At 47.9% G+C, this 139503-nt stretch overlaps 1 protein-coding gene and 1 pseudogene across 1 annotated transcript; both read right to left on the minus strand.

Annotated features, from left to right (window-relative positions):
• Positions 1 to 19344: 19344 nt before the first annotated feature.
• Positions 19345 to 117684, minus strand: LOC8025667 (RNA cytidine acetyltransferase). The gene is made up of 19 exons (XM_029989704.4): positions 117474 to 117684; positions 116566 to 116657; positions 113359 to 113481; positions 109339 to 109510; positions 106739 to 106915; positions 104091 to 104414; positions 101838 to 102076; positions 100216 to 100307; positions 95514 to 95661; positions 86304 to 86517; positions 80333 to 80434; positions 71623 to 71697; positions 57927 to 58177; positions 46089 to 46137; positions 32735 to 32927; positions 32419 to 32591; positions 32006 to 32230; positions 30897 to 31048; positions 19345 to 19466 (listed from the first exon to the last, which is right to left on the minus strand). Exons 1-19 carry the CDS (start codon positions 117579 to 117581, stop codon positions 19397 to 19399), a joined length of 2979 nt encoding a protein of 992 aa, XP_029845564.2. The 5' UTR covers positions 117582 to 117684; the 3' UTR covers positions 19345 to 19396.
• LOC121833093 lies at positions 24109 to 26301 on the minus strand (annotated as a pseudogene).
• Positions 117685 to 139503: the final 21819 nt, after the last annotated feature.

Raw genomic sequence — 139503 nt, forward strand, 5'->3', positions numbered from 1 at the left:
GCGGTCGTGGTTTTCGCTAAGCGTGCTACTGACGCCTGGTGCACCCGCGGCGACGGCACCCGGCGCGACATCGTGAGTGTGCCCGGGATTTCTCTACGGCGGCGGATGTTCGTTCCGCGCGGTTGTGGTTTTCGCTAAGCGTGCTACTGACGCCTGGTGCACCCGCGGCGACGGCATCCGGCGCGACATCGTGAGTGTGCCCGGGATTTCTCTACGGCGGCGGATGTTCGTTCCGCGCGGTCGTGGTGTTCGCTAAGCTAGCTACTGACGCCTGGTGCACCCGCGGCGACGGCATCCGGCGCGACATCGTGAGTGTGCCCGGGATTTCTCTACGGCGGCGGATGTTCGTTCCGCGCGGTCGAGGTTTTCGCTAAGCGTGCTACTGACGCCTGGTGCACCCGCGGCGACGGCATCCGGCGCGACATCGTGAGTCTGCAAGGGATTTCTCTACGGCGGCGGATGTTCGTTCCGCGCGGTTGTGGTTTTCGCTAAGCGTGCTACTGACGCCTGGTGCACCCGCGGCGACGGCACCCGGCGCGACATCGTGAGTCTGCAAGGGATTTCTCTACGGCGGCAAATGTTCGTTCCGCGCGGTCGTGGTTTTCGCTAAGCGTGCTACTGACGCCTGGTGCACCCGCGGCGACGGCACCCGGCGCGACATCGTGAGTCTGCAAGGGATTTCTCTACGGCGGCGGATGTTCGTTCCGCGCGGTTGTGGTTTTCGCTAAGCGTGCTACTGACGCCTGGTGCACCCGCGGCGACGGCATCCGGCGCGACATCGTGAGTGTGCCCGGGATTTCTCTACGGCGGCGGATGTTCGTTCCCCGCGGTTGTGGTTTTCGCTAAGCGTGCTACTGACGCCTGGTGCACCCGCGGCGACGGCATCCGGCGCGACATCGTGAGTGTGCCCGGGATTTCTCTACGGCGGCGGATGTTCGTTCCGCGCGGTTGTGGTTTTCGCTAAGCGTGCTACTGACGCCTGGTGCACCCGCGGCGACGGCACCCGGCGCGACATCGTGAGTCTGCAAGGGATTTCTCTACGGCGGCAAATGTTCGTTCCGCGCGGTCGTGGTTTTCGCTAAGCGTGCTACTGACGCCTGGTGCACCCGCGGCGACGGCACCCGGCGCGACATCGTGAGTGTGCCCGGGATTTCTCTACGGCGGCGGATGTTCGTTCCGCGCGGTTGTGGTTTTCGCTAAGCGTGCTACTGACGCCTGGTGCACCCGCGGCGACGGCACCCGGCGCGACATCGTGAGTGTGCCCGGGATTTCTCTACGGCGGCGGATGTTCGTTCCGCGCGGTTGTGGTTTTCGCTAAGCGTGCTACTGACGCCTGGTGCACCCGCGGCGACGGCATCCGGCGCGACATCGTGAGTGTGCCCGGGATTTCTCTACGGCGGCGGATGTTCGTTCCGCGCGGTCGTGGTTTTCGCTAAGCTAGCTACTGACGCCTGGTGCACACGCGGCGACGGCACCCGGCGCGACATCGTGAGTCTGCAAGGGATTTCTCTACGGCGGCAAATGTTCGTTCCGCGCGGTCGTGGTTTTCGCTAAGCGTGCTACTGACGCCTGGTGCACCCGCGGCGACGGCACCCGGCGCGACATCGTGAGTGTGCCCGGGATTTCTCTACGGCGGCGGATGTTCGTTCCGCGCGGTCGTGGTTTTCGCTAAGCGTGCTACTGACGCCTGGTGCACCCGCGGCGACGGCATCCGGCGCGACATCGTGAGTGTGCCCGGGATTTCTCTACGGCGGCGGATGTTCGTTCCGCGCGGTCGTGGTTTTCGCTAAGCGTGCTACTGACGCCTGGTGCACCCGCGGCGACGGCATCCGGCGCGACATCGTGAGTGTGCCCGGGATTTCTCTACGGCGGCGGATGTTCGTTCCGCGCGGTCGTGGTTTTCGCTAAGCGTGCTACTGACGCCTGGTGCACCCGCGGCGACGGCATCCGGCGCGACATCGTGAGTGTGCCCGGGATTTCTCTACGGCGGCGGATGTTCGTTCCGCGCGGTCGTGGTTTTCGCTAAGCGTGCTACTGACGCCTGGTGCACCCGCGGCGACGGCATCCGGCGCGACATCGTGAGTGTGCCCGGGATTTCTCTACGGCGGCGGATGTTCGTTCCGCACGGTCGTGGTTTTCGCTAAGCTAGCTACTGACGCCTGGTGCACCCGCGGCGACGGCACCCGGCGCGACATCGTGAGTGTGCCCGGGATTTCTCTACGGCGGCGGATGTTCGTTCCGCGCGGTCGTGGTTTTCGCTAAGCGTGCTACTGACGCCTGGTGCACCCGCGGCGACGGCATCCGGCGCGACATCGTGAGTGTGCCCGGGATTTCTCTACGGCGGCGGATGTTCGTTCCGCGCGGTCGTGGTTTTCGCTAAGCGTGCTACTGACGCCTGGTGCACCCGCGGCGACGGCATCCGGCGCGACATCGTGAGTGTGCCCGGGATTTCTCTACGGCGGCGGATGTTCGTTCCGCGCGGTCGTGGTTTTCGCTAAGCGTGCTACTGACGCCTGGTGCACCCGCGGCGACGGCATCCGGCGCGACATCGTGAGTGTGCCCGGGATTTCTCTACGGCGGCGGATGTTCGTTCCGCGCGGTCGTGGTTTTCGCTAAGCGTGCTACTGACGCCTGGTGCACCCGCGGCGACGGCACCCGGCGCGACATCGTGAGTGTGCCCGGGATTTCTCTACGGCGGCGGATGTTCGTTCCGCGCGGTCGTGGTTTTCGCTAAGCGTGCTACTGACGCCTGGTGCACCCGCGGCGACGGCATCCGGCGCGACATCGTGAGTGTGCCCGGGATTTCTCTACGGCGGCGGATGTTCGTTCCGCGCGGTCGTGGTTTTCGCTAAGCGTGCTACTGACGCCTGGTGCACCCGCGGCGACGGCACCCGGCGCGACATCGTGAGTGTGCCCGGGATTTCTCTACGGCGGCGGATGTTCGTTCCGCGCGGTCGTGGTTTTCGCTAAGCGTGCTACTGACGCCTGGTGCACCCGCGGCGACGGCATCCGGCGCGACATCGTGAGTGTGCCCGGGATTTCTCTACGGCGGCGGATGTTCGTTCCGCGCGGTCGTGGTTTTCGCTAAGCGTGCTACTGACGCCTGGTGCACCCGCGGCGACGGCATCCGGCGCGACATCGTGAGTGTGCCCGGGATTTCTCTACGGCGGCGGATGTTCGTTCCGCGCGGTCGTGGTTTTCGCTAAGCGTGCTACTGACGCCTGGTGCACCCGCGGCGACGGCACCCGGCGCGACATCGTGAGTGTGCCCGGGATTTCTCTACGGCGGCGGATGTTCGTTCCGCGCGGTCGGGGTTTTCGCTAAGCGTGCTACTGACGCCTGGTGCACCCGCGGCGACGGCATCCGGCGCGACATCGTGAGTGTGCCCGGAATTTCTCTACGGCGGCGGATGTTCGTTCCGCGCGGTCGTGGTTTTCGCTAAGCTAGCTACTGACGCCTGGTGCACCCGCGGCGACGGCACCCGGCGCGACATCGTGAGTGTGCCCGGGATTTCTCTACGGCGGCGGATGTTCGTTCCGCGCGGTCGTGGTTTTCGCTAAGCGTGCTACTGACGCCTGGTGCACCCGCGGCGACGGCATCCGGCGCGACATCGTGAGTGTGCCCGGGATTTCTCTACGGCGGCGGATGTTCGTTCCGCGCGGTCGTGGTTTTCGCTAAGCTAGCTACTGACGCCTGGTGCACCCGCGGCGACGGCACCCGGCGCGACATCGTGAGTGTGCCCGGGATTTCTCTACGGCGGCGGATGTTCGTTCCGCGCGGTCGTGGTTTTCGCTAAGCGTGCTACTGACGCCTGGTGCACCCGCGGCGACGGCATCCGGCGCGACATCGTGAGTGTGCCCGGGATTTCTCTACGGCGGCGGATGTTCGTTCCGCGCGGTCGTGGTTTTCGCTAAGCGTGCTACTGACGCCTGGTGCACCCGCGGCGACGGCATCCGGCGCGACATCGTGAGTGTGCCCGGGATTTCTCTACGGCGGCGGATGTTCGTTCCGCGCGGTCGTGGTTTTCGCTAAGCGTGCTACTGACGCCTGGTGCACCCGCGGCGACGGCATCCGGCGCGACATCGTGAGTGTGCCCGGGATTTCTCTACGGCGGCGGATGTTCGTTCCTCGCGGTCGTGGTTTTCGCTAAGCGTGCTACTGACGCCTGGTGCACCCGCGGCGACGGCACCCGGCGCGACATCGTGAGTGTGCCCGGGATTTCTCTACGGCGGCGGATGTTCGTTCCGCGCGGTCGTGGTTTTCGCTAAGCGTGCTACTGACGCCTGGTGCACCCGCGGCGACGGCATCCGGCGCGACATCGTGAGTGTGCCCGGGATTTCTCTACGGCGGCGGATGTTCGTTCCGCGCGGTCGTGGTTTTCGCTAAGCGTGCTACTGACGCCTGGTGCACCCGCGGCGACGGCACCCGGCGCGACATCGTGAGTGTGCCCGGGATTTCTCTACGGCGGCGGATGTTCGTTCCGCGCGGTCGTGGTTTTCGCTAAGCGTGCTACTGACGCCTGGTGCACCCGCGGCGACGGCATCCGGCGCGACATCGTGAGTGTGCCCGGGATTTCTCTACGGCGGCGGATGTTCGTTCCGCGCGGTCGTGGTTTTCGCTAAGCGTGCTACTGACGCCTGGTGCACCCGCGGCGACGGCATCCGGCGCGACATCGTGAGTGTGCCCGGGATTTCTCTACGGCGGCGGATGTTCGTTCCGCGCGGTCGTGGTTTTCGCTAAGCGTGCTACTGACGCCTGGTGCACCCGCGGCGACGGCACCCGGCGCGACATCGTGAGTGTGCCCGGGATTTCTCTACGGCGGCGGATGTTCGTTCCGCGCGGTCGGGGTTTTCGCTAAGCGTGCTACTGACGCCTGGTGCACCCGCGGCGACGGCATCCGGCGCGACATCGTGAGTGTGCCCGGGATTTCTCTACGGCGGCGGATGTTCGTTCCGCGCGGTCGTGGTTTTCGCTAAGCTAGCTACTGACGCCTGGTGCACCCGCGGCGACGGCACCCGGCGCGACATCGTGAGTGTGCCCGGGATTTCTCTACGGCGGCGGATGTTCGTTCCGCGCGGTCGTGGTTTTCGCTAAGCGTGCTACTGACGCCTGGTGCACCCGCGGCGACGGCATCCGGCGCGACATCGTGAGTGTGCCCGGGATTTCTCTACGGCGGCGGATGTTCGTTCCGCGCGGTCGTGGTTTTCGCTAAGCATGCTACTGACGCCTGGTGCACCCGCGGCGACGGCACCCGGCGCGACATCGTGAGTGTGCCCGGTATTTCTCTACGGCGGCGGATGTTCGTTCCGCGCGGTCGTGGTTTTCGCTAAGCTAGCTACTGACGCCTGGTGCACCCGCGGCGACGGCACCCGGCGCGACATCGTGAGTGTGCCCGGGATTTCTCTACGGCGGCGGATGTTCGTTCCGCGCGGTCGTGGTTTTCGCTAAGCGTGCTACTGACGCCTGGTGCACCCGCGGCGACGGTATCAGGGACGACATCATGACTGTGCCCGGAATTTCTCAACGGCGGCGGATGCTCGCTCAGCGCGTTCGAGGTTTTCGCTAAATGTGCTGCTGACAGTATACGTGTGTGTGTCCGTGTGGTGCACCTGCGCGGTTTTATTAGTTGAACTACCGTGCGTCTAGGAATTTACCCAGCGGCATTGTGAGTACCTTGAAAGATATCCTTTGCGGCAAAGGGCTTGGTATGATTGCTTTTGCCTACAGCTCTGCAAATTGTTTCACTGGTATCGACCCTGTTAAATAAATACATAGAACCTTCAGGCCTGTATGGACTACCCACTTTTGTTGTTAGCGAATCGTCCAGCATCTGGTAAACATACACCAACCACGGCTCACCGGCTTCCTCCTAAGTGCCTTCCGTTGACGTCCGAAAAAAGAAAGAAAAACTCGGTAAATTCCGGCCAGTCTGGTGATCTTCTACTAAATTCTGGATTTACTGGAAGTGAAAACAGTCCCATAATCCAGTAAAATAGACTTTTACTGGAAATGACATTCCGGTAAAAAATATTTTTCAATAGGGTAGCGCGAAGAACACGAGCGGACATTCCATCACTCGGGATAAGTGTGTTTCGGCGTTTCGCCGCAGCGGGGCGCCCCTCACGTGGCTCTCCTAGAGTTCCTGTATAGCTACCTACGGTAGCAGAGTTGCGCATTCAGCCTCGGCGCGTGGCCGTAGCGCCGGCTTTCCCGCACGAGCTGGATGCTTTGCTCCTCACGTGACTAAATTTGGCGAATAGCGGCGCCGCGCGCGCCGCCGCGCATGGCAAACAGGAGAGGAGGAAAAGGAGGCGGAAGGCAGGGAAACATACGCCGGGGCAAGAGAAACGTCGGCGGAGCGACCGTAAAGGTGGCTTTCTTGCACGCCAACGGATGCTTTGCTCCTCACGTGATGGATCTCGGCGAATAGCGGCGTGGCGGCGCGGGGAAAACAAATGCGCAACTCTGGCTCCCGTAGGGAGCCTATACAGGAACTCTAGGCTCTCCTCTCACCCGTTGTCTGGCACTTTACCTTTTCAATTTCCGCGGCCGCTTGTCTAGGCGATCTGCCAGGCTTTGTCAGTATAGTGGACGCTATGATTTTAGGCGTTTGCTTTAGATTCTAGAACATTTAATGCTGCAGGCGCAGGCGCCGCACGCGTGCGCTTCCCCACGCGCGGCGTCTCTCCCCCCTGACATTGTGCAACGCCGCGCGCTCTTCGGCGGCCACCTGCCGAAGATCGCGCCACTGCGCTTATCAGTTGGACTTACGCGGGTCGCACCCGTGTTGTACGTACCGAAGAGGAGCAGCGGCAGTACGAGGAGCGTCGGCGCGCCCAGAAGCGAGAATGGGCACGCCGCCAACGTGAAACCGCCGTTGCTACTGCTCCCAGCCCGACATAGCAAATACCACCAGAGCACCAGCTTCGCTGACATGGGCGTCGACAGGGAGGTGCAAAAGGGGCATTTGCCCCCCCCCCCCACTTCCCCAGATCTCTCGGGTACGGGGGATCGGATGACGTCGAGCTATAACTTTCCTAGCAAGCGGAGAAACCGAAAGCAATCCTAAAAAATAAAATCCACGCACTTTCGTTTCCCTTTGCATCCTTCAGCAATAAATACAAAAAAGAATAAGTTCTCCCCTCGATTTATTGCCTGGCTTGCAACCAGCCGCGCCCAGCTGAAAAAAAAAAGCATAGGGAGGGGCATCCACGGACCACTTCCGAGAACATCCCAGTCCTGAGTTGTCAAGAATCACAGACATTCGGGTGAAAGTCGGTAATAGGCCCCTAAAAGAGAGCGTCTTCTACACAGAGCGGGATTCTTCCAAAAAGCCCAACAGAACAAATCGGCGCAGGCTATGTGCTGCAGATAGTCCGCGCTCCCCCTTCGCTTAGTGCCCCTCGTAAAACCGTGAGCAGTGGAGCGAGCCGGGGGGGGGGGGGGGGGGAGGAGGGGAGGGTTTCGACGTCTTATACAGAGCACTGCTCACGCCAGTGCTCTGTTTTGTATATGTGCCTTTGGGTTTTTCTCCTTTTTCCGTAGTATGTTGTGGTCATGGGAAAGGAGAAGAGGGGGTCAAAATTAAGGCCAGGCGTCCTCTTTCGGACAATGCAGTTCTGCGAAACTCTGTCCGCACCATGTCAACAACGATGCTCCCCAGGGCCATTATTCAGGCGGGAGCGGCGTGTCGGACAGTCCTCGTTGACACCATCGTGTTCACACACGTGACACTGTCAAATATCTGTGACAGAGTTACACACTTTGCTTCTGCTGGCTCTCTCTTCCTGGCCCAGTGGCTAGAAAGAGCCACAATCCGCACCCAATCCCACTTTTTTTTTATATAACCGCGGGCTGATATGGGGTCAGAAGTGAAGATGGACATCAGGGCCCCTAAACTCGTCAAACGCAAAGTTGGGGCCGAAGTTGACGGAGCGCACCGATTGGTCTATCACCACGATGACTTCGCGCTTTTTTCGCAAACGTTCAATCAGCGCGCTCTGCGAACTTTCGGCTCCAACTTTGTGTTTGAGGAGTTTAGGGCCCCAGAAGCTTTTTTAAACGGAAAGCTGCAACGAAGAAGCACGTGACCTCAGAGCCGTGTCATGACCCGGAATCTATCGATGCACCTGCTGTTTCCGTCACTCTTGATCATGCTCCGGCTTTAAAGAACCAGCAGGACATTGGCTTTGCCCTCAACTCGACTCTCACAGGCATGACAATCTCGTCTTTAACTGAGTATTCATGCAAAGCTGAGCTTGATCAGATTGCCGCTGCTGCCAGATTTCTGGCAGCAGCGGCAACAAGCAACGAACACCGGGCTAACCGCTCCTCTGCCATTGCAGTGAGCATCGACGTACCTAACGCTGCGGTTCCAACTGCGACGCAAGTCAGGCTGCTGGCCCATCTGCATCACAGTCTGCACTGCTGGAGGCCACGAGCACAGTCCCGCCCCCGCAAATCAACCTCCAGCGTCATCCGGGTGCAGTGCCTTGTCTAGGCGATAAAAGGGCAGCCCGAGCGCCGAACACGTCATTTCTGGCAGCAGCGGCAACAAGCAACGAACACCGGGCTAACCGCTCCTCTGCCATTGCAGTGAGCATCGACGTACCTAACGCTGCGGTTCCAACTGCGACGCAAGTCAGGCTGCTGGCCCATCTGCATCACAGTCTGCACTGCTGGAGGCCACGAGCACAGTCCCGCCCCCGCAAATCAACCTCCAGCGTCATCCGGGTGCAGTGCCTTGTCTAGGCGATAAAAGGGCAGCCCGAGCGCCGAACACGTCATTTCTGGCAGCAGCGGCAACAAGCAACGAACACCGGGCTAACCGCTCCTCTGCCATTGCAGGTTGGTTGGCATATTAGTGTATTACTTTTTTTTTTTTTTTTTTTTTTTTTTTTTTTTTTTTTTTTTTTTCACGTTGCTGCTGCTGCCAGCGGTGTTTCTATTGCTTTGTCGGCGAGTGTTTCGTATATATGGCGGAAGCATTGTGTTCAAAATGTAAAGAGGAGATACCCCATAGGGAGCAGTCTATTTCGTGCTGTGAATGTGAATACCCGTACCACATCGGAAACTGTGCGGGAATTTCCGAAACAACGCTAAAAACGAAAGGAGAAGCATACCGTAAAGCATGGAAGTGTCCCACTTGCCGAGCAGCTAAACTAAAAGGTGGCGCGACAAGTAAACAGAGGCAAGATGGTGACATGTGGGTCTTGTTAGCGGCCATGAACGAAAAATTAGATAATCTGTTAGCCCTAAAGGAAACAGTTGGTAACATTGAAGCGTCAGTGCAAGTTATGTCAGACAAATATGATGAAATACTGAGCCATATTACTGAGCAGAAGCAAGATATAAAGGATTTAAAGAGGCGGGTTGAAAAAATCGAAAACGCTAACAAAAAAGACGAGCTTAGCAAAATGAAAACTGAACTTCACGAGCTTGAATGGAGAAGTCGCAGGCTGAATCTGGAATTCCATGGTGTTCCGAAGACTGACGGTGAAGACTTGTTGAACAAGGTCAATGAAGTAGCGCGCAGCCTAGACGTTTCTGCACTGAATATTTCCGACGTAGCGGCAATTCACCGACTGCCATCAAAGTCTGACAGGACACCAGGTATTATTGTCAGGTTCGTATCTCAACTGACAAGAGACCTGTGGCTGAGCAGGAAGGCTAGACTTCGTACCATCGGGAACAAACTTTACATCAATGAGAACATGACCAAACAAAACAGAGAATTACTGGCCAAGGCAAAAGATTGGGCAAAAAGTGCAGATTTTACTTACGTTTGGCACAAGGACGGAAAGATCTTCGTTCGTCGCCAAAGTGGTGAACGAGCGTTTGTGATAAGGTGCGAGGATGATCTGCAAGCGATAGTTTCCTGATCAAATTCTTGCTCGCCTTCAACTCTTGTTTAATAAAAAAAAAAAAAAAAAAAAGTTATGGCAGAGTGTTCATACTTGCTTCCTGTTGATATCGTGCAACATATTGGTCGTAGTTTTGATTCATCATTCAAAGCATTTCACTTGAACGTACGGTCAGCTAAGCATAAGGCGGCAGATCTTGAATGTCTTTTTAGCCAGTTTTCAGTTCGATTTAATGTGATCATGTTAACTGAAACGTGGTATTCTGACGAAGCGGATGCATTTCATTTGCCATCGTACAAATGCTTATGTTTAAATCGTACCTTTAGTCGTGGCGGAGGTGTTTCAGTATTGATAGATGAAAGCATGTCACATAATTTATTGCCAAATTTCTGTATGATTACCCATGATTACGAGGTGTTATCACTCATATCAGGCGATATGCTTATCTCTGTCGTCTATCGTCCACCAGACGGTAACGTTTCAAATTTTTTAGCATTTTTTGAGAGCCTTCTGGGATTCGTTAGTGACAACAACCTGAACGTGATAATTGGCGGGGACTTTAATATCAATATGCTGCTGTGTGCTATGCCTAGTATTGAGTTAGAAATGTTGCTTACAACATATGGATGTGTCAACGTAATCACGAAGCCAACAAGGATTACACAGCAGTCGGAGACCTGTATCGACCTTTTTATAACAAACGCTGAGGTTACCCGCCTAAAAGGAGGGATTTTTATGTCTCATATTAGCGACCATCTCCCAATATTCCTATGCATAAAAGATGCACGTTGTCTCAAAAATAGTGTGCACTCACCTATATATTTTCAAGTTATTACACCTGATAATCTTGAAAGGTTTTGTAATGATATTGCAAATGAAAACTGGAATGACGTTCTTAACGCAACAGATCCCGATGTAGCTTACAATGTATTTCTGGACCAGTTCAAAATTCTTTATGCAAAAAACTTTCCTTATAAGAAAATTAAAAAATCAGGTAAAATTCGAAAGCCTTGGATTACCCAAGATCATCTAGCTAAAATCAATATAAAAGATCGCCTCTTTCAGAAATTTAACAGATCGAAAAATCCAGACGACCTTAAGAAATTCAAATTTTATCGGAACCAGCTGACAAAGGAGCTTCGAAATGCCAGGACCCGTTATTACTACAATAGTTTTAAGTCACCCAATGGACGTGTGGACGAAATTTGGAAAAAGGTTAATTCAGTCCTACAAGACAATAGGGCGCATGACTACGTTGAAACCCTACGCGTAAATGGCAAAAGACTCAAGGGTACTGATCTGGCTAATGCATTTAATGATCACTTTGTTAACCTGGCTACTTTGACACATGATTCAGATGCCTGCAAATATATTAAAAATAGGAACATGAATTCAATCTTCTTGGATCCTGTCACCGAGTTCGAGGTATCAAATGTGTTTATAAACCTAAAAAATACGAAAAGCAGAGACATAGATGATATCCAGATCAAACCTGTGAAATATGTTGTACCTTTAGTGGCACGATACTTAACGCATATATTTAACTTGTGCATATCGGCTGGCGTTTTTCCCAAACGTATGCAGATTGCTAAAGTCTGTGTACTGCACAAGAAAGGTGATAAGAACGATATTAACAATTATAGGCCAGTGTCGATTCTCCCTGTTTTCTCGAAAGGACTTGAAAAAGTTATTTATGCACGTCTGGTAAATTTTTTTGATAAGCACAGCTTAATTACCAAATCGCAGTTCGGGTTTCGTAAACATCGTTCAACTGAACTAGCCCTCCTTGAAGAAAAAGAATTTATTTTAAGAAGTCTTGAGGATCGAAAACTAGTGCTTGCGGTTTATGTTGATTTCACGAAAGCATTCGATTATTTGAATCATAAATTGCTGTTACTAAAACTCGAATCTTATGGTGTCAGGGGTCAGGCTTTACTTCTGCTCCAGTCTTACCTAGAAAGCCGAAAGCAATATGTGTGCTACAATAACTTTTCTTCTGTAATAAAACCGATAGTTGTTGGAGTACCACAAGGAAGTATATTAGGTCCTTTTCTTTTTAATGTGTATGTAAACGACATCCTAAATATTGACCCATCAATAAAATTTGTAATGTACGCAGATGACACGACATTACTTTACAAGGCTAAGGATGCAGATGAGCTTGTACATAAAATAAACTCAGTACTGGGGGAAATGTTTCTATGGACTAATAAGAACGCTTTGAAAATAAACATAAATAAAACAAAGGCTGTTATGTTCCGTCCTAAGAATAAAGTTCTCGAATCTATAGAGCCAATTATTCTTGACTCTACCGAAATCGAATTGGTCGACAATTTTAAAACGTTGGGAGTTGTTTTCTCTCAGAATATGTCATGGGACTTACATATTCAGGATTTATGTAGGAAATTGTCAAAAACTATTGGATTAGTTTGCCGCCATCGATATACATTTCCACCATCTGTCAAAATGTTGTTATATAAATCACTGTTTTATTCATACCTAAATTACTGCTCTTTGGTCTGGGGCACAACTACGGCAACGAACCTAGAAAAAATATACTTATTTCAAAAAAGAATGCTACGGATTATTGCAAATACAAGTTATTTATCACACACAGAAAGCTTGTTTAAAAGATATAATGTACTTAGTGTTCATGAGCTTTACAATTATAGACTTTCCTTAAGGCTTAAGGCAGAAGCACAAAATAATACTTCATTCTTGATTGATCTATCTTGTTTGCAGCAACATGTGGCACCATATACGCTTCGAAACTCTGATCCTTGGCAAGTACCTACTTGCCGATTGAATTCCGGGATGGAAATGTTGGCCTACCGTATCCCAAGGCTTCTCAACTTTTTGCATTCATGTGATGTTTGCCTGCATGAAACACCTCTGAAAGGGCTACGTATCACTTTGCTTAATTTATCAACGTAGATATTATCACGCTTTATTGTCAAACCCTAAAAAGTATGCGTTTTTTTCTTGTTTTGTTATTATCTTTTGTATAAACTAAAGTTTCCACTGCTGCTGCAGAATGTACTGGGGCCGAGAGCTCGTCAAGCCGCCTAGTGCGGCTTTTTTTCTCGGCTCCGCCATTACCTGTAATGGAAATAAAGCTATTATTATTATTATTATTATATATAAAAACCAAGGTAAAGATAAGAAGCAGAGGGCTAAAATTTTACTCCAGTTCTGAAACGAGACACAGCGATCACGGAAAGGCCAAATTAGGGGATGGGGGGGGGGGGGGGGGGGGGTGTCCTCATTAAATGCCTAGTACATACAAGGTATACTCGCAAATACGGGCCAACTCGCTTCTGCGAAAAGTACGCATCGCAAAAAAAAAAAAAAAAATTAATGCCCCTACGATAATGTGTACCAACGGCACACACGACCACACACACACACACACACATATATATATATATATATATATATATATATGTTAACGTTTTAGAAAATTAGTTTTTCATTATTTGTTTAGGAATTAACTTTATATTAGGAACTAGCTCAGACGCCCGTCTCCTTCTCGCCTGCCTCCCCCTAGGAAAGAGGGGGGAGGCAGGCGAGAGAAAGAGGAGGAGGGGAAGCGTAGCGGCACCCAGAAGTCAAAGCTCAACCTTATTGACGTGTTCATTCGCATAGCGAGGCGTTTCTTCTCGCCACGGCACGCGCGCGCGCGTCTTTTCCCATTTTTTTTACGAGAGGGGAGGCAGCCGAGGGCTAAACGGGCGAAACGTCTGTGCCGTGGTCTCATGGCCTCCAGGATCGGCTCGCGTCACAAGTGAGCGCGCCGATCTCGGAGGCCGCGGTGGCCTGTACCTAGTTCCGCGTGTCGGCCGCGGGAGGTCAGAACAGCTGCCGCCAAAATAACCAAAACACGCAAAAAAAAAAAAAAAAAAAAAGAATTCGAGAGTGCGTTTAAAATTGAAGGGTTCTTCAAAACGGGGTAAAATGCCCAGGGAGTGTTCTATACCTGCCTAAAAACGGTTGATGGAAAGGTTTTCGTGATGCCTAGCAAGTTTCGAATTGAAACGATAAAGTGAACAAATAAGAAGTTTCTTTCGAAAGAATTAATAAAAACTTAATTTTCCTAACCATTAGTAGTTTTCCTAAATAGGCCATTGGGCACGCACCAACACAGCATCAACCTTTTTCCGTGCGATGCGTAGTCTTCGAAGGACCGATTTGGCCCGTGTTTCCAAAAACAGCCTTTATATAGCTTTATTGTTAATTCTGGAATTAATTAATGTTGTCCAGCTGTAGATGATTTCGGCCGTATTGTACCCCGGATTTATTGCAGGGGTTCCACGTTTGCCAGCTTTGTATTTCGCGATAGTAACTGTCTTTTCAGCTACACTTTTAACTTATTTTTCAAGTTTTGGAAGCGCATGAATAATGTATTAGCAAGAGTGAAATCCGGAATATTTTTCCAGTTTTACTCCACATAGAATTAAGATTTGTGGATGTGTATAGAACTATGAAATATTATTGAAATTAAAACATCTTTCTCTCCGTTCGTTTTAAATATATATAAAGAATACATAAAACCCTCCTCGTCGGGAGATGTTTAGATCAAGAACTATATCCCTAAGGGAGAGAGCGTTAAAACATTTAAAGGGAAAACACGGGAACGGGAGACGGACATGACACAATTTTCACGTTGCGCCCTTCATCGTCCGTGTGCTTAATTTATATTTGCTATTATTCTTGCGTACTATCGCTTTTCATGTGTTTAGAAAACAATCAAGGCATGACTCAACCTCTTCATCCGTCGGAGAAAGGACCAACCAAAATCGGCGTTTGCCACTAAGGCGCTCTATAATTTCCACGAATAAATATTTTTACCCTCTGGTTTCCGTACTTGGATTCCCTGCTGTCAGCCCTCGAAGAAAAGTTCGGGGAAAATAAAACACCCGCGTTCGCTTTGCTGTTGCTGCACCCAAGGTCCCTGAAGCAGCTTTCTGAAGATGATGTCAGGGTCAAACTTTGCCAGCCGGTTGCGGAGCATTTTGATTTTGACAACTTCGAATGCGAAGTTGAACTGTGCCGTAGATCGTGGAGGAATAGCGACTTCGATGAGGACCTCATGAGCCTCCTCACGTTTGCTGAGGGGATTTATCCCGACGAACCGTGCCCTGCAAACGGCAATAACGTTCCCCGCAACGACGTGCTGTCCCGAGCGTTCGTTCAGCACAATGCGACGTGTAAAAACGTGGCTCCGCTCTATGATGTCGGATGACCGACTGTCCGGTCTTTGCATGATATTCCTTCATCGGGAAAAAATCGAAAAGACAGGACAGAGAAAGTTCGCGGAGAGAGTGGTTGAAGAGTTTGCGATGCGTGCGCCTAGACGGACGCTCCTTGTCTTTCGTGATTGAAGTCCTTCAAACAGCCGCGTCCGACTGTGCCGAGGCAAGCTAAGGGAACCCGCGTCGAGGAAATACGGAAAGTTACCATGGCAACTAACCCTCCGATGGTAGCCCGCCCTGCTAGCTTTTCAACAGAGCCAACGCAGCTTTCAGATATCTTCCACAGACCACAACCCGGGAAACGCTTCGAATTAATATAACGAGCGAAGACAATTTTCTGCAGAAAATTAGAGTTGTAAATTTGAACATAGGCCAACTTGGGGTAGCTTTTAAAAACTTGTATAAACGACAAATACTGTTAAATATGGAAATAAAAGGGTATTGTTCATTGCAGTACATATGATGCCAATACTTCCATATAAAATCTTCGTACTTTTTTATCTTTGAGATAATTATAAACTAAGTGAACTATTTTGCTGTTTTGCCGCCATCATGGACTATATTCTTTACTTTTTTCACTGTGTGTATATATCTATAGAGGTGCTTTTTTCTTACGTTGAAATTACTGATGCATTGTACTTTTTAAAGTGATTGTTTAATAAAAAATATCTGCATCTTGCAAGCTGTATTTAGCTTTTTCGTATTTTACTCTTGAACGACCCCCCCCCCCCCCCCCCCGCCTTGGGCGCATATGCCGAAGGGCCGTCAATTTGTTCCCCCTCCTCCCCCCCCCCCCCCCCCCCCCCAAGACAAAACCCTGCCGACGCCCATGTTCGCTGAACGTCTCTCTTCACGGGGTGGATGGGCTCTCAATTGTTTTTAAGGTGTGTTGATTGAGTGGTTTTTGTAGCGTGAGCTACACTGGCCGAGGTTGAGCAGTTTCGCGTGGCTTAAAGGAGCCGTGCTGCGCAAGCGCGAGGAGCAGTGACGTCACACGGCGCACAGCTGGCGCGCCAGAGCCGCCGCGCGCGCCTCGCCGGTCTGCACATGCGCGAGGAGCAGTGACGTCACACGGCGCACAGCTGGAACGCCGGAGCTGCCGCGCGCTCCGACGCCACCGCGCGCGCCTCCCGGTCTGCCCATTCCAGAGTGACGTCATAGCCGCGCCGTCGCGTGCCCAGCTGTGCGCCTCCGTTGCGCAGTAGCTAAGTTTAACGCTGCACCGGAGCCGCTTGATAGCCTCTCATTTTGTGCGCATAAGCTCACGCTACGTATACACCTTCCTAAAAAACGCTCCTAGGCCGCCATGTTGCTGATGTTGATGCGGCTGGTGCGACTCTCGCGCCCTCTATCAGCTAGAAATTTTCTGCTACTCTCTTGGACTGTGTAGACCCGCTCAGCGCGGTTCTCTACCTACGTTTTGGCGGTTTTGCATTCAACGTTTTCTTGCCCCTCTTGAAAGTTTCCACTTAATTTTTTATGCGTGCTGCGTACCCTTTCTGTGTTATCTTCCATTGTGAGAAAAAAGGCTGTTAAGTGCCTGCCATTCAAGTTTTAGAGCGCAGCTCTTAGGCACCCGTTTCCGGCTTGAGCGGCGTCGGCGTCGCCGTAACCCAGGTCACGTGACCCCCCCTAAGGTGACCCCACATCACCCTCAAGGCCACCCAAGGTCACGTGTCCCCCTCCCCCCGAAGTCACGTGACACCCCCAAAGTCACGTGACCCCCTCCCCCCGAGGTCACGTGACCCCCCGGAACATTAAAGAATGAGGAGAGGAGGAGGAGGGGTCTACCCTCCCCTCAGTACCCTTCCCTCAATTTTTTTTTATGCGTGCTGCGTACCCTTTCTGTGTTATCTTCCATTGTGAGAAAAAAAGGCTGGTAAGTGCCTGCCATTCAAGTTTTTCTGCTTTATTGGGCAGGAGATCGAACTATAGGGGGCGCTCTGACCCGTTTGTTTTCCCCACGCTTGGTGTTTACTCAACACAAGGCCTGTGCACATGCCGACAGGCCTTATGGGCATGGCCATGTCATCTTCTACAATAGAGCGCGGGGCGCAGTTTAATAAAAGAAATACTAACAATCGACGAAGCGACGTTAAGTGCCGGATCTATCCTCAGAGAATGCGAGCTTAACCCACTTCGGCTTTTGTGATGAGCTGGGATCGTGCATGCTGCATTGTTCATGCAGGCCGAGTGGAAACAAAAGAGCCCCTCCTCCCCTTCGCCGGAGAACACGAACTCCAGCCGAACGCTGAGGCCGCGTTCGGTTATGTCGGCCGAACGCTGCGTCATTGTATTTGTTGTCCCCATCCGTGTAGTTGTTAGGTTAACCGCTTGGGGCGTCGCGGTCTGTCCTCCTCCCCAATATTGACGGGAAACGAAGGAGGTGAAGAACGTTGAATGACCCTCGACGCGATTTTGCGAAACTCCCCCCTCTTACAGATAATCCGCGTAGAATCCACAGTCGTCTCCAAAAATAGTTGTCCGGGTTGGGGTGGGAAACGGGTCAGTCGCGTTCGTTCCTTTGCCTTGGTGCGGTTGTGAAAAAGGAGGCTCTCTCCAAAACGTGCCCCAAAACAAAGTCATCTCGGATTCCGTCCGATAGTCAAAATGTGACTGTCGTCTACTGTGACTGTGTTATTTGAGATCTTTCTCAAATAAATTCTTTTCGGATAACGCTGCATCGTGTGGTACGTACGATATATTGTTCGAATGTTAACACTTCCTTCAATTGTATGTCCGTCTCTTGTCCATCGGTAAACACGTTATTTGTGGACGTTAAAATGCACGCCTTTCGGCCCTCTTCTGTTGCAATTTATTTTTGACAGCAAAGCGCTTTGTCGTTTCACATGCGGCGAATCCTGCAACGCCGTCAAACCTTACCGTAAGAAAAGAACACAAATAACTAGAACTATACATTCCAGTCGCATTCGTTCTGTCGCGCGCGTACCCAACAAAAATAGATTACAGCTTGTTTTGTTTTTCGCTTTTTTTTTTTTTTTTTTTCAAATGTGATACAATGCTTTCTCAATGTCCCCGGGAAAATACATGTACCATGAAACACAAAATATATTGGGAAAATATGAGAATTTAGCCACCAGCATTTGAAACTGCGCCTACGCAGTTTCAAACGTAGGCCGCGCCAACGCAGGCCGCGCCTATTGAAATCACAGTCCACTCGTTTAGGGTTAGGAGGGATGCCGGTGAGAGTCTAGCCTCAAACTCAGTGACTGGGCTCGAAAACGGTTTGTTGCCTCTGGGGTCGAGTGTTTTTTAGAAAGGTGTATATCCTGGCATAGCCGAGCTAAGCCACCGCAATTTTTAATGATGGCCGGAGTTTTTAGTCAACCCCCCCCCCCCCCCCCCCAAAACCATTAAATACTGCTACCAACTGTATCTTTAAAAACAGCTACCAACCTCTAAGTGGCCAGTATTTCCAGCAAAGTGCAAATCTTTATGGTACACTCCTGCAGTGTCACACAATCTACAATCTCAACTACAGTTCTTAAAATGTTGCCGATTATAGAAATATTTAATTACGAGGTAAGTACTATTGAATACTTTGGAATATACGTTAAAATTAAAGGCGCATTTTCTTATGAACATGAACGTGCATACTTATTAAAGGGGCACTGAAGTCGATTCTGAGTTCATTCTTTTGTGGCGACAACTCGGTCTAGAAGCTCTGCGCATCCCAACAGACCAGAAATCACAATCGTGCGTAGCTTCTTTCCTCGTTAAAAGCGTGTTCAAAAATCGCGACACACCCGTTTTGGGAAGGATTTTCTTCCGAGTGAAGTGGTCGATGAAGCGCGCTTGTCGGCGAGTTGCAAGCGATGGCTTTGCCCGCGGTGAAAAAAAAGGAGTCTTATCCGAATGTGTACTTATCACTCTCTTCGAAACGAGTTATAATAAAATCATTCGGAATCTGCACGTATGTGAGGCTTTCACTGGTCCACACAATGTAGTCCGCAAAAAAAAAAAAAAAAATCACATATTTTTTTGTTGCCCCGAGATGAATAGGCAGTTTTGTAATATAGGATTTTGTATATGTGGGAACTAACACCTTTTAAACAATATAAGATCAAAAACGACCATTTCCAAAAATGACTTCAGTGCCCCTTTAAAAAAAACCTCAAAGCTAATAAAGCAGAATACAAGAGCATTTAGGAACAATCGCTTCTTTTGTGACCATCGCAAATTCATTTGGCATACCAAATAACAAAACATTGGCATTTTTAGCATTTATTTTACAGAGCACAAATGTTGCAAACACTGTCCTCATTTCTGCTTCTTTTTCTTCTTCTGTGGCTTCTCCGGCGTGTCTGTTTCTTGGGGTCGCTTGTTGATGCTGAAAAAATACAAGCCTGTCTTGATTACAGAATACCACCTCAACTCAATTAAGGACAGCAACGAGTTAGGAAAAATATTAGTCGCCCAATTTTGTAGTACTGTACTACATAGAACATACAAGGCAACCTCGTACGAGCTATAGCTTCCGGTTCCTACACTATAGAAACCAATCCTATGAACAGATGTATCACAAACAAGATTAAACATACACACATTAAGTAAAAGAGACCTCTGTTTGCACTTTCTTTATGTAAAATAGTGCATTAACTTTATTCACCTTTTTGTAGTTTTTTCTTCGTGCTGTCGTTTTTTTGAGACATATATTTTCTCACATTTTTATCATGTTTCTGTCGCCAATATAATAGGGAATCCAGGCCTCGTCAAGCTATTTTCCTAACAACTTTCTGTCTGCAGAATTCTACGTAAGTTTCTAGAAAATAAAACTTGATTGATCGATTGATTGATTGGCTTACTGCTAATTTTATATTAATAAATTTGGCAGTTAGTCTGAGAAAAATAATTGGCTTAAAATGTAACGCATATCCTGCCTATTGCTGATCAGAAAATATGGCCCTGCATACTGTTCACCGATCATGCAATGCAGAGTGCTTTTTCCCATCTTGAGTATGGGGATTTCTCCCGTGTTGCACATTCTTCCTGTACTAAACATGAGCCGAGTTTCCTGTGCATGGTTGAGTTGATCTCTTCCAGGGTCACGACATATGGTAGCTTGAGATGCAAATAGACCTAGTTGAAAGTCAGAAGTGCCAATAGTGATCTCCATTTTAGGCCTGGTGGTTACCATGGTAACCGAGCAGCTAGCGGCCCCTGGCCACCTTTATTAGTATGGCTCCTCTTACATCTCCGTCTGCTCACTGAAAGGAGGTAAGAGTTGCTAAAAGTGAGCAAAAGCATCAGGAAAGCTTGGTTGGCACTCTGGTACGGGCATATCTCAAGTTATGGACGAGGCGTCCATAACTTGAGACGAGGCGTCCATAACTTGAGACTTGAGATAACTTGAGACTCACTGTACAACCAACGAACATAGAGACGGACACCAACAATTTGGACTAGGCGCTACTTGAGAAGCGAAAGCAGCAAACTACAGGTACGCAAGCAGCGCCCCAAGATATATAAACGCTACTAGAGCAATCATTGGCCTCGCTCAGCTCTGTCGGTTGCTATGGGAACTAAGCCAGTTTGGCCGGTTGCTACAATACCGCACTATAATTAAAATAAGAACACCGACTTGACATAACAGAAAAAACAATTTCATTAGACATTTCGCCTCCCATGCGGGAGGCATCATCAGCAGTTATACAGCAAATGCAACGTTCAACCTGAAGTCAACGCTATTTATCACGAATGTCCGTGTAGGCTTCATGGAGAAGGCCGCGGTTTTTGTTGCACACGGATGTGTCCCTGCGAACAAACCACGATTCTAGGAGCTTTCTAGGCCCCCATCTGTCCTCCCTCGCCAAGGTCGTCGTGGCCGGAAAGTCGAAGGAATGCCCCATTGTCCACGCATGGTCCACCAGTTCAGTCTTCAGTCGCGTCGCGTGGGATGCGTACGTGACGTCACGCTTGTGTTCTTTGAGTCTGGTATATCTCCTCCATCCGGTTTCACCAATGTAGGACGCTGGGCAGTCACTGCAGGGGATCTTGTAGATAACGCCTCTTTGGACGTTCGCCGGGGTTGGGTCCTTTGGTTTGGAAACGGAATTTCCAATAGTTCTGTATGGCCTGAAAACAGTTTGAATGCCAAGGGGCCTCAAAGCGCGACTAAGAGGTTCGGAGACTCCTTCGACATAGGGGATGCACACTACATTCTTATCTCTTTCCCTTTCGCACGGTTGCACATTTTGTTTCATTTTGTTTTTGACTTCGTCAACAAAACGCTTTGAGTAGTGACGTTTCACCAAAGCTTCCTGTAAATGAGTCATCTCATTTGCGCCATGGAGCTCATTAGATAACACGGTATTTGATCTCTGTACAAACGATCGCACTACTGATTTCTTGTGTTGCACTGGGTGATGGGACAAAAAATCCAAAAAATTATCTGTTTCACATGGTTTGCGGTATACACCCGTTTCAATCCTGTGGTTCGGTTCACCTGTACTCATTACAAAGAGGCGTTGTAAGGTTCCGGAACCTTTTTATTTGTTGTCTTACTTCGTCTGGAGGCCCTGCACGAACGATTTTGGGGGAGACGTGTGGGATTCACTAGGGGATGTTTACGACCTTTGGAAGGGAGTAGTTGTGCGTGGGACGAGGAGCCCCCTTTGTGGCGCCGGTGTCCCGTTACTAGGGAACAGGCCCCGGCATGTTCGCCCCGCTCGGCTGCCTGCAGTTGGGGAGGCTCCGCAGTTAAGTGTTTTTCTCTGGTGGTCGACCAGTGCCACCGCTTGGGGTTGCTTGGAAAGTCGTTCGTCGCTTCCCATTGACAAGTGCCAGTCGCTTTCCTGGAAATGTCTCGGGCGCTGTGCTTCGTCTGTCGGCACCTGTCTCTCCAGCCGGTGTTCGGAGTGCCAGGGGTGATTTGTCGTGTCTGGGGGCCAGACTCGTCTGCGCCTCCTACGTCTGACCCTGGGCTCGGAGCGCCGGATGAGAATGTTGACCTCCATGGGAAAATGGGAAAGAGGGACAGGCTCCTCTCGATAAGAGCACAGGCGAGACAAAGCAGGGCGTCTTCGGTTCGGTACCTTTGGAGAGAAAGGAGCCGCTCTCTAACGGTGGCCAAGTCCGGGGCTCGGGTTGTCGATATTTGTATTTCTGAATCCCGTATGTTAAATTGTCTTATATTAAACTGTTGCAAAGAAGCATTTGCGTAAACAGTTGTCTGGCCCAAACTGCTACACCACCGCCACCGTCCAACGCAAGCCATCCTCCTCCACACCATCGAGGAGGAACCACCTACCAAGAACCTTACTGGCGTTATCTACAAGATCCCCTGCAGTGACTGCCCAGCGTCCTACATTGGTGAAACCGGACGGAGGAGATATACCAGACTCAAAGAACACAAGCGTGACGTCACGTGCACATCCCACGCGACGCGACTGAAGACTGAACTGGTGGACCATGCGTGGACAATGGGGCATTCCTTCGACTTTCCGGCCACGACGACCTTGGCGAGGGAGGACAGATGGGGGCCTAGAAAGCTCCTAGAATCGTGGTTTGTTCGCAGGGGCACATCCGTGTGCAACAAAAACCGCGGCCCTCTCCACGAAGCCTACACGGATATTCGTGATTAATAGCGTTAACTTCAGGTTGAACCCTGCGTTTGCTGTGCAACTACTGATGATGCCTCCCGCATGGGAGGCGAAACGTCTAATGAAATTGTTTTTTCTGTTATGTCAAGTCGGTGTTCTTATTTTAATTATGACGTCTCCCGGCTTTTGGAGTATTTTTGCAAATACCGCACTAGACCAATGGCGGCGAGAGGCAGCGCGGGGAAAAGCATAGCGCTGCTCTGGCAGCTAAAGCTTACATATACAGAGGCTCTCGTTCCTCCCAGGCACATGATCTAGTCAGTGTTGCTCATGTTTCGTCTTACAGAACGCAATGCTAATCTAGTTGAGTGGTACGAATGAAACGGCAGAACGTGCCGTTTCATTCATGCGCCACCTGGAGGCTCCTGGCAAGGGATAAAACTGAAGTAGAAAGTAGGCTCTGCGAGTGCGTGTCCGACGTGTCTGACCCTCGCTCGGGCGCAGCCCAAGCTTCGACGCTGCGCCGGCCATGCACGGGTGCTTTCATAGCAGCCATTGTCCTACAAAGGCAGAACACAAAACGGGGAGGACTGAAGCTCCTTTCTGCATTCTGCCTTCCTCGTGCGGCACATGGTATCGGCGACGGCCGCGACAAAAGTATACACTGCTTCATTGGGAGTGAGCGAAGCAGAAGCTAAAAGATAGAGCATTACATTATCAGGGCGTCCACCAAATTTTTTTTTCTTCAAATACCCTGATTTTTTATGTTTTCTCTGACTCGTTTATTTAAATTCCCTAACCCACACCCAGAAACGACTACTGACACCAAAACGCAACACAATATAGATAGAGACTATTCACAATGTAAAATATTTTATTTAAGTTAGATAAAGCAACTACCTCACTCTTGAAGATGTTTAGAATACAGCATTGACCAGGGCTAACTGTTTCAGGGAGTCAATTTCTTTGTCAAAACGAGAAGTATGCAACTGTGCTTCGTTTATGACCCTCTGCTTCCACCTTCTTCTTTTCAGCTTCTGATGCATCCAATCTCTCCTGCCTCTTTCTCTGTAGCCCCTCCTTCCATTGGGCATTGGCACCACAAACCATCTGCTCCATCCTGTTCGTAAGATCAACTCTGGCCACCCCTTCCATTGCTGAGACTTTATCATACACCACTCTTTGTGCTATCAGTAACACTTCCTTGAGGTTTTCGATAAGGCACTCTTTGTTCACGGAGAACCTTCGTTCCACAGCTGCGCTGCCATGAGACAAGCAGAGAATTAGCTTGAGAAACAAAAATAGCTCTTTGTGAACACAACTCAAACCAGCGTGCGTCCAGCCTCTGCTCTTTCCTGTCAAAGTCCTTCAACGCTGCCTGTACAGAGCTGAGTGAGCATATACCTAGATACATAGGAACGGTGCGTCCGCTCTGCTTCAAAGCCAGCCATCCACTGATGCTCCGTTTGCACCTCCAGTGCAATGCACAGTTGTTTCTCACCAACCTCCGGAGACAACGCACTAGCCGGATCCAAGCAGCTTGCACCTCTAGTCAACTTGTAATTCATAGGTGACCTTTCCATCACTTTTTGTGAACACCTCTCCACAAAGGAAATCCAGTCTTTTTTGAAGCTGAGCACAGTCAATTGCAATGGTTTCTGGATCTCGCGAAGCTCATTCTTAGCAGCAAACCCAATGTCGTTGCAGCAGCTGCACAGCATTGTCAGGCCTCTCCAAGTAAATTCTAAGCAGCTTGGAAGATGCGTTGGCAGCTTGTAAAATATCTTTCCTGATGATTCTAGCCAGCAGTGACCGTAAGAGGTGATCCAATGCAGGGGCAAGGAAGGGAAGCATGGGCTTGTCTGTCTGGAATTCAGCCAGAAATTGAGAGCGTAAAGGCTAATTTCACTGGCAGCATCTGCTCACCTCCTGTCTTTTCAACAGTGCTGCAGCTTCCTTTGAGCATTCCACAAACTTAACCAAGTTTGGAATAACATCAAGCGTTCTCGAGATCACCTTGCTATTCTCAAACCACGTTGCTCAGTTGAACTTCAACGGAAACAAAGCACTTCCCGTGAAGTGGACGTAGTGTGCACGACATGCTGGCCCACAATTGAACAGGTTATAGCTCCCACGAAGAAACACTACCAGATCCCAGTGCGTCGCAGCGTGACCTGCCTTGAATGCACCACTGATGACGTGGAGTCCACAGCTTCCAATGTCCAGGATCTAGTTATTGGCGTTGGAGGTGCTGAGTTCTTCTTTGAGAGACCTTAAAAACTTCAAATTTACGTCGGGTCCATCCACTGACACTCGTAGTACCTTTGTCTGATTAATGACTTCTGTGCCTCCCCTGAAAGCAGATGTGAGGTCTGCTGCGCAGGTGTGCCCCAGGAAACACAAGGTTAGCTAGCACATTTTTACAGTGGCGTCAGTTCGGTCCCAGTAACTTATCAATACATTCATTTGTTCTCTCAAGCTACTTTGTTTAGTGACTCATCAAAAGCAACCACCAGGTAGGGCACGCTAGAGAGGCTGGCTAGCAACTTCTCTTGAAAGTATGAACCGATACCATGACCTATGGTCAGGGATGGGCAGTATTTCAAATACAAGTATTTGAAATACGTATTTAAAATACTTTGTGTATTTTGCATTTGTATTCAATTACAAATTGGGTAATGTATTTGACGTGTGTATTTAAATACTAAAACGTGGGTATTTCAAATACAATTGTAATTGAATACAATTTTGTGGGCGAAAATACATTCTCAAATTTATTGTCACTGTCCAGAGCAGGAAGAAAACTTTGTTCTGCACCGAATGTAGTGTATCTCAATCAGACACAAGCGTTTAGTGACTTTGTGATTACGGTGCTAGTTTAGGGCAAGAATAGTGACGAAATCGACGTTCACAGGCAGACTGGCTAAATAAGTGCCTGTGACAACTTGTGATGTTTTCCAGCCTGATTTCCATCCATATTTTTGCCTGGAACTTCTAAGTGCGCGGGTCGTCCAGATTTTTGTAACTGGTGCGAGTTCCAACAATAAAAAAATCTCTAGCTAGTGCTGCGCGTCTTGGTCGTCTCGGTTCTTTGTTGGTCTATACCAAAATGTAATCGACAAAAAAAGCTGCTTGAAGCTCTGTACTTTTTTTCACCTATTATGTCCAAGCTGATTACATTTGTTTTTTGTGATTATATTTCTATTGCGGTACTAGAGCCTCGCACACTAACTCCCGAGTGTGCGATGCAAAATTGAAATGAGATACCCAGAAACCCGTTGCAGGTGCCCTGAAGCCGCTGACGCAAATTTTGAGGAATGTATTTGGAAAAGTATTTGGAGGAGACCAAATACATTTGGTTGTATTTGTATCTCGTATTTAAATGCTTTTTTGGAAATGTAATTAGATTTATAATTAAATACTTTTTTGACGAAGTATTTTGTATTTGTATTTCGATACATATTTGCATGTATTTTGCCCATCCCTGCATATGGTGTATTCAACTTTGGCTTTTCCAAGCTGCATTTTTCTGGCGGTCTCGCACGTGGGGAACATCAACGGAAACAGCAACGCAGACGCTGAACGGAAAGATCCATGAGTCATTATAGTGTTCAAGTACCACATGATCTCGGCCTTTGTGACTTCCTTCTTAAATAAAAAAGCCACCCACTGACTAATTCACGGGGGGGCTAAAAGCTCCTGTGGCGGTGCTTGGCTGCATTGCTGGAGCGCTACAAGCACTAGCGTTACCTCTGTAAAAAAAGGCCCGTTGCTGTCGGGGAAGGCAAGTCCACATTTGTCGCAGTCTCGAAAAATGATACGATTGGGGCCTGGGAAGCGTTCTGCAGAGATTTCATAGCAGCTTGATGTTTCTTACCCTCGACATGACTAGTAATCACCCTTTTTCCAATGTTGCTCAGGGAGAACTTCTGGCAGCACATTGTGCAATGCAGTGAGCACTATTTGGGTCATTTGGAATGGGCCGAATCCAACTTGCATTCGTGGATATGTGCACATTTGTCCAGTCGAGGTTGAAGGAGCACTACTTCGACAGCGACGGAGTAACTTTCGTATATCTCCACTTCAGGAAAATAATGCAATAGAAAATCCAACCTGAAGCCACAAATGCACGTGGCAGAGCTCGCAAAGTGCAGGCGTCCAGTTGCGTTTATGGAGAAGCGCGAAAACACCATATCTGACGAAGTAATAGATCACTAGGCGTGCGCCTCTCAGAGGGTAGATGAATAACGGCTGTTTTCTTTTAAATAAGTGGTGACTCGCGCAGCCTAGTATCGGTTAGAGTAACTGTTTCTCCTGCATCACGATAAAGCTAGAGCGTAGTAGAGCAACAGCACCTAACTAGAGTCACGAACTAAGCAAAGTGCCCGCTGCTAATCCGCTTTACTAGTAACTCTTTAGTCGCCATACTTTTGTGCTACTACTCTAAAGTAGTTTATTCAGTAGCTCGAGAGTGTACTAGAAGAACGACGAGCCGCCAGCTTCGCACATGCTCTTGTGTGAAGCGCAGCGCGTGGAAAGTTGGCGTGACGGCGCTGCGGCCGTAACCGCCCGTCAGCTTGGGCAGGTCGCGTTGTCCCTAGGGTGCCTTCATGAGTTGCACCTGGTTAACAGCATTAGCAGCATCCTCCAGCGTTCGCACCGCGGCTGGCTCACGGCACGTGCAGCTGCGTGTAGCGGCGTTCGTAAGCATTTGCAACAGCCGCGCTCCGCGTCGCTGTATCGCATCCTAAGCTAGCTCGATTGCAGCGCTGCCACACCAACCTTAGACACTCGGCATTCGGCACTTCAGCCGGACCCAGCAGCTTGTTTCACTCAGACGTTTTTAGTCCAATCTAACAACGCACAAACAATGCGCAGACGTCGCGCCACTGCACCCGACTGCGCTAGTCGCTAGAACTGCCCATGCCTGCCGCTTCTAGCACAAGCAGGCGAGCATAGAATAAATTCCCTGACTCGGTAATCTTTTTTGGAAATCTCCCTGACAGTTCCCTGACTTTTCCAAGTGACTGGGAGTGTAGTACACATTCTTCTTCCCATGAGAAGTTCTGCCATGAGAAGTTCTGTAACAACTCTTTTAAGCTGAAACGAAGTATAACTAGGGATGTTGCATACCTGCCCAGGTTAAAGTTTGACGAAGCTGAACTTTCTCAAACATTGATGTTCGACAAGGGTTTGACGACCTTCGCGCACATGTGCGAAAATTAGAACACCAATTGACTCCACCTGGCGGAGGTGGGGTGCAATATTTGTTGGGTGTATTGGCATCACTGGTTCACATTACCAACTAATGAAAGCATTAAAAGTGTATATTTACGCTTTTTTATGGTGAAAACATTGGTAACCATTCTATAAAATATAAGATAAATTACTTTCTAAACTATTTGTTTGCCAAAATTTGAAATATTTGTGTAGAAACCAGGCAACACTTTCCTCAAGTTGAACTTCTTTTGCTTACATTTAAGTACCTTCACACCAGTGATGGGGCTGAGCAGACTACTTCAGTAAAGAAGGGAGTGAAAGAGGAAGGAAAATGTGGGAGGGAAGAATGCAGGGAAAATCAGCTCCAAGAATATACAGGTCACAAAAACAGGACGTGAGAAAGGAAAATATGTCTGAGAATTCACCGGGGAGTTCTTTGCTGTTTGAGGCGAGAACGGGAGTTTTGAGGAGGGGGACGTGCAAGGCTAAATTCCAGGAGTCGGACATATGATGTGCCGCCTGTCATAATGAGAGCGAGACACTAGAGCACCGGTTTTGAAGTGCAAGGAGCTTCGCCCTGCCCTCCCTGAAGGGGTAAGGGATTGGGCCGGGGCTCTGGGTTTTGCTGGCGACGATGGAAGGACGGAAGAGAAAAGGATTCAGTCACAAAGCGGCGATTAGAAGATTGGCGGAAATTATTGAGGGAAAATTTATTCATGCACAACTAACTAGCACAGCTGGGGACAGGCAAAACGGAGGAAAGTTGGGACTCCCTTCCGCGTGGCTCCAGCCCCAAGATTTAATCCTGTCTCTCAGTGGGTCTTGTGCTCGGGGTAAGGCTGACAAGGTTTGACCAGAGGAAAATCGGCGACTCCCTCGCTTTAGGAAAGAGTTGGTCCACGTGAGTTGGTCCACGTGAGTTGGTCCACGTGAGTTGGTCCCGCGTGTATAATGCATCCTGAAGTATGATTCTGCTGCATTCGCGATCTGCAGGACTTCTGATGTTTTTAGTTTTTTTGCCGATCCCCCGAAGGTCGTCTAGGTGATATCCCACACTGCCTGGTGCTAGTTAGGGGGAGAAAATTGGTCTTAGAAGGGTGGGAGGAACCCTATGCTGGTCCTTTTAGACTTAGGCTAGGTGGTGCAAGCTACCACCCGCTACAAAGGGTTTAGCCATTAACATCCATCCATACATCCAGCTTCTAACTTCAGTGAAAGGTCGAAGGGGGTTCGACGTCAAAATCGAAGTTCGACGAAAGTTTGCAACAGCCCCAAGTATAAGCATGGCAGCGACCTTCGACTTCGGATTCAGACTCACCGGCGTTCCCTTTGGGCCGGAAGTTCCGATGTCAATGTTGCCAACAAAAACTGCGAGACAGCTAATTATGACGATGCTCGTTTCTAATTTCAGTTTGGGTGCACCTTGGCGCAATATCGTTTTTACTTATACCGTAAAGTTCCGAGAGAACGCCCGCCCCCGAGAGAGCCCCCCTCCCGTATTTCTGGCTAAATAACTGCAACATAAAAATTCCGAAACCTCGCCCACCCCTCGACGTCACACAATGTGCGACGGAAACCACATCAACTGCACAATATGCTGCACCGGCACGTCTGACAAGCGTGTTCATAGCGGGTTCCCACATTTTTGTCCACGATCTACGCGCGCGATATCGGCTCCTGTAACACGAGTTGCTCCTGTGTGTATGTTGCACCGTGAAAGGCAAATCTGCTGCGTCTGCAATATGTGATATCCGTTCCCGTGACATAAAGTTTATAGCTGATTCACGCGTTTTTGTCCGTGATCTGCGCGCGCGATGTCGGTTCCCGTGCCAGAAAAGTTTGTAGCGAGTTCCCGAGTGTTTATAGCACCATACAACTTGAACCTGCTGGATCCGTGATTTGCGGTATTCATTCCCGTGAGATGCGAGTTCTCGGCGGGTTTATGCGGGTCCTTTGCACCGTGAAACACGAATGTGCTGCGTTTGCAACCTGTGGTATCCTTTCCCATGATACGGAAGTTCATAGCGAATTCCCGCGTGTTTATTGCATCGTAAAACGCAAATTTGCAGTGTCCACAATCTGCAGTATCAGTTCCCGTGCCACGTGGTATGGCCGGTGCCAGGGTGTTTATCATTTATTTTTGATAATGTTTTGCTGTCGCATCCCCAAAGATAGCCCACCCCATGTTTTTCACTGTTTACCTCTTCATTTTGGGTGGGTGTTCTTTTGGAACTTTACGGTACTTTTGTATCAGTGTGGCGTATGAAAAGTCATTAGGCGCACAATGGCACAACTGGCGCAGCAGTTCTATCCCCGATATCAAGATGTCATTCATTTGACAAAGTTCTTTGACTAAAAGAATCTGCACTCGTGACAAGTAGGGCAGATCGCACCTCTCATAAGTATCGTCAGCGCACTGATGCCGCGCATCACTAAAGTCGCAGAGCCATAGCCACGTGTTCCGTATTTGTTTTCAAGGGATGCCATCTTCTTTTCCACAGCGCTGACAAACGTGAGCTGCGCATCGATTGCATCAGAACCACTGCCGTTACTGCGGTTAGGCTTAGGATTAAACGTTCCCCCGCCGATGTTCTCCGCTCGCGTTCGGGCCTCTTTTCTTCAAACTTGCGCTTGCTTCGGTAGTTCCAAAAGCAAAAATCACTCTTTTTAGTGCTCTCTATCGCAAGTCGAAATGGAGAAACATAGAAAGTGAGAGAAACAGAAGTGGTGCTGTCCCAAGCGACAGCCTCTGGAAGACAGTCAGCATTTGCGTAGACTCGACTTTTCGAGCCGCCGCGAGCCAGTCAGATATCCTTTTCCTTAACTTCTCGTTCGAATATTGTTTCGATTTTCTTACTCGTAAGAGTAGGATGTCCGAGGATAATGAAGCGAGCAATAACAAAACATCGACCAGTCCAAAAATGAACTCGGTTTTTTAACCCGGATCTCCCTTTAGGAAAGACTAGCGTTGTGGGGGACGGAAGAGCTTTTCAACGCACCTCTTGATGCTGACAAGCTGCTTGCCGGGCTGCTGAAGCGCGTCCTTCCACTCGGAGTCCGAGCCTTTGATGGAGTACTGGCTCAGGTCCATCTGCTGAAGTTTCTTCAGCTCCTTCTTCTGACGGGCCTCGATCTCCCGCGCTGCACCACTCTGCACGCACCCAGACTCCCATTACCACCTCCCGGAAAATGCGGGCAGTCGAGAGCGCATGCATCATGCGGGTTTCGCAAGCAGGCGACTCTTGCCGGTGCAGTTTTGGGGGTGCGAGGATTACGCGAGGAAATTGAAAATCCAATTTTTGGTGGCTCACATTAGGGGTGCGAGGATTACGTGAGTGTGAGGATTATGCGAGTAAATACGGTATTCTTCCTTCCACACAACGGCCGATCTCCAAATGCAGGGGGAACATGACGAGAGCAGAAAGAAAAAAGGGGGGATGTGAAAGGCATAGATAAAGAATATAACACTTGCATCACAATTTCCACCATAAAAAGCACAATCTTAAAAAACCCCCAATATGGTGGTTCTGTCAAATAGTATCTCACAGTTGCACTAATTTTCGTGACATCAGGAATGCACAAAACAAGCGTTAGTGCGCCGTAAACTTGTTACCAAAAGAAAATGAGATGTTTACAATTCCCTGTAATGCCGAATTAGAGCACAGCTCTTGAGGAAGAGGAGAGGAGGGAGTGGACAGGAGGGTATGACCCTCATCCCCCTTCCTACTCTCTCCTCCTTCTCCTCTTCCTCCTCTCATTTCTCCTCTTTCCTTCCTCCTCCCCCCTCGTGACGTCACTCGTGAAAGTCACGTGAAGGTCGTGACCTTCACAAGTGACCTTCGTGACGTCACAAGCGCATTGCATTATGGGAAATGTCCCATAAGGCAATGTGCACTTACGCCAACAGCAACGGTGACGGCAACACCGCTCAAGCTAGAAGTGGGCACCTAAGAGCTGCGCTCTAAAAGAAAATAGTTACTTAAAAAGACATTGTATCACAGGTCACATGCGCAAACTCCTTTGGTGCTTCAAATGTGGAAATGGTAAAACAATAGTTCATTCTTTGTCTAGTACGTCTTTCACCTTCACCCCCTGGGCGGTCCCTCACCAGTTCGTCGCCAAGGGACTGCACGACGGGCTGGAGGGGCAGCAAAGCGGGCGAGGGACGGGGCAGTGCCGCGTCCAGGGACTTCTCCAGCAGGGCCCCGAGGAAAGTGGCACACTTGCGCACCGTGCGGTTGAACAGGCCCAGCAGTTGGCTGGTCGGGAGGTCCAGCTCCCGGGACAGCTCGTCCACCGTGCGGTGCTGCAGCCCCAGGCCCAGCAGTATCGCCTGCGGGGAGCTCCGCCTCATCAGGGGGAGAGTGCATGCGGCCTAGAGCACCAGACCCGCTCCCCCCAAACGTTGCCGCCGGTTCCGCGTACCAAACTCACAATATCCGCAAACTCACCAACTTGGCGAGTCATCATTTCACAACTCACTGAACTCACAAACTCTTTTGGGGAACTCTAAAAACTCACGGACTGCACGGCAGACAGGTGGACATCCCCAAGGGCCTTGAGGAAGTGCATGCGTGCCAGGGCCGGCAGCAGATCCGTCACCAGGTGGTGGTCCACCAGGTTGCGAGCATACAGCTCCAGGCGCCGCAGGTCGTACGCCGTGAACTCCCGCTCCACTTCCGCCAAGGAGGGCACTGCCGAGTTCATTTCAAAAAGGATGAGTGCGCATTCCAAACTTTTCTGCGTACAAACCAGCATTTACCCATTGTGTACCAATGCGTTGTGGGCACTTAAACCGTTCAACAAAGAGTGCGAAGAGAGAAAATGACGAGGCTACCTCTGGGGTGGACGGAGTCCTCGAGGGGGTTGCGTAGCACGCTCAGGGCAGTGGCCGGCTTCAGGACCCGGAACTGGTAGCCCAGCAGGGACAGGAAGCGGCGCCGGAAGTCTGCCCACAGCTGGGGCAGCCACTGCGCCCCCTCCTGCAGGCACCGCAGCATGATGGTCGAGTGCTCTCCGGTCAGCTCGCTCTGCAAAGGGACACCGGGCACGCTTTTTAAACCCCACCCGTTTTTCACCAAAGTAGAGAATAGTTCCTCATTATAACAAAATCTCCTTAATATAATTACCGCTCTATTCGAAGTTCAACTCGATCCCGACCGAAATGCAAGCATTTTGAACCAGGATTATTCTAAGTAAATCGGCGGCCAACCAGGTTCATACAGAGACTGAGGTGCTGATAGCACGTGAGCCTACAGCACATGGAAACCCTCCTGTCCCCTCCACCTCCCCTACCGAAGCAAACAGAAAACAGGGCAAACAGGTGACAGGGGGCACAGCACCACCAGGGAGTGGTGCTGGAGATTAGCGTGCCTACATTTCAGAGTGTTTCCAACTGCTCCATCACAGTCACGGGATTAATGGGCCGCGTTTGCAACACGAGCTGAAGGGAGATGCGGTGCTCGTTCGCAAGCGTCTTCGCCCGCTTCTGTCCTCGCCACGCGACTACTCGACGCATACACGCTTGCAACCGATCTAGCAAAGAGGTGTCCGCCTAAATTGCAAACGCTCCATGGTTTAAGTTGCTACCACTCTTAAATCTAGGCTCCCTACCAGGGAGCAGTTTCATTCCAGCTCTACATTCTGAGGCTACACACGGTGCCCGCGGCGGAACTCTCGTTGGAATTGGCTCCAGAAATTGAAGGAGCCCGGAGATCATACCTTCGGGAGCCCGCGATACGCATGCCTACAGATGCAGCATAGACATGTAGTATTGCCGCGTGTATGATCTAGAAGATACGTGTAGTTTCGGCCAAAGGAAGGCGGACGAGCAAACGACCCGAGCCAGCCGGTAGCAAAAACGCAGTAGACGTATTCCGTGGTTTTCTGCCTGTTCGACTCAAGCAGTACAATCTTTTATTGGCATCAGACGTCAGCGTTCCAGCAAACAAACAAAACATACAAGAGTTGGCAAGGTTGCCGACGCGTTACAACATCTCTCCCCCCTTGCAAGAAGTTAACTTATGCAATGTCTAACTTCTACGAAATATCTAACTTCTACGCACTTCCACTTTAATCAAAAGAATGTCTATTTCTTGTAGTACTTTTGAAGCCATGCTGGTGGTCGCCGCTCTTGAGTCAACCTCCTCGGTAGCGGCCGGCTTTGATCTTTCCCCGGCACTCGCTCCTCTGCAGGCTCTCCTCCGCTATCCAGGGGTGTCTCAAGCTGCTCCACGTCCTCGCCTTCATCTGAAACTTCGGAAGCACTAAAATCTCTCAATACTCTTGTCGAGGGAGATGACATGGGCTTGGCTGGACTCGGCGTATCACCTGCAGGCATCTGCGGTACACTTGACAACTTTGAAGCGTTCCACGTGTGGTGATCTTCAAGAATAAAAGAACTTGGACCCTTCTGTCCCACAATTTTCAGTGGCTTACTGTAGGACAGGTCACCTTTCTTGGTGATAGTCGGTTTCTTCACCCTCACAAAGTCGCCTGGACGAAACTTTGGAGTCTTCACACCTCTTTCAATCCATAGACTCCTTGCTGTATTTCTGCTTAGTCTTCACTCGCTCCCGTAGTTTGGCCATCTCTGAACTGGGGTCACCAAAGAATCTTGGGCTAGGCCACCCAACGATGTCCAGCATGGTCCGAGGGGCACGACCGTGCAGCAATACAGCCGGTGGCATACCTGTCGTTGCCTGGGGGGTACTCCGATAAACAGCAAGGTACTCCAGTACTGCAGTTTCTAGAGGACGTTGCTCCAATGATGCCAGCTGAACGAAGTCCTTCAGCACCCTATTGAAGTGCTCTATTTGCCCGACGTCAGTTGTGGTCCATGGTTGTTCACAAGTTCGTCGGGATATCCTTCACGGTCGAAGACCGCTGTCAGGAACTTCATTGCCGTTTCCGATGTCACGTTCGACGCGAAAAAGACCTCTGGCCACTTTGAGTAAAAGTCTATTAATGTTATTGCAAACTTACAACTCTTCTTGGCCCTTCCAAAGGGCCCGACGATATCCACTGCCAGCTTTTGCCAAGGCCATGGAATTGGCTGCAGGGGTGCCACTGCAAATTTGGCAGATTTGTCGGCTGACTGACAAATACTGCAACAGTTGATTACTTGCTCCACTTGCTTATCAAGTCCCGGCCACCAATACAGGCTACGAAGTCTGTGTTTGGTACGAACAATGCCAGGATGGCCTTCATGCGCAGCTTCCAGTAGCATAAAGGTCAGTGAGACCGGAATTGCCAAGCGCTCGTCCCGCAGCAGGAGATCATCCATGACCGCGAGTTCCTCCCGGACATGGTAGAAGGGCAGAAGCTCAGAGCTGAGGTTGCGTTTCGAAGGCCACTGTGTTTTGACGAAGGACATTACCAGTTGAAGCATGAAGTCTGACTTGACCACTTCCTGTAGTTGCTGTTTCGTCGCGCAAGAGGATACCAGAGACACAATCTCTTCTTCCTGTTCTTGAGGTCCCGGTAAAGGTAGCCGCGAAAGTGCGTCCGCTACCTCGTTGTCACTGCTGCGATGGTACAGCACGTCGAAGTTGTAATAAAGCAGGCGAGCTGACCATCTTGCAATGCGTGTCGACCGGCGACCCGTTCCTCTTGACGACAGTAGGGTGACCAGGGCCTGGTGATCCGTACGAAGCTCAAATTTCCGTCCCTACAGGAAAACGTGCCAATACTCGCATGCCCAGACGCACGCCAGCGCTTCCTTCTCCCCAACCGAATAATTACGTTCGGCTTGAGTTAGCGTTCGGGATTCAAAGGCAACGGTGCGGAACTTGCCTTGAAATTTCTGTTGCAACACGGCTCCCAGTCCGTGCTCGGAGGCATCCGTGGTCACTACCACGGGAAGTGAGGAGCCGAACATATGTATGTGTTATGATGTGACTCAGTGTGCGAAGAAGTGCAAGTCGACCATGGATCGGCTCAGAGGGACAAGGAAGATGACGAAGAAGAGATGAGATTGGTAGTGCGTGCACGGAGAGCGTGCAGAGGACTGGCCGGGAGAACATGCTGGGGTCGGAACGACACCATCGGCCAGGGCAATCGGCAGCCTCTTACTGTCTGACCGGCAGCCTGTTTCAGCGAAAGCAGCGCATAGAAACCTATGCTGCCCGGCTTCCTACGGCGTGAGCACTTGGTGCAGTGACTCTTGGGTCATCGACGGAAGCCAACCGTTCCCGCTCCTGACTGCCTGCCACAACCGTGGGCCGACAACGACAGCTCCAGACACAAGACCCGCTGCTGCGCATGGTGATTCAAAGACATGGTTACTGTTGCGTTTTCCTTCCTTCCATTTTTTTAACTAAGTTTTCTTTTTAGAGCGCAGCTCTTAGGGGCCCGTTCCCAGCTTGAGCGGCGTCGCCGTCGGCGTAACCAAGGTCATTCCAAGGTCACTTGACCCCCAAGGTCATCCCAAGGTCACGTGACCCCAAGGTCATGTGACCCCTCCCCAAGGGTCATCGGGGGTCACATACTCCCCAAGGTCACCCCAAGGTCACGTGACCCCTTCCCCAGGGTCACGTGACACCCCAAGTCACGTGACCCCCGGGGTCACGTGACCCCCGATGACGTCATCAGTGACGTCACTGATAACGTCACCGGCATCCGCATCGTCATCGTCACTGATGACGTCACCGGCATCCGCATCGTCATTGTCATCATCACTGATGACGTCATCAGTGACGTCACTGATGACGTCACCGGCATCCGCATCGCCATCGTCATCATCACTGATGACGTCACCGGCATCCGCATCGTCATCATCGCTAATGACGTCACTGATGACGTCACCAGCATCCGCATCGTCATCGTCATCATTACTGATGACGTCACCGGCATCGTCATTGTCATCATTACTGATGACGTCATCAGTGACGCCACTGATGACGTCACCGGCATCCGCATCGTCATCATCACTGAAGACGTCACCGGCATCCGCATCGTCATCGTCATCATCGCTGATGACGTCATCAGTGACGTCACTGATGACGTCACCGGCATCCGCATCGTCATCATCACTGATGACGTTATCAGTGACGTCACTGATGACGTCACCGGCATCCGCATCGTCATCATCGCTGATGACGTCATCAGTGACGTCACTGATGACGTCACCGGCATCCGCATCGTCATCGTCATCATCACTGATGACGTCACCGGCATCCGCATCGTCATTGTCATCATCACTGATGACGTCATCGGTATCCGCATCGTCATCGTCATGTGACCCCCCTAGGTCACGTGACCCCCACCCAAGGTCACTTGACCCCCCCCCCCCAGTACCCTTCCCTCCTCCTCCTCAAGAGCTGCGCTCTAATTCGGCGTTACAGGGAGTTGTAAACGGCTTTCACTTTTTTTTCTTTTAGTATAAGCATATGAACTCTGATTTCTTTTGTAGATACATGTTTTAAGAAAAACGAAGGACATTGTATCTTGTCAATTACATACCCCAAAGAACCTCGCAACAGTATGGCTCTGCAGGTGGAAAGAAGTAGCTTCACCTGACGAAAGCTCTGCGCCGCCTCTTCATCCCAAGAAAAATCGACACCCTGCCGCAGCAGCTTGCACAGAGGCTCCACAATGTCCGCAGAGTGGGGCAGGAATTCGGCATAATAGCCAACGAGTCCGAGGAATGAACGTAACTCGGTGACATCGTTAGGCCGCGGTGCATTGACGATGGCGTTGACCTTCGACTGGAGAGGTGCCAATCCCCTGTGACTGACGACATGTCCCAGGAACGTAAGCTCCCAGACATTGAAGACGCACTTGTTGTTAAGGCGCAGTCCTGCAGCAGCGATGTGGCTTAGGACCTCTTGAAGATTCGAGGTGTGCTCTACCTCTGACTTCCCGTAGACGATGACATCATCGATGTAGCAGAGTACTCCCTTGCATCCATTTAGTAGCGCTGTCATCATCTTCTGGAACGTAGCAGGAGCAGATGTGAGGCCAAAACACACCCGCCGAAAACGAAAGAGACCTTCATGAGTAACAAAGGTCGTCAGGTCCCAGCTCTCCGGTGTCAACTCCAGCTGGTGATAGGCTGACGCTAAGTCGATTTTTGAAAAGTGGGTTGCACCAGCCAGCTGGTGCAGGAGTTCCTCCGTGTGAGGTAGAGGGAAGCAATCGACAATGATGGCTTTGTTGGCTTCACGTAAGTCCACACACAGGCGGATGCGGCCGTCTTGCTTGCGAACAACAATTGGTGAAATCCATTCGAAAGCGTCCACGCTTTCAATGATGCCGCATTGCTTGAGACGCCGTAGTTCTGCCGACACTTGCTCTCCAAGAGCTAACGGAAGTCGGCACAATTTCGCTGTGACGGGAGGCACGCCAGGCTTGCGCTTGACATGGTGTGCAAACCCCTTTACGAGTACAACTTCGTATGCGAACGGATGGCCGAATTCTGCACGGGATTCCATTGGCAGACGCGCGAAACTGGTACTTGTCTGTACAGACGTCTGCAGGCATTGTAGGGTAGACCCGTGAATGCACAAGTCCAGGTTTCGAATTGCGTCCAGTCCGAGCACTGCGGTTCCTTGTCGGACAACGTAGAAAAGCACGCATGTGGACGTCTGCTGATACAGGACGTTCGCGAGGAAACAACCCTTCAGTGAAATCTCGCCGCTAGAGTAGTCGAGTAGGGTTACAGACGGCACGGTCAACGGCATAGTTGCTTTGTAGTGCATCATGTAGATATCTTCCATGGTAATAGATACCGATGATCCTGTATCTACTAAAACTGAACTTCCATGCCTTCGACTTGAACTTTGACGTAAATGCCACAGCGCGCGGCGCTCGTCGCTACGTGTAGGAGTGTCGTGCGCGCCTGTCCCCGATCTTGAACTTGCTTGACACTCTTCGTCTTTCGTACTCCGGCACACTGCTTGAAAATGGCTTACTTTTTTTGCACTTCGAACAGCGTTTATCTCTGGCCTTGCAACTCGTAGAATTGGCCATATGCTGAGCAGACCTGCAGTGATAGCATCGACGCTCCTTCGCGTCCCGCGCCGGAGCAGAGCGTGACGCAACAGGGTCCCGTGTTCGCGCCGCAATCATACTCGATTTCTGTATCTGCTTCACTCCCCCTGAAGCTGAAAATTCTAGCAAACTTTTCAGCGTTTCTTCGTACTGGCTCGCTATCACAATTGCCCTTTCCAAGGTCCGTTCTGGGCCTTCGAACAACAAACGTTCACGTAGCTTGTCCGACGCTACTCCTGAAACGAGCTGGTCTCGAACTGCAACTTCAGGGGAACCGTCCCATTCGCACGTTCTTGCAAGTTCTCGTAAGCAGGAAATGTAGGCTTCAGTAGACTCACCCAAGTTCTGCAGTCGTTTCTTGAACCGGTGACGCTCGACGAGGACGTTCGTCGCTGTTGAGAATAGGCGGTCACATGTAGCCAGCGCAACTTGAAACGTATCGTCCGCGGGCGGCAATTTCCCGCCGGTGGGTGTCTCCTTGCTGCTGTCTCCAGATGTGGCGACCGCAGCCTGTACGGGCAGTACAGATGTAGTTGAAGGAGCAGGGGCGTTGCTGAACTGGCGTTGCCCTTCCACGCCCAGCGAATGCAGAAGAATGGCTTTACGTTTCTGCGGAGTGAGGTCACTTGCATCCGACGCTTCCAAGTAGGTGAAAAAGAGGCTCTTCTACTGATTCCGTAGAATAGGCGGCTGCCCGGGTGTTTGCAGGAACGTCAGAGGCGGCGTAAGGCCCGCGAAACTCCTTGCTTTTCCTCGTCGCCACTTTGTAGTATCGGCCAAAGGAAGGCGGCCGAGCAAGCGACCCCAGCCAGCCGGTAGCAAAAACGCAGTAAGCGTATTCCGTGGTATTCTGCCTGCTCGACTCAAGCAATGCAATCTTTTATTGGCATCATGACGTCAGCATTTCAGTAACAAACCAAAACATACAAGAGTTGGCAAGGTTGCCGACGCGATACAACAATACGCTTCTCCGTTCATCGAGAAGATTCGCATACACTCTTACCCCGAGCGTAAACGATAAGGAGGCCAGAATGACCTTGCCTAGTCAGTCTCATTCTCTTTCTCAAACATTCTATGCCGAATACTGTAGATGATGAGCACAGTAGATAGAGCCGTGCCATAGCTGCAACCGTATCTACAGAACTGTGTGCGAACACATTGGTGAAGCCACCGAGAATAACTGTTTCATTTGTGCTTGTCGATGCAGCCATTACCGTTGTTGCTCCCGCCTAGATGCTGCGATCGTAGACCTCGTGTGCGGTCAATGTAAACACGAAAAGACATATCAAAGAGGCACCTTAAGAAATGCCGACGACTGCAGAAACGCGAAACATCCTACGGCTGCTTCGGAACAAAGTAGGGTGCAGCGGCGGTGACAGTGCTCTTGCAATGCTTGGAGCAGTTGGAGGACTGATGCCCGGAAAAAACTGTAGGCCAAACTCTACTTCACCATTATTTTCTTACTCCTCAGTGAAGGTGCTGTGAGTTGTTCATCCCCGAGGCTTGTTTGATTAAATATATGTTTTGAATGCTTTGCGGTATTCCAATGTGCCCTCTAGGTTTCCATCGCTGTTGTTTAGCCGCCCTCGCTTGTATTCAATTTTTTTACAGTGCTGTGGATTTCATAAAAACGATGGACTACTGCAGGAATCGGCAACCCACGACCCGTGGGCAGTATGCGGCCCACGAGCCAGCTTCATGCAGCCCCCGGCACAACACAGAGCATAAACTCAAGAACCACGTGACAGTTTTGACATCAAATGACAGGAACAAAAAGTACCGTATTTGCACGAATATCACGCGAGTTTTTTTTTTCAAAATTACGTGCTCCAAAACGCACCTCGCATTATATTCGGAATAGAGTTCAGCCACGAGGCGCGCGAGTCTGGAGAAAGCCAGAGGAGAAAGCCATCGCTCCGGCCCAATGCAAAAGATCCGGTAGGAAAAGAAGTGGGGGTGTGGAAGGGAATTTATTAGCTATTGGGCCACGTGAAAGGGAGAATATAGGCATGTGCGAATAGTGGTTTTTAAGTTCGAAGCGAATACGAAGCAAATATTAATTTTCCTCGAATAATTTCGAAGCGAATAATTCAAATAGTTGCGGGAAAAAGTGATTGGAAATCGAACACCATAATAAAATGCTGACCATTTATTCTCAACACAAACGCACGAAAGTCAATAAACCTCTGCTGAGGAGGAAGAGTCAGGCGTTCTCATGCAGAAACACAAGCTGATGAACATGATCAGGTAGCAGAAGCTGCCTGATCATGTTCCTGCAGTTCACAATAGCTCCCGCACTTGAAAATAACCTTTCACACGTCGTCTGTGTTGCTGGGATTGACGGATACCTACGGGCAACACTGACCAGAGATGGATATAGGTGGTTTCCCTTTGACTTCCACCAGACCAGAGGGTCTTCAGTGCGTCCTAGGAGAGGGCTCTTCAAGTACTCGGCTGGCTCGTCTGCGCCTTGTTGGCCCGTCTTGCGACATGCGGCAGAACTAAGGTTCGAAAAGACACCCCACACGGAGTCTTCCGGCAAGTACCCCAGGCCTGTGCTAGTTCCAGCCGTTTCATCATGGAGGTCATTTTTTGACATGCTGTCTTCCACAGCTTTTGACACGAGACTGCGTGCCCATTTTTTTTTTCACTTTCTTCGATGTAGCAAATGTCCTTGAACCTAGAGTCCACCAACATGGCCAGCACTGGAAGGTGCGACATCTTCAAATCCGGGAATCTTGCCCCAATGCTTCGTAGCAGGCTCGAGGAAAGTGATGCTGCCTCATCAGTAGAGTGTTGAGTCAGGACAAGCCTGGTGCAGTGCAGCAGTGGAATGACTTGTGACAGCGTTGGATAGCTGTCCCCAGACAAATCAGTTGTTGCTTGCTCAAGGGGCTGCAGGACCTTCACTGCTCCACTCATGAGCTTCCACTCATTTGAATTCAGGTTTTCAACAGTCTCACATTCAGAGAGCTCAACCGTGATAGGCACACAAAGTTTCACGAGCCTGGCTATCATGGCATGCTCACTACTCCAGCGTGTTGGCACATCCTGCACAACTTCTAGTGAATCTAGTTGCATGTTTTTTTGGATCTCTATAAGGCGTCCACGGGCCTTCGCACTTCTCTCGTATCGGCCCACAATGGCTCTGGCTTTAGCACAGAGCTCCGAGAACCCCGCTACTTCTTTCTTTGCATCGCTGACGCACAACAGGAGAGTGTGTCCGAAACACTGCACGCCACACCAGGGCGACCTCGCCACCGCAGATGTTCCTCCCGTTATCGGTTACGACGTAGATTGGCAAGTTACCTGATGCTGGGAGCTCCCACTCTTCGATGACGATAAACCGTACCAGGTTATCGGCCGTGCGGGAATTGCTCATCTCTGTGCATGCCAAAGCGTGCACATGCTGCCCAAAGTCTTTGTCCATCACGTGGACAGTCAAACAGACGTAGCTGTCGTTCGCGCGCGATGTCCAGCCATCCGTGGTGAGAGAGTAGCACTCCGCACCTCTGCTGAAAATCTCCTGCAACTTTCTCTTCCTTTTTCTTCGACTCGTAGAGGTTCGGGATAACTGCTCGTGAAAACGTCGTCCGCGACGGCACGCTGTAGTCTGGCATGGCAAATGCCACCATGTCAACGAAGCCTCCTTCTTCAACGACGCTGTATGGGTGCATTCCGCGAGCGATGAAGTTAGCAATCATCTTCGTCATGTGCTTTGCTCTTGGTCCCGTTGGTTTCATCTTCTGCTTGAAGCTATCGGCTACCGATGGCAGACTCCGCGTACTCACGCTCTTGAGCTTGGCAGTATTTTTGCGTGCTTGAGGTTCTTCCATGTAGGCCTGATACGCATCCGGGTGCCTCTTTAGATGGGACACTAAGGTGGTCGTTGTACCCATGGGAGTCTTGAGGATTGCCTTGCACTTGATGCATCGAGCACTAGTCCCCGGTGGGATTTTTAAGAAATAGTTCCAGATCGGGTTGCGATGCACAACGCCATCACTTTCGTCGTCCACGGTGGCCACAGCGGACACGCCAGCCATTCAATCCAGCTTCTACAGTGAGCAAATGGAAACCTAGCAATACAACAAAAGTATGCCGAGCACGTGCTGTCCGCCGCAAGAAACACAAGCAGAACGGACTTCCCGGTTCAGTGGTTCACTTTCCTTTCGTTCTCGGTCACGGATATGGCTTTGTTCCCTTTTTTTTTCTTCCTAATGTTGATGCCCATGCGGCTTTCGCCAAAAAAGAAAAAAAAAAGCTCGACGCGACATTTTGACGGCGTTGCAATACCGAAACCGAAACTATCGGAACCAGCCTTGCGTCCGCTATTCGTTAGTGCCGAATACTTCGAAATTTGCGAATATAAGAAATCGGATCAAAGCGAATATCAAATAACGTACAATTCGTTCAAATATTTGAAAAAAACCGAATATTCGCACATGCCTAGGCAAATAGAAAACATAAAAGGCATTTTTATCGCTTTTGTGTTTGCACAAGGCGCGCACGCCGCAAAAACTCAGCGCGCGTGCGCGCGCGTCATGCGGGCACTGGCCAGTTTGAGCCAAGCCAAGCCAAGCCAAGTCAGCACAAGCCAAGCCAAGACCACCAACCGCGTTTACGCAATCATGCAACACGAGGCATTTGTTTATGCAGAGGGGCCAGAACAAGTGTGATCGTGTATCGTCCGGTAGCCTTTTTTTTCTGCCTGCGCATTGTTTAGTTTCTGCTCCAGAGTGATCTGGTGTTTGTGTGTTGGTGCTTCTGCTTGGTGCCTTGTTTGGATTGTGGGCTGCCGAGGAGCTCACACGGAAGAAAAGGGAACTACCAGACAAGCGGGTGCGGTGCTGCTGCTTATCTGCGTAGTCGCCAAGTGGATTGTAAACGGAAGTACCTGAGCAGTGAGGATGACTGCAGTCAAAACATAAACTGATATTTCTTCTATTTCCATTCACTTTTCACTTCTCCTATGCCCCCCAGTGCGAGAAATTGACATAGCCTCGGTTCGCGTTATAATAGTAATAATATTTTTTTCTGTTTGAGGGCATCAAAACCTGCCCTCACGTTATATTCGTGGTCGCGTTATATGCGTGCAAATACGGTACCTCCAATTGGCATTGTCTGGCATCCCCATACTTGGACAGAAAATGTCATCACTTCCTTTCTGCTTTTTCTTCGCCTACCCCCCCCCCTCGCAACTTGCCATCCAGCCTCCTCCGTGTCAGCTTCGTGACAACTCGACCTGCCACTGCAAAACAAGGTTGCCGACCCCTGGACTACTGTATTTACAGGGTGTTAAAAAAAAAGTTTACGGGCATTTCTTTATTGCGAAAAGGGACTACGCATTGCCGAACGCTCATTTTCCGCCCAAATTTAGCGCTAGTGGTCTAAACCAGACAACAAAGTTTCAGAACTGACCGCCGTCTTATTTAAAAGTAAAAACATGATTTTCCGAAAATTTCAATGGAAAAATGGCAGCCAACATAGCTCCCAAATACAGGATAACCCAGGAATAACAAATTCAGTTACAGCAGAGATGTGATTATAACATCTACCCGCTCTTTCTGGAATCGTTGAAAGTTAGCACCACTCCTCTCTCTTGTCCTTGTTCTTTCACTCTATTTCATACCTAAATACTAGGTTAGAGAAGTCACACATTTTATTGTGTGGATGGAATGTCAAAACCATTCTATAAGCACTTAAAATTTTGTACATTTTCGCACCTTAACAAACCCAATTTCTTGGTTTTCAGTAGAAAGGCCCCTTCAGCTCTTAAAGGACACATGCAAAGGAAAAAAACATTTTTTTTAGACAGCTTAGATGGAAAAAGGATGTCATAAAACGATTTTAGAACGAAGAAACAAAATTTTTAGAGGTATATTTACGGCGCTATACGAATTTGTAGTTGGCGCTCGCGGGAGCCGCCGCTGGTCACGTGGTAGGCCCGCGCGCCGCCGCGCTGCGTCGCCGCCGCACGCTGAGCGTTGTGCGAACGCCGCTTCAACGCGTTTCTCCACGCCGCCGTCGCCGCCGCCGCACAAGTTCGTCTGCTTCGGGGCGCCGCCGCCGCCGTCGTCTGACCGGCGCACAGGTCTATCACGTCTGCTTGCGCTTTTTCAGGAGTTTCCTTTGGGCTCTAAAAGTTACTTATTCGTCTTGGTTTTTTGTTATACTTCAAACAAAGATGAATAAGTTACTTTTAGAGGCCATAGGAAGCTTTCGAAAGAGCGCAAGCACCACGTGATAAATAAAGACCAGTCACGTGATAAATACAGACCACTTTTACGCGGTGCCCGCGGGCGCCAACTACAAATTCGTTTTGCGCCGTAAATATAGCTGTAAAAATTTTTTTTCTTCGTTGTAAAATCGTTTTATGGTGTCCTTTTTCCATCTAAGCCGTTTAAAAAAAAATTTTTTTTCCTTTGCATGTGTCCTTTAAGGGGGGACACTACCCAGAAAAAACAATTTCTGCAAAAAACATTGATTTTGAAAAATGTTATATTTACATCCACCAACATCTAGAGATTCCCAGACAGTTTTATTAGTTTACAATGCAGAGTTAACTTTCTATAAACTATTTTCTCTTCACTGATGCTAAAGAAAAGGTAGAGGCTGGGGCACTTTGAATGTATTTTACTCCATTCAACTTTTTAGCATAAATTTCACTTTAGGAAAACTGTCATTTTGTTATTACGTAACTTGGATTTATATTTATGAGTTCTTCTGAGTTGAAATTTTAAGGGGAAGATAACTATGAGCTTGTATTCTTTATTTTTGTCCTCTTTCACGCTCAAAAATAAATATTTTGGACAAAAGATGGAAATCTAAAAAAGTATTTGTGTTTATGTGGCTTTTTTGTCATGAAAGATAATATAATATAGAAGTATAGCTCCATAGCTATCTGCTCTGAACTGTCCTAATGCAATATAACATATGAAAATGACAAATTTATAAGCAATTTCGAAACGATAGTTTTCCTAAGCAGACACGCCCACTTTCATCTTTGAACATTTGCAATTTTTTTGTACTTCACCCAGGTGAACGAAATTTGTCGGAAATGTTCTCAACATGAACAGAAACAAGCCGTGTAAATGTCATCTAAATCAGACAAGTGGTTCAAACATGCACGTTTTTGGGTAGTGTCCCCCCCTAAGAAAATGTGAGCTCCCGAAAGCGGAGGAGGAAGCTGTTTTACTCACGGGAGTTTGCCTGAGGTACACCGGAACATACCCGGCTTTCTTCCAGAACCTAGGGAAAGGAGAATGCACCAGAGAATGAAGAAACTTTCTCCCAGGTCTGAGGGACCCCTGATAACAAGAGTGGTTTGTGCACTCATCAGTGAGGCACTAGAGACAACTTTGGTTTTCTGAACATTACACTCTTTTCGTTCTGGAGTGTGCCGTGCCCCGGCACGAGACGTGCAACAGCCCCACAAATGCTGCCAAGAGTCCAAGGAGTAGACAGCTAACTTAACCGTGATGCTGTCATCCAACTCTGCAGCCATACAGAAAACCGGTGCAACAGGAATAATAATTCTCAGCTCATTTTTTTTGTAACTTCCCTTACTAAAAAGTGTTTTTAAGCTGAAAAAAGTCAAAGCCCTTCATACAGTAGAACCTCGTTGATACGTTTTTCAGGGGACCGCGGAAAAAAAGTTTATCAACCGGGAAAGCGCAGCAACCGATAACGTACTTAAAGGCACTCTATATAAGATAGAAAGCAGCTCTTATGCAATGGTTTATTTTATGCACTTACCGAACTCTTTTGGACTCGGACACGTTCACAAAAACGCGTAATATCCACCTGCCGCTTCGAATTAATGGTATGCAGTAAAAGTCGTTTCTCCAGAAGCCGCAGTCCCCTCTCACTCTCCGCGCAGTCATGAACGTTTACGTAGCGGCGCAAGGTGTCCAACGCAGCGATCACGTCCGCAAACGTGGGTGCAACGTCATCGTTCGTTTTTTGCTCGTCTTCTTCATCACTTTCTTCGTTGTCGGCAGTAGTGAGGTCGGCCATGATGTCCGCTATGCTCTGCGGGGTGATTCCACGTCAGTTCATGCAATGATGGTCCGGGTCATAATTTAGATATTTTTGTTAAAAATATATATGAAAGCCATGTTCTTGGGAGGAACATTCAGCTAGATATGAACGCCGTAACAATTTTTTTCGCAGAGATATAAAATAGAGAAGCTTGAGGCGTGGAAATTGAGAAGATTTCACAATGCTATTTTGCACGGTCGTCATTTCCTTATCGAACCTTTCACGGCACCATAACTTTTTTAATAGGTTTTACAAAGGTTATACAACACATACATAAAAGATTAAAAATATCCATAAAATATTTCAATGCAAACAAAAATATCAAACATGGCACAAAAACGCGTTTTAGAGACATATTCACAATTTTTTTGCAAATAAACCATCTTTCATAATACTTCACAAAACATATCAAAATGCGCGTATTTAAAAATTCTTTACGAATATATAAAGATAATATCCCCACCCTTAAGCATATTTTTGTTATCAACTCGGAAATTCGGCTGATTTCTCAAAATGTGGCAAGATTGGACGTCGATATTTAAAAAACTCCATCTTTTATTTTTTTTAAACTCCCCTTGGCACTTTACAGTGACTTGAACTAACCTGTGATGGCAAAAGATCGAGTAACATATGACCTCCAAGCGGGAAAAGCTACGACAAACCTTCACTCGGAGCGAGCCGACGTCTTCGTTATAGCGGCTTTTCCGCACAGCACCAAACGTTTGGGCGTTAGTTATGGCATGTATTTTATATTATTAAAATTCTTTTTTTATACGCGGTGAGTATTAGTGACGTGAAAAGGAACTTTGAGCTGGAATACCATTAATTAGCTTACAATTCACAGGAATAAAACGGCCCCACTCTGCAAATTCGCTACCTATGCATCATACATAAGCTTAAAACTCTCAGTTGCGCGAATGGCCATGTATACATCTGGCCTCTCGGCATATGATGACTTTCACAGATGAGTTTCCTGGATTGCTTTGACAGGTTTTACGGTGGTCCACTTTGCTTGCTTCACCGCACGAAACTCTCGAACTCGAAGACAGTTGTGAGCACTGCGCAGAGTGGTTTGACGCGTTTTGCGAAGTGCTGAAGGCATGTAGTTCCCACCAGGAACGCAAGCGATTGTACGTGCTTCTGCCACCAATCATCCTGAAGAAAACAATATTGCGTCTGGTGTCCGGTGCGACTGCCTACATGATTGATCAAACATGAAAACTGAAGCGCAAATGTGGTGTTTGGGCAACCCCTGATCCCTACATGGGGAAAAAGGCGAAGGCCGAAGTCGTGGGGGTTGCAATTGAGTACTACACACGCGACGACCTCGCATGCTCTGTTCAAAGCCCCGACAAAAAGGACGTCGTCAAAGCCATGATCAACGACATGTTCAAAGTCGTAAAAAGGTTTATGACCCCCTCTATTAAGGAAGCTTACCAGCTGTTTAGGAAGGACCATCCCCAACCCGAACTAGGCATCTCCAAATTTTATTCCCTACGACCAAATTGGGTAAAAAAAAAGTCCCGAGCACGAGTTGTGCGCATGCATATATTGCGTCAATTTTCAGTTGCTTTTAACGGCAATAACAAATTCCCCAAAGAAGACATTTACTGAAGACGACCTCAAGCGCATCTACCTCTTCTGCCCTCCACAGAACGATTGCTTTCTGCGCCGTTGCGAAAAGTGCCCAAAAACGCAGAGCATCTCGCTGCAGTCGCTTCATCTCGACGAAGACGAAGAGATCTGTTTCGCGTTATGGGACGCTGGCGAACTCGTCAAAAAGGTTATGGACACTTCTGCCTTCCTGCGGCAATAGGAGAGCGAAAAGTGTATGAGGCATTCTTACATCCTTGACCTTGAACGAAGCCTGATACATGACACAAGAACCGCCTTACCACCCAATGCAGTGATGTTCCACTTCGATTTTGCGGAAAAATGGACAGTACCCTTTCCAAGCGAAGTGCAGAGTTTTCATTGAAAAAAAACTCAAGTGTCTCTCTCCACAAGTGTGGTTACGTCCACGCTAGGCACGCAAAGCTTTGCCGTTGTCACCGATGGTACACGACACCTGACACAGCTCACGCTCTTCTAGCCACATAGGCCATAAAAGAGTATGTTAATGTTCATTTCCCAGTCTTTTTTGAAATAAATTTTGTATCAGATGGAGCGGCGGCGCATTTCAAGAATCGCTTCCAATTCCACAAATTGTCTCGGAAGCCGCACTCTTCGGCAAGATGGATCTTTTCAGCCACTGGACACGGAGAAAGCGCTTGTGATAAAGTAGGTGGAAGAACCAACGCTCACCAAGTTAAGATCTTCGCTCAACTCAACGATTGCCACCGCTAAAGACTTTGTGGAAGTGCTACGTAAAAAAGTAACAAATGTCTGCATGTTCCACCTGTCTGTGGAACGGGTTCGAGAGTTTCGTGCGGTAAAGCAAGCAAAGTGGACCACCATAAAACTTGTGAGAGGAATCCAGGCTTCTCATCTGTGGAAGTCATCATATGCCGAGAATCCGGATGTATACATGGCCACTCGCATAACTGAGAGTTTTAGGCTTATCTATGCATAGTTAGCGAATTCGCACAGTGGGGCCGTTTTGTTCCTGCGAATTCTAAGCTAATTAATGGTATTCCACCTCAAAGTCCATTTTCGCATCACTAATACTCAGCCCTTATGAAAAAAAGAATTTTAATAATATAAAATACATGCCATAACTACCGCTCAAAACGTTTGGTGCTGTGCGGCAAAGCCGCTGTGACGAAGACGTCGGCTCGCTCCGAGTGAAGGTTTGTCGTAGCTTTTCCCGCTTGGAGGTCATATGTTACTCAATCTTTTGCCATCACAGGTTAGTTCAAGTCACTGTAAAGTGCCAAGGGGAGTTTAAAGAAAATAAAAGATGGAGTTTTTTAAATATCGACACCCAATCTTGCCACATTTTGAGAAATCAGCCGAATTTCCGCGTTGATAACAAAAATATCTTTAAGGGTGGGCATATTATCTTTATATATTCGTAAAGAATATTTAAATACGCGCATTTTGATATGTTTTGTGAAGTATTATGAAAGATGGTTTATTTGCAAAAAAATTGTGAATATGTCTCTAAAACGGGTTTTTGTGCTATGTTTGATATTTTTGTTTGCATTAAAATATTTTATGGATATTTTTAATTTTTTGTGTATGTGTTGTATAACCTTTGTAAAACCTATTAAAAAAGTTATGGTGCCGTGGAAAGTTCGATAAGAAAATGACGACTGTGCAAAGTAGCATTGTGAAATCTTCTCAATTTCCACGCCCCAAGCTTCTCTATTTTATATCTCAGCGAAAAAAATTGTTATGGCGTTCATATCTAGCTGAATGTTCCTCCCAAAAACATGGCTTTCATATATATTTTTAACAAAAATATCTAAAATATGACCCGGACCATCATTGCATGAATTGACGTGGAATCACCCTGCGGTTCAGAGGTAACGACGTTGTCGTCAAGCGACGCATATTCGCAGTAGGTAATGGGAGCTCCCATTTTTGCCATAGCATCTTCCATTTCTTGAGAATCATCGCCATCTTCGTCAGCGTTGTTTTTTGTTAACGCTTGTACTTGACCCGCGCGTTGAAACCCGCACTTGCGGAAGCAGTGCTGCACAGTGGTAGCAGAGACGGCGTCCCACGCTGTAGCAAGAAAGTGCATCGCATCTAGGATGGAGAGCTTGGTCGGAGCGTCACCTCGTTCCACCATGGCAAGCGATCGCCGGACAATCCACTTCCGGTAGAAGTGCTTGACATTTTTTATTATGCCCACGTCGAGCGGCTGGAGGTGACTCGTGGCATTCGGAGGAAGATACTCCACCCGGACGTTCCTGAGAAACGACAACTCCTTTGGGTGGGCTGGGCAGTTGTCGATAACAGGAGTGCCTTTCTGTTTTGCGATTCCATTCGTGAGTCAAGGTATCGCAGAAACTCCTCGAAAAGAGCACTTGTCATCCATGCACAAGTGTTATTTCGGTAGTGGCAGGGCATCCGACGAAGGTTCTTTAAACATCGCGGGTTACGGAACTTCCCGACCACCCACGGTTTCACCATTTCTGACCCGTCCTCATTGCAACACAGTAGAACAGTAAGCCGTTCCTTGCTACTCTTTCCTCCGTGGTAGGCTTCACCTTTCAGACTCAAGGACTTCGTCGGCTGCACATTGAAGAAAAGACCAGCTTCGTCGGCGTTGAAAACGTCACGTGGGTGGTACTCGGCGATGATCGAAGGCAGCGATGACTTAAATGCTTCCACACAGATTGGATCAACGCTGGCAGCTTCACCGCTCACCGCGCGGTACAAAATACCGTGACGCTTTCTGAAGCGGTCGACCCACCCGTTGGAACACGTAAAGTCCGCGATATCCAAACGATCAGCAATCTCTTGCGCCTTCTCTCGCAGAATGCCTCCGTCGATGTTGACACAAGATGCCTGGGCTTGTTTGAACCATACCAACAGGGCCTCCTCTAACTTTGCGTGTTTTGCCCCCCGAGCCTGTTTAAAGCCTGGTTGGTAGAAAGGAGCCTTTGCCTCGATCTCCTTTCGTCTCGCGACGATACTGTTTAAAGTTGACGGCGCGAGTCCAAGCTCTCTTGCGACCTCAGACCTCTTCCGGCTGGGATTTCGATCCACCGTGCGAAGTATGTCAAACTTCTCTTTAAAAGAGAGTGCTTTTCTCTTTCGGGATGTCATGGCCGTCGTTAACGCGCACGCACTCAAAAACGGCACTGTTCACGCAGTCGAGCTGGTCGAGCTGTCGAGCGGAACAGAAACTGGAAGTGCAGCCGTCGCAGCGTGCGTGGCGTGCGTGCGGCGCGTAAACAACTCGCGCCGGAGAGAGAGGACAGATGAAGAGAAAGAGCAAGAGAGAACGAGCGTTTTCGCAGAGCTCAGCAAAGCCCAGTGAGGAGACCGGGAAAGAGGGGGAAAGGAGTAAAGGGATATTGTAGTGAGTGCGCAGGCGAGCTGGTGGAAATTAACCATTCTGATGTTAGCCTGAGACTGAGGCAGGAAAAGAGGAAGTTTCAAAATAGAAGAAAAAAAAGGAACAGTCGAGGATACGTCTCTAACACAGCTAAAGACAAGTTTATTCGGTCACCCTCTTATATACACTCCACAATCTTCACCACAGAACCTTCGTGACCTCCGAAGCCAAAAGATAACAAAGAACTCATCTCTTTCCACCACAATAATCAAACAACCTTGACAATCCTACAAAGCCCCCCCTCCCTCACCAACACAACCTAGCTCCGCTCTCCCGGAAGACAATCGACCTTCGCGTACATAGCACACCCTCCTCCTCTCCTCCCCGGCCCACAATCCCAAAACAACCCGGCAACAAAAAATATGCCAATTCACCTGATCTCCAAACCGAAGACACAAAGGAGGAAACCACTTACACCCTTTCACAATCAACAACCACTTAACAAAACTCTCAAATCCGCAAGAAGGTTTTTGCACTGCTGCTAAGCTGTAACGACACTTGACTAATGCAGTCGCCCATTGATTTCATTCTTATTGTTTCCTTTACAACCCTTTTGATGTCGTTTACTTCCCTGTGTATTATTTCTGTTTCGGACCAGCGTGGTATACATTATTACATTCTTGAACATGTTTCGCTATTTCCGAATCAGTCGCGTTGTTTTTGACGTTTCTTTTGTGTTCAGTCAATCTATCATTTATACACCTCGACGTTTGACCCACATACTTAAAACCACATTCCAGGGGAATTTCGTATACCACTCCATTATCACACGGAATAGACTTTTCTCGATGCATTTTTGTGCATTCCCTTACACTCTTGTGGAAGGGCGTGAGCTTACTCAACTTGTAGTCCAAACTAAAAACCAGATCAACATCGAACTTTTTTGCACAAGCCTTCAAGTTGTGAGAAATTTTGTGATAGTACGGAATTACAGTAGTTCTATTTTTTGGCCTTTGCTTTGGTTCTCCTCTACATGTGTCTGCGAATTTTACGGATAACTGCTTCCCTACGAATTCATCCTGATAACCAGCACTGTTTAGCCTTCTCCACTGTCTTTCCACTGATTCAGCCAAGAAATGAGTACATGATCTGTCCATTGCATTTGTGATTAAAGACTTGACAATACCTGCTTTGACTGTTTTTGAATGGCAACTGTTTTTTGATAGCAGCGGTTTTGCGTTTTCTTTTCCATATCCCCAACATAGCCCTTTTTCATTGTGAATCATAAGTTCTAAGAACTGCAGTCTACCATTCGTGGGTCGTTCGACTGTAAACTTCAGTTCCGGGGCTGCCGATCTGATCAATGCTTCCAGAGTGTCAGATAATCCCTCCCGAAAAGAACAGATCAAAATGTCATCGACATATCTTTTCACAAAACAGGATTCCGACGTCAGTTCTTGCAACCTATCAGATACAATGTAATCCAACGAATTTAGGTAAATTTCCGCTAACGCCGGTGCTACACTCGACCCAATGCATACTCCCTCTTTCTGTAAATACTTTTTCCCTTGATACTCTACTATTGTTGACTGCAAGTAATAATCAAGAACGGCAAGAAAACTGTCCACCGATATGCCTGACCGCGATTGGAACCTTACCAAATTCATTTCAAGCACCCCTTTTACCCTTTCCAACAAACGACTCTTCTCTAATGAGTAATAAAGATCCTTGATGTCCATTGACAACATATCTCCTTCCTTTCCATGATGACCTTCGAGTACCGTGATCAACTCACTCGAATTTCTCAATGACAAAGACTAATCTGAAGTATTTATCTAGAAGTATTTACAGAAATTTATCTAGAAGTATCTATCTAGAAGTATTTACAGAAAGAGGGAGTATGCATTGGGTCGAGTGTAGCACCGGCGTTAGCGGAAATTTACCTAAATTCTTTGGATTGCATTGTATCTGATAGGTTGCAAGAACTGACGTCGGAATCCTGTTTTGTGAAAAGATATGTCGATGACATTTTGATCTTATGGCGCACCGTGAATTCACGAGGGCGCCCATCAAACCGTTCGGCCAATCTTGGCCGCGACACGATCACATGGTCGTGTTGCCGCGGGGTCGATCGGGATCTCGAATTCGGCTCCCGACGCGCCGCTTTCTCTCCTAGCCACTGGAGGGCGCTGCAGGCGCCCCCGTGGCAGGCGAGGAGAAACCTCCCTGCCCATCGATGGATATATACTCGGTGGGGCAGGGGGCGAGAGGCCTCTAAGAACTCCGGACGAGACCGAGACGCAGGCAGGCAAGTGGGTGGCGACCGGATCTAGGATATCGCGGGACGCGAGGCCTAAGGCATTCTTTGTGTTTAGCGTTGGGCTTAACGTGCGGTTGTAAATATTTGTGTAATGTAGCTTGTATTTGTATTTTAGATTGAGTGTTTTGTAGAGTTGTATTTTATTGTACGAATAAACGGGGAGCGGAATCCTGCTCCCGTGAAAGAACCAGGCTGGACTCGGTTTGTTGACGGACCACGTGGGAAATGGCGAATCGGCGGCGGTACGCGATTTCCTACAATCTGTTCTTTTCGGGAGGGATTATCTGACACTCTGGAAGCATTGATCAGATCGGCAGCCCCGGAACTGAAGTTTACAGTCGAACGACCCACGAATGGTAGACTGCAGTTCTTAGAACTTATGATTCACAATGAAAAAGGGCTATGTTGGGAATATGGAAAAGAAAACGCAAAACCGCTGCTATCAAAAAACAGTTGCCATTCAAAAACAGTCAAAGCAGGTATTGTCAAGTCTTTAATCACAAATGCAATGGACAGATCATGTACTCATTTCTTGGCTGAATCAGTGGAAAGACAATGGAGAAGGCTAAACAGTGCTGGTTATCAGGATGAATTCGTAGGGAAGCAGTTATCCGTAAAATTCGCAGACACATGTAGAGGAGAACCAAAGCAAAGGCCAAAAAATAGAACTACTGTAATTCCGTACTATCACAAAATTTCTCACAACTTGAAGGCTTGTGCAAAAAAGTTCGATGTTGATCTGGTTTTTAGTTCGGACTACAAGTTGAGTAAGCTCACGCCCTTCCACAAGAGTGTAAGGGAATGCACAAAAATGCATCGAGAAAAGTCTATTCCGTGTGATAATGGAGTGGTATACGAAATTCCCCTGGAATGTGGTTTTAAGTATGTGGGTCAAACGTCGAGGTGTATAAATGATAGATTGACTGAACACAAAAGAAATGTCAAAAACAACGCGACTGATTCGGAAATAGCGAAACATGTTCAAGAATGTAATAATTGTATACCATGCTGGTCCGAAACCGAAATAATACACAGGGAAGTAAACGACATCAAAAGGGTTGTAAAGGAAACAATAAGAATGAAGTCAATGGGCAACTGCATTAGTCAAGTGTCGTTACAGCTTAGCAGCAGTGCAAAAACCTTCTTGCGGATTTGAGAGTTTTGTTAAGTGGTTGTTGATTGTGAAAGGGTGTAAGTGGTTTCCTCCTTTGTGTCTTCGGTTTGGAGATCAGGTGAATTGGCATATTTTTTGTTGCCGGGTTGTTTTGGGATTGTGGGCCGGGGAGGAGAGGAGGAGGGTGTGCTATGTACGCGAAGGTCGATTGTCTTCCGGGAGAGCGGAGCTAGGTTGTGTTGGTGAGGGAGGGGGGGCTTTGTAGGATTGTCAAGGTCGTTTGATTATTGTGGTGGAAAGAGATGAGTTCTTTGTTATCTTTTGGCTTCGGAGGTCGCGAAGGTTCTGTGGTGAAGATTGTGGAGTGTATATAAGAGGGTGACCGAATAAACTTGTCTTTAGCTGTGTTAGAGACGTATCCTCGACTGTTCCTTTTTTTTCTTCTATATTGAAACTTCCTCTTTTCCTGCCTCACTCTCAGGCTAACATCAGAATGAGTAAAGGGAAGGGGGGCGCCCGCGTGCCGCGCGATCCACGCTGCGTGGTTCGGCTGTTCGGCTCTGCTTCGCTTCGCTTCGAAGCCGGCGTGGCACCTTGGCGCACGGCGCGCCGAGGCGCCGCGATTCCGGCACTTTTGGACGTAACAACCGGGAAAGCAAACGTAACAGGCAGGAAACTAATACATATATCTCTATGAAAGTAAAACGGGACCGGCGTTTTTCAACGCAACGGACAGGAAAATGTATCAACCAAGAACGTATCAACGAGGTTCTACTGTATATGGCTTCAGCAGCAAGCAATACCGTAGTTCACAATAGGGTATGCGTCGAGGAAGTCAACAAATTTACACAACTGAACAAAAAACAATGCAAGCCCGATCATGCTGACAAAGACAAGGGAGCACTTTTCATGTTCCATTTTTCTTTTTTTTTATTATTATTTAGCGGATTTAGCGGGGAAGTTGATGGTGCATAAGTTGCATAATCGCAATTTCCTCTCTAAATTTAGCGGGGAAACAAAATTGGCACATAGGTCACGCAACATTGGGTCACGCCACATTATTTTCTCCGCTAAATTTTCTCCGCAGACGTTACGTGACGTAAATTTCCCGGCCAAATTTGGTTGTTAAACTGAAGGTCACCGTGACACGAGTTTCCCCGCTAAATTTCGCAGAAAACTGGCAGTATCTACAGAGTCGATTTTCCTGACAAATTTAGCAGGGAAAACTGAATGGGTGTGCAGGTCTCTTGACATGACATGGAACACTCCTTTGTGACAATTTTCACATAGAAAGCAACCTGCAAAACGCGTTCCGTGTTATGTTAAAGAGGTGCAATGATACTGAGCCATGCTTCTGCGGCACGAGAAGTGTCAGACAACTTGGTCCACAGACCCTAGGAAACATGATGGCGAGTATTCTTTCTAACTGCCTCAGGATTTGTCCGAACAATAGCTTTCTTTTACAACCCAGGCCACATGAACCTGCATGCAACAGGCAGAAGTTTGTCAAGCCAGTTTGAATGGACCATATTCGGAAAAAGATCTGCACGTCCGCAAGCCCTCCTCGGACGGCGGTGCAAGCTCTACGGTCGGCGTACAAAAAAAGAGTTGCGCCAGCTTTCCCGCGTAGTTCGCAACTTCGCCCGGCAGCTACGTTCCTCGGCTGCGAGATGTCGCCAAAGCTCCGTGCGTCGTACGAATGTCTGCCCCCAAGATCCCCCATCCCGTTTTTCTGGCTACGTAAGTTAAATATTCCGAAACATCACCCGCACAAATTCTTGTCGGACATCTCGCACTGTACAATGGAAATTGCGTTGATCCTGCGATCTGCAGAATCGGTACCCGTGACGAGCGAGTTCGTAGATGGCTCCCGCGTGTTTTTGAAGCACTGCAACACCAGAGTTTGACGCGTCTGCTATCTGTGCGCGTGATGGTTCCCGCAACGTGCAAGTTTGCAGTGGGTTACCTCGTGTTTATTGCACCCCAAAACACGAGCGTACCATGCACGCGATCTGCAGTGGTGTCAGTTTCTGCGACATGCAAATTTGTGCCGAGCTCCCACGTGTTTACCGTACCGCCGTGAAACATGAATTTGCTGTGCCTGCAATCTGTTGTGCAACTTCCTACGTCGTGTAATGCACTACAATGAAAGTGGCATTTGACCTCTCGTAGTAGGTCTTGCAGAACGCAAAATGCTGGTTTTGGGCACCCATCAATGCTTTTGGAGCAGGTGACACCACATGGCCTTGAGATCCAACCGGGCTGCCACCGTGCAGCCGCGATTGCAAACATCCAAAAGTGTGGACAACGTGGTGTCATGTGCTGTAGGCACACGCTGAGAAGTACAGATCTCGACAACTATCTACGTCGAATACTCGTGCGTTTTTGTTTCATTATTTCAGTAAAGTCGTATTACTTTTTGCGAGTGGTAATTCAGCAAAGCAACAAATACCAAGTCGGATGCTTGTTGGGTAACACTGCTGCTATAGTCTGTACAATTGTGGATTCTAATCATTTTCATTCCTCGCAGAACGAATAGCTTTCGCAAAATAATGAACTCTAATTAAAACCCGGCATCTTCAAAAAAAAAAAGATTTAACAGTGCGTCTGACCTGAGCAGGTCTGCCGTGAGTCCGTAGGAGACCCCCAGGTAGTCGAGCCGCTCCGGCCGCTTTTCGCTCAGCCGCAGCAGCAGGGGTGGCAGGCGCTTGCGGGGCTCCAGCCGCTCCCTCGCCGCCTCCTCCGCTCCTGTCTCGTCCGCTCCGGCAGCGCCTGGCGTGGCGGCCTCCGCCTCCTCCAGGCTCGGGGTGTGGCCCAGGTGGTACTCGGTGAGCAGCTCCAAGGCCCGCAGGCCATACCCCATCTGGGAAAACGTGTCCCACTTACTCGGGGTCCTTTTGACGCACTATGTGTTTTGTGGGTCCTTTTCTACAAGAAATATAGTCATGAACAAGCAACAAGCTGAAAACATTATGCAACAAAAAAAAGATATATAAACAAACATGAGAGATGCCCAGCGGGGCTCAAACCTGAGTGGGTGCAGTAACAGTCGGGTACTACAGCCACTGAGTTGCAAAGCAGAGCTACTCTGGAAGCTTGCACTCCCGGCAAAACGTGCTGGCAAGAGCGGTGGGACGTCGTGCCATGTGGTAGTTTGTGCGGGACATGTTCTGTGGTCCCTGGTCTTTGTCAGCATCATCAAGGTTGCGTCCTTTTTGAAAACTACGAGGGTGATTAAACTCACTCACTCTGGCTGTAGAATTTAATCTGAACCTTTCCCCACCCGAGCCTATCGCAGATTATTGCGTAGGCGAAGCCTCGGCCGATTTGCGACAGATTTGTCGTGCCATACAATGTTGTCCGTCTATCCGAAAGAATCGGTTCACATGTAGGCCAAACGTCATCGTCGGTCGTGGACGCTCCTTCTTTGTGGCTGATGCTTGTACGGCCTTCTTTGAACTTCTGTATTCACTCACACACACTTCTCCACGACAAAACACTTCCTTTACAGTGTGCGCAAAGTCTTCAACAAATGTCAGCACCAAACGCACCCTCGGAAAAAACGCAAAAAACAATGGCTCCCTTACTCATGCAAATCACGAACGGGGCAGCCATTGTTTCTCACACCTCAGTCACAACTGAACTGCCTTCACACGTTCTAGCCTGCACAGCAGTGACTGGAGACACAGCCACCTCGTACGAAAAGCATCGATAAGGCGCCACCAGATGTTTTAAGACAACCAGAGTGCAGACAATTTTTTTTGTCACCCCCATAGTACAGTGTAGACGGCATATAACGTATGTCGCGGGAGTCGCGAAACTCCGCACTATAAGCGGTACCGCGCTATAACCAAAACATCAATTTTTCAGGCCAAAATACATGCCAGGAGACAACTTACCTTTGTAAAAGAATTTATTTTATGTTAGGTGAAAAATAAAGCTTAGTTTGAGGAAAGTCTTCATTTCACCAGACTAGTACACTTCTCTCTCAAGTGTGTCACACATTTTGAAAGAAATGAGTGACTTGCCTGGCGCAGCCTTTTAACGACGTCGCGGGTTGCGGACGGACGTTGCGAGCGTTCAGGATTGCTAACCCTAATCACTTTTCTCCGGTGATAAAAACATGCGATGAAAACGCATCCTTTATACGGTACGCGCCAGTAATACCTTCAACTTGAGCACAGGCATGAAATGCTCCAAATAAGAAATCCGGGTGATGTTCGAAAACACTGATGCTAAGAAACCACCACTGTAATCGAAGTAAACAAACACGACGACACGGGCGTTCCTGCCGTCTTGAGAGTGCCGCCACAACATCGCCGCACGAGTAGGTGGATCTTCCCTTCTAGTACGTGCTGCCAGGGGCGCCGGAACAGGGGGTGCAGGGGGAGCGACGGCTCCCCCTTATGAACAACTGAGGTAGCACGGCTCCCCCAATTTACCGCAATCACAGTTGTTTTTTTTTTTTTTTTTGCGTTTATTGAAATTGGTTTTTACAGAACATTTGGCGCCTGCTGTTTTGTGGCTGCCTCTCCGTTTTCGTTCAGTCAGATTTTCGAGCTATCACCCCAAAAGCCGATCATTTGGGGCCTAGCCCGAACGATAAGCCCCCAGCGTAAACCTGGCCGTGGAGAAAAAGACCCTGGAAAAATAGCGATTTTGACGTTCGCCGTCTTCAGCAGATAAATTGTTGTAAATGACCTTCGTAGGAAGAATTCGTCAAGCTGGCCTCCCGTCGCAAGTACGCGGCCTTCGGGGTCTTCAAAATGCTGGAAGCCGTTTCACTGTCAAAAGAAGTCTTCGGGAGCTTGAATAAACTTAAAATGCCCACCCAATTCACTCGACCTGGCCGCCTGCCACAAGTGCGCGACCTTCAGAAGCTTCAAAAATCTCAATGCCTGGGGGAAGCGCCAAGATAATTTTTGAAGACCGCGTCTTCTGTTTGTTTTGCCTGCAAAGAGTTTTCGGGAGCCAGTCTAGTGCCCTTGGGGGCTTCTAGCGTTAGCCGCACTATTCCTGTGAGTGACGGTGTCGGCGAATGGAGGGAGCTGAGACTAGGAAGCAGGAAGAAGGCGACTCGCTTTCCTTTGGCCGGTAGATGATTCTTCGGAAGCTTGGGGATAAGCGGAAAGGTCTGTGCGACGGGGGATTACTTTAAGGATCCTGACAAGATCAGGCAGCCTTGTTTGGCTTAGAGCGACGTCCTTTTGTTGGCTGGTGCGGTGGAGGGAGATGGGGCGGAGCAGAGGAAAAATTGAAATGCTACTGCCCAGTGCCAACATCCTTTATAAACAGCGTATCTGCTGCTGGAGAGTCTGTTCTCTCTGTCCATGACGCGACTGTGAAGAAGTAAACATATAGAGCTTCGCCTGTCTCCAATATTTCTGAAGTCTTTTTCAACTGTTCAATCCCCTGCCCCAGCTGAACTCTCGCCTTCATATGGCCTCAATTCTTCAAAGTTTTTGAGCAAAACCCTCATGGTCAACAAGCTCCTCGTTCTGCGACGATCCACGATCAGCAGTCTCAGCGTTCTCGACACCCCTACTGGTAAGCCTTCAGTTTTATTGTTTGATATACTTATATTATTAGCAATTTTCTTGATTTTCCCGACAATTTCTGGTTGCAAAACAGTAGTACTGGTCACAACGTCAGCTTTTTACACCACAGTAGCAATCTTTACTGTAATTTTATAAGAACTAGAGTCCCCAAGCACAAGATAATAATAATAATAATATTAATACTTTATTTTTCATTTCAAAAAATGGTGGAGGCCGAGAAAAAAAGCCGTGTTTAAACGGCTTGACGAGCCCTGGGCCTCCTCGAAAGTTCGCCACGATGCCCTGAGAAAGGATTTTTTTGAGCTGGTCGATACTCTGACGGCGGAAATTTACAGGAGATTCACGCAGCCTGGACTCGACGAGCTTGTTCGTCTAGAAGGAATTGTGACTGATGCCGCCAAGACGAAGCCTCCCTCTGCCGCAGTCTTGGAAGAGGAACTGGGGCTCCACACTTTTGATTTCGACGTCTCCCGGCTTGCTGCACAATTGATAATGCTGCCGTCACTTGGAAGCAACAAGTGCGACACCATCTAAGATGTTCATGCATTGCTGAAAGATCAAGCTCCAAACGTGAAACTAATTTTTGAGGAAGTTTTCAAACTTGTGCTTCTCGTTCTCACGGTCCCCGCGTCGTCGGCATCATCCGAACGATCCTTCAGTGCCATGCGACGTATGAAAACTTGTTTTCGAAGCACAATGTCACAGGAAAGGTTGACTCATCTACTCTTATCGCACGTGCACGGCGCGCTGACGGCCACTTTGAGCTTAGATCCCGTAATTCAAACCTTTGTCGCACGAACCGCGGAAAGGAAGTCCACGTTTGGCACAGCATGACTGTGAAATGTAAAAATGCCTAAGTGTGTTTGTGCGACTTTTGACCAGTTATAACATCCCTCAGGAGGGTATATTTAAACTCTATATTTATTACAAGTTATTGTTATTAGCACCGAGAAGTTTCACTGGCTCCTTTTGGCGGCCTGCCAGAGTGAGTGAAGGAGACAATATTTCAGCCGAGTCAACTTGCGAACAGTTGGGTATCGGCTGCTGATAACTGGGAAGATCCTTTTTGCTTTATTTTTCGATAGCGTGATTGTATTTTGATTAGTGTGATCATAATCTCACGAGAAAAATCTCTGTTCTCCCCATCATGTCTCGGTGGAAACTGTAGCGATGCTTCTGTGCGTTTTTACGGCCAATATTGTTCGTTTATTTTTCTTTGTTTATATAAAGTATGCACAAGATATGTAAATTAGGTTTATAATTGCGTTGCCATCATTTTCTCGCTGACAATGTAAAGGCACATTACTATTGCAATGTGACTTTAGGTCTACGATACAAATATGCGCATGTTGTAATTTTTCCTGGAGCTCGTTTACAACATTTGCTTGTTCGTTCCTCCCAGCTGACGGTATCTCACGCGGAATCTTTTTTTTATGTTTCATAATATCCTATTGTATGTCTGGAGTTCATATTATGTGATTAGTGAAAATCTGTGGTACTGCTGACCAACCTTCCTTTTTTCTATCTACATATATACCGGGACACGTGGGCTGGCTTGTGTGTACGTGTGTAGGTTTTATAACTTTGGTGGTCGCTTTCAAGGCTGCCTCAGCGTCAGGGCTACCGTGTCATCGATTTATAGATTTCTCAATGTTACCCCTGTTACGTTTAACTTGACCACTAGTTCTTCCTGAAATTCCTTTCCTAGGTTTTCTAAGCTACTGGGACTGCTTTGGATTAGAGTTAATTTGCGCCATCAGTATGCATGTATCTTTCATATATCGCATTTATTGCCCTATTCCTTCTAATTACAGACTCCTCTCTGGTATTTGGTTTCTCCATAATTACGTTAATCATTTATGAACACACGAGAAACGTCATCGTGTAAAATAATGCATGTACATAAGCAGTCGGTGTGGTCAAATAGAATATCGGTAACAAAAACTTGAGAAAACGCCACACAAAGGATACATTTTCGGTTCTAGCTTTTTAATTATCTGTCACAGTTAGTGCGCTCACTTGTAGCGTGTTTATATCATGGTCTTATGACGGTGTGTTAACTGTGTTTATTTATTCATGTAATCATATGCACGACCCCTGTATAGTGCCTGCATGAGCCATCAAAGAAAATAAATGATGATGATGATGATGATGTTTATGGTTGTATTTTTTTTTTTTTTGCTCCCCCAGGGGAAAAATAGTTCCGACGCCACTGCGTGCTGCGTTATCATAGAGACACAAAGAAAAAAACATGGTCAAGGATAGCGCTTTTACGGGGAACGATGAGCTTCCACTACGCCGTCGACGTCGACGATCACCACCGACGCCATGTTTGTGGATAGAAGAAGCCGGCCCGCGACCGGCATGCAACACGCGCGAACGGCTGGTTGGGCCACGACCAATGGGCTCGCCAACGCCTTGCGCCGTGAACGACACGTGCGTGCGTCCCTTCGTCACTATGGCAACTGAAGCCTCTCTCTTCGCTTCTCCCCGCTTCTTCGAGCAACCTCCTTGCCATCCTTGCCCCCGCGAGTGCCGCTTGCGGCTAGTGCCGTTATTTGGTGTCGCACAGGGAAGCGTGCTCGCTGCGCCAGTCGGTCGGCGCGCTGCTCCAGAAACCGCACTATAACCGGTATTTCCCTTCGCGCGCCTGCATTTTAAGCAGTATGTAATTACATGGAGTTCTATGGGAGGCGAACCGGTGGTTTAAAAAAGCCGCGTTATACCCGGTCCTGCACTATAAACGGTTACGTTGTAAGTGGTCTATACTGTATACTTATTGGAGCATCATTTCTCAACACTCAATTCTAGATTTAAATGCGACAGCAATTCTGAGCAAATCCTCTGCACTTACGTATCCGTGACTCGGTTCCCAACCAAGGAAGGGGGAGGCACGCAGCTCTCACATGCATACAGAAGGTAATCCACCCAATGAATGATACATGCTATATTAGCTTCTGAATGGCAAATACCGTTACCGAGGGTCTTATGTTTATTTACTTCTATTAAGAAAATCTTTCGACCTTTCCACTCCGTTGAAGAGGGAAGACCAGCGAAGCTGTACAGTATAGACCACTTACAACGTAACCGCTTATAGTGCAGGACCGGGTATAACGCGTTTTTTTTAAACCACCGGTTCGCCTCCCATAGAACTCCAAGTAATTACATACCGCTTAAAATGCAGGCGCGCGAAGGGAAATACCGGTTATAGTGCGGTGTCTGGCACAGCCCGCCGACCGCGCCGACGACCGGAGCAGCGAGCACGCTTCCCTGTGCGACACTAGATAACGGCGCGAGCCGCAAACGGCACTCGCGGGGCAAGGAGGTTGCTCGGAGAAGCGAAGAGAGAGGCTTCATTTGCCATAGCGACGGAAGGACGCACGCACGTGTCGTTCATGTGCGTGCGTCCCTCCGCTGCGTTGGAAACAAACAACCGAAACGACAGACCAATCACAGGTCGAGAAGTGTTCGCGCGCGTTGCATGCCAATCGCGGGCCGGCGGCTTCTGTCCGCAAACGTGGCGTCGGTTGTGGCATTCATCTCATCGTTCCGCGTAAACGCTATCCTTGACGGTGAATTTTCGTTGTGTGTCGCTATGATAACCCAGCACGTACTAGAAGGGAAGATCCACCTACTCGTGCGGCGATGTGGCGGCGCTCTCAAGACGGCAGAAACGCCCGTGTCGTCGTGTTTGTTTACTTCGGCTAAAGTGGTGCTTTCTAAGCATTTGTGTTTTCAAACATCGCCCGGATTTCTTATTTGGAGCATTTCATGCCTGTGCTCAAGTTCAAGGTATTTTTCTGGCGCGTACCGTATGAAGGATGCGAATTTTCACGCGTTTTCATCTCCGGAGAAAAGTGATTAGGGTTAGCAATCCTGAACGCTCGCAACGTCCGTCCGCAACCCGCGACGCCGTTAAAAGGCTGCGCCAGGCAAAAGCCGCTTATTTCTTTCAAAATGTGTGACACACTTGAGAGAGATGTGTACTAGTCTGGTGAAATAAAGACTTTTCTCAAACTAAGCTTTATTTTTCATCTAACATAAAATAAATTATTTTACAAAGGTAGGTTGTCTCATGGCATGTATTTTGGCCTGAAAAATTGATGTTTTGGTTATAACGCGGTACCGCTTATAGTGCGGATTTTCGCGACTCCCGCGACATACGTTATATGCGGTCTACACTGTATTATGGTGGCTTCTGTTTTCGGCGGCATTCCAGGCAAGCGATCTGCTCTTCTTTCGCAAGGGATTCGGAACCACTCGACGTAGTGAAAATCGAGGTGATAGCGGCTTCTCGGCATTGCGCGGCCATTCGCGCTGCTGCGCACGTTGCCGCTCCTTGCGCTGTTGCTCTTTCTCCGAACGAACGACATGCAGCTGACCCATCGAGAGTCCAAAGGGCAACTGAGAAGAGTGCTAGCGCAATTTCGACGTCACGGGACACAGGACACATGATTTGTAGGTGAGACAATGTTTTATTCTAGGACAGCCGCGCCAACCACGGGACGTGCTCTTTCTTTTTTTTCTCCTCTTTTTTGTCGTGACCCTATAATGTCTTTGTTTTCTCCTTTTCTACCGCAACTTAGTAATGTATTCGTTTTTCTCCTTTCTTCTTTTTACCCCGGGGGTGCGCGTGAGCTTCGTGTCTGAAGCTTCCTTTTTCTTTTTCTTTCACAACACATAAGTTGGGAGTCAGTGCTCTTTCCTGCGTTCTATTTTCTTCCTCCTGTGCTTTTGCACTCTTTTAGGTATGTTTTCTAAGTACCAGCTAGCTCAACTCCCTACATTATGATTACACTTCTGGTTTCACGTTCTGGTTCCCATTCTGGTTTCGCAAAATATTTTGTGAAACCAGCGCATCTAACAGCCGCGGATACTTCTTTGTCACCGAGGATGAGACGTGCCCTGCTACCTGCGCTCCGCCGACAGTTTTGCTTTCGGGTGAACACTGGCCGTCACACACAGCCGTCGTTGAAAGCACCGTCTGGCAACCAGGCACATCTGCGTTGGACCCGAGTGTACAAAAGGAACAGCACATGATCCACCGACGGGGCTAGGTGCCGACATGAGTTCAGCGCGCTCATGTTTGCTTCTGCTTCAGGTTTGTCCTTTACGACCTAATACTAGGTGCCATACTTCAGACCCATTCTCTTTGTTGGTGCGTGTCCCAACGGTGTAAAGCACCTGTGTACTAGAGTACTTGATGGAGCAATCAGTTCTGTTTTAATGCTGTCTACTATCAAGCCGCTGCTCCTTGCTTTGAGAATGTCAAAAGTAACCCAGGTACTATCGAGCTTGAAAAACAAATAGCGAAAATCATGACATTGGTGTCGGTTCTGCCGAAAGTTGAGCAGGGACAGTCAAAGCTCTCACAGGAGCTCAACAGCGTACAAGCCAAACAGTAGACGATGGATGAAAAACTAGAATCACTATCATCTAAAGTACAGGCCATGGAAAACGATTCAACAATAATCAAAACGCTAAAGAAGGAACTGCGTGCTGTTGACACCCCCACAAAAGAATTATAGCAGCAAGTGTCACATCGTGCCTCGACGGTCAAACTTAATTTTTTATGGTATTCCAGATGCCAAGAATGAGTCATGCCTTGTTTCTGAAAAAAATGTGATAAAACTGTGTCTTGATCGCCTTGGATCTGCTCTCAAACAATTCGCTATTGAGCATCATAAACTGGGCACCTTCAGTGATCAACGAAGCAGACAAATAATAGTGAAATTTGAGTCTTTCAAGACGAAGCAAGAGCTTTTGCTTTAAAGTCCGACGTTTAAAAACACGTTGTAGAGACTTAGCCAAGACTTCTCGCTTAAAGTCTGGATGGAGTGTAGGAAACTACTCAATTTTGCCAAATTTAAAAAGCCTCTGTTCAAGCTTAGATTTAATAAACTCTCGATTGGGCCAACCCCATACATCTATGATATGGATTCCCAAACCGTCATAGAATGTAATCGATAGCAATTTTAAACTGTTTCTGCGACATTGTCAGCGTCAGTCCATAACATTACCTTTATTGTAAACTGCCAAAGTGTTCGGAATCACCACTCCGGACGTTGTTATTAGAACTGAGTCATGGCTTGATCCATCTGTTTTTTGAACACTGAGGTCTTCCCCCCAAACTTTGTTGTCTACCGTAACAATAGAGATAATCACGGTGGTGGTAAACTTTTGCTTGTTCATCAAAGCCTGTATAGCATTCCTGCAGATATTACCAGAGTGTCTTGTGAAATGGTGTGGCCTAAGATTTTCCTCTCCCGAGGTGAATGCTTAACTGTTGGTTATAGGCCCCCATCGAGCACTGCTCAACCATTTATTCCATTCCATTTATTTATCCTTAAAGGGGCGGTGCAACAATTTTCAGACTTCGGTCAAAGGTTTCTGGAAGTTGTCCTCTGTCACTTCTGAAGTAAAGAACAGAAAACCGATTTTGCCTGCGTGTCCTAGTTGTTGCGTAAAAAAAATATAAAGATTGGTATTTCGGGCACTCCTCAACTCACTCCCAGTCTTCAGGGTCACACCTGGTCGCACTCCCAGTGACGTCATTCGGAGTGCCGTGTAGCTTCCCGTGTGCTATCTCGGAGGACGCTTCTCCTCCCTCTCTCTGCTGACATTAGCGGGCGCTATGCTGCAGCTGAGAGCCGAGCGAGGTCACGTAATCTTTCCGCCGCAGTTCCTTCGGCTGCCACTTGGGGCTGCAGGTGGGGGAAAAATCTCGACTTTTGCTTTGCGATTATGCAGCGGAATCGCAACATTTTTAATTAAGGAAGTGTTTTTTCTATCCTTTGGGACACGATAAACAACGTAAAAATGGCGAGATGCAAATTCTTTTAATCATAAAATCGTTGCACCGCCCCTTTAAGGGCCCGGGTGGGGCATTACATAAGGGGGGGAGTAGACGAGAACTAAAATACACTTTGACACTTGAAAACGACAAAAATAGGAAAAGGAGAGAGTCAAAATAACAATAGTAAAAAACACAAAGTACTGATATGGTTTAGTCGGGAATGGTTAGTGGTTGTGTAAAGAGACTTCCTGGCGAAACTTTATTGGGTCAGTGATGACTACAATGTCGTCGGGAAGGGAGTTCCAGATGGCTATTGCATGAGGGAAAAAGGAAGTGTTGAAGGCAAGCGTTTTGCCTGCAATACGCTTGATGCATTGACTGTGATTAAGGCGTGATGATACTCGGTCTGGAGGAGCAAGAGGGGTGGTATGGGTGTATGGATAGTTATAGTAGAACTTATGCAATAAACATAACCGAGAGTTCAATCTTCGACTGGACAGTAAGGGTAGTTCTAGAGTTTCTTTAAGTTGGGTCACACTGATGTCATGAGTATAAGCTGATGCGATGAATCGGGCTGCGTGGGTTTGTATGCGTTCCAGGTTATCAGAGAGGTAAGCTTGAGATTTATCTCATTGTATATTGCACTTTCTGTTGTTGCACTAGGTTATGTTGTTCTGGGTGGCGATAGTTATCTACCAGATGTTCCTTGGAGAGATCAGCGTCCCGTGAAATTTATTGTTGCTCCATGCCACATATTCAAACATTATTAATGACTGATTTGTGTCAGTTTGTTACTGAACCCACAATGGTTGACTTTAGTCGTTTAAGTGTTTTGGATATCATTCTTTGTAATAGATTCCCATCAATAACCTCTGTTTCAGTAGTGCCAGGAATAAGAGATCACGAGGCAGATGTAGCATTCCTGAAATGTTTGAAAGTGCCCAGATACAAAAACCCACCCCAAAAGACATACATGTTCAATAGAGGGGATTATGACAGTATGAGTTTTGATCTCATGATTTTTTTTGTCTGATTTTGAAGTGCACAGTGTGTCCACTGATGTGAATACCTTGTGGAATATCTTTAAAAATAAAATGCTGGAATTAGTAAATATTTATGTCCCAACCAAGGTAGTCAGTGCAAAGAACTTTTCACATACACAGACATCCTGAAACGTTAACTTTTCCCCTAAAACAATTAGTGACTGGAACATGTTGCCCGACTCACTGGTAGAGCTTCCCAACGTTCAATCCTTTTTTGATGAAACCATGTTATTGTAGTCTGTTCACACGGTTTACTTTCTTCGGCCTCTGCTTGCTGTTGATCGTGTTCTCATATTAATGTAGCATATATCGGCATGTTTCTCCCGTACGATTTGTTATTTTTCTTGTTGCTCGTTTCGCTTGTGTATTTCTGTCCTGCCTACTGTAATGCCCGCCGGGCGATGTAGGTATCAAATAAATAAATAAATCTGAAGGCTTCATTTTCTTTTTCACTGAGCAGGTTATTGCTTTTAAGTAATTACCGTATTTACTCGCATAATAAACGCACCCCCCACAACGGGCATCAATATTTTGACTTTTTTTTTCTCTCCCGTAATCAACGCACCTCCAATTTTCAGATCCGCGAGTCTCGAATTGGGTCCAATTTAGCAGGCCACCAAGCCAATTTTCATTCGCCACCAAGCGGTCAGGCCAAGTCAAGCCAAGCTGCTCTCGTAATGGCCGCAAGTGCGTAGTGGTAGTTACGGAACTGATCAACCGTGAAACCGAGTGTCGCGCAGACTTGATGAAGCTTGGGTCAAAGAATTGCTGAGCCCCGAACATTTTTCGCCTATCGGATGCACTGATGTCAACAAACAAGCCGTCCTCTGTGGTCCAATTTTGGACAGTGAAATCGTGGAAGTGGTTAGGCCTAATATACTCTGGGTAAATGCGCTTATTTGATCCGCAACAGAATGGCACAGGTGCACGCTGTGCTGTAGGCTGCGAGTGTCTGGTAGCCTCTCTGTGAACGAAACATGACCTGTGCGAGCGGGCCTCGGGGGCCGGTGGTTGGACTTCGTACGAGTTCTTGTCTCCGTGACAAAACATGAACATGATCCGTGCAAGCAGGCTTGGCGGTCGGACTTTGTAGAAGTTCTTTTCTCCGTGAACAAAACTTGATCCATGCGAGCGGGCTTCGGCGGTCGGGGCTTGGACTTCGTACGAGTTCTTATACGCGTAGTAACCGATTGTACCTGAGCGTGCCCGCCGGATACTAGCAATATATATCCCCTAAGAACGGCCGTGTTGCTTTTCGTGCTGAGTGAGCTTCGTAGGTCGCTTTTCCTTAGGCAAAAGGCACCCCGAAAGCGCCCTAAAGAGGTTTGCAATTTATAAAGCATGGTTATTGTGGCGCGCCCCCGAACAGCCATGGGTGCGCCTTCATCACTGGAAACGTGCCACAGTACCTTGCCGTGTCGTATTGGCACCTAACATGACATTTGCACGAAGTGTGTCCATGCAAAAATTTTACCCCGTGTAATAAACGCCAAATATGTGTCAATTTTTTGGGAAAAAAAGTGTGTTCATTATGCGAGTAAATACGGTAGAGAAGTTCCACATGTTTTTGTCGCAAGAGGCTAATCGCCAAAGTTATAATCATTGTTTTCTGGATTATAAGGCCCGTGGATAGTATGTATCCGCACAGTCTTGTGAAAGTCGTCTAACCGGGGTTCCACCATATCCACAAATGGGGAAGTCGAGAGAATGGTGCACACGATGAAGGAGCTCTCGAGTACCAGACCCCACACGAGGTGCTTCCCGAGTACCGAAAAGTGCCACGGAGCAGTGAAAGCAGTCCATCGCAACCCTTCTTCAGCCGACGTCTTCGAATCAGAGTCCCCAAGCTAGGGGAAGCTCCAATTCCTGCTTGGCCGTCGCGGGAAGACAAGAAACAAACCTCGATCGGCATCCTCGCATTCAGTGCCTTTGATTTTTTTCCATGGGGGAAGACGCATGGTTGGACAATATTTCTCGCATCGCCAAATTGCTCGGTCCGGCCCAAACAGAGACTGGACCAGTACATGGTGAAGACATCAGCGGGAGTAGTTCGGCGCAGTCGCCGGCACTTGGCACCGTTTGGCACTCCAGACCCGCGGTGGTAGGACGTTACGGCGCAAGACACGTCGGGAAGGACGGCCATTGCAGCCCCTGTTCACGGAGCCCTGCGAGTTGCGATGCTCTTTGCCAGCAGCTTACCTCGCCGCAGGATTCAAGGTGGCGGCGATGGTGCCATGCCTCAAGACCATTTTACGTGACACGGGCAAAGAGTGAAAGCTTGGGTACGACTGAACTTGTGGACATTGTTGTATATCGAGTCTTTCATTCTCAAAATGCACGATGGAGATGCGTGACTAGCGCGACACGGTACGCAATGTGTCGCTGCTTAGCGCAAGCGCTAGGTAGCGATGTTATCTTCGTTGCGAGGATTCTGAATAGAGGTCACTCGGGTTTCGGTCCTTACCACAGACGACTGTTTCTCGGCCATGTACGCACGGTTATAGCTCTGAGCCAGTCGTGACCGGCAATTATATGATGCTCTTGAGCGTGTTATTTGTGACATTTGCACAATGGGTTACACAAACTTGGTTACTTTCTACCCGAAATACCCGTAGCAGTGGTCCTTTATACATTGCAGGGCAGTGTATTCTATTCACTAAAAAGCAATTGAAGTAGAAACACACAACACTTTGTCTACCTCGTTAAACAAACTGTTTCGCAGCAAAGGTGTTCTCTGTGACAAGCATGTAGCGCCCTCTCCCGTCCACCCGCCAAGCCTGGCGGCCATCGACGAGTGGACGGGAGAGGGCACTACATGCTTGTCACAATACCAAAGCATTTGAGTGTACAAAAAAAAAAAAGTAAATAAAAGTACAAATTCTTTTGCAATTATTTTATAGTAGAAACTTACCCTCTGGTATTCGGGATGAGTTGCAATCCTCACAATGCGAGCCCCAGCCAAGCCAGCAAACTCTTCGTCTTGGAACTGCAGACAAACCACAAATTGCATCAATGGCCTCTAAGCTCACACAAAGTGGCCAGCAACTTTCAAAACAAAGAACAAACATTTCTGGAGCTAGAGGAACACAGAAGCTAAACAAGAGCAGACGCTGTGCTAGTAAATGATATAAAACAAGTAGACCCCGAAGCTCATATTATCAGCTAGATCAAAGCAAGTTATGGCAGCTTCACACCCTACAATGAGCACAAACATTCTCCACCACAGCTGCAGCATATGTTCAAGAAAACCCAAACATTGCAACACTGGTATGCGAGGCTTGTTGGCTCAGACTAGCCACTGCTGCTTGTCACTTTACGTGTGAACTCTGAAACTGTAAACCTATTCCCACAGTGCAATGCTCTGCAAGCGGGGCAGCGCAAGCAAAAGTAAACCACAATATCCCAAGTTGCCAGTCATCGCCCACTCTACCTTGAGGGACGTAAGGACGCCCACCCGAAATGAAGAGATAAATGGTGGAAAACATGGGGTGGGCTACCTCTACAAATGCAAAAACGAAAGTTTATAACAAAAATGGTGGTGAAACAAGGGGGCATCTGCTACAAACCATGTGAAACAGAAACTGATACCGCCGATTGCGGACACGGCAAATTCGAGTTTCACGATGCCATAAACACCCGGGAATTTGCTACAAACTCCTGCGTCAGGGAGAAAGATATCGCGGAATGCGGACACCGCAGATTCGCTTTTCAGGGTGCAAAGGGCACGCGGGAACCGATATTGCAAGTGCAGATTCGTGGCCAAAAACTGCGAGAACCCGCTACAAACTCGCATGTCGCGGGAACGGATATTGCAGATCGCGGATGCAGCAAACTTGCATTTCACGATGCAATGAACGCACGGGATCAACTTGCGAGTCACGGGAACCAAGATTGCACGTGCAGGTCGCGAACAAAAAAGCACCAGCGCGCTACGAACTCGCTCGTCACACGCACCGGTGCTACAGATCACGAGGTTGATGAAACTCCCGTTCGACGTTGCGCAATGTTCGACGAGAATCGCGTCAACCGCGTGAAATAGGGGGTGGGCGATGTTTTAGAATTCTTATGTCATACAGTCGAACCTCGCTTTTTAGCTTAAGCCACCGGGACCCGCAAATTTTAAATTTGGAACTTCATAAAATTGAGAAAGTCATTTATTGAGCATAGAATTCAATCAAAACTATCAATGCAGCAGCATCCCACAAACTACAGTGGTATGACATTTCCGCAGTCCACGGGCCAAACTTTAAAAAAAAGTGCATACAAGCTCGCGAATGAGCCAGAGCCCCGCTGCTTGCGAGTGACGAAAAACAAAATCTTGCAGAGAACGACAAATTTATTGCCTAGTGAAAAAGCTCGTGATTTTTGTCTAAGCGCGCTTTGTGAGCAGAGGGTGCACAGGCTCCTCTTGTGCTACGAAACAAGCTGCACTATTTCCACGTTGTCAAGAACGCTCGCCGTGTCTGCGTTCACAAAGTCGTCCAAGTTCCCTCCCATCTGCGGCCACCTCATCTCGCCAACGAAGCTCTTCCCAGCAACTGGGTGACGACTGTTCTTGCTCGCGTTACAAAACCGGTCGTGGCAAAAGCGGCAAAGGAGGCATCCATGCTGCCGCCAGTCGCACGTGGCGTCGAGCAACTTCCGTTGCTGTAGCCATTTGGTAAAACCGATTCAAAGCCGGGTAGGAAATGCGCAGTGTGTCCTTCTGTGCAGCTTCGGTTTATAAGTCCCTAAGAACCAAAATGAGGATGCCTCCACGGCCTTGATTGTACCGTTCTTACGCCAATAGCACGCTGCCAGACATTCTAGATGCCATAGTTTTAGAAAAACTTCTTTTACTATGAATATTTTTTTCCAGAATACGTCGTCAAGAGAAGTTTTGTGGTCAAGTTTGTTTCGTTATCTCGAGTTCATAAAAGCCTACGAACAACTGTTGAAGAAATCTAAAGTTCTTAGTCAATGAGTAACGGTTGATAGTGGAGCTTGTTGGTACATACTTGTATATATATATTTGACAGCTTGAACCAGGGGAAGATATAGAGAAATTGAGACAGGAGAGAATAGACAGCTGACTACCAACGATTATTTAGTGGGAACTTCTTTTTTCTTGCGTGTTTTCAGACACCAACAAAAATTATTAAATATTAAAACCTATTATACTAATATAATGATAACAACGAGCTTAACAGCCTCAGCACAAAAATAAAGAAAACGAAGAAGGGACACCTGCAAGTTTTTTTCTCAGCAAAAACACATAAGGAAGGCATACCGTTTCGGGCCATTGTGTCGGAAAGAGGAACCTGGCAAGTCCATTTGTCGACGTTCCTGGCGAAACAGTTGTCCTTGATAGAATCCGACGATCCGTACAGAATTAAGAATTCGGAACATTTAATTGAATATCTTAAGAAGAATGGAGAAAGCGTCACATCTGGATTTTCCATCGATATCCAAGATATGTATTACTCAATCCCACACAGAAGACTCATGGCAATTCTCCGATCCACCATCGAGGAGCAGGGCTCTACAGCGTTTCAGAATACTGCTGGACTAAGTGTGAGCACCTTCTTGGAACTATTAGGTGTATATTTGACTTCCACTGTAGTAGACTTTCAAGATCAACAATATGTGCAAAAGAGTGGAGTGTGTATTGGGTCTCGGGTAGCGCCGCAATTGTGTGACTTATTCCTGGGGGCATGCGGAAAGATCATCGCAAGTAATCTGACAGATACAAGGGTCACAGCCATCTTCCGATATGTGGACGATTTTTTAGTACTTTGTGCCACAGAAGGTGACGACCAGAGTGAAGAATGCAAGGATACTATTCTGCAAGTGTTTCAAGAAAGTTGCCCCGAATTGGTGTTCACACATGAATCACCTGTGGACAAAAATATCAAATTCCTAGACCTCGCGCTAATTTTCCAACAAGGGCACGTTTGCTGGAGGTACGAACCCCGGTCAGCAAAAGGGTTTCTGCCGTTTACCTCTGGCCACTCAAGAACTATTAAGAGAGGTATCGCCAGCACGGCGTTAGTTTCTGCCTTAAACGAATCATGTAAACACCAGATAGGGCAGAGCTTTGAAAAACAGATGTCACGATTACGGAATTCGGGATACCCAACAAGTATCTTGGTACCCGTTTGTGAGACCATCTGCAGAAACTTGAAGAGTGCAAAGTCGGGCAAAAAAGTAAACGAGGAAACCCGAAGGAAGATCGCTGTGCTACCATACGTTCACGGGATTACGCACAAATTGAAAAAGATCGCCGCGAGGAATGAGATCCAAGTAGCATGCTCCGCGCCTAACAAAGCGTACTCCCTGTGCAGACGAGTTAACAACAGAACAGGCAAAGAAAAAACGTGCAACATTGCCCACAGAACACAATATGTACCATGCATGACAGGAGTGGTTTACAACATTCCCTTTTCATGCGGGAAGTGCTACATCGGCCAGACGGGCCGATGCATTAACGACAGAGCCCGCGAGCACGCAGCATCCCTTAAAGGAACGTCGGCAGGGCATCTTGCAGCTCATTGCAGGACTTGCCACTGCAGTGCAGCGTTCAAGGACATAACCATCCTAGCCAGTAATAATAATACTCATGCGCGCGAGATGCTCGAGGCGCTAGCTATCGAAGAACAAGCGAGTGGGTGCGTGAGCACCCCGTCCATCACTATTCACAAAAAGGAGAGACAATATCTATGGTGCGTCACGGTCCAGAAAATGGCAGTATGAGCTTGTGGCGGGTGAATTTAAAATATTAGTTTAGGTTTAGGTAATGTGAAAATTTTGTAAACATACACATGCATTATTATATTAGTATAATAGGTTTTAATATTTAATAATTTTTGTTGGTGTCTGAAAACACGCAAGAAAAAAGAAGTTCCCACTAAATAATCGTTAGTAGTCAGCTGTCTATTCTCTCCTGTCTCAATTTCTCTATATCTTCCCCTGGTTCAAGCTGTCAAATATATATTCTTAGTCAAATCGGGAAATTCGTAAAATCGGGTTTCATAAAATCGAGTTTCAACTGTAGATATTTAGCCACAAAAATAGGATTACAGAATTTTCTGATAATCACCTGCCCCTTCAAAATCTTTAATTATGGACCTCACAATCTGCGAAACACCTATCCTATTCAAATGACGCAACCGCAAGCGTAAGGTCACCGGACGTGTGCGACTACAAAAAAGAATGAAGATAGCATAGTAAAGCCTTGTTTTGTTGAGGAACAAGAATCCGTCTGAATGAGAGAAAAAAAAAAAAAAAAAAGGGCCGAAATCGCCGCTGCCATTATGCTGACTCTCCAAGAAACACGTCAGCATTTCACGCAGTTGGTATATATAACGAAGCACAGTGAATGCAGCCTCTCGGCACTTCTCCAGGGGGGGGGGGGGGGGGGGGTCAATGTTCCCGAAACCCCTTTCCTCCCTGTTGCAAGAAGCTCAGGTGAGTTAGCGTGAGCATAAAGAACGTGCGCACGATGCACGAAAAACGGCAGAGCCCTTTTGTTGTCGTGTAATACGTGCGCATAAAAGAGCGACGACACTGTGCGCTCGCAGCCCGGTGACATGGTGAGACGACTGCGCATCAAGAATGGCGTGGCAGGTCAAACAGCAAAACCGCAGCCCAAGTGCATCCACAGGTCTGCAAAGCCGGAGGCAGGACCTTCCAATGGCGTGTAAAGCGTGCACCCACACCCCGGCCGCTTACTTCAAGAGGCTAGGCGATACGACGTGTAACGACGACAACCACACAGGACTGGCTGGTTATACAGAGTGTGATGTAAAACGTAGCAATTGAGGTAGAGTGGGGGACGGCGGGGCATCCCAAGGGGGGCGGGGGAGACAAGCGCCCAGTGATGCACCAGCCATCTCCCACTGCACAGCGCCGAAATTGGCAAAGGGGACGTCACCTGCGATCTTCGGTTGCTAGGTGTTCAACGGGGCGTCGCTCACTATAACCAGCCAATCCAGTGCGCCCTCCATTGCTACGCGTCCTATCGCCTAGCCTCTCGAAATATGCACCCCGCCACCATCTGTTGGTGCTTGCAGAAGGTGTTTCCTAGCCAGTCTCCACAGCCAATGGGGCTTTTGAGCCATCCTGTGGCGATGTTGCGAACTTTGAATGCTCCGAACCGTCCAAGGTCGGCGCATGTACAAGGGCACTAATGCTAACGCATTAAAAGTGGAAAGACTGCAAACATATGCAGTTCCCCATCCGCAGATTGCGAGTTCAGTGTACAGGGAGGGCTAAAGCCCCATAAGCTCCTGGCTACGCCCCTGTCGCCTACCGTAAAGTTCCGAGAGAACACCCACCACCGCGCCCATGCCGGTTTTCTGGCTAAATATCTGTAACACAGAAATTCCGAAACATTGCCCAGCCCCCGATTCCCGTTGGACGTCAAGTGATGTCCGACGGGAATCGCATTTGTTGCGCGATCTGCTGTACTGTACGTCTGATAAGCGAGTTCATAGCGGGTTCATGCATTTTTATCTACAATCTGCGTGCGCAATATCGGCTCCCCTAACACGCCGAGTTGTTCCCGTGTGTATATTGCAGTGATGTGATTGGCCTAAGCCATTTTGGAGCACCTTTCGGAGCAGCCAAAGCAGTGATTTGGAGCAGCAGAAGTGGCTTTTGAAGCAGATATCCTTAGAAAAAAAAAAAAAAAGAATTGCTTTAAGTGCTGGACAAATGAAGGGAACTTTGCTCACTGCAATTAACAAATTATGGTCAGGTTAGACCACCTGAGTCTTTTAACACGTAAGTGAAATGCCGGTGACATGACATACTTTGCAATGCTTCAGTTAAATCAGACATATACATGTACCCACAATAGATAAATAAGAACCAAACTGCACACATAAAAGTTTATTTCAAAATGAGCAGCTTAGTACTAAACGTCACAGCATTACGTTAACTAGTTATATAATATAATAAATTGAAGCACTCTCGGACTGATGAAACACGTAACTACTGCAGTGCAATGCAAAATTGTACACAAGAAAAAGGTGCATTACAACTAGTGGGTGCTTTTCTTTTTGCTTTTCCAAACTTTCTGCAAGGCTGCTGTAATCCTCGCTTTGCCTTTGGCAAGTAATGAATGTCCACTTTTAATGTGTCCAAAGAGACATTGAGACATCCCACAAGTGTACAGTGCTGTAGGCATTGCCGAGCAATTCCGAAAAACCGCTGGCCACCATTTTACTAGTTCCCGACGTGTCAGATTTTCGTCAAAATTAAGCAAACGTAAAGAAATGGATTGCAAGCGTCCCGGCTGGTGCCTCTGTCGTGCAATCAAGTTCACATACACGTGAGGGCAACTTCGGCAGGTTGCAGTTGCACGTGCTTCGTCGCGCAAGCAGACAATGGCCGTTCGATCGAAACCGAAACCATGCCACCCCGCTCCGTCGCCAATAGGCTCCCAAAATTGTATGCCAAATGTCCAGCATACAACAAAAAACGGTCCAGCAGGGCGTGCTTGCCAGGTCGGCAAACAAGGTACAAGCTAAACACACACACAAAAAAAAGAACCTGAGCGCACTGATGCAAGACATTGTGAGCCAGGGTCAAAAAGTTCTTGTAGCGCTGTGTCCAACGACTGAACTCGAGACAAACAAGCGCACTGTACGGCTTCAGCGTGCAGACATTGGCTTCTTTGCTTTAGCTCACTTCTCTTCGCCAACTTTCTTTCGCGGCAGATTTTTCACGTCCGAGGTTCCTTTCGAAAGAAAGCCCACCGAAAGAAACCTAGGTAATTAATACTTAGACACAGCAGTCCGAGTTAAAGAGGGACTTTTGTAGTAGCATATGATTTAAACAAAAACATGAATGTTGATGACCTTGCACCAGTCCTTACGTTTCAGTTTAGAAAGCGCCCTATCTGCAGCGACCCGGGGACGGCAACACTTGACGTCATGCAACCACGGTGACTGCTAGGCAGGGACCAAAGATAGTTTTCCCACGGCCGTTGCTTTCAGGAGCGAGTGCTTCAGCTCACTCCCGCCATGCAACAACGTGGTTTCGTTTCACAGCATGACGGCAGGGCTGGTACCCGGCACGCTAGCGTCGGAGCGTCCGCATATACTTGCATCTATAGTTGCAAAAGTTTTAAAAAGACGCGAAACGAGACCCACGAGACGACGAAAACGCGAAACGAGACACGGCGGGAAAAACCATGCAAGACAGGATGGACGATTGATGCAGGGTATTTTATGTCAAGCAGCGGCTTGCACCACCTAATTCACGCATGCTCGACTACGGTACTCAGTTTAGTTTTGGTTTTGAAAGGCGAACAAAATTGGTCCTTTGGCGCCGGCTTGGCACAGATTACCCATATTTTGGCAAAATGTACCAAGATGTATCAGGGTTAGCCCCTTAGTGCAGTTTGGCACACTTGGCGCAGCAATCACATCACTGATATTGCATCGTGAAATGTGAATCTGCTGTGTCTGCGATCTGCAGTATCCATTCCCGTGACATGAAAGTTTGTAGCAGATTCCAGCGTTTTTGTTCACGGCCTGCGTGCGCGACATCAATTCCCGTAGCCACGAGATGGTCCCATGCGCATATTGCATTGTGAAATACAATTCTGCTGCGTTCGCGATCTGTGGTATTTATTCTCGTGACATACGAGTTTGTAGCGGATTCCCGCATTTTGTCCGCGATCTGTGCGCGCAATATCGGTTCCCGTCACAAGTAAGTTTGTTGCGAGTTACACGTGTGTTTATTGCACCATAAAACCTGAATCTGCTGCATCCGTGATTTGCATTATTAGTTCCCGTGAGGTGCAAGTTCTCAAAGGGTTTCCACGAGTCCTTCACAATGCAAGATGTGAATCTGCTGCGTCCGCAACTTACAGCATCCTTTCCCACAACAAGGCACTTTGTAGTGAATCTTGCGTGTTTATCGCATCGTGAAACGATAATTTGCGGTGTCCGCGATCTGGAGTACCAGTTCTCACGTCACATGGTTTGTAGCAGGTGCCCCGCTATTGATCGTTAATTTTTCATCAACTTTTGCTGTGGCATACCTGAAGATAGCCCACCTCATGTTTTTTGCCATTTGTCTCTTCATTTTGGGTGCACATTCTTTCTGAACTTTACAGTACCGTATCTGTTCGAATATAAGGCGGTCACAATTATAAGGCGAGGGGGCAGTGAAGGACCTAAGAAAAAGAAAAAAAAATGTCATATTGCTATACTGAGCTTCGAATATAAGGCGGGGTATGGCTTTGGGATTACGGATTTTGTAAAAAAGCCTCGCCTTATATTCAAATAAATACGGTATAAAGCCATCACTTTAAAAATCTGACGAGAAGAAAACTATGCCAGGTTTTCCAAGTATTCCGTGTGTATGTCTAAGCACTGCTGCCGTTGTTGCGACGGCTCCCCGATTCTTTTGGCGTAGAAAGGCCAAGCCGTGCGACAGGCGATGGGACGTGTGTGACATGTGTGGGGGGGGGGGGGAGTGAGACGAATGTGCGATGGATGGACGTAGGAAACAAAACGTGTAACCGCAACCAGGAAATTCCCCAGAGTATGATTCTGCGAGTATCGCAAATTTATCCCCCGAGCACCTGAGCTACGCAGAGCCCGAGGGAGAGGAGGAGGTGTGCTCACCTGCTGGGACACGGTCCAGGGGATGAGGTCCCCGTGGGCCCTCCTGCCCCGAGCAAAGTTGTCCGACACGCTGGCCCGGGAGATGCCGCCCTCGTAGCACACCTGCGAAGGGGAGGGTCACGATTCTAGAAACGCGTCGTTCCTGGCTGCCCGTTTCGTTCCAGGCCCCGTTGAACTACCATTAGCTCCGGTCTATAAGTTGCACCCCCCCCTACGAGTGGTCATTTTTACAAAAAAGTTGATATATAAGTAGGATTCTGTATTTTCCGTGTTTATTTCACGCCAAACTCGGAGGGTGCTTTTCAAAGTTTATTTTTTGCACAAAAGCCTGGGTTTATTGGAGTGCATATTTGTTAGATTCCCAATTTTCTGAAATTCATTTCACTGCCTAAATGCAGTATAGTAAGACATTTTATCTCCGTACGGCAATTTTCCAATAAGCTATTGGGGAGGTCTACAGCTATTGATGTAAGTCGCCTCACTTGGCAAGGAAATCTATCATATAAAATTGCTGCAAGATACTGAGCATTTCTAAGCTTCAGCTGTAACTAGTGTAACGGTGCTGCTACTCTGGCAACCTGCCGCACCGTGAGCAGTGCCACCGTAGGCTATTTTAAGGACGCCCCATTAAACTTCATGCTCTTTTCTTTAATCACTACCCCACAGCTTGTGTCATTCGATACAACTAGAACATAAGGGGGGGGGGGGGGGGGGGGGGGGTGCGGCTATCTAATTTTTACCCTGAAATCTACACTTTTTCTATAAAAATGTCAATCTGAAAAGTGTTCCACATAATGGGGCATTTTCTACTCATCAAAACCATACTTTTTGGCAATAAGTTCATTTAAAGAGAAAATTAAAAATCTAGCCACAATGCTCATTAAATTCTAGTTCAGAAACATCCACACAAAGAGTAAATTCTGCGATTCCTTGAAATGATAGATTTCTTAAAACGAAAGTTGCTGCAAAAAAGTGAAACTGAGAAAAACTTATCTGAAGTTTCCACACCACTCCATTTGCTCTCACTGGTGGTGGTGGCAACTAAAAGGCACCAAGAGCAGATGTGGTGTCTTCTGCTTACACTCAATCTCCTGCATGGCTACGCTGAGTGAGTCCGGGCTTAAGGGGGGACATGGGCCTAAATTTAAATGTTTAAAAAAAAAAAAAAATTCTATTTAATTTTTGAGGTTTTTGGTTTTAGAAACTAATTATACACCCTGACACTAAATTTGATAACCGTACGCCAAATAGTTACGTTGATATAAAATATTTTCTACAGATTGTGAGGCAGTAACAAAGTAAAGAAGTTCAATGTTTGAATGCATTTTTTTTAAGTTCTGCTTTTTGTTGCAAATTTCACGCGAAGGAATCTTTTGTTCGAAGGTAAAAGTATTCTGATACCAGAATCAAGATGTTTCCGAACTGAAATTTACTGGGGAATTGGGCTATCTACTTTATTTTGTTTTAAGAAGAAGTCTTCGTTGGAAAAAAGAAAAAAACATATTTCCAAGAACTGACATAGAACAGATATGCATCTTATATTTTGAGGTGCTCACCGTTCCTGAAATACTTACATTTGAGTTATAAAAACTAGATAACCCGAAGTTCCACATCCCCCACTTCCTATTCTAGCAGTCAAATGGTACTTAATAGCTTCATTTGCATATCATAGATTTCTTAATAAAGAGTGACACATCTTCTTATGCAGGTATGTAAAGTTGTCCTAAAGAGCTGAAAGTTCGCACAATGCAACTACATCTGACGCTAAATCTCCCCCGCAAATTTCATTCCGATCACTTGAGTAGTTCAGCCGCCTCGGTGGCTCCGAGGCGAGAGCGCCGGCCTACGGATCCCCAGGTGGCAGGTTCGAATCCTGGCCGAGGTGCCCGCAATAAGCCTCCGTCAGATTCTTCAGACTGACCTTAATTCCATTACTAACTGGTGTGACGTCTGGAAAATGCACCCTAATGCCAGTAAATGTAAAGTAATGAGAATTTCACGGAAAGCTGCCTGTACTAACTTTCCTCAATACAACATTGGTTCTGTTCTTGAACAGATGACATCGTACAAGTACCTAGGTGTCCATATAACATCTGACCTCTCCTGGCAAACTCACATTAATTTTATTGCTAACAACGCTAATCGCATGCTACGTTACTTACGCCGCAACTTCTCAAGGGCTCCTTCATCATTAAAACTACTACTGTACAAGACCCTCGTTAGATCCAAGCTTGAGTATGCGAGTTCGGTGTGGGACCCAGGCCATGAATTTCTAATTAATCAAATTGAATCCGTACAAAATCGTGGCGCACGTTTTATTTTGTCTAATTTCTCGCGTTTTTCCAGTGTATCATCCACGAAACTAACTTTACATCTTCCGAATCTTTCATTACGTAGAAAATTATCTCGTTTGTCCTTATTTCACAAAATTTATCATCACAACCAGCATCTAAGTGAAGAGCTTTTTTCTGAACCATCGTATGTATCCCATCGAAATGATCATCACCATAAAGTCAACGTTCCTTTCAGTCGCACGAAGCTCTTTTTTGATTCTTTTATCCCAAAAACTACTAATGACTGGAACCACCTGCCCACCTCCATCGCCACAATCACAGACGCTCCTGCATTCAAGTCTGCCATTGAAAACTATTATGTTAACTAATATGTGTGGAATTCTATTTTTTGTACTTTTGTTTTTTCCCCACTCCCTTCTGTAATGCCGTGTGGCCTTGAAGGTATCGAAATAAATAAATAAAAAATAAATAAATCTGACGGAGGCTTATTGCGGAATTTGGACGTGTAACCGAGCTTTCGGTTGCATGTCCAAAGATCCCCAGGCGGTCGAAATTAATCCTCAGTCCTCTGCTGGGGCGTGCCAGATGCCCGTCGTTGGTTTGGCACGTAAGACCCCCAAATTTGACTTGAGTAGTTCAAAAGTTAAATTTCTAGCCAGTGTCACCCCTTAAAACGCTTTCTTCGAGTGTCATTTTGTTACCGACATGTGGACATTGATTGTGAAGCGGGTGAGGAATTGGATATGCTCGCAATACACGAACCAGCAATTGGGGGCGGGACAAGCATGGTCGAAATACAAAGCAGACAAACCCACGTGACGTTCTATAAACAAATGTTGGGTTTAGTTCCTTTTCTGTTTAATCAGGGTGGGATTTTCGATCCTTAGCCATGTGCATATCCCCTTCTACGGGAAAGCTGGACTTGTATGGTGTACTTGCCCGAAGAGTGTTCACTCTCAAGCTAATATGTTTAATGTACTGAAACTATGAATCAATGCTATTTCCATCGAGAGTACGACCATCTGTCTAGGCCGTAATGGTGTGGAGCTATAGCTGTTGGAAAAAAGGAAACAAAAGTTTCACATTTCCACAACATTTGATTTTGCATCGTCGGCTTATCAAAAATGTTTTATTTCATTGTAAATATTTCAGATATTGCAATAAAAATTTGCAGGATTGTGCAGTGTTAGTTGTTGAACCACAATAGATAAAAGTTAAAAACATCTTTTTTTTTTTTCAAAAAAATTGCAAATTTAAAGTGGTGTCCCTCTTTAAGAATTGCGGTAAATAAAAATGGAGCTTGGCAGAAGCTCTTGTCAGTTTTTCTGCAGAACTGCCTCGCGGGAGTTGATAGTCTCTTGTCGCTCAGAAACCCTGAGCAATTGATTGAGCTTTTGATTCCTCTTCGTGGGAAGTGCTGAGGCATAAAGAATTTATATTATTCTATGGATCTGCCTGAGCTTTTGAGAAGAGCATATGATAAAGTGTCAGTCCTCTTCTGGAATTGATGTGGACAGTTCTATGAGCATTTTGGAGTTTTACTTCTAGGCTCACACATCATTTAAAAAGAGGGCGTGTGCATTGGTTTCTCAATTTTTTTGTCGAAGATATTTTTCAACAAGATGGATTGTCACGTCAGTAATTTCCTGGGGTCTGTCTCGATTGGAAGTGTGGTTGTTCGCCAATACGTAGACACTATTTTGATTTGCAATAGAGCATATCAGGCAAAGTGTGTAAGGGAAATGCTATGACTTCACCTTCAGAGGAGAGGCCCCGTGAAGGCAAAATACAGTATTTGGATCTAATCTAGTGTTTAGACAGAGGTCTCTGCTGGAAATACGGCAGAGATTCTGCAAAAGCTTTGTTGGCTGTACATAGACAGTTGTCATCCTAAAATTGAAAAAAGAGCTGTCATTGTGTCTGTGTTCAATACATTGCGTACACTAGATTGAGAGGGTGGTCGAAAAGCAAGTGGGACGTCTTTTGGAAATGGGGTACAGTAAAATCTCGTTATAACAAAGTTGAAGGAGCGGTCCTAATTATTTTGTTATAACCATTAGTTTGTTATAGCCAATGTCCATCTCTCCACTATTAGCAAGCAAGGGGAATTATGATTGCTTTGTTATATCCATTAGTTTGTTACATCCCATTTTGTTATAACGAGGTTTTACTGTATTTGCGAGAAATCATTTCCAGTGCGGTGTCCAAACTGTAGCAAAAGTTCAGCTCGGTTCCTGTAGAAACAAAGCGGTCTTAAAAATATAGTTTTCGAGCCTTCTGTCATGGTGTTCTCATAACATTGAGGCAGTGGCGAACAAGTTTGGTGTAACCTTGGTGAGATTACACACACTAGAGAAGATGACCCCTTTTCCGGGGTCTGTCCTGGGACGTCAGAAGAAACATAGGGACCCAGCTGTAATTTGCCAAGGAAGGGTTGCATGCAATATTCCGTTGTGGGCTCTCGTACATGGGGCAAACAGGTCGCTGTTTAAATGACAGGATCCTGGAGCACTCTGAAATAGCTAAGCATGTGGTAGAGTGTAACAACTGTCAACCTGAATGAGAGAGAATGCAAGTTTTGCACAAAGAGAGGGAGGGAGGAGAGTCCTGAAAGAAACAATGTGAATTATCAGCTCATGTAATTGTATAAGCCAACCTTCCCTCTTTTTCGACAGTGAAATGAAAAGGTTTCTGGGTATGTAGTTGGGTAGCTTTGGTTGTTCACCGAGAGTTTCTGTGAACGTAGGGGTGGCTTTGTTATTTCAACGAGTGTCTCAAGGTTTGCTTCTTCTGTCAATTCTATTCTATCTTAGAGCGCAGCTCTTAGGTGCCCGTTTCCGGCTTGAGCGGCGTCAGCGTCGCCGTCGTTGCCGGTGTGACCCCAAAGGTCATGTGACCCCGCAAGGCCGCGTGACCTTGGGGTCACGTGACCTTGCGGGGAGGGGTCACCTTCACCCCAAGGTCATGTGACCCCCCTCCCCCCCGAAGTCACGCGACCCCCCCCCCCCCCCCCCGAGGTCACGTGACCCCCTCCCCCTGAGGTCAGGTGACCCCCCGGAGCATATTGAAGAATGAGGGGAGAAGGAGAAGGAGGAGGAGGGTTCTACCCTCCCCTTAGTACCGTTCCCTCCTCCTCCTCAAGAGCTGCGCTCCAATTCGGCATTACAGGGAGTTGTAAACGGCTTTCACTTTTTCTCCCGCTCTCACTTCATGGAAGCCTGGTTTGAAAGAAGAGGGGTTGATTTTCTGTTTTAGGAAGATTAGGGGGAGTTGTTTTGGGGGTTTTCCTTTCTGTCGGATCATCTGTCGTTGTTAAGTGTTCCAGATATGTCTTTTCCTGTTGCAAATCTGAAGTTGTGTTTTAAATGGTGCTGCATTTGTCTCCATTTTCTGTGTCCACACATCTCTGGGGTTCTTCGGTGCGATCGGTGCCCAGCTCGCCCGCGCATACTCTCTTATTTCGAATCGTCTCTTTATCAAAATGTGTCGAGCTTACCGAGGAGCAACTGTCTTTAGCTTTGTCCATCTTTGCCGGTTTTGAGCTTTTTCTTGCATAACAAACTTGCCCAAATTTCAACAGAACCATTATCGGTGATTTGACGACACATTGAAGACAAGCGATAAAACGATCGATTGAAAATGGATCGACCAAAAACTCCAGATCGGGGGGGACTCACCTGGAGCACGCAGAGCACCTGCGGCAGGGCCCTCGCATCAGGCTGCACGGGTGGCAGCAGCACGAAGAGGTGGTGGGCGGGGGCGTCCGACAGCATCTGCAGGTCGTTGGGCGAGTTCTTGTAGTGCGAGGCCACACACAGAGACACCACCTGCTGCAGGAAGCTCTCCGAGGCCCGGTGGTAGCTGAACAGGGTGTCCCGGTTCACGTAGAATGTGCCAGGGCGTCAAGGAGCCAAAAGGGGAAGGTGGAACCGCACAAAAAGGCACAAACGTGTGGATAGGGAAGAGAATGACACTCATGAGAATGAGTGAAAGCGCGGGGGCACGGACATAACAATCGTTCCTACGGCGATTTGAACTTGCGCTCAGAATGGTGCGTTTACTACGTCCTCAAAAAGCGGTGCCTCGAATCCTGCCCGACGACGTTGGCAAGTGCCACGTCGTCGCCTGCCGCTATCCTAGTGATGTCGCGGCGGTGGTGGTGGACGCAACGGACGCCCATTCAGCTGCAGGTCCCTTCCCAGCTCGACAGTTAAGGCTGTTATACTTCGACGTTCAGTGCAGAGAACGTAGCGTAGCACAGAACGTAGGCTTTTCATTGGCCGGCGAGCAGCAACACTATATCTGTGACCAATCGGTATCGGTGTCAGCTGCGCTACGCCGCGTTTTCTACGCTCGACGTCGGAGTATAACGGAGCCTTTGATGCAGGCTTTGGCAGCCAGAAGTTGGGATGCCAACGGCAACACTCGTGTCCCTTCTATGTTTGCTGAGAGTTCTAGCACCAACCCCCAGAATGGCAAGGGAAGAGGCTCGAGCAAACAATATGGTAGCGAAAGCGAACGTCGCTTTCGCTACCATATTGGTACCTGTGCAGGCGTAACCGAAAAGTCCCTCCGGGGAAAAAAGCCAGGGTTTAAAGAGACTTGGAAATGCCAAACGTGTCTGAGTGCTAGAGCAAGAACTCGCAGCGCTCTGGAAGATGAACAGTCAAAAGATGAATCGCCAGATGTTCAACAGCAACTGACCCGTATAATGGGTATGTTAACAATACTCGCGCCACTAAAGCAACAAGTGGATGAGCTGGTGGGCATGAAACAAACTGTGATGGACATTGAGAAATCGGTGCAAGCAATGTCCGACAACTACGATGAAGTCTTAATAAAAATGAAAGAGCATGACAGCGAAATAAAAGAACTGAGGAAAAAGGTGAATCAACTAGAACAAGAACGGAAAACGGACGAAACTACCCAACTAAAAAAAGAACTAAACAAATTGGAACAATATGGGCGAAGGAATAATCTTGAAGTGCACGGTCTTGTAGAAACTATCAATGAAAATTTGCTCGAAAAGCTTAACAAAATCGCGGATCTGATAGAAATTCCGCCCCTAACGAAAGATAGCGTAGAGGCAATCCACCGCGTTCCAACTAGGACAAAGAAGACGCCTATGGTGATTGTGCACTTTGTGAACAGAAATGAGCGAAATGCATGGCTTCAAAACAAGCAAAAGTTAAGGTCGGAAGCCGATGATGGCAACGTGTACCTGCAAGAAAACATGACGGCGTCGAACCGGAAGTTGTTCTACGATGTTAGAACAAAGGCGAAGCACCTCAGCTACAAGTTTATTTGGCACAAGGAAGGTTGTTCATACGTGAGAAAACAAGAAGGCGCACCGACAATTCGGATTGAGCATGAAGGCGATCTTGAAAAAATTAAATAGGAACTACCAGCGCTAAACATCTTTGTTTTATTAGTTCTTGCAAAATGAAACCCGAAAGTTTACTTGCCGCGTGGCAGAAAAACAATCTGGGTACGGCTATTGCGACGGCGTTATCTTCAAAAGTCACTTTAACGATGATAAAGACGGGCATTTTTGCAGGATCTTATACGCGAATTTCTATCTTAGGGCGGTCGATGATAATATCCTCTGTTCTTTTTGTTTTTTTATGGCAATTGACGCGTTCGTTCTTCCGCAGGACTTGATAACCTATCTTGGTGCGGATTATATTTCACACATGACCTGTTTCCATTTAAATGTTCGGTCTGCGAAAAGCAAAGCTGTAGACCTTGAGCTACTTTTCGATCAATTTGGTTTTTCTTTCGATGTCATCATGCTTACAGAAACCTGGTACACTGAAGAGACTGACGTATTACAACTCCCTACATACTACTGTTTTTACATAAATCGTAAAGAGAAACGTGGTGGTGGCTTAGCCATTTTGACAAAAAGTATTTCTGGTGAAGTAATAGGTGATTATAGTTGCATCACTCAAGATTATGAAATGATGTGTATACGCAATAACCAGAATATCTTTGCTGTGGTGTACCGACCACCAAACGGCAACATTGAATCGTTTTTAAAATTTTTCGAGTCTTTTTTGGTTTTTGTTAATGAAGAAAAATGTAATGTAATTTGTGGTGGGGACTTTAATATTGATATGAGCGCGGAAACCGTAGCTAAAAAAAGTTTAGATTCGCTAATCAGGACATATGGTTGTGCAAATGTTATTAATAGACCTACACGTGTTACTCTCCAATCTGAAACATTAATTGATTTGTTTATTTCAAACAGCTCAGTCGATTATATAAAAGCTGGCGTCATTGTTTGCGATCTGAGTGACCACCTCCCAATATTCATTTCTCTCAAAAGTGTCCCGAAAAAAAATTGTAGGACAGAGCGGACATTAGTACAAAAAATAACTTTAGATCGACTCAACGCTTTTCAGACCGCTGTTTCAAATACAAATTGGAGCCGGGTACTGTGTGAGGATACTGCTGACGGGGCGTATAACACTTTTATAGAGTTATTTCTTCGACTGTATAAGACATATTTTCCTTTCACTTCTATTAAAACAAACAAGCGCATAAACAAGCCTTGGATAACGAGAGATTTACTCAGTAAAATTGAGATAAAAAACGCCTTATATGGTAAATTCATAAAATCCAAGGACCAGAAGGACCTTAAAGTATTTAAAAACTATCGCAACAACCTGACAAAAGAACTAAAGCGCGCCAGAACGCGTTATCATTTTGATTTGTTCAAGGCCACACAAGGACGCACTGACATCATGTGGAAGCAACTAAATTATCTTCTTTATCGTAATCGCCCCTTCAGTTCAATTGAAAAAATTCTGTGCAATGGTACTGAACTTACTGGATGTTCACTGGCAAATGCTTTTAACGAACATTTTGTAAATATTCTGGGTACTACTGAAACCGAAACTCCTTTGGTTTTAAATGATAAACGAAACAGTGATTCAATATTTTTAGATCCCGTCGTCGACCCAGAAATTATAAGAGTGTTTCTTCAGCTTAAAAATAGTTCTAGTTGTGACGTCGATGGCATCCAGATAAGACCGGTAAAACATGTTATTCATCTGTTAGCACCTGTAATAACTCATATATTTAATATCTCTTTATCTACTGGAATTTTTCCTAAGCGAATGCAGATTTCCAAAGTTTCAGTTTTGCATAAAAAAGGAAATGTAAATGAAATGGGAAACTACAGGCCAATTTCAATATTACTCAGTGTTTTCCAAGGCGCTCGAAAAGGTTATTCATACACGTTTGACTAAATTTTCAAATAAGTATAACTTGATAACTCCATCAAAGTATGGATTTATAAAACACAAGTCGACAGAATCTGCCTTACTTGTTTCAAAAGAATTTATTTTACAAAGCTTTGAAAACAAAAATATGGTTCTTGGAGTCTTTATAGATTTCACCAAGGCGTTTGACTGCCTCAATCATAAAATTTTACTATCTAAATTAGATAATTATGGAATTCGAGGGCACGCTTTACAGCTGATAAGATCTTATCTGAAGCATCGAGCACAATATGTTTATATCAATGGGATTTCTTCCACTATAAAACCTATTCTTTCTGGTGTACCACAGGGTAGTATATTGGGCCCCTTCCTCTTTAACATGTACGTCAATGATATAGTCAATATTAATGTAAGTGCAAAATTTGTAAACTATGCTGATGACACGAGCATACTGTTTTCTGCAGATGATCCTGACCTATTATTCGATATGGCGAATCTGGCCCTGTCTAGGTTACAAACGTGGAGTCATTACAACGCATTACAAATAAATGTAAATAAAACCAAAGCCGTGCTTTTTCGTCCGAAAAATAAACCCGTTACCATTACCAAGGAGATAGTTTTGAATTCAACCAAAATCGAGATTGTGAATTGTTTTAAACTCTTAGGTGTCATGTTTTCTGAAAATATGTCGTGGGAAAGTCATATAAACTCTCTTATTCCAAAGCTATCCCAAACTGTGGGCATGTTAAATCGACATCGTTATATTTTGAACTTTGAACTTTATTTCAGCAACATTATGCCGAGGACACCGGACAAAAAGCTGACAGAAGCTAGCTTGACTGGGTCCGGTGCCCTTGCATGTACAGGGAACACAATCATATTTAAACGATCCTAAATATTTCTACAATATTCAAATCAAACAAATTAAAATGTTCCAATAAAAATTTTAAAATCACCGACATTAGAGAACATTTTTTTTTCTTAATTTAACAACACAAAAAAGTAACCAACAAGCGTTAAATTATTAATATATAATTCTCTATTTTATTCTCACTTAAATTATTGCCATTTAGTTTGGGGAACAACAACTTTAACAAACCTAGAAAAGTTACATGTATTGCAAAAAAAAGCACTGAGGGCTATAGCTGCCGTCTCGTATGATTTTCACACAGCTGGCTTATTTCAAAAATTTCGCGTATTAAACGCGCATGCATTATATGATTACAGGCTTAGCACTAGCCTTAAAGTAGAGCAACTTAAAGACTCAACTTTTTTAACAGATCTTGGAAATTTATCAAAAAATGTTCATAATTACCCTACCCGAGGTGCTGAATGTTGGGAGGTGGCTACACCAAGAACAAACTATGGCAAACAAATGCTTAAATACACTCTCCCCAATTTACTCAATTCGTATAAGACTAAAAGTATAGATTGGGATAAGTTATCCCTAAGAGAAGTAAAATCATCTTTTTTCTCTAGCAGCTGAAGGTACAGTATAGACCACTTACAACGTAACCGCTTATACTGCAGGACCGGGTATAACGCGGTTTTTTTAAACCACCGGTCCACCTGCCATAGAACTCCATGTAATTACATACCGCTTAAAATGCAGGCACGCGAAGGGAAATACCGGTTATAGTGCGGTTTCTGGCACAGCCCGCCGGCCGCGCCGACGACCGGAGCAGCGAGCGCGCTTCCCTGTGCGACACTAGATAACGGCGCTGACGGCGCGAGCAGCAAGCGGCACCAGTGTTGCCAGGTCTACTGATTTATCAGTAGATCTACTGATTTCGTTCCGGGTCTACTGATTCACTGAAAAACAAGAAAATCTACTGACTTTTTTTTAGTAAACATATTAAAAATTGATTATATGGCCCCTTCAGTTCCCAGTGCCGCCCATCAAAGGAAACTCATAATGTCCCAGAATTAAAAACGAAGCACTGGCTAGATGGCCCAGAAGCCCGTCCTATTCGAGTGACGTAGCCGTATATTCATCTATCTATTCACCCAGAGCAGGTTCGGCAGGTTCGACGGTGACATCCGATCAGAGCCATATATGGAGAGAGTTTGGCTAGTCTATATCTCGCCGTAACGGCCCTCTCCCGAGTGAGCCAATCAGCCGCGGCGCAGAGCGAGAGGTGTTTGCGCATGCGCCTGAACTCTCGGCTGCTCCAATACAATCTACTAGAATAGCTCCGAGTTGAGCGGAGAGAGCCGCAATTTTCATTCATTCGTTCGGCGGAATGCATGGGATCGACATCCAAATTTCAATTATTTTCTTTTATTTGGCAGGCTGTGGCAATAAAATGATATAATCCTAATCCTCGGTGGCTTAAAAAGCTAACGAATGAAGTTTCTCCACGTTTGAATGCAAACTTTGGGTCAGGCGAAAAAGAAATAAGCCCGTAGCAGACGACGCGTAGCCTCAACAGTGCTCCGGATTAACAGCGTTGCTTCAAAAACCTTCCAAGGCCCAGTAAGGAAAGATGGCAGCATGCAGAGGACTTCCATTGGACATGTTCGCGCGCACTTGCCGGAGCGTCTTGTTTCGGTTTCGTTTCAATAATAGCGACAGGTGAACGTCGCACTGTCGCCTTCATCTGTGATCCCAAAAGTGCCCTCAGTCTCGATTTCAAAGAATAATCCTCGAAATAGTCAATAATGACTAAAACAAAAACATTTATGGTGCCATTTTATTTTGTCCTTCATATAAAGTTACCCGAGAACTGGTCTTGTTTTTTTCTTTCATTTTTATTTGTGTTTATTACCATGTTTTTTGTTACTCTATAGTATTTCTTCGAAGTGTGTATTAATGGAGATAGCAAAACATGGCAAACCACATATTTCGTGGAATCTACTGATTTTTGTGCAAATCTACTGACTTTTTGGGGATCAATCTGCTCACTTTTTTCTTCTCCATCTGGCAACACTGAGCGGCACTCGCGTGGCAGTTGCTCCAGAGCCGAGTTGCTCGAAGAAGCGGGAAGAAGCGAAAGGCTTCAGTTGCCATAGCGACGGAGGGACGCACGCACGTGTCTGTCACGTGCGTGCGTCCCTCCGCCACCTCCGCTGCGTTGGAAACAAACAACCGCAGCGACAGACCAACCGCAGGTCGAGGAGAAGTGTTGCGCACATGCCGGTCGCGGGTCGGCTGGTTCTATCTGCAAACGCGGCGTCGGTTGTGATCGTCGTCGTAGAGGGCGTTCATCTCATCGTTCCGCGTAAAAGCGCTATCCTTGACTGTGAATTTTCGTTGTGTGTCGCTATGATAACCCAGCACGTACTAGAAGGGAAGATCCACCTACTCGTGCGGCGATGTCGTGGCGGCGCTGTCAAGACGGCAGAAACGCCCGTGTCGTCGTGTTTGTTTACTTCGACTACAGTGGTGATTTCTAAGCATTTGTGTCCTCGAACATCGCCCGGATTTCTTATTTGGCGCATTTCATGCGTGCGCTCAAGTTCAAGGTATTACTGGCGCGTACCGTGTGAAGGATGCGAATTTTCACGCGTTTTCATCTCCGGAGAAAAGTGATTAGGGTTAGCAATCCTGAACGCTCGCAACGTCCGTCCGCAACCCGCGACGCCATTAAAAGGCTGCGCCAGGCAAAAGCTGCTCATTTCTTTCAAAATGTGTAACACACTTGAGACAGAACTGTACTAGTCAGGTGAAATAACGACTTTCCTCAAACTAAGCTTTATTTTTCATCTAACATAAAATAAATTTTTTTCACAAGTGTGAGTTGTCTCATGGCATGTATTTTGGCCTGAAAAATGGATGTTTTGGTTATAGTGCGGTACCGCTTATAGTGCGGATTTTCGCGACTCCCGCGACATACGTTATATGCGGTCTACACTGTAGTTGCCTTTCTTTCTTTGTGATCTTTATAACTAGTTTTTGCATAATTTTATCTCTGCTGTCTGTCCTGCCTCAATGCAAAAAAGGGGAAAAGAAATCTAAAATTTTGTTTTAAAATGTGTGATAGCGACAATCATTGTACAATTTTTTTTCTTTTCTCATCTTGAATATCGTTTTTTCCTGGCTCTGTTGCTGCTTTCTGTAGGCGGTCAGGGAAACGTCAAGCTGTACCTGACAGCTTTTTTCCCTGATCGCCACCATCTTATGGTGGAAAATAAACATTATTATTATTATTATTATTATCCTTTCTTGCCACTTTAAACAAACGTCTGACGTGTGAAAGGATAGGACACACCGGACGGAGATGCCCTCCAGGCAGCATAGTCAAGATGGAACAAAATGGTTACGTATTTACTCGCATAATGAACGCACCCCCCCACAACGGGTACCAATATTTTGGCTTTTTTTTTTTCCCCCGCGTAATGAATGCACCTTTAATTTTCGGCTCCACGAGTCTCGAATTCCGTCCAACTGAGCTAGCCACCAAGTTTACCGAGCCAATTTTCTTTTGCCGCCAAGTGGTCGGGCAAAGACAAGCCAAGCCGCTCTCGTAATGGCTGCAAGGGCGTATTTGCGGAAGTGATCAATTGTAAAACCGAGTGGCGCGAACGCTTGACGAAGCTTGGGTCGAGGAATCGCCGAGCCACAAACATTCTTCGCCTATCGGATGCATTGATGCCAACAAACACGCTCTCGTTTGTGGTTCGCTTTCGGACAGTGAAATCGTGAAAGTGGTCAGGCCTAAGAACGGTCGCATGCTCTCCGTGCTGAGTGAGCCTCGTAGGGCGCATTTCCTTCGGCAAAAAGCACGCTGAAAGCGCCCTAAAAAGGTTCGCAATTTATAAAGCATGGTTACTGAGGCACACTCCCGACCAGTTGCGGATCCACCTCTGTCAGTGGAGATGTGCCACAGTACCTTGCTATGTCATTTTGGCACCTAATATGACATTTGCATGAAGTGTGTAAATGCAAATATTTGAACCCGCGTAATAAATGGGTCCCCTCCCCCCCCCCCGAATATGTGTCAATTTTTCGGAAAAAAAAAAAAGTGTGTTCATTATGCGAGTAAATACGGTACCTTGTCTTCATCCCTCGCTTTGTCTTTCTCCTTCTTGATTCTCTACAAATCATGTTTTCTTGCTTCTCTACGCATATCAAAGCGTCGCCAGCAACATGGTCTCATTGGAACCACCGACTTCTACACCCGCCATTCCGAAGCAGCCGAAATGCAAGGAAGCTTTCCTCTGAATTGTCAATTAACTTTGTGCCAAAAAGTGGCTATAAACGATAAAGGATTAAGCAAATTTCTGGTGCCCATTTTTTTTTTTTTTTTTTTATACTTAATTTGTCAAAAAAGTATTTGTCAAACATTTACGGGCGGTTCTCGGTAAATGGCAAAGAACGTTTGAGCGAGCCAGTTTTGATAAACATTCAATCGCTTTTTTTTGGTTAAAATGTGGGACGTTTTGCCATAGATTGTGCACAGGAGCGGATCTCTCAAAAAATTAATTTTCTCGACCTTGGACGAGAGCAAACGCGATATTCGACCCGGAGGCTGCCAAAGAAGGGAAAGAGCAGAAAATCGACGCACGTAGCAGGCGTCAATTTTTACGGTCCATCTTAGATTAACCCTGGTAACCTGGGACACCCTCTATATGTTAAGCGGCCGAGAAAGCAGACAAAAAGCGGGGGCCAACAGAGCGGGGGCTTTCCCAGCAGCATGGTGGAGGGCGTGTAAAGGATATAGCTGGCAGTCCCCAGGGGGCGGGCAGCCGCTGGCGGGCGGCACGTTGGCGTCCAGGCAGAGCAGCCGGTTGAGCCAGGCCTCCACGGGGTCCCCGGGACGGTAGCGGATCGACTCGGAGAGCGACACCTCGTGCAGCACGCGGCCCCCTGGGGACGGGGGACAGTCAGGAAACGCCCCTTTTCTCCAAAAGGTCCGAGGCGTCAGCCTACGGGGCCCGCCAGGGCGTGCCATGGGCCTCGGCACCGAAACAAACCTCTTCCGACACGAGTTCTATGCACACGCGAACTCACCGGAGGCGACTTGGAGGCGAACGCTAGTAAAAGTATGTACACCTTCCAAATCAACACTGTTGAAATTCGGAACACTATCGCGAGCAACGTTCTTTGGTCTATTACAGGGGTGGCCAAACCGCGGCTCGCGAGCCGCATGCGGCTCTTTGCTGGTCCAAGTGCAGCTTGCGGATCCCTCGTAAGGGGACACCCCCCCCCCTCCCCTCCTTCGCCCCTTTCTGCATTTCCCCAGGAAAAAAAAAGAAAGGATTTCAGAATAAAGCACACTGCAGCTTGCAGTTTGCCAGCCTTATACTCCCATACGTACAGTCGTACAGCCTTGCGCCCCCATACGTACAGTCAGACTCTGAACAAAAGTTATGTTTGCCCCCTTCCCCCTTCCCCCCCCCCCCCCCCCCCCCTGCGGCTCTTAGAAGCTCCGTAGTTTTGTTTGCGGCTCTTAGGCCAGGCCAGCCTGGCCACCCCTGGTCTATTAGTTGGCAAGCTCGACGGAAGAGCGTCCTTCAAAACGTCTTCACTGTTGCCTGCTCACGTGCAGGCAACGGGCGGATAGCGTTCCTAATGCCGCCAGGCAATGAAAAATACCACGGGCAACGAAACATCAAATTTTCCTCGACCATTGCGATAAACCCAGAAAGCACAGAATGTAATGTGTCGTGCGTGTAATACGCGTGCGTTATGATATGCTATGCTTGGTTGCGAGAAGTTTTGGGTGGTTTCGGATGCGCCTCACACACGACATCCAGGTTCATCAGAAGGATGGAGGAAAGTTTAAATATTTATTCATTATTTATTTTATTTATTTGATACGTGCCCACAAACAGCATGACGCCTTTAGCAGGTTGTTGCGGGAGTAGAACGTGCCACAAGCATGTTGTGATGAGAAGCTTTTTGTGGGTGCGTGTAGGGTCTTGAATTTTTAGTGCTCTTGGATTGCAAGGAGCCCCCTTCTTGTAACTGAAGTAATTGCGAGGATAGGAGGTTTATTGGACCCTTTACTCCAACAACAGACTTTTGTCCGAATATCTGACGCTGTATGTCCACTTTGCGGTCCTTTGGTACGTCATGATTCACCCCGTGATGTCGAGAGTCCACGTGCAGACCTACGCCTTGTCTGCAACCAGTTGCGTGCGCCTACGGTCGCCTACAAACGAAGTACGCTGGACCCTCGTTACATGGGCACTCTCAACTGTCGGTGAGCCAACGATAGTCAATCGCGATCGACCACAGTTGCACGACAGCGCTGTCATTGGGCCACCAACGACCAGTGAACTCAAATGAGCTTCCCTATCTCAGTTGACAACCCCCCTCGACACACAAAAAAACAGCATTCACACTGCTGGAATTGCAACTGTTTAATGTTCCCCTTTTTCTTTTTCTCTTTTTGAGTAATTAATATTTTCTTTCTCTTTTATCGCGTAACTCATATTTTCTTTTTCTCTTAGCTGCTTTTCAATGTCTGCTTTTCAGGATGAGGCAGTTTCGCATTCTTCCTTTTATCCTTGCTCAGACGCCGTAACTCCCCGCAGGAACGCTTCCTCCTTGTGGCACAATGCAACTGAAGGGGCACTGACACATTCCTCCCCTTGCCCTTCATGGCAAGGTCCTCCAAACTGGTCTATCGTAAGCCAAGCTGATAGGTCAAGCTCATGAACCAAGCTGATGAACCAAACTGATGAACCAGCTGATGGACCACGCTGGTCCATCAATAGTTATTCTAGTGTACACTGGCGCTAGTGTGCTGTTGCAAATTAAAGCAGATAGCAACCAGTCGAAAACTGACTTCCAGCAATGCATTTCTATGGGGACAAGTAGTAAATTTTCTCCGTACGCTCGGTAATAAGAGAAAATATCTCGACTAATTCGTACGTACTAGGTAGCTTGGAACATTTCTCAGTCAGGCAGACGAAATAACTGGTCAGTCACGGCGTTTGTCTTTTTAATTCATTGCATTAAAACACTGTTAAAACAGCTTCGTACATGTATTTATGTGCACTGTCCGACACTGTTGGCGCAAACACGACGTCGGCGCTTTTCGGCATGAGGGATACACGTGCTGAACGAACGAAGGACACCTGGAAAACTAAGAGAGACGGCAAGAACTATGCAGTAACACTGGATCAGTAACTCCCTGTGCATGTATGATTGAAATAAATTGAAGGTCACGTAATATAGTCCGATTTTCAATATGTACGGCTTTATTCTTTCTGCTCAGTGAGAAGGTGCTTGTTCTACGTTCAAAACATCACTCGCATGCTCGAAATCTTTGAGAAGAAGTGCCTATGAAAGCTGCCCGGCAAAGAATACAATACAAAGAGACACCTTTCGTAGCCACATAGTTTATTCTTTACGTTTTGAATGTTTTTAACCGCTTGTAAAGATGAAAGACAGAGTCATTTTCGTGTCGTGCACCATGAGAGTGCACGACAGGAGAGCATGTGACAGGAGAGTACCGCCACAAGAGAGCGCATGTGCACGCCTTGGGAATGATCGATATTGGAGGGCTTTGTGCTCGTGGATGTTGTCTTCGATATGTTCAAGGCTGGTGGACACTGAGGTACCAATGAACAGGAAAATATGTTGGGCAATAAACTGAAAGTCTCAATTTACCCCTTTAATTTACGGCTGTATGGTTCATGCTGCAATTGCAAATACCACCTTTTTATAGCGTGGTTGGTAGGGGGTTCCAGAAGAAATGTCCCCGCAAAAAAGGTCCCCAGGTGTAAAGTAGGAACAAATGTCACCAGGGGTTTCCCCGATTCTCAAGGCTTTCAGGAGGTCTGGTCATTTTCCGGTCCAAGTGACCTGACCCACTTGGAGGTAGAAAAGAAGGCTAAAAACCACTCTAAAAGTGAAACCGCAGGTATGGAGGCATGGTCAGTCACAGCCTACCAACAGTAGGCAATCGGCGCCTTGCACTCCGAGGTATCGACCGTGACCACGAAGATGTGATAGGACCGGGTCGGGTGCTTCCCCCAAGAAGAGGTGCAAGTCGACACTCGTCAAAATGCAATGCCATCTTGCAACGCCATGTGAAATAAACCTTTATAGCACATTCAGCCAGAATGCGATTATTGGGTTGTGTTCATTTCGAGTTTGCGAAAATTTTATTTTTTAGACTTTTCACAGGTCTGCATGGTCAACCAATAATATGGCGTAAAGTGTTTAATCCGAGAAAATATGTGTTCAAAGACCTAAACATCGATCATTCCCAAAGCGTGCACGTGCGCTCTCGTGTCGTACAGCCCTGTGGAACACAGGTTTGGGCCTAAAATATAGTTAAGTTGAACATCATTCATTGATGAAGAAAAATGTGCTAACTAAAGCAATTCCACTTTTAGAATGTTAATAAAGGTACATACTATTCGGTACGACCCAAATAACCAAAGTGCTCTGTGTCATTTTCCGGTGAAGAGAAAAAACGCACGCGCATTTTCCCATAGGAATGCGCAAGGGTACCGCAAAAGTAGACTGGTTGCTGTCTGCTTCAATTTGCATCCCCGGAAGTAGCGTAGGCACTAGTGCCAGTTAAATCTCTAGTGTTTATTATAATAACTCTATAGCTCCATCAGCAGGCCCATCGTAAGCAATGAACCAACTAGCCCAGCTTAAACCCAGTCATTCTTCCAGGCAACCGCAGTTGGTGAGGTTGTCTGTTTGACACAAGGCCAACGGGTAAATAAAGATTCACTGGAACGCCGCAGAGAGAAGTTCGTAAAGCGTCCCATTTCGCGCCCCGTGTTCGTGGCGCCGTCCACGCCATGCAGCAACACCGCCTCAACCCACATTGACAGCACGCTGCGCACAAACCTGCACCTATGGATGCACCCAAGGAAGTTGCGCAAGAGCCTGCTCCTTGCAATTGAGCACGCAACTGACAAGGTGCCCGACTTAGCCCAATGCCGAGGCATTTGTCGATGCGATCGTCTTTCGTCGGCTTTCCCGCTTCCCCAGCGTTGCTTCTTCCGCTCATTCGCTCGCTCGTTGTGCCTGGTTGGTTTTCTAGTTTGTTGTCGACTCCTTTTTTTTTTTTACTAACAAAAAGAACATAGCGGCTTTAGGAATGTGCTTTTACGGAACAAATGCTTGCGCTGTATGCATATGCAAGCAACAGACTTTGCAATAGTAAAACTTTTTTCACAAACATTTCTCGTAGTATAAAACAATGAAGCTAATGAGAGTTTTGAGTTGAATGTATCTCCCGTGCAGTCGTGCTAGATACCTCCAGAAAAATGGGCTTATTTTAGATTTTTTAAGATTTGCGCGTACCCACTGAGACGTGGCCCACCCCACCTTTTTTATGAATTTTGGGTGGCAGGGGGCGTGGGCGACGACGGGGGTATTACGGTACTTGTTAAACCGGCAAGACTAGAAGGGCGCCATTGCTTTGTTGGCGCAGCAGTGACTCACCGCTGGAGGACTTTCCAGCGTCCCCGGCCGCAGACTGCTGCCGGAGCTGCTGGATGAGCTTGAGGGAGAGGGAGCGGCCCGTGCCTTCGTACCTGCAACAGAGGGCCCTCTCAGCCGCCGAGACAACACTCGCACGAGAACGGCAAAGAGGAGTTTTAGTCGTCCTGCCTCTGGCACGAGTTTCCAACCTTCGACCGCACGTCGGCGTCTCATGGGCCTCGAGCGTGCTCACACAGCTACAGCGTGGTGAAGGCGGAGAGCGAGTGCCAGAGACCGGGCATTCAAAAAAGAAGCCCCCCATTTTCATCTTGTAGGTGACCATAGTCCCGCCAATACGAGCAACCGAGCACGGTCGTCCGCATCTTTTACCTCCGTCCCCGACAGGGGACTCTCTCGAGCGGCGTCCGTTTCGTACCCTGCGTGTCGTAAACGAAAGAACCCCCGGACAGATGGCAAACCGTAAAGGCGAAGGCCGGTGCACCGCCAAACTGTCGTGGGAAGCGAGCGTCGCTGGTATTTCGCTTTCTAGAGCATTCCAAATGCGAGCGGCTTCGGGAAAACCCTCGAAGCGCACGGCGCCCGCGTCTACCGCATCCAATTCTCTCGCGCCGCCGGAGAGTTTTCTGTGGAAACTAATTCCCGATCGACGGCCGTTTTGTCCCATTCCCTGCGACGCGTCATTGCGAGACCTCGGGGTTTGACAGGGTTAGCAACCCCGAGTCAGTGATGATGCCCGTTGCGTCGTTCCGCACTTTCACGTAGGCTAGTCAAATCAATTACGGCATTCATAAAAGCGATAACGGTAGTCTCTACTCCCAAACAAGCTGGTTGTGTTCATTGCTCCCCCACTTCCACGCTCATTCTTTCATTTGTTTAGATAATGTAGTTGGCTTGGTTGGGTTAGGCCGAACTGAACACTGCGCCGAAAAACGGGGACAATGCCGAGGCAGCCGCGGGATTCTTTTGACCTTCAGATGAGTTTTAAAATTCTAGCTGTAGTTTTCTGAGGCTGGGAAGGATGTTGAATATTTAATGCTGTCCAGATTAAAGAAACACTTTTGTGAAGACGTCGTCCCTATCGCACGATTTAACTCGAAAAACGCAGCCGCAAAACACTCGACACGAAAACAAACATCCACAAAGGCACAGAGGCTGTGCTGCCCAGAGGACAAAAAAATAGCGGACCTTCCCGGTGGATCGCGTGGCAACTCGCATTGCGTTGGCCAACTGTCGGGAACATTGTCCGACCACACCCGGTTTGGTTTGCCAATCGATATGGGCATCTTTTCCGGAGTAACAGGGACTGACTGGCTCCAAAAATGGGGACTGACTAGAAATGCAAGTAAGATTAGCCACATTCGCGCACTTTGGAAAATGCACGTATAAGGTGGTTTCTGGGGACGGTCGCATTAAGTGAGAATAATTAAAATGATGGGCAGATTCAGCAGAGCGCCATGCACTTTCTCTCCATGGAACCGGCCACGCGACCCGAAAATCCTTCAAGCGGCTATAGGACTTGTCAAGCGAGACAGGCGCAGCAATCTGCAAGCCGGCCCAGACGGTGCGCCAATTTTGTCGGCAGCCAACAACGGCCCGCCCATTGCGGAGACAACTTTCCTCACCCGTTGACGGTGGAGGAGAGGAAGACGAGGTAGGGCCCGAGCAGTTTCTGGACCAGGGGCAGGGGGATGGCCGCCGCCTCGTCCACCACCAGAAGCTCCGCCTGGCCCAGCAGGTGCGAGTCCCCAGGGTGCACCCACTGCACCACCTGCCGGTGCTCCTCGTGAAACACCGTCACCCGCACCACCGCCTTGTTCAGTTCCGGCTGGCTCGACTGCACCACCTCGTAATCCTGGTGCTCCTGCGGTCCACAGACGAGGGTCCACGCTTCGTTCCAGTGCAACTCGGCAGACGGAGAATGCACCGGCGAGTTGGTCCGAGAATCGGAGCGAGGACCGCGTCGAGGCACCACCATTTGAGTACAGTCCTCTTGCGGAGAAAAGTCACGCATTCCGCTCCGTCACTCCGACTGACTCGCTGGGGCAGTGCCTTTCACCTTCGGTGGAGTTAACCCTTTAGCCCCCCAGGCCCAACCTGTACTCGTCATTAGAGTTTGTACCAATATTGCCAATGACAAGCCACACCCGTCCACACCGACGCCGTGCCGCTCTCTGCGCCAAAGATGAGTTACTATCGGTAATTGGTTTTGGTTTCTGTTTTCAAGACCAGGGGGCAGTAGAAGTCCAGAAAAAAATTGTAGCTCGTGCCTTTGCTGCATGTTTAGCCTGACAACAGTCAATGGCCTGGCAACGGTGATTTGAAAATGGTGGCAGGCACGAGGAATGCCGGTGATGGCGATGTCCCCTGGAAAAGAGCTGTTTCTTGCAGTTGTTCGGACAGCAGCGATGCTGAAGACCTCGAATTTGCCTCCCAGAGCGATTCTGACATTGCTCGTGAATATGAGACGGCTTCGGATGACAAGAGCAACAGCGGCCACAATGACGAGCTAGGTAGTGCCCGTGACTTGCGCGTCAGCGCGTCAACATTGAAAACCCGCTGCCAAAATGAAGCAACGTCTACGCACTTGACTGTAACGGCATGTCGGTTCAAATAAATACGGCCTGTTTCAATACACTGTCTTACTCTCGCATGCATTAAGAGAAAGCTGCCCTTAAAAGCCACTTGTTTTTTAAAGATGTTTGCGTTAATTTCAACCAGAAATCGATCCGATGGAGTAAGACGTTTTTATAATCAGAAAAACAAAAAACAATTATGACTACATAAAAATATTTTGAGAGATTGCATGCTTTTTTTTTTAATAATTTGAAGATTAAGGATTAAGTCAACACGCAGTATGGTTAACGAGTGCACACTGCTACCGTAAAATGCGTGGGGAAACTATTTCGTCGGACGGACCGTTCTTATTCCAATAAACTGAAAAGTTTACAATTCTCGACCCTTAAAAAATATGTCCAGCTATAGTTGGTTGTGGGTTAAGAAAAATTGGGGCGAGCAGCTCCCACAAAGCTCTCCGCTCGCCCACGATGGCCGGTTTCCTCAACTCCAGCATTTGCTACACAAAGGTGGAAAGAGGGATTTGCAGGAAAAGCTCAATCATGCTTCTTAACCTGCAACAGCCTTTAGTTGTACCTCTCCGCTCGATCGTGACACCAGAGTTCGAGAAATACTAGAACATTTAGATCAGTAAAACGAGCTGCCCGGCCCACGTCATAGGGAAGCTACGTCACCTTCCCGCACCTATGCCGTTAGTAACGAGACTCCAACTGAATCGGCCGCACGGTAACCGACGCCACTATGGCAAACAGGCATTTGCCTGGAGCGACGATAATTAACCTGAAACTGGGACAAATAGAAAGACCGTCGTCGACGTAGATGTTCTTTAACCGACGCGTTTTCACCGCAACCTTGGCTGAAGTAGTCGTGTTCGGTGCGACCAGAACGGGTGCGTCGGTCGGCAAGGCGACCGTAGCCAGCGGAAACCAGCGCTACGGCGCCCAAAGGGCGTCTTCGACTGGGACATTTAGCGTTTTCCTCTATCCATACGTCCAAAGCAGTACCCAGATGGCAACAAATGACGCCTCAAAAGCCGGAGTGTCAAGCTTTCGGATGTCGCATTCCTCGTGATTGGTTGTATAAGTTCCGGCAAAACGCATGGGCAAACACGAGTGTCACGGTCGTTACGGTGTCCTCATCCACGGCTGCCGAAGCCAGGGTCGCGACCTGAGACGAGATGACACTCTCATGACGTCGACGTCATTGGGCAGACATCGAGGGACCACTTTGTTGGATGCGGCAAACACGCCCGTCAGATCGTACTCGCGTCATACCCGCATGACTTGCGCCGTGCCACCCACCTCGTACTTGAGCGCGTCAAAGCCTTTGAGCACGAACTCGAAGAGGGTCTTGAGGTTCTCCGGACTGGGGGCCGTCACGAAGACGTTGGAGTAGCCGAAGGCCACGGCCGCGGCCACGGCCAGGCCCAGGGCGGCAGACTTGCCCCGGCCCCTGGCGGCCGTCACGGCCACCGTGGTGCGGAAGGTCTTCTCCGCGACGGCGTCCACGCACTTGAGCAGGGCCCGGGCCTGGTCGCAGGTGCTGCACACGGCCACCAGGGCCCCCAGGGGCTGGCTGTCCTCCAGGGACGCCCGCAGGGACGCCAGCTCAGACGCCTCCGGGTCCTGCGGAAGGCGGCAAGTCGTCAGCACCCACGTCGGTAGTCCCCGGAGAAAGACCCAGAAAGAGAGCGATCGAAGAGTGGAGAAAGAAAGCGGACAGCAGGTTGGCTGCATTCGTTCTGGTGTGGCGAGCTGAAGTTGTTAAATCGCTCGTAGAGTTTATTTTTTCTTGTATGACGCATGCTACTTCTGTTTTTTTGCGAAGCGAGCTAAAAGAAAAATAGGCACAGACCTTATGGGTATGTTTTGTTGCTTTTTCGTGTATGTTCAGGTTGCGATACCATGGCGGCCATCTTGAAGAAGCCATTAGTTGAACCACCGGGGCGGAGTTTCCTATTCGTACGAGCGAATGGTGTGGAACGCCGCGTGCCAATTTTGAACCAGGCTTTTCTGGCACCTGTAGCCTCGAGTTTCCTTCTCCCTTCTTACTTTCACCCAATCGTCTGCTTGCGCGACCCGCGTACGTTCATTGTTGAGAGCATGGTTGAGAGGACAATGTCCCGGGAAAAGACGCCCTGCACTTCCTGTCACCACTGCCTTTACTTGCACACTCTGTCCATTGGCGATTCATTTTTGGTTTCTTTTTACCGCAGTAGCTTCATCGGGTTTTGAGAATATTGAAACTTTCTAATATTTTCTAGAATCCTGCTCATCGTACTGCTGCACTACAGTTCTATCAATGCACTGCGCCGTGGCTCGAGATATAGGACTGAGTGGCTACATTCTTATTTTGTGTGTAATGCCAGCATAATCTGCCTTTGCTGCGAAAGGGTCAAAAGAATGGTAGGATCGGCAGCAACAACTATTTCCATACCCAATGATGATGAAATGCTCAAGTACGGAAAACGACACAAATCTAAAAGAAATCGCTTAGGCAGAACAAAAAATTTGCTTAATAGCATGTGCAGTACGCGTAAGTACACTCGCTGCACGCTCCTTCGTGCTTGGATAATTTAGCAAAACATACATTTGTTCCTCTAATCGTAATAAATTCGTCCCAATGGCCATTCGAATCTGTACAAAAACAAATATTCTAAAATTCGCACCCCAATTTACAAACTTGTATGGCTGGACATACACACAAGCAAACTGTTTAAAGGGAAGATGGGGCACTTCTACATTTGAGAAAAAACGCTTGAATTGCGTTCATTTGGCTTTTAGAATAATAGATATCAAAATTATATTTCAATGCGACGCGCCGGAGAGCCGTACGAGCAATTTCAATATAGGACTGAAGCCCCGCCTCCCTAGCCTTGGCAAGCCAAAAGATCCGTCGATGACGTCACGTACAGCGACTATCTTTCGCGTTTTTCTTGCGTTTAAGAATACTTACGCAGCAAATGGTTTGGGTATTCGGGTTCACGGGGTAAAAATACACTAGAACTCACTTCTAACTCATTTTTTCCAAGAAGCTCCGTAGCTTCCCTTTAACTCTCTAACAAAAAAAACAAAAAAAAACTCGAACACGACCAAAAATATTGCACGGGATAAACAACACTCAAAATACAGTAGGAAAGTTTGGCTCGGTTAGTATAAATGTCCAGTCTGTTCGCTTTGGTGAAGAAGAAAAGCAATATCTTTTTTTTTACCATTCGGGTAATTCGCAAAAGCTAAACAACATAATTTTCGTGAAAGCCTACTCAGTAGTCACTATCAGAAACCAATTCTAAGTGCAAAAATGAAGAATGTAGTCACTATATATGCAGTAATTTGATAACAGGAACAAAATTCAATGAAACGTTGTCAGGCGATTTGATGAGATGGTGTTCTATGAAACGGCATTCAATGAAATTTTTACTATTCTATGAAACGTCTTCAATGAAATCGCGTTTCATTGAGCAACAATTGCTGAGCTCTTCCGAGCCGCAATATTTCGTGCATAAAATGAGAATCAACAATTCCAACGCAAAAAAGAGCACAGAGACTCCTCCCGACACAGACGACATCGCACTTCAATGGCCTGTTTATGGGCGACGGCGAGCTTCTTGCTCCATCGCGAATGAGCGGCGCCGGTGGTATCCGCTAGGGGCGCTCCGGTTTGTTTGTAACTCTGAGTTGATGTATTTCTTACGCCGTGGGCGCGTACGACCCGCGACTGCCATCCCCCATCGTCGCCAGAGTTGCCCCCATGACTGGCACTCGCAAGGTCCTCCGTGGGTCTTCTAACACCTTTCGAATGAGAAGACTTTGTGAGTCCTTCTCTCGTTTTTCGACCACGTCGAAAGAACGGAGGGGGCACTCATCCGGGCATGGAGAGCACCTTTTGGCCCTTATTCCCCGACCGTCGTCTCTCTCTCAATTGGCACCCAAGTGGCCCCAAGACTTGCCTGGGGCGCCCGAGGGACCGGGGCGATGCCGGCAGCCGACGTGGACACGGGCAGGATGTTGAGCCGGTCGTCCACCACCAGGCAGGCCTCGCACGAGCTCAGCGACAGGATGAAGCGCTCGTTGAAGCGCCCCACCACCTCCTGGTGTGCCTCCGTGCGGTACCTCGCGTGCACGTCCTGCAAAGTGGCAGCCGGGCAGTGTGTGCGGATTGTTCTCCCAACCACTCCGTCAGGGTCACCCATTTGCAATACAAGCTTTTAAAAGTGACTCCTTTCTGGTTCAAGTCGATAGGTTAACAAAAGCGGGTTTCCCGAAACTTGTCATGGGGGGTAGCGGAGTACACTTTTAAAATTATTCGGGAATCCCTTTAGCATACTTGACAACGCTAGACAAAAACCTGCTTCTCCACCGGTGGTAATACCATATTTGCGCAGCTTCTCCCACAGGATTAAAAAAGTGGCTGTTAAATACCAAGTCCCTATAGTCTTTTCAGCACCTTCCAAGTTATCTTGTTTGTCCGCTTCCATTGAGAGAGCAGGACTTCAACATGTAGGGTGTGGGATAAACCATCGCATCAAATATGTAACTTGTGCTGTGGGGGTCATGTATAAGATACCCTTTTCCTGTGGTAAAGTGTGTATTGGGCAGACGTGCAGATGTATTAATGTTAGAGCACGGGAGCATTCTCTGTCTTTGAGGTCTTTACCTTCAGGTCACCTAGCCGTTCATTGCAATAGGTGCGGCTGTTCTCCTCAGCTAGGTGACATTGAAACATTCACAAAAAATGGCTAGGGAAATTCATGAAGCTTTTTACATTTGACAACACGGTCCCGATCTATGCGCAAGTTCAGAGTCAGTTGCGTTATCCAGTGAAGAGTTTGAGTTTGTTTGGAGTTTAGGCGTGTTCGTTTAATACTTTCTTTCTGATTCCGTGGAAGCGATCCTATAGCTACAAGTGCGCACATGCAGCCTAAAAACGGTGCCCCCACACCACGAGGCCGCGTGCAAGACAGGTACGCACAAAGCTTTGGGGCTCGCGCTGTACTTTTGGCTTTGCTCAGACCAGAGTTGGAACAATGCTTAGTTATATGTTTCTCCACTACTTATTTTCCTTCTTCATCTGTTTTTCGTAATGGCATACTTTCTGTTAGAAACTCTTCGGACGGCACATGACAGTGAGGATATCCAACATGTTGGATTCTTCTTTTTATTTCTTTGTCTTCTCATGTTGATGTGTTTTAAGAAGACAAAAAAGAGAGTAAGCCGTGAATCAGCGCTGTGTCTGTGTCCCTTCTTCTACTTGTCCTTGTGTTTGTTTGCGCTCTTTTATTTATATGTTTACAATGCACCACCGACTAGCCCACCTCCAGACATTACCTTCGCTAGACCTTCACCGTATCTCACGCCTCCAAACAAAGACCATTAAATCGGAAAACTATGGTGCGCGCACCGTAGTTCTTCTGAAGCCTTACAACCCGCTCTTGACTGTTGCCGAGTGCTCTGGTTTAGAACGTTCCTGAATGTATCCGGCGTATAAAATCGGCAGTAACGCGCAGCTTCGAGACAGTCACCCCTCTGTTGCTGACACATGACGCTCGATACCTGCCTTTTTAGTTGGTAGGTGCAAGTTTTCCTCATTAAACATTCATGTTGAGTTTCACATATGTAAAAAATTTTTTATTCGTGACAATAACCTGTCCTGCATGGATGCTTTGAATCAATTATGTTGTAAATAATGTGAATCACACGCTACGTTATCTCCGGAAAATATTTTTATCTGTTGCACCCATTTCATTAAAATTACTACTTTATAAAAGATTAGTACACACTAAATTAGAATATGCGGCTTGCATCTGGGCTCCATGTCATGAATAGCTTATTTCACGATTGAAATCTCTTCAAAATCACTTATCTCGTTTTACGCTTTCCAACTGCCATCGTACATCTAGCATGACTGCCATGAGATCAAGCTTATCATTACCTCTCCTTTCACAACTAACAGCACCTCATTATGTTTCAGCATGCACCGATCACCATCACAAAGTTGGCATTCCGTCTAGTTGCACCTCAACAATGTGGGATCCCCTTCCTGGAGTCATCGCCGAAATCCCTGATAGTATGCGTTTTAGAACTGCCATAATAACCTTTTTTCGTAAAGAGCCCTCACTACTGTATAATCTTTTTGCTGTATGCTGTCTTTTTCTTTTTATTTGTGTACTTAACCCTCATCTGTAACGCCTGTGGCCCTGAGGGTAAATAAATAAATAAATATTGTGAGAGCTGCAACTGGTCAAAGTCAGGTAACCGACCTAACTTTAAGAAACAACCTTAAAGTGCAGCTCCACTCAATTCTGAAAATTTTGGTATAAGGAGTGATTTCACATTAAAAAGCAGTCATAAAAGACACTTCATCATTTGCTTCACGAAAAATGAATACATGCATCGTTAAATCTTACTTCAAACAGGAGAAGAAATCGAAACCGAAACTTTGGCTCCGTCCGGCAACTTTGGCCTCGGGCCAATGTTGCCGTGGAGAGGAAAACCAAGGCGCGTTTGGTAGGTTAGGAATGTGCTCTGGCCCCAAGCCCCGCATGCCCACCATGGCGAGGGTGTAGAGCTGCCGGAGGGAGGAGATGGACTGGAGCAGGAGCACCACCAGGCCGCCCCCTTCCACGGTCTCCATGGTGCGTGCCAGCACGTTGGCCGTCATGGCCTCAAAGTCCTGCAGCACCAGCATCCCATACGTCTGGCCCAGGATCTTGTGCGTCTCGCTGCACGGGGGGACACGCTCGCTACACAACGGATCAAATTGAAGGGAGGGATCTGCCACATAAAGGATGGGGGATTCCTTTCCACCACCCAGGGGCCTTTTGACGCACAACCAACGTATCTCTGCAGTGAGCATCTGTGAGACCCTGGGGACTCCTTCTCGGTCCCACAGTCACGCTAACGATCCATCCAAGCCAATTAAGGGGAACCCAAAGCGCACAATGGCGTTCCTCATCTTTGTGCGTCTTCCATCACCGCTAAACTATCGTGCGCAGAAAAAAGGGCGGGATCACGGCGCACTTGCTGCGCACGATTGCCTTCGCCGGTGATATCAGATGCATAGAGACGAAGCACTTCTGGCGCTGCTTGATGGACTACGTCCAATCAGTGTCGGCTGCGGTCGGACTTCAAGGGAAACTCCCCTCAATTCCGAAAACTTCGGGATAATGAGTGATTTGACGTTAAAAAAAATTAATAAAAGACACTACGTCATTTGCTTTGCGAAAAATAGGGTACTTTATATTGTTAAATCTTACTTAAAATGTGAGTCAAAATGGAAACCATTGAAGAGGGGAGAGAACTCCAAGATATTAGCTATAAAGTGCACATATAAGCAACAGTATGTTTAAACAAAACAGTATTGGTGATGTTAGCAATCGAAGAGGGAAGGTGGTTCCAGCCTATGTTTGAAACACGAAAGAACATCAAAATAGTGACATTCTAAAATTTGGAATGCAAACCTTATGGCTACCTTATGACAAGCAGAGATGTACAAAGCTGAAGTAACTAGTTTATGACGAGGGGTGACATTTTTATGAAATAGCTTATGAAAAAGACACAAACCAGATTTTCAGCTGTGAATTAGCAACGGCAGAACTAGTCTTTTTCATGGAAGAAACGCTAGCAGTGCGACGACAGTTTGTCAATACGAAACGAGCTGAGCGAGTTTTGAATGGATTCAGTAGTGACGAGTGAGCGGGACCTCACACAGCAGCAGCATATTCTAATTTTGGATGGATTAGGCTTTTGTACATGGTTGGTTTCAATGAAGACGGAGCGAGAAAGCAATTTCTTTTTAAGTATTCTAATATATGGTTATCACTGTTAATTACATATTCAATATAAACCTTCCAAGAAAGGTTAGACGTTACATGAACACCAAGATATATATAGACGGACATTGAAGCCAGAGGATTGCTCTCAAGAGAGAGTAGCATGCCACACATTGAGCCTTGTGGGACATCCGGGGTGACTGGAACAATACAAGAATTCATATTATTAGCAGTAACGGATTTTAGGTGGTTATTTAAAACGGCATCAATCCAATTTAGTATACAGTCAAACCCGTTTAAAATGAACAGCAGGAAACGCTACGATCAGTTCGATATAGCAAATAGATTGATCTAGCAAAAAACATTTACAATGAACTTCCACGATGAGTTTGTTGTAAGCGAGAGCTTCTCTTTCTTTCTCATCTCTTCATTTCTGCCTTGTAACAAGTTGTTTTTTTTTGTTTTTGTTTTTTTCTGCATGCGTGCAGGGTTTGTTCTCTTAGCTTATCTCCCTTTCTGAATCGCTTCTCTTCGTGGGCAAATGCTGTGGGATGAAAATATCTTTTTTTTCTGTGAGTGCGTGCAGAGTGTAATTTTTAGCTTTCTCCCCTTCTGATTAGCTTCTCTTCGCTCAATTTTGATCGCAACTAGAGCTTTTGAAATTTTCTTTCTTTCCTACTTTTTTGGGGGAAGGGACAGGCTAGAAGACGATTGTTTGCGCGTTTTAGAAGCCTTCCCGGGGGGAAAAAGTTCGATATAGCCAATATGTTGTCAGTTGTAAAACATACTTTTGTAGCGTTAGCTACACTGGCCGAAGTTGAGCAGTTTCGCGTGGCCCTCATAATGAGCCGTGCTCATTATGCGGAGCGCGCGGCGGCGGAGCTCCGCATAATGAGCACGGCTCGCATAATGAGCACGGCTCATTATGAGAGCCACGCAAAGCCGCCGCCGCGCCCACCTCGCCGGTCTGCGCATTCCAGAGGAGTGACGTCATAGCAGCGGCAGACGCACTGGCGCCGTGTGCCCAGCTGTGCGCCTCCATTGCGCAGTAGCAATGTCTGACGCTGCACCGAAGCACCTCTCATTTCGTGCACATAAGCTCACGCTACGTATATCCTAGCATAGCCGAGCTAAGCCACCGCAATTTTTTACATGCATTTTTATTTCAATCTTTCGTGAGTTCGATATCGACAATAGTTCGCTCTACGTGGGTTTGTTCTAAACGGGTTTCACTGTATAGGAGTCAATGTTAAGTGATTGTAATTTATAAAGAAGGAGCTTGTGGGAAACTTTGCCAAAGGCTTTTGAGAAATCTTAAAATACACAATCAGTTTCACCATGATTATCAAGAGAATGATGGAGATCATGCGTGAAAGATAATAGCAGCGTCTCACACAAAAAATGTTTTCTAAAGCCATGTTTGAAATTGTGAAGAAGTCATTAGTTTCAGGAGAATCTATCAACTGCAAACAAATTATGTGTTTAAATATTTTACATGGCACATTTGTCAAAGAAATCGGTCGATAATTGGACGGGTTCCGCTTTTCGCCAGATATGGGTAAAGGAACCACCTTCCCAACCACCCAACCCCTTAGGACTATGCCATGGACTGCATATAAAGTTTTGAGAGAATTATTGAACAATACATATCTGAATTTTTGAAGAACTTTCTGTTGATCCCATATATTCCAGCACAGGATGAAAGCTTCAAATAATTAATAACGCCAGCCACATTGATCGCATCAAGTGCCACTGAGTCCATAGGCAAAAAAGAAGGACAATACCGGTATTTGGTTAACATCAGAGGTTGTATAGGACCCACTAAAAGTTATGTATTATACAGCCTATTTCTGAGCTAATAACGGGGAATTTGTTTAGGTAGCAGGAAACTAGATTTTTTTATATGCAGACAAACACCACTAGGCGCGGACTATTTAAGAGAAAATAGTTTATCTGAAATTTGCCTCCGCCTAATATGCACCGGGTGTGGGCTATTATCCGGAAAATACGGTAAATGTATAATCTGAACTGTACAGATCAAAACACAGGAAAAAATCTAGACTAGAGCGGACAAACCCAGTCGTAAAAACCCAGAAAAAGTAAAATAGTAGATATAATGGACTAACGTTCATTGCACACAGCCCCCTTCCAACAAATTCGGAGCGGCATTAAGGATAATCAGAGAGAATCACACATGGATTGTGCACCTCAGCTGCGCCCCACAAAAACAATAGGAGTGAGAAACACACTTCCAAACGTTAAAACGAGATGGAGCTTTGGCTACTGCAATAAACAAAAACGCAGCCTTATTGCGGCTACTTTGAGAATTGTACATTTACGAGAAAAGAGCAGCTTTTACGCAAATGTGTCACACTATATGCTGCGTAATCGTTACCTGCCGTGCGTATAATAAAAATTGTGGTTATTTTTTGTAAATTCCAGATAAGGCAAACATCCTTCGGAGTTCCGTTGACACACACTCGGTTATAACAGGACACCGTCCAACGCGTGGCAAAAGCGAGACGTTGAACTGGTTAGCCGACCACGCAAAATACAACGCATTGCCTCGATGCACCATTATCCGTGCAGTCAATCTACATCCATCGACGATACTGGGAGTCATTTAGAGAATTAGCAAAATTATGCAGTTTCACAAATTTAAAAGGTGACCGAAAATACAATCTTTTAAGCCACTATTGCAAATGCGACGTTCCAAAAAATGTTTGTCCTAGAAAGCGCGGGCAGACCGTGCCTCGGTGGTCGGGAAGCGAGGCACGCCGGAGCAAGGGGCCACTCACTGGTAGTAGCAGTAGCGGATGTTTGTGGCCGCAACAAACAGCTCAAATGGATCCTCCTCGTTCACGTCCAGCTTCCCACTCTTGATCTTCTTCTGCAACTGCCGCATACGCTTTTTCCGGTGCCTGAAAAGTGACGGAACGAACATGAGGTAGCCAAGAGTCGCACGCCTTCTATTACAAATTTGGATACGTTGAGACATCTCGCAGTGGGTGTCGCCTGCAGAGAAACGTGTCCCGGTATCAACATTCAAACACGTTCCCAATTTATCGAAAATATCCGACACACTTGGAAATGTGCCCTCTCAAAGTCACACTTTATTTCACTCCGTCCTGTCTAGGAATTCTAGGTTCCGAATAGAAGCTTGGTGTGAGGGGTGACCGGCAAGTGGCAGTCGCAAACTGATGAGCAACGCCTGGCTCGAGACATTGCCTTCCCTGCCTGCACTTGTCCAAAGGTTGGGATGCAGCAATGCCCGTTAAATAGGCGATGCAACAATTTGAACTTCGAAAGAATTTGCAGTTTTAAATTTCTACATTATCTTACCATAAGAAATGCAGAAACCACCACATGCTTTTTTCAATTTTCCAATTCCGTCACGTAATAGCCAAGAAAAGAACGTGAATATTTCGCAATTTGCAGCCGCAGGGTGGTCGCCATAAGAATTAAGGCAAGACGCGCAATGACAGGAAAAAAACTACCCCAATCATTTGACCGGTGTCCAAACATTGTTGCACAGTACCTTTAACAACCGGAAGGCCATAAACTGCGGGTGACTCTTAAAAAAACCATACTTGGGCAGTAATTCAATCGCAGTTGTTTGAACTGTAATTTAAATACTCCAAATAACTTGTTCATTACCCGACTGAAAGTAAGGGTGTTTAATTACGTTTTACTATTAGTACTTACAAAATTACAGACAGGTAACGCTGGAGTGGTAAATGTCGTTGAAGCCATTGCAGCCTAAACGGTCGTCGTTGCAGAGATGATAGTGAAAAGTCGCACGACAAAGGTCAAAACAGCATTTTTTGCAACGAATTAAGATGTTAACTCCCGCGGAATAGTGTGTGCACATCAGATCGATCAACATCAGGTTCAAACAGATCGATTGACTGTTATAATCTCAACAAAAGAAAAAACATTTCCTCCTCTCATGCAACCTTCCTGCAAAGATCAAACAAACCTGGAGACAGACAAGCCTGTACTAAATGACATTGTTTACACCTGCAGTGCTGATCAAGTTATTTCTTTCAACTAACCTGTGCAGCCCAATTCTGAAGCAGGCTTGCACCAAGGCATGTTCAGCAAACGCTGTGTTCATTCATTCATTCATTATCCCTTAAAGAAGGAGCATTACACGCCCCTGTGTGTAATGGCCCTGGCAGATGCGGAGTACTACAAGGCTGGCCAATGCTAGCTTTTTTAACTGTACTTTGCAAGATTCGATTCGTGTCAGGTTGCTATTAGGAGCGATGTTCTAGGTCAAGAAGCTATTAGGAACGATGTTCCGTGTTTCGTCCTTTCCCTAAATTGCTCGCTTAGAATTCTGTGGGTTGTTATTCAGCTAAATTTTAACGCGCTGTAGCCTGTTGTCGGCCTCTAAAGTCTCAGGTTGACTTTACAGACAACATTGCAGATTAAGCTACCGTATATTCTGGTCTACAAGTCGCACCCGCCTATAAACAGCAGTTTTCACAAACAAGATGGGTCGCACCTTACTATACGCTTATGCAGAGGGCAAGTTTGTCTGCTTCTTACACAGGGGTTGCAATGATGTCAGAATGCCAAGCTCTTATTGGCTGATTCAAAAAATAGTGGGTAGACCTCACGGCATCTAGCATCGAGGTCTCCCCACTATCCTTCCAATCAAAGCCAAACGGAACTCGGCGTCGCTCTGACGTCACCGCATCCCCCACACAAGACGCAGACGACTTGCTCTTTAAATACCTTTCAACGACCACCCTAACCTCTTATTTGCTGCATGTATCTTTTATTTTATTTGATTAGGAAGAAACAGCTGCTTTGTGTTTGTTTAAGCTTGTCTCAAACACATTTGAATTATTTACCAAGATATGCATACGCACATGTTCAGACACAAGATGAAAGAGCAACCCTAAAGGGCCAGTGAAAAGAAAAAGGAATTTTTTTTTTTTTTAAACAAACTGGTAGGGCCATGCGTGTAAAAAAATGAATTTACTGCAAAAAAAATATTTAGAGCAATATTGACGGCGCGAGATTTATTTTAGTTGTGTCTTAATTATGCGCGCAAAGTCTATGATGTCACGGAATGGTCTACACTCTTTCCACCTCAACATGATGGCCACAGTTTCTCATTGCCGCAGCTTCTCTCCTCCACGTGCCTGAAATGCCAAGAGAAAGCAAGTGGAAAGAAAGCGACTACCAACTAAACTGTGTCTCGCGTCTTTAATATTGCTCTAAAAAAAATTTTTTTTGCATAAAATTTATTTTTTGACACACATTTCTTTTCAGTGGTTCTTTAAGAATACAGTTTGCAGAACCCACTGGCTAAACTCCTCCACAGGTGAACACACCAGAGACAGGAAATGGGAACAAAGGAAAGGCACTGGAAAGCAGATCAACTGTGTATTTTCTACGCATGTCGTCCGCGAAAGCTTTCTCGCAGCGTTTCTCCCCTTGACAAGCAATTCCTTCCGTGCTGTGAACAGTCTGCTACTCCTCCGCTCTGCCAACCGCATCGTGGCTCGGCAGTAAACAAAAGCAGCGTCGAAGGTGCTAAAGACAATAGGTGCAATCAAGTGCACGTCACGGCACACGTGCCCCGGAAGACTGAGTACAAGAGGCACTAAAAGTTTGAATAGTTGCTATCTCATTAAATAAAAACTAATGCAAGCAGGAAAAATCGTTTTTCAGGCCCTTACTCTAAACGTGACAGAGATCAACTCCCAGGATCGTTTAACCTCTGTCCAAAAATTGTTGCATGGCCCCCAACATCTTTTTAATTCATTTATCAGGATCGAAGCCCCAAACCATGCACTCGGGTTCTGTAATTATTTATCGCAGAAAACACACTGTGGATCCCTCCAAACTGTGCTCGGCCCATCGTTTTTCAACAACTGCCTGTCATAGACCAGCTGGAAAGGATTGACGCCAGCAGAGTTGTAAGGGAGGCTCTGTTTCGGCCAGCGCCGTCACTCTGGCAAGACACAGACGGAGAGGCGCATACTCACGTGCTGAACCCAAGCTCCTTCTTGTAGCACCAGAGGACAGAAGGCCGGGCCTTTACCGTCGTCTTGGAGAGCATGTGATGAAGTATGACCACCTGGGCACGGGAGGAAAATGCGGGCAGAGAGGTGGACTAAATAAATGAGTTAGCTGAGTTTGAGACGTCGTCCTGTCTATTTTCTGTCTCTTCTAGGTTTTGATGGTTCTTCTCTACCCCAGTCTCAGGTTAATTCAACATGGTTAATAATCACCCGCTCGTCTGCACCCTTACGATTTTTTTTAAAGAATGATGTACATGCTTTCGCATTCACAACTCATAAAAAGTGCTTAGGTGTACCTCTATCCTTTTTTTCGATCAACGCATTTGCAGCTTTTTGGAAGCCACAAAAAATTAGTTTCGTATTTTTTATATATTTAATCTTGAATGTGTGCTTTCAATGAGCCAGGACCTTTAACCTCAGAAAACGGCCTGTGACCACGGAGAAGAGAGTGAGCGCGACTCAAACCGGCCAGGCCACGATCGGCGGTTTTCAGGCGGAATGAAACCGAATTTCGAGCCGCAAATTCTGTTCTGGGTACATGTAACGTACAACTAAAAACCTCGGCCAGCATAAATACCCTGCCAGTGTCCCTTGAAGGCTTTACAATTCGGCGTACGTGCTTAACGGTCAGTTTCTGGTTCTAACACCTCATGCAGAATTGGTCGAAACAACTTCAGCGAGCAGGAAAAAAAAAAATACCACGCGCGAAGAAAAAAGGAAACGAAAATTAGCAAGCTTAAATGCAGCGTCGACCGATGTTTATTGTAAGGTGTACTCCTGTGTGCCCAAATGGGCACAATATTTGAAACGACACTCCAAAATGCTCGCAGGACGCCTCTGGGGAGCGTAGGCGCCGATCGAAAAAAACTCACCTGATCCCGTCCCTTTTCCCCGACGACAACGAACATTGTCCGGTGCCCGGTGTGAACCCCGTTCTCGATTAGAACACGCAGTCTGTTGTCAATCTTCTTACGGGTCATTTTGACGCAGAAAGGGCCGAGCGCGCCGATTTCACTTGACAAACACCATCAAGCACGTGTACAACACTCGCCCGGCCAAGAAGCGTCCAATGTTGCCAGCCACAGCTCGTAACAACTTGCACTGGAACTAAAAAAAATTAAAAAATAAAAAAAAAAAGTCCCAGAGTACATTGTTTTGGCCAAAACGGTGCCGAGCAGCTTAAGCTCGCAAAAATCAGCCTTTATTTTACCTTTATAGACGTTTTGTCAATGGAAACATCAAGGAAATCTGCAAAATAACGTCGCTCAGAGAGCAGGAGACAAGAGAGGGAGAAAGTTTCGGTTCCGGTTTCGCAGCGTTGTTCATCTGACTGAGCGCGTCTCCAATTGGTGTGTTTAGCACACCGTTTAGCGTACTATGCTGCCCATACATCAAAAGTGGTCCGCAACATAACTCTATGGTCCGCAAGTGGCAACCAATGACGTCAAAGGAGCCGGCGTGTTATGTTGTTGCATGTCGCGATCTTGGTGGTTAGTTGAACTGCTCGAGAAAAGCGCGCGAGTGTCGTTGTCGTCACGGCGTCCTAACTGCTGAAGCTTCCGTGGACTGAAAGAGCGACCTGCAGCAGAACAGGCACCTGCCACACGAACCACCGCTGCTGGAACACCACCAGGATCGAGACCGGCGATCCTGGTGACACTTCTGAACATCACCAGGCAAAAATTGAGAGTATGTTTTTTGACGCGCGGTAAACACACTATAATCGGTGACAGGTCAAGAACGAAGTAGAAGCTCCTCCCACCTCTTTCCACTTTAGTAGTGCGAACGCTGGAGAGGAGCTAGGCGACCTCCTCTCTACCATTCACTCCACTGAAGTAGAAGGGGCTGGGAGAGGGTCGTGTCATATGACAACACAAATTGAAAAACTGAGGACGCGGGTAGAACGCCATGGTACAAAACCCTTACTCTGGAGCACTCTGGAGTAAGACTGATGGCGAATTCCACAGGTCGTTTTGGAGCGCGCCGGGATCAACTTATCTCGAGCGAGCCTATTTCACTGGGCGATCGGGATTGAGACCGACATGTTTCACTGGTCGTTTTGGATTAGCTCCCGCTCCAGATCTCGATCTGGATCCGATGGCGAATTCCACTGGGTGTTTGGAGCGCGCCGGGATCAGTTCACCAGATCCGGAATGGAGCTCACAACCCGAACGGGGTCGCGCCGGCGATGGATCCCCAGTGGAACATGACCACTGCTCCGGGATCAGCATTTGCCTTCATGTCATTCAACTGCCGGGGAATCCCCTTTCTGCGGCCGCCGCGGTCGTTTCGAACACGTTTTCGTAATCGCGGCGCTAACACGTGTTCGATCCGCACGAGCGGCAGGAATGGCTCAGGAGCTTCTAGCAAAGATTGCCGGATTGCCCGTAGCGCGATCCCCCAAAACCTTCTCTTCTCCTTCCTGGAAAACGAACCGGCTGTCGAACCAAGGGGTAAAGACCCTGTCACACTGAGGGAACAGATGGACAACTTTTATCCGGCAACACGGGGAAGTCGTGTTGCCGACGACCCTGTCACGTCGCGGCAACAACAGTCGGGCAACATGTTGCTGCCGCCCGGCAACAGTGTTGCCCGATTTGTTATCCGACAACCCTGTCACACCGCGCTGACGGCGAGGACAATACGGGGAACACTCCGCCATCTTGATTGTTTACCTTCGTTCGTGTGCGGCGCGGAATCGCTGGAAATGTGACTCTACAAAGTGCTAGTGCGTTTGAAGGGCCGGGAATTACCACGGTACGACATCAACCAGTGGCTGTAATTAGAAAACTTGACACGGGGAGTATTTTCCGCTCTTTATTTTATCGAGATGTTCATCATTCGTTGACAAAGCAGATAGCCCTAACCGAGGAAAGTGACATCGCTGATATATGTTCGGCATTTACGCCACCGTATGAAGTGTTTCTGTCCGGTTCTTTCATGCAATTCCTATTTCTACTGTGAAATTGCGTTAGCACCGGCAGTACCCCAAACCGTCTTTTGTAACGTGGTGTTGAGCTGAACTGACAGTGCTTCAAAACTGCGACACCGACACCATCGGCCTTCATAACAATCGGCGGAATAAATATTTTTCAACGCTGTCTACTCGTCTACCGCCTGCTATGTGATCGATTCATTGCCCCAAAACGTCCTGGGTATTTTTTAAACAAATCAGGTGTCTGGTAGCGGGTGATTCCAAGTTCCAAGCATCAACGTTTTTGCAATCGCGGAGCTAACACGTGTTCGACGCACGAGCGGCAGGAATGGCTCACGAGCGTCTAGCAAAGAGCGCCGGAATGCCCGTAGCGCGACAAAACCTTTTACTACCTTCTGTTGTGTTCTCTTCCTGCCCCAGTCTCAGGTTTACAATCATGTTCACCCTTCTGTTCTCTTCTCCTTCCTGGAAAACGAACCGGCTGTCGAGCCAAGGGGTAAGCAAGCGGCCATTACCATTTCTTATGAGGCGAGATCAGGCGAGATGCCCCGCGAGAAAGGAAGTCACGTCCACTGTGGTCACGTCTGTGCGCCGAGGGCTGACCCGGCTGGCTTCCGGTTGAATCCGCCAAAATCGGGGGAGCGACTTTCTCGGATCCAGATCGAGATCTGGAGCGGGAGCTAATCCAAAACGACCAGTGGAACAAGTTTTGTCTCGATCCCGATCGCCCAGGGAAATAGGCTCGCTCCGAAAAAGTCGATCCCGGCGCGCTCCAAAACGACCCGTGGAATTCGCCACGAGAAAAGTCGCTCTCACGATTTCGGCAGATTTAACCGGAAGCCAGCCGGGCCAGCCCTCGGCGCAAACACGTGACTTCTTTTCTCGTGGGGAATCTCGCCTCAGAAGAAGAAGAAGCACGTCGCGGGCTGGGCTCCTAGATTGTCTCGACATCAGAAGAATTCGTAATGGCCGCTTGCTTGGCTCAACAGCCGGTTCGTTTTCCAGGAAGGAGAAGAGAAGGTATTTGCCGCGCTACGGGCATTCCGGCAATCTTTGCTAGAAGCGCCTGTGCCATTCCTGCCACTCGTGCGTCGAACACGTGTTAGCGCCGCGTAGTGAGAATGTCTTCGAAACGACCGCGGCGGCCGCGAAAAGGGGATTCCCGGGCGCGACCCCGATCGGGAAGGCATCCGCCGATCCCGGAGCAGTGGTCATGTTCCACTGGGGATCCGTAGGCGGCGCGACCCCGTTCGGATCTTGTGCTCCAATTCGGATCTGGTCGACTGATCCCGGCGCGCTCCAAAACGCCCAGTGGAATTCGCCATGAGTAAAGTTTGGAAGAAGGCCCCTGCCTCTGTTATCTGCTATCGTCTCCAGCGAAGTCAAGTTGATTGTAGTCATGTTTTACGAGACCCTTGTTCCCGTGGCCAATTTTCTCACAGCGATGTAGCAAGATGCGCGTGTTCGCGCTTCAAAGCATTAGCGAGTTCCGTCATGTACCGCATTATATGGCTTGATTGAAAAGTACCGATCGCAGAAAGCAAGTGTATTATTAAGCTGCAGTACTAGTCTCAGTGTCTGTTCTTGAGGTTGCAAACAAATGCATGCAGTGAGCTGGCACAGCGTTCGGTGTACGTTGATTTGCATTCACTTGACTTCGCCGATGCGGAATTTTCACTCGCTTATGTGCCAGCAAAGTTGTAACTGTTTCGTTATTCGTGGTGTTTTATATTTAGCGACGAGAAGGAAAAGGTACTTATTGCACTGTGTACAAGTCTGGAGAAATCCACGACGACGTGAGAAATCGTAGTGCGGAGACCATAGCAGACGACAGATGCACAACCCGGCGAAACTGAAACGCCACTGTACTGAAACTATACCCTCGAGTCTCCTGTTCGTGACTGCGCTTGCTACTACCCAACCTTGCCATGACATTCAAGAAGTCACTGCACAGTTGCCAGTAAACAAACAGAAACGATAGATACAATTACCTTGCGAGCAAGCCGGCCGTGTCGCGGCGGTCGCCTATTGTTCGCCGCGACCTGGCGGTAGCCGCCGCAGGAGCATCGGGCAGCAATGGCGACGAACAGCACGGAGGACAGTGTCCCCGTCGTGATTACGACGGAATTTAAGGCAGTTACGAGTTCGGAAAGTTCCTTCGGAAGCCGGTGCCGCCGGCTCAGAATCATCGCGAAGTAATAGCAACGAACAGCACAGATGACAGTGGGCGACTAAGAATCCGGAAAGCTTCTTCGGTAGCCGGTGCAGAATCATCAGGGGGAAGCAGTGGCGATTAGCAGCCTAGCGGACAGTGTTCCCGGGGTGATTACGACGGGGTTTAAGGCAGTTACGAATCCAGAAAGCTTCTTTCGTGGTGCTATGACGAAGAGAAAACTGTTTCATGAATCTGGCCGCGTGTGCGACGTGAAGGAGGTCCGTTTCGACGGACAAGTGGATGTCACGGAGCGCCGTACTCTGCAAACAAAATTAAGCGCGCCCGCAAAAAAATTTTGTTGGCGTTGAGTGGACTGCGGTAATTATGTACGTTTATTTTTGAATCAGCTTGACAATAACTGGGCGATTTTTTTTCGCGCTGTTCCGCGATTCTCTTTACTATCTTCCTGTAGGCTGATGGAAACATCCAACGGTAGGCTTAGGAGGGCGACCGCATTCCGCTTCTCGATTCCAGTGAAGTATTTGCTGCATACTTTAGTTTTCCGTCGGTGTCGATGCTGTTCCATCGTTGCTAGAAGAGAAAAAAAGTTAATTGTATTATTCGTCAGCAGCTTAAACAAAGCGCGAACTGGAAGGTAAGAAACTCCACTAACCTGTATGGACGCACAAGTCGTACCCAGGTCGCGCAGTACTCCGCCTCGTACGGCTTCGAAGGGATGATGTAGTACTTCGTGCCGTGCGCGATCTTGCCGACCACGCAGCAATTGTTGCGGCTTTCTTGGTGCCGAATAGCCATCTCAGAAATTACAGCGCTAACCCACTACAACGCACAACACTTTAGCACAACCAACGCAGCGACTGGCAGATGATGCCCGATACAACGGACCCGTTTGCCGCTAGGGGCGCCCTGGTCGGGGCTTGAATTAGATCCGCACGGTTCCTGTATTCACACGAGGGAGAAATCCCGGGGATTTCTCACCGGCACGCGCATCCCACGACGAAAACGTCAGGCTTTGCGATGTGCAAAGGCCTCGCGTTTTCATCTCGTGATACGCGCGTGTCGGGGAGAAATCCCCGGGATTTCTCCCTCGTGTGAATACCACTGTCAATATGCATCATATGTCACACTTAAGAAACAACATAAAACCTTTCTTTCCCCAAAAAAACTAAATATCAATGTCTAGTCTGGTGATAATAGGTACTTTTTCTGAATCTTTACAAAAAAAAAAGGGCCCGGCTTTGCCGACTCCCAAGATTCAGCGCCAGATTTTCGATTCGACAAAAGTTCGGCCCATCACTAGTTATCAAGGACTTTTAAGGGCATGTAAAGATATTCTCAAGGACCCCTTCCAATACTTGAAGTGAGGCGCCAAAACAACGAGGACACAAGGAGAGAAGCAGACAGGACGAGGCGCACTTTCAACTGAACTTTATTTTAGAAAAACACAGAAAAGCAAGCTATGCCCAATGGACATGTGCGCATGGGCAAGAAATAAAGATAGAACGAAGCCAAGCGCGTTTTCCTACGTGACACGTTTATTTTGAAGGAACGTATACTCCCTATCAGATAGAGATAAAGATGGGGCGCTGACACAGACATCGGTGCCACGAGATTTTATGGTGAAGGCCTCCAAGATTTCGCGAGCGATTTTTGTTGCGCCGCTTCCAACAATTCTTGTTTCGTCAAACTTTGGGTCACACTCGCATCGATCACAGTGTACTGCCAAGTGGCCTGCCTTTCTCATTTTGTCAGATGTCGCAGATTTGTTTTACTCGGTCCCGCATGACCACCTGCTGACAGCTGCTTTGCATTGAAGAGAACGGGGAGATTTCTTTCCGCAATTCGACTGGCCTCACGGTAGAAGGCTTCCTGGAGTTATTAACACATTTACCTGGGCTCCACTATGGTTTCTTTCAAAGGGGAAATATTTGTTCAAAAACGCGGAATCTGCATTGGCTCGAGAGTGGCTCCGGTCTTGTGCGACATGTTTCTTGCCTTCTGCGACAGGGCGATCGCAGATAAATTGGAGCATAAAAAGAATAAGTGAAGATTTTTAGATATGTAGATGATTTTTTGGTGCTGACATCTGAACCGGTGGGGTTGAGTGATGAGGTGATTTCTGGGATGCTGAAGCTGTTCACGAGCTGTGCCTTCGGCTTGAGCTTCACACATGAAACTGCATGCTCAGGTCGATTGCAATTTTTGGACTTGGGGTTGTCATTCGGCGAAGATCATGTGTGCTGGGCGTACGAGCCTCGTTCAAAGAAAGGGATGCTGCCGTATGATTCTGGTCACTCCAAGCTTGTGAAGAGAGGGATAGCTTCCACCTGCTTGGCGGCCTCGCTGAAAAAATCGTGCAAGCATAGAATGAGCGCCAGCTTTCACGCGCAGCTCAGCAGATTGGAGGCGGCGGGTTTCCCTCCCAATGTGCTTCGCGATGTGTCGGAGACCTTGCTAAAAAAGATAAAAAAAAAGCACAGCAGGGAGGATTGTGAGGGTAACATAAGGAGGGCGGCCAGACTGCGGTCTTACCCAATACATACACAGACTATCCCACAACCTGAAGAAGGTAGCCAATAGGTTTGGCATTCCAGTTGTCTTTTCTGCGCCAAAGAAACTTTCTGCATTGTGCAATAGGATCAATAGGAGCTCAGGTGAAGCCACTGCGACAGAAAGGGATTGCAAAAAGAGACACGTGACGCAATACCGCGATTGCGTCACTGAAGTCGTCTATGAGATACCCCTGTCTTGCGGAAGAGTGTATGTCGGCCAGACAGGGAGGTGCATTAGCACTCTACGTCAACTATAGGCAATCCCCGTCTGGCCACTTGGCAGTACACTGTGATCGATGCAAGTGTGACCCAAAGTTTGACGAAACAAGAATTGTTGGAAGCGGCGCAACAAAAATCGCTCGCGAAATCTTGGAGGCCTTCACCATAAGATGTCGTGGTATGGTGGCTAGAAGGACTTGGTGTCCGGAGCAAGCTCCCCCTCCCATTGACAAGCGCGGGCCGTCTGAGGAAGACGTGGATAGGTGGCGCCACGACACCCTGGGATGCCGAGACGGGTTGAGCCGAAGCGGGAGTGAAGCCGGTGAAGCGAGACAGAGAAACACAAAGGCGCTTGGTGAGCATGAGCATGTGCTCTAATTTGGCCGAGGAGTGATTAAATACAGTGACTGAAGGCATGAAACGAATGAAATCACCGAGGTGAGCGAAATGGCGGCCGGGGCAGCGCCGAAGCGGTCGCTAAGGAACAGGCACTGCTGTGTGCCTCGATGCAAGACAGGTTACCGCTCGGCTGAGCGAAAGTACGCGTTATTTTCGGTGCCCAAAGTCTGAACGGTTTCTTCTGTTTTCCCGAAGGTGAGCAGAAGTGTGGAGTGTAGATATAGCTGCTCAGTTTTTCTGTACAAGCTGTTATCTATTGGTATCATTATTGAACATTACTCTAAGTATATTGTGTGAAATGTTACTGCCATTTTTGGAACGCCTTTATTCGCGGGTGAAACACGTTGAAATAACTTCTGTATATTTTTTGTAAAGCAATAACCTCAGGTAGGTGAATAAAGTACCGTTGAAATAACTTCTGTATATTTTTTGTAAAGCAATAACCTCAGGTAGGTGAATAAAGCACCAATTCTGTTGTTTTCTGGCGTTGTGTTTTTCTTACCGTTTGTTATGATTTATTTTATCAAATGACATGGCTGTTTAGGAGAACGGATGAAAAAATGCTTTCTTTCAATGTGCCGTATGGATCCACCGCGATAGTTTCGAAAGAATCTGCCGAGCCTCATTCGTTAGCTGGGGTGTTCCAGATTCACCCCTCATTAGTCTGAATCACAATCCCCCCCTCCCCCCCCCCCCCCCCTTCCCCATTTTTTAGTGGCAGTAAAATCGGCCGACGACATCGCTACCACAGATGTCTAATGTAAACGACTTATTTTACGCAGGCTCAAAGCTGAAGTTTCGGAATAATTCGCGGGTTCTAATTTTCGCCATGCGGTGGGATCTCAATATAGATTCCAGTGTGTTTACATTTTACCGGAATTGTTCGCGGGACCTATTTTTCGCGGAAATTGGCTTCTCGCGAAACTTAAGTCGTTTACAGTACATGTGGTACATGTAGTGAAACTCCTGTGGGCGGATGTGACTATTCCAAGTATGTGAAATATGAATATAATTTCGATTTACACCCAGCAGCGCCCAAAACAATAGTGCTGGACTTTTGTTGGCAATGCATGCGCTTCAAACACCGATCAAAGCTGCGCCCGCGCGAGAGAACGCCAGAAAAGGTTGCCCCCCGAGTATCGACAGAACGGTAGTCACCCTTACGTGGAACCGCTTGCAAGAAGTTAATTCTGTGAACGCTAGATTGGTGTGCCTAACAGTCGGGAATTCTGAATGAACATCAGCAAAACAATTCAGGATACAGCCCTAAATACGCTCCCACTCAAAACGAAACGCGCAACGATGCGCTGAGGCGTCGCGCGGCCGCGCCGCCGCGCCACCCCGTAACCTGACGGCCCTACGTTGCACAGCGCCACCTATCCCGTCTTCCTCAAACGGCCCGCGCCTCGAGCGGCGCTCCGGACACCAAGTCCTTCTAGCCACCATAGTCGTGGTACCGATGTCTGTGTCTGCGCCCCATCTTCGATTTTGCCAGGGAGCGCCACTGGCGCCACCGTCGATTAGGGAGGCTGTAGTGAGGGTGGGCGCAACTCAAAACCTGGAGAGCGTTTGCAATTTAATGGCGGCGCCAGAGGGAGAGGATTCGGGAAAGGATATGCGCCAGTGTTGCCTGCACGAGAGCAGGCGCCCGCTCTGTTGCAACTCTGTTGCTCCATGCGCCTTTCCTCCTCTCGCCTCCCATTGCAAGCAACGAGCGCCTTGACGCAGCCTCTCTCGCTTCCTTCTCGCTCCGAGAATTGCAAACGTCGAGCGGAGAAAGCAAAGTTGCCAGACAAGCAGCAACGTCCAAGATGGCGGAATTTACCATTTTTCGCGTTAAAAAAAATACTTAACCTATCGCAACAAAACTGGTGGCTATGGAAAAGTAATCATTTATACCTTGTGTAAATTATTCAAGCACCTTAATGGGCTTTTAAGACCCGAGTTAGGAAAGAAAACTACCCTTTGCCCCATAGACTCCCAGCAAAATTTAGCAATTAAATGGCGTCCATGTCCCGTGATCGCCGATCTAGCAGTTGCACCCACCCTCACTTGAGCCTCCCTACCGTCGATCCGCCATCTTCGAGGTCGCGGCAGTCGCGGTTTGACTGGCTTGGGTACGCGGTCGTACGTTGGTGTGTGCTAAGTTCATATCGTTGAGGAAGCTTCGTTGAACAAGGGAGAAAAAGGTTTATCTGGGGGGCGGGCCGTTTTAGTTTCCTTGTTGCCGCCGAGTACCGCGTGTGTAAAGGCAGAGCCGCATGTAAGCAATTTAGCGAGCGACGGGACGAGCGACAGCGACGAGACAAGCGACGACGACCCGCTTCGCTGTCGCTCGGTCACTCGCGCGACGAGGCAAACCGCATGAAAACGACGGGAGCAAGCGACCAAGGCGATCAGCGACGTTTTCTACAAATCCAAAAACCGAGCGACGCGACGACCGACCGCGAGAAATCTCCGTCGCTCGTCGCCGACTCCCGTCGCTGTCGCCACCGCTCGCTAAATCGCTTACATGCGGTTCACGCTTCACTTTCGCTCCCGCGTAGCTCGGTTTTGGGATGTTTAGAAAACTTAGCGCTCATCGCCTTGGTCGTGTGCTCCCGTCGCTTTCATGCGGTTTGCCTCGTCGTGCGAGTGACCGAGCGGCAGCAAAGCGGCAGCGAAGCGGGTCGCCGTCGCTTAGCTCGCCGCTCGCCAAATCGCTTACATGCGGTTTTTAAATCGCTTGGGCTAATGAAAAATTCGCCACATTTTTCGTAAGCTGCGCACTCTGTGAGCCGCACGGTATGTTTCTGCACAGGAACGAACACCGAAGGCACTACGTATGTACGACACAGGCGATGGAGCAACACTGTTACACGGCCGTAGTGCGAAGAATGGAAGAATGGGCAGAGAGAAAGCAGATTCTGGGGGAGCTCCAAAACGGTTTCAGGATGGATAGACGATTAGATGATAACTTGTTCATAATCACTCAGTGCATAGAGATAGCAATGACAAGCCAAAGGCCATTATGGGTAGCATTTTTGGACATCAGAGGGGCATATGACAATGTGAACCACGAAAAACTTTGGGAACAACTAAAAGGGTATGGCCTAAGGGGAACCACGGTTAAGTTCCTAGAACGGGTTTATACGGAGAATAGGGTGATTATAAAATGGGAAGCCGAAACTACAAAACCAGCAGCAATAAAAAGAGGACTTAGACAGGGTTGCCCATTGTCTCCCCTGCTCTTTATGATATACCTCAGTGAGATGGAAAAAAGATTAGAACAGTGCAACCTAGGTTTTGACCTGAATTACATGGAGGAAGGACGTAAGGTAAATCAACTATTGCCAGGGTTAATGTATGCAGATGACATTGTACTCATATCAGAAAGCCGTGAGACAATACAGTAACTGATTAGGATTTGCAGCAGGGAAGGGGACAGTTTAGGACTAAAATTCAGTAGGGACAAGTCGGGTATAATAGTTTTCAACGATGAGAAGGGGGAACCCCTGGAGATACAGGACACAGTGATAGAACACGTAGAAAAGTACAAATATCTAGGGGTCTGGCTCAATGAAGGAAGGAAATATCTAGAGGAACACGAGGAGAATACAATTAGAAAAGGGAAAAGAAATTCATCTATTATGAAGCTCAAGGCACTATGGAACTATAACAGATATGAAGTGGTCAGAGGTATATGGAAGGGAGTGATGGTGCCAGGACTGTCATTTGGCAATGCAGTGCTGTGCATGAAATCTGAGGTTCAATCAGGGCTAGAAATTCGACAAAGAAGCGTAGGCAGATTAGCGCTGGGAGCACATGGAAAAACACCAAATGAGGGAGTACAGGGGGACATGGGATGGTCGTCTTTTGAGAGCAGGGAGGCAATTAGTAAGTTGAAATTTGAACAAAGGTTGACTGAAATGGAGGATACGCGGTGGGCACGTAAGGTATTCAAGTATTTATACATGAAAAGTTTAAACACAAAATGGACAAACCGAACCCGAAAGCTTACATTTAAATATCTACACACTGGTGATGGGGCTGAACAGACGTCAGTGAAAAAGAAGGTGAAAGAGGCGGAGAGGAAAATTTGGGAGGGGAGAATGCAGGAGAAATCAGCTTTAGCAGTGTACAGGTCACGAAAGCAGGAGATAAGAAAGGAAAAGCTATTTCACTGGGAAGTGCTTTGCTGTTCGAGGCAAGAACGGGAGTTTTGAGGACAAGGACGTATAGGGCTAAATTTCAGGAGACCGACACATTATGTGCCGCCTGCCATAATGATAGCGAGACACTGGAGCACTTGGTTTTGAAGTGCACGAGGCTTCGTCCTGCCCTCCCTGAAGGGGTAACGGATTTGGCCGGGGCCCTGGGTTTCACTGGCGACGATGGAAGGATGGTAGAAAAAAGATTACAGTGACAAAGAGACGATTAGAAGATTGGTGGAAATTATCTAGGGAAAATTAAATGATGGACAACTAACTAGCACAGCTGGGAACAGGCGGGACAGAGGAAAATTGGGACTCCCTCCCGCGTGGCTCCGGCCCAAAGTCTCAACCCTGTCTCCCAGTGGGTCCGGTGCTGGGGTAACGCCGAAAAGGTTTGACCAGAGGAAAATTGGCGACTCCCTCGTCGGGGGGAAGAGGCAGGGGGGTGATGTTTTTTAGTTTTTCCATCCATCCATGCAGAAAATACGCTAGAGAAAAACAATAAAGAAACTAGAAAAACAAAAAGAGTAATCACACCGTGCTACAAAAGCACCAATTTAGAAAAATCAGTTCTTGCAAGAGCTACCGCCGTGGACACGGCGCGCGACACGGAGCGCTTCATGGAGCCGAGGGGGCAACGCGGCCGCGGTGAACGAGTCCGATAGCGACAAAAACGAAAAAAAAACACACAAAAAATACTCCTACGGCGCTTCAAAAGCACCAAAGTATAAGAATAGCCATTAGTTTCGATCAAAAAGGCTCTTTAAAGTTGTGAAATTCCGCTAAACCACGCTCAAAAGGTCCAGCCACACGACACCCGCGATAGAAAGAGACCGAAGATGGCGACCGTGGTGGGCGATGCCAGCGAACCTAGCGAGTGACGTCAAAATGAACGTGTCACGTAGGAATAACGCGCTAGGCTTCGTTCTATCTTTATTTCTTACCCATGCGCACGTGTCCATTGGGCCTAGCTTGCATTTCTGTGTTTTTCTAAAATAAAGTTCAGTTGAAAGTGCGCCTCGTCCTGTCTGCTTCTCTCCTTGTGTCCTCGTTGTTTTGGCGCCTCACTTCAAGCATGTAGAACCAACCAGCCCAACTCGCCGTTCCCTTCCAATACCCTGTCTATCTAAATGCACTGTAAAATTCTTTATTGCACGAGGGCGCATTTGCCAAAGAGGTGCTTGTGAAGGGTTCACTAGAACTACTCCTGCTCTTCCTTGATTTCCTGCTCGATTTTTAGAAGGTCTCGGAATTTTCCTTTTTGCCATTTCCCTTAGGCTATTCGACTTGACAATGCAGGTGATGCCACCTGTTGCCTCTACTTTCTTGGTGTCTGTAGTTCCTAATTGCACATCCCAAACATTGCGCACAATTTAAACTGCGTCCACCATGCGTAGCACAAAAAAGAAGTGGAACAAGCAAACCAGGAGCTACTACCAAACAACACGCGAGAGAACTGAAGAAGGCTCGAGCGCGCAAGGATCAGGCGCGAGCGGCCGGGGCGGCCGAGAGTGAGTGGACCCGCCAGCCACGTGGATCGGTTGAGAAAAAAGCCCCGGGTTTATTCCGCACATTGTTTAAATACACCATTCCAAAACCCGAAGGTGGCGCCACGATTCATAGTTGTTCTGTCGCTACACTAGCGTCCTCTACATCCCCCCTTCGGGAGCCCTTTGCTTACGAAACTTAGAAGCTTAAAGGAAAGCCTTACGATGAAACCTTTGGCAGACTTTACGCACCCCAGTCCGTAAAGAGAAGCAATGCCTAAATACACAAGAGCAACGGAAATATGCTCAGTCTAGTCGCAGCAGAACAAAAAGAACATGCCCTACAAGTTCAGTCTTTTAGGGGTAATCACACGCCGTCCATAACGGGAGTAGCGCGGTCGTGAAGTCCCTGGAGAAGCTGGAGGTGCTCGCAGAGATGCAAGAGGTGCTCCGCCGCTGTCGCTGTCCTCGGAAGCCTGCTGCAGAGCTGCCGATTCGTCAGTTGTTTGAGGAGTTGCAGAAGATGGAGGGCTGCTGCAGGGAACGAGGTGTCTCCGGTTTCGCACGAGAACACCGCTGGGCGTCTGGACGACATACGACCGTGGCCTCTGAGCAGGACTCAGAACCGTTGCCGTGGACTGGGCGTCTTGTACCCACACTTCCTCCCCGTCTTGGAGAGGGCGAAGATCCCGCGTATTGTGGCGAGAATTGAAGTCTTTCTGCTGTCTACGACGCTGGGCAGCGTCGCGCTCGTTAAAGTCCTTGACTTGAGGCCAATCTGGAACCAGGCTCGCGGCGGTGACGGGTAGGCGTGTTCGTAGAGAACGTCCCATCAGGAGCTGGGCAGGGCTGTATCCCGACACACCGGGAGTGTTCCGGTACGCTAGCAGTGCCAGAAAGGGGTCCTCCGCTTTCCGGAACAGTTCTTTGATTGTGCGGACCATCCTCTCAGCCTCACCGTTCGATTGAGGGTAGCGAGGACTACTCGTGAGGTGTGTGAATCCGTAGGATTTCGCGAAGTCCCGGAACGCTTTGCAGGCAAACTGCGGCCCGTTGTCACTGAAGAACGTCTGTGGAATGCCGTGCCGCGCGAAAATGCTCTTGATGGCACAGATCACTGCATCCGCAGACGTCGACCGGAGCGTTATGACCTCGGGGTACCTCGAACGGTAGTCCACAACGAGAAGGAAGTCCTGGTCATCTAAGTAGAACAAGTCAGCAGCAACCCGCTCCCATGGCACTGAAGGGGTTTCGGTGGCAAGCATGGGTTCGCAACGCTGAACTCGGGTGCTTGCACACGCAGTACAGTTCTCAACGGCAGTCTTGACCTGGTTCTTGAGGTACGGCCACCACACAGAGTCTTTGGCCAGGGCCAGACACCGGTTCACACCTTGGTGTCCGTCGTGGAGCAGGCCAACGATGTCCTTGCGCAGCAGCGAAGGCACGACGAGCCGTCCACCCATGAGCAGCAGGTCTTCGCAAATGGAGAAGTCGCCCCGGTAGTCCCAGTAACTGGTCATATTCAAGGGGAGTCTATCTCGTCTTGGCCAACCTCTAGTGCAGTAGACCCTCAGCGCGGAGCACTCGGCATCTGACGCTTGATGCCTTCTGAAGTCGTCGAGGCGCACCGCCAGAGTCTAAGGAAGAGCTGTCACGACTTGCGACACAAAGAGCTCGACACTGTCGGTGGAAGAGGCAGCTAGAGAGGGGCCTTCGGGATCCCGTGACAGCGTGTCAGCAGTGGCCAGGTACTTCCCCGGAACGTACCGTACTGAAAACTGGTACCGCAGAAGTCTGATGCGGAAACGCTGGATGCGGGGAGGCATAAGGTCGAGGTCGGCAGTGCCTAACAACCTGACGAGTGGCTGGTGATCAGTCTCCACAGTGAAGCCGAGGCCACGCAAAAACTCTTCAAAGCGCTGCACTGCCCACGAGACTCCGAGCGCTTCTTTTTCTATCTGACTGTACCGTTCTTCAGCAGCTGTCAAGGCACGCGATGCAAACGCGACCGCTCGGCGTTCCCATGACGGTTGCTCCTGTAGGAGTACGGCGCCCAGGCCGTACGAGCTGGCATCAGCAGATACAGTCGTGGGGTACTCGGGGTTGTAGCGGGCGACGCAAGAGCTGGAGGCCACCATCTTCTTCAGCGACTCGAAGGCGGAAGCTTGGGCTGATCCCCAGGTCCATACTGTATTTTTGTTGAGGAGGAGTCTGATCGGAGCAGTCGTGGCAGACACATTCGGCAAGAATCGTCCAACGTGGTTCAGAAGGCCCAGGAGGCGTCGCACCCCATGTACATCCGTCGGAGGTCGCATATTCGTGATGGCGGAAACCTTGTCTGGGTCAGGTGCGATGCCTTTGGCACTGACGATCACCCCCAGGAACTTGACGGACAACACCCCAAACTGACACTTGGAGGCGTTAAGGGTGACGCCAGACTGCTGGAGTCTCTTGAGGACGGCGTCGAGCCTAGCATCATGCTCCGGTCTGTCCCTGCCGAAAACGAGGATATCATCCACCATGTTGACGCACCCGTCGAGACCCTCGAGAATGCGCGACATCTGGCGTTGGAACACCTCTGGGGCCGAGGTGATGCCGAAGGGAAGGCGCCTGTAGCAGTAACGCCCAAAGGGCGTGATGAATGTTGTGTATTCCTGGCTGCTTTCGGAGAGACGAACTTGATGAAACCCTGACGACGCATCGAGTTTCGAGAAAACGACAGCGTTTCCCAGTAGTCCCAGGACCTGGTCGATGGTCGGCATCAGGTGTCTCTCCTGTAGAACGACCTGATTAAGCTTGGTCAGGTCAACGCAGAGGCGATAGCCACCAGCAGCCTTGGGTACCACAACAAGTCCGGCGCACCACGCCGTAGGCGTCTCAACACGTCGGATGACGCCTTCTCTCTCCATTCTGTCGAGTTCATCTTTCACCACCCCGCGGAGAGGAATGGGGATCCTTCTGGGTACGCTTAGCGAGAAGGGCACAGCTCCGGGCTTGATGCGAATATGGTGCACATCAGGCATTGTACCCAGTCCCGTGAAGAGCGGAGCCGCAGCTGCAAGCGGCGTCGGGGCAGGCGACGACGGGGCGGGCGGCGACGGTGTCGTCTTCGGCAGGTCGGCGTCGGTTATTGAATCGACAAAATTGACGACCCCTAGAGCGACGATTGCAGCGTAGCCTAGCAGAGGAATGTCTACGCCGCCGACAACGTACAGCTTTTGGTGCACTGTCCGACCTCGCCATGCCAGGGTAGCCGGGAACGTACCGAGAAGATTGAGACGGCAGCGTCCCGGACCGACGAGTTGCTCGCCCGTGGGTTGGTCCAACGAGGCAGGACATCCCGGAAAAGAGCGGGGGACAACAGAAACATCCGCGCCGGAATCCACCTTGAACTGTAGGGGGAGGCCGTTGACGCGTACAACGACGTACCGGCCGGACGCTTGCGACGACTCAACGGACTGCAGCTGGATAAGGCTGAGGCGCTTCGTTCTGGAGCGGCAAACTGCTGCGAAATGTCCCTTTTTTTCGGCAGTGGTTGCATGTAGCCCTCCTGGCTGGACACTCAGAACGTGAGTGCGGTGCGTTGCCGCAGTAGTCACACGACGCTTTCGACCCACGAGGGTAGCTGTCCCGGCCCTGGGGGGCTATGTTGCGCTTTTTGCACTCCCAGGAGACTAGGGAGAGGGAAGTGACGTCAACGACACAGCAAACGCAGATTGGGTGTTGATTTCGTTTTCTTCTGTCAACATCCAATCTGCGTTTGCTGTGTCGTTGACGTCACTTCCCTCTTCCAAGTCTCCTGGGAGTGCAAAAAGCGCAACATAGCACCCCTGGTCCCGGCTTCGAGAAGGTTCTCGAACTTTGGAGGCAGGCGCCATCTTGGTTGACTTTCGCGACGCAGCCAGGCTCACGCAGCTGTAGCCTTGGCCATTGAAACGCGCTCGAGGAGCAAGGGAGCGAGGAGGAAGAAAAGAGGAGAGAGAAGAAGAGAGGGTGCGCCACGGTAGAAGGTGGACGGAAGGAAAGAGTTTTGTAGGGGCCAACTTAATATATGCACCACGCCTGCCGCTAGGGGCGCGAGTAGTCGGAGGAATGCAGAGTATGGGCGGATAGACTTGTACAGCTGGCTCCTTTGAATTGGGCGTTTAGTCGCGCCACCTGGTGGCCAGTGTTTTGTGGCGAACGAGTGGTCCTGGTGGTTTGCGGCGCCTTTGCGCTCGACCGCTTCCCTTTCTCCACTTTTTTTTTGTATCCCAATCTATATATATATATGAAATTCTTTTTTGTGCATAAAAAAACAGAAGCAGGTTTTTTTCACGTGTATTTAATTTTTTACTTTTTCGTAAACATGGAAACACAGAAATTATTACACTGATTTATATAGCACAATATTCCACCCTTTCAAATCTTTAAAAAAAAAACATGAAGGGGTTAATAAGGCGGTGAATTTGTTTGCAAATGTTAAAACTGCAAAACTTGATTAAAAGTTACATACAAGGACGACACTTTTTGCTAACCAAAAATGAGCTTTCTTTTTTTTGCTGCCGTTCAAAAAAAGGACCATTCTACTCAAACATGTCTTATCAAAGAAAAAAAAAACGCCAAGGAAGAAAAGCTGAAATCAGTCTTATCCCAAGCTCTAGTCCTGCTCAGCCAAATGCCCAAAGTATAAACGGTAAAGTTAAGGCACGGCGTTGTTTTTTAAGCACTTCTTGTTTATAAATGCGTCCGCCGAAAAGTGAGCTAAACAGAGATAGCGCTGCTTTATTCTCTTGTGATCTTTTAGCAGATTGGTGTACGATGCCCACCTCTCGTGCCTTAAATTAATATTAATAACGTATACTAAGAATTTACGTTCACCAGACTTCGCAGTAGCAAAGTGAAAAACGCCCGAACTGAAACCATACCTGTGATCTGTTGCGAACAGCATCAGAGAAACATTTGGCGTCTTACTAGAACTGCCGCACCATCTCGCAGATCAGTACTTTCCATTCAAGATTCACACTTCGTCTGTGACCAGACGCGACACCGCGACTTTCTTCACACAAACCAAAACTAGCCGACCGACACTGCCGACCCGTCTCTGCCGTCACCGTAAAACCAGTAGAACTCCGGCGAGTTCGGCGCATCCGAAACTGACGAGTCAGTGACCGTTGCTCCCTGCCGAGCCGTCGGGTTTTGCTGTCACCGCCGTCACCGTACAAAAAGCACAACACCGGCGAGTCCAGCGCATCCAAAACCGACGAAACCATGACCGTTGCTCCCTGCCGACCCGTCTTTGCCGTCACCGTACAACCAGCAGAGCTCCTTCGAGTCCGGCGCATTCAAAACTGACGAGACAATGACCGTTGCTCCCCACGCGACAACAAAACGCCACAGCGCCACCGACGCCACGGCGTTTGTAACCGGCGACTAGAGAAAACTTCGGCGCGCACTTTATTGGATGAAATTTGGTGACGTCACGACCAATAGGAGCACGGAAACAGACGCGGTCTCCTCAACGCCCGGAGAAACATCGGAAACATCGTGCCTGACGTACCGTCGTCGAACGAAAGGTGAGTGGTTTGAGTTTTCCTGTGATGTGATCTCTATGTGTGTTCGTTCCACGCGTCCGAGCTGTTTCTTAGTTTCAGATCTATTTGGCGCCGCTGCCTACATTGTTTGAGCCTGCGTTCACGATTAAAACAACCATCGCAGAAAGCTGAAAGCCCGCCGAAGAACGGCTGACTTGCGAGCTAAACCTAATTCAACAAAACCATTTGATCCGACAGAATAATGTGCTTGATCTTACATTTCATGTCAAAAAAGAACTTCGCTGTCTGTCTTCGTCCCTACATGTTTTATTCTTTCGTGTTTTTCAAACCTTTACCAACCCGCGTCCAATCGAATGCCCCGATCACAACAAATAGTTGGTCGTGCTCCGGTGGCCCTTATCATCAGCCGGTAAGGCAGTTACGTTTATCGTTTCTATATTTTGACCCAAGTAACGTCATATTCTCAAACTGTGAAATTCTATTACCACCTCTAGTTTCACATTCTGGTGCACCGTGCACTTGCAGCTTCCTGCACCCCTGCGAGGTTTCCTGCGATTGTACCCTGAATACGAATTTCTCGCCGCACGCGAGTGCTCTCGAAGGCGTGCTATACACTCTGTAACATAGGTTGTGTGCAGAAAAGGCACAGGCCCGAGCACAAAAGCGCCCTTTTTGCACGAGCAGCCGTGCAAAAAGAACATTCTGCGGAGCTACGCCCTCGCACCCGTGCCTCTGCTGCACACAACTTATTAATAACCGAGCCGCTCTCGTTTTTGTTTTGCATATTACTGTGAAAGAAGTGTCATTGTTGTTTTCTTCTCAAACAAAACTCACACGCTAGACAAAAGCAAACAGATAGGAGTCTGCACATTCACACCCTTTTCTCCCTTGTGCGACAGGTTATAGCTGGTCGCGATTCAACACCGTTTCTTTTGAAGCTGATGGGCACCACAAGGCGTGAAAGAGGTGACTTGCAGCTTTGCCAAGGCAGCGGCAAGACACTACAAGCCTTCGCATTAACTGGCTAGCCAGTGCCGCTCTGTTCTGAACAGCACTGCGTGCCATGCAGAGGGTTTGTGCAAGCTCGCTGGGTGGCGACGCTAGCCACGGTAAGTGCATCCTATGCAGCTTTCTTTTAGGGATATATGTGGCTTGCAGGCCATGTCGTGCATGTGCCATTCGAGGGACAGCAGTGCCAGTGGCAAGGCTGTGCTGATGGTAATTACCACTGCACTGTGCTTTCATTCAATAACTACTGAAAAGGAACCAAGTACTTCCGAGAGATTCTCGGTTGTGCTTTGATGAACTCCAGCTCGCTTATGAACAGGTGGATGGCACAGCTGGCCTTTTTTAATGGACTTGATGTCTGTGTTAACAATGCAACGAGACTTCTTTTTAGTCTGCATCGCACATAACTGCCATGATAGCCAGTGTGGACGTAGCTGGGGTAGCCCCCAATATGGCTTCTCTAGCTCGACACAAGTAATGTTCCTACCACTGTCGTGTATGATGCCAATCCAAGATTGAAATATACTTGTGCTTTTCATTGCCGTGACGTCACGCAGACACATAGCCAGGATTTTGTTTTGGGGGTGTGGGGCGGCAGCGGCGGGCCGGGCCGGGCCGGGCTCCATGAACCCCCTCTAGTTACGTGCTTGTGTCACAGGATGGGACAGGCTCACGGTTCGAGCGGCTGTGTAGAAATGAACTATGCCGAGCATTTGTTTCGTGCTGCTGGGTGGGATTTGGGGCGACCTTCCAAAGCATTCTTTTGACACCATGAAACTGTTTGTGATCAGTTGTGAACAAAGTCTACAGCCCTAAGAGTGAACCTTTGCCTTCCCATGACGTCTCAATTTCAATGTTGCCAGTAGAGCTTTTCACTTTGAAAAACACAATGATGACCAAAATTGTAAATTCTGTGACTGCGAAAAAAAGCTATTTCGGCCAGATATTTCGGTTACTATTTCAGCGATGTTTGTTGATGTGTTTAGCAAGTTTTTAGGCAAATCGGGGACAATGAAGAAAATGCCGGAGTACCCCATTAAAACATAAAGTGCATGTAGTACACAATGGAGAAGTTGCTCGCCAATCATTCTCTTAGAAGTGTGAGTCGAGCCCCTTCGAGGCAGTTTACTGCCGCAGCGTGCACTTTAATCTGCCCGAGAAGAGAAAACGAGATAAATGACGAGTAGGATATCTTTGTTCCAAGGCTTCTTGAGACAGGAAAGGCTAGGAAACCAGTATTGTTGCTTCTTACTACCCGGTACGAGACTCAAACCCGACATGCAAGGAAGTCGAAAGGCCTCTTCATGTGCCCTCTTTCTGTTTCCTTGTGCCTTGAGTTTGAGCTGTGTCTACAATTCACGCTCGCCTGCATGCCTACTCTTTTGGTCTCTTTTTGTTCACTGTGTTACTGAAGTTTTCTGTCGTTGCTGTCCCAGAAATGCTTTGTGGATGCACAGAAATACAAGGTGCTCGACGCCTGCGGCTCATTGGTATTGCTTTTCCCCGTACCACGGCATGAAGGAGGTGGCCTCTCTCCCTTTCAAGCAGCTGCGATATACTACAAGCACTGGGTTACAACTGCAGCTAGCCCATGGGTACCGTTCTGCATCCTGCACTGCATGTAGTTCCGAGAGCCATGTGAAAAGGCAGGTGTGACCTTTTTAGGCACTGTCACTTTGTGTTGTGCATTTTCTGCCGCTTTTTCGGGGCAATTTCTTTTTAAGATTCAAATATTAGAAAACGGACTCAAGTGAGAGAGGGGGTTTTCTGAGAAGACTGGCTTCTTTGCTAAACCATTGGGACTGGTATTATATCTATAGAGTTCATGTACACCTTACGTTATGTACTTTTTCTTTAGTTTTATTTTACTTGGTACTTATACTTCGATGTTACACGACAGCCACTAAAAATGAAGAAAAAACAAAAAAAATGTTGACCTATCGGTTTTTTGTTTTGTTTTTTTGCAATATGTTGGAAGAGTCAATGATGTGGTCGGTCATTCATGTTATTTTTCCTACACGCATGTCCAGCCTATGTTTACATAAAGCCCCAATTGCCCCTTAGCAACGGAAATAATCTGTGCGACAGACTAGGCGGCAGCATTGTGGACGGAAACTGGCCTGATTATATCCGCCATGTTTAGAAACTACATTTGATGTCAGGTTATGAATTCAGTGGCAAATTCCCCCTAAAAGAATCTACATCACTCTGCCAGCCAATCGCTGCCGCCAGTTGTCGTGACGTCACGTCCAGCAAAGAAACTACAAACTAGTATTTTTTTTTAATGGCAGGCCTCTGTTGTTGATGCCACATAGCACGTCAACACTCAAGCAATTCTTCCGCTCTTGACCTCTCCGGTTTCACCTTGCGAAGTCGTGACGGTGTCTGCTTTTGTTTGC

The sequence above is a fragment of the Ixodes scapularis genome, unplaced genomic scaffold (assembly GCF_016920785.2).
Source record: "Ixodes scapularis isolate PalLabHiFi unplaced genomic scaffold, ASM1692078v2 PGA_scaffold7__128_contigs__length_106722199, whole genome shotgun sequence".
In the NCBI taxonomy this organism is placed as follows: Eukaryota; Metazoa; Arthropoda; class Arachnida; order Ixodida; family Ixodidae; genus Ixodes; species Ixodes scapularis.

What these genes read in the sequence shown, in the direction of transcription:
- LOC8025667 (XM_029989704.4), bottom strand. Translation starts at nt 117,581, where the DNA reads ATGACCCGTAAGAAGATTGACAACAGACTGCGTGTTCTAATCGAGAAC. An exon ending in AGCTCTACACCCTCGCCATG is followed by an intron (nt 106,916 to 109,338) that starts GTGGGCATGCGG and finishes GCCACTTTGCAG; the next exon opens with GACGTGCACGCGAGGTACCG. An exon ending in CTCATCCCGAATACCAGAGG is followed by an intron (nt 58,178 to 71,622) that starts GTAAGTTTCTAC and finishes ACGTTTTCCCAG; the next exon opens with ATGGGGTATGGCCTGCGGGC.